This window comes from Eubalaena glacialis, chromosome 3, assembly GCF_028564815.1.
Source record: "Eubalaena glacialis isolate mEubGla1 chromosome 3, mEubGla1.1.hap2.+ XY, whole genome shotgun sequence".
Classification (NCBI taxonomy): Eukaryota; Metazoa; Chordata; class Mammalia; order Artiodactyla; family Balaenidae; genus Eubalaena; species Eubalaena glacialis.
In genome coordinates this window covers 184,763,210-184,907,388 of record NC_083718.1, presented here as the reverse complement: position 1 = coordinate 184,907,388, position 144,179 = coordinate 184,763,210, and the positions used below count along the sequence as shown (strand labels likewise).

General features: G+C 43.1%; 1 protein-coding gene across 7 annotated transcripts; it reads left to right on the top strand.

The window, feature by feature from the left end:
* The first annotated feature begins 24,340 nt into the window (after positions 1-24,340).
* Positions 24,341-142,878, top strand: PRDM2 (PR/SET domain 2). Of its 7 annotated transcripts, XM_061184922.1 has the most exons (10): positions 24,371-24,404; positions 38,518-38,591; positions 54,394-54,508; positions 56,167-56,270; positions 67,923-68,075; positions 74,109-74,235; positions 99,079-99,189; positions 103,740-108,141; positions 136,180-136,323; positions 141,808-142,878. In XM_061184922.1, exons 2-9 carry the CDS (start codon positions 38,583-38,585, stop codon positions 136,298-136,300), a joined length of 5,142 nt encoding a protein of 1,713 aa, XP_061040905.1. In that variant the 5' UTR covers positions 24,371-24,404; positions 38,518-38,582; the 3' UTR covers positions 136,301-136,323; positions 141,808-142,878. The 7 variants fall into 7 exon arrangements, with proteins under 7 accessions (XP_061040910.1, XP_061040905.1, XP_061040906.1 ...); XM_061184927.1 differs by lacking the exon at positions 38,518-38,591 and having other exon boundaries at positions 24,341-24,404; XM_061184923.1 differs by lacking the exons at positions 136,180-136,323; positions 141,808-142,878 and adding an exon at positions 111,446-112,550.
* Positions 142,879-144,179: the final 1,301 nt, after the last annotated feature.

Below are 144,179 nucleotides of genomic sequence, written 5' to 3'. Positions count from 1 at the left end.
TGAGGAGTCCTGGGTTTCACTTGTTCTTTCCTCTTTCCTTTTTAATGAGAAACCTCAGCAAGGACTTCCCTGGTGGCGCAGTGGTTGAGAATCTGCCTGCCAATGCAGGGGTCACGGGTTTGAGCCCCGGTATGGGAAGATCCCACATGCCGCGGAGCAACTAGACCCGTAAGCCACAATTACTGAGCCAGAATTACTGAGCCTGCGCGTCTGGAGCCTGTGCTCCGCAACAAGAGAGGCCACGATAGTGAGAGGCCCGCGCACCGCGATGAGGAGTGGCCCCCGCTCGCCGCAACTAGAGAAAGCCCTCGCACAGAAACGAAGACCCAACACAGCCATAAATAAATAAATAAATAAATAAAAATTTTAAAAAACAAAAAAAACCACTTGCCTGCTTTGCTTAAAAAAAAAAAAAGAAGAAACCTCAGCAATAAGTTTCACTGTGCAATAGAATTGATTTTTTTTTCAGTCTCTACCATTTTGACAATCACAGCTTGGGAGACCCGCTGAGCTGCCAGGAAAAGGATTCATCTTCACATTACTTTAACCAAAACAATTATGGTTTTAAAACTATAAATTAGATTACCATATCGGTCCCAACTTACTTGGCTGCCACCAAGACGAACAAGGCTAACATTTCTGAATTGCAAATAATCCTTTCCCTGTGGATACATTTTTATCCAGGGCAATAACCCTCTAATTCAAGGCTTGAAAAATGAAGCCCACATGATTTCAAGAAGATGAGCACTTTTAAGTTGTGAAGCATGTTGTAGCCTAAAAAAGAGATATAGATCCTTTCAAGAAAGTCATCTCTCCAGTAACCAAAGGGAAAAAAAAATATCCTGACTGACAGCTCTTTTCAAGTGCAAATGAGAATGACAGCAAGAAGAGGTTTAAAATTCTCATTAAGTAGTTTTGCTCTTTTCATGTAAATATTGATATGTAGTCTGGTTTTGCACTGTCAAAAATCACTCATGCATACAAAGATGCTCAGATTTTAATACACATGTTCTCCATTCCTTTCCTAAGTCCTGTAGTCTTTTCTTTATAACACCCTTCTCAGAGGAGCAGAAAGTGTGATTTATGGCCAATTTCAAGATGGCAGCACTGACGAGCAACCGAAAAATTGGCCCATAAACCAACAAAAGGGCCAATGTGTTTACGTAAATGAAAGTCTCATCATCTCCCAGTTAAAATTTGTTTTCAACAGGCGTCTTGAAAAGGGGTTGAAAAGACATACTTCCAAAGAGAACTGGAATGATGTAAATCCACTGTGGAAGGAGGGATGGGGACACAGCGGGAAAACCTCAGCCTAGGTTTCTCAAACTAGCAGCATCTGTAGGATGTTTACTAGCTTTTTTGGTGAATAGACAGCTCTCCAAATTTATTTTAAAATTCAATATATTTTAAAATTTATTATAGTTCTTTGCTTGGTAAACAAAATAAAACGCATTTTAAAATTAGGAATAACAGTTGTTTATATCAGTGAACAGGCTAGTGTTGTCCCTTCTTTTAAGAAGGTATCCATAGTTTGTTAATGATGTATAGGTTGAGCCAAAAGTCTGGCTCCAAATCCAATTGGTTTTGTTTTATATTTTTCATTAGTTGCTTTATTGGCCGGTGCTCTCTCTTGCCAGTGATAAATCTCAAATTAGCTTAATCTGAAAACAGAATTTATTGGACTTCCCTGGTGGCTCAGTGGTTAAGAATCTGCCTGCCAATGCAAGGGACATGGGTTTGATCCCTGGTCTAGGAAGATCCCACATGCTGCGGAGCAACTAAGCCCATGTGTCACAACTACTGAGCCCGCACGCCACAACTACTGAAGCCAGCGTGCCACAATTACTGAAGCCCGCGTGCCTAGAGCCCGTGCTCTGCAACGAGAGAAGCCACCGCAATGAGAAGCCCGCACACCGCAACAAAGAGTAGCCCCCCTCACCGCAACTAGAGAAAGCCCATGCGCAGCAACGAAGACCAATGCAGCCAAAAATAAATTAAAAATAAAAATTAAAAAATTAAAACAGAATTTATTGACTTGCATAATCAGAAAGTTCAGAGGTACTTCCAATTTCAGGCATGGCTGGATCTAGGTGCCCAAAAGAAGTCATCAAGAACAAGTCCCTCTTTACCTTTTAGCTCCATTTTTGGTTTTGGTTTTGATTTTGTTTTTCCTGAATTGCCTTAATTCTAGGCCCTCTGTCCATGTGGCAGCAAAGATGACCCCAAGCTGCTCCAGACTTACATGCCTTATTGCCTATGTTTCCAAAAGGACAGAGAGTGTCTCTTTCAACAAAAATCTTGCAAAAGTCTCCCAAAGGGCGGATTGATTACAGATCCATCCTCCTAAATCTAAACCAATTACTGTCCCAGGAAATGCTGGACCCACTGGACAGGCCTGGATTTGTCCTGATCCTTCAAACTTAGAATGACAGCCGCATGAATGACACAGACTGGGAGCAAGGAAGGGCCATTTTCCATAGAAAATTTAGGATGCTGTTATCAAAAGTGGGGTATAATGTCTGGCAGGGAGAAACAGTACTTGTCCACTTGGTACACTAAATTAGAAATTCCTCACTAACAGTTTGTGTCATTGAGAATGGCAGTGGATATTTGGTGGCTCTCTCAGATAGTAATGAACAAGCTAGAACAAGGACAAGAAATCATGGGCAGGTCTCCCAGGAAAGTCTCTTTCCAGGGCTCATTACCAGGTTACCCCAACCAGCGTGTGTCACACTTGTTCTGGAAGATTCCATGTCCGCTTGGCAAGGAGCCGAGTATGAATTCCTGTCTCCTCTTTGGTTGCTGCTGGCATGGAAAGCATCTCTTCCTGTTGTGTTAAGCATTTGGATGTGATCTTAAGATTATTTCCAAAAACACATCATTGAGTTATTTCTTCATCGAGTGTAGAAAAGCATTGATTTTTCAGGGAAAAAAAAGCAAACTCTTAATGGTTGGACCACGTGCACCAGAGTTTAGTCTCCTTAAAAATCCAAATCCCAGGACTTTCCTGGTGGTCCAGTGATTAAAACTTCGAGCTTCCACTGCAGGGGGCACGGTTTCGATCCCTGGTCAGGGAACTAAATATCCCACATGATGCATGCCACGTGGCATGGCCAAAAAAAAGAAAAGTCCAAATCCCTTATGGACTCAATGTTAAAGACCGTGCAATCTCATGCTCACGTAAGAGGTTCCAGCTTGTGCAACTTAAGTACAGCACCAGTCACAACAGAAGTGGTTTTTATTGGATTATCAAGGTTATGGAGAAATGTTTTCATTATCATTCATTTCTAAGAATTTCTTAATTTCCTTTTTTCATTTCCTCTGCAACCTATAGAGGTTGGAAAATATATAGTTTTCCAGACATATGGCATTTCTGTGGTCATCCTGCATTCTTAAATTCTAGTTTTATTGCATTATGGCTGAAAAACATGGTCAATATGGTGTATGTGATCCTGATTCCTTTGGAATTTATTGAGGGTTCTTTTATGGCCTAATTCATGGTCTACTTTTTCAATATTTTTTCCATATGTACTCAAAAATGTGCAGAAAAAGAAGGTGTGATCTGTTTTTTGGTTTCTTCTCTCTCACTACATATTATACCTAGCAAAGAACTGAAAATCTGAAAAGTACAATTAATAAATTCAAGATGTATAAATATCTGTATATATTACATATGTATGCACATGCATACATATACTATACCTCAACGCCTCAGCCCAGCAGGGACTTGTGGGGCCCTCAGACACCAGTGACCTAGGATTTCTGTGGTGAAGGGGGAGATAATAATTGTTTCAGAGCATTTTGGGGAAGAAGCAAGAGCGGAACTTGAGATCTTTCCTCCATCCTAACCTCTTAGTGCCCCTGCAGCTGCCATCACGCAGGCTAGAATCACTAATATTCCCACAGCCACATCAAGACAGGTTTTAGCTAGAGTTTCCAAATTTTTGTTATTGTTTTCTGTTCTTAGTTTATGGAAGCCACATCCATGTGTGTGAGTGTGTGTGTGTATGCGTGTGTGTGTTTAATAGTTTCTCCAAGGTTGGTTTTGGGAGGAAAGAAACAGCAACCTATATTGTCTTGCCATTTTGACAGAGATCGGAAGACACTCTTCAGATCAAAGAATCGTATTCACTTAGCTTTCTTTTCTGAGTAGTCTGGGAAACGTTTGCTGCTGGGATATTTCAGAGTACTTCCTGCTCGTTTTATTGTACACTATGTGAAAGTATGCAAGTCAACGACAGAGATCTGATTGTCTTTGCAACTGAAACAGTTGAGGTATAATCCATATACCATACTTTTTTAAAGTATACAATCAGTGATTTTTAGCATATTTACAAAGTTGTACAACCATCATCACTATCGAATTCCAGAAATTTTTCATCACCCCAAAAAGAAACCTTATGCTTATTTACAATCACTCCCCATTCCTCTCTCCCCCCAGCCCTGGCAAACACTAATCTGCTTTCTGTATTATGGACTTGATTCACCTATTCTGGATATTTATTATAAATGAAAACACACAAATGTGGTCTTTTGTGTCTGGCTTCTTTCACCTAGCATACTGTTTTCAAGATTCATTCTTGTTGAAGCATCTATCAGTGCTTCATTCTGTTTTATGACTAAACACTATTCCATTGTATGAATATAGCACATTTTATTTATTTGTTCATCAGTTGATGGGTTGTTTGCACTTTTGGATATTATACATAATGCTGTATTGAATATCTGTATACAAATTGTTGTGTGGACATACATTTTCAATTCTCTTGGATATATATCTACGAGTGGAATTGCCAGGTCCTACGGTAACTCTGTGTTTAACTTTTTGAGGAACTGCCAAATGGTTTTCCAAAGCTGCTGCACCATCCTATATTCCCACAAGCAATATATGAGGGTTTCAATTGCTCTAATCACTCCTTGCCAACACTTGTTATTGCCTGCCTTTTTTTTTCTTAGCTCTTTTTTAAAAATTAATTCTTATTGGAGTTTAGTTGCTTTATTATATTGTGTTATTTTCTACTGTACAGCAAAATGAGTCGGCTATATATATACATATATCCCCTCTTTTTTGGATTTCCTTCCCATTTAGTTCACCACAGTGCATTGAGTAGAGTTCCCTGTGCTCTACAGTATGTTCTCATTAGTTGTCTATTTTATACATAGTATCAATAGTGTATATGTGTCAATCCCAATCTCCCAATTCCTCCCACCCCTCCCCTTTCCCCCTTAGCATCCATACATTTGTTCTCTACATCTGTGTCTCTGTTTCTGCTTTGCAAATAAGATCATCTATACCATTTTTCTAGATTCCACATATATGCATTAATATACGATATTTGGGGACTTCCCTGGTGGCGCAGTAGTTAAGAATTCGCCTGTCAATGCAGGGGACACAGGTTCAAGCCCTGGTCCGGGAGGATCCCACATGCCACGGAGCAGCTAAGCCCGTGTGCCACAACTACTGAGCCCATGCGCTGCAACTACTGAAACCCGAGCATCTAGAGCCCGTGCCCTGCAACAAGAGAAGCCACTGCAATGAGAAGCCCGCGCGCCACAACGAAGAGTAGCCCCCGCTCGTTGCAACTAGAGAAAGCCCGTGCAGCAACAAAGACCCAACGCAGCCCAAAAAAATAAATAAAATAATTTTTTTTTTAATTTCAAAAAAAAAATACGATAGTTGTTTTTCTCTTTCCGACTTACTTCACTCTGTATGGCACTCTCTAGGTCCATCCACATCTCTACAAATGACCCTTGTCTGCCTTTTTGATGATAGCCATCCTGGTGAGTATGAAGCGGTATCTCACTGTGGTTTTGATTTGCATTTCCCTATGACTAATTAGGTAGAACACCCTTTCAGGACTTATTGGCCATTTGTATGCCTTGTTCAGAGAAAATCAAATCTTTTGCCTTTTTGAAAAATTGGCCTATTTTTCTTTTTATTGTTGAGTTGCAAGAGTATATATTCTGGATACTAGACACCAGATATATGATTTGCAAATATTTTCTCTTGTTGTCTGAGTTGCCTTGCACATTCTTGTTAATGTCTTTTGTCTTGATGGACAAAAGTTTCAAATTTTGATCTAGTCCAAGTTATCTTTTTTTTTCTTTAGTTGTTTTTGTTGTCACATCTAAGAAACCATCTATTCAAGGTTCCTGAAAATTTACTCCTATATTTTCTTCTAAGACCTTTACAGTTTTAGCTCTTGCATTTGGGTATCTGATCCATTTTGAGCTGATTTTTGTGTGTGGTGAGAGAAGTAGGGATTCGACTTCCCTCTTTTGCCTGTGACTATTCAGTTGTTCCAACATCATTTGTTGAAAAGGCTATTCTTTCCCTATTGAATTGTCTGACACCCTTGTCAAAAATCAATTAACTATAAATATATGGGTTTATTTCTGGACTCTCAGTTCTATTCTATGGATATGTATCTGTCCTTATGCCAGTACCACACTCTTGATTGTTGTAGCTTTGTAGCAAGTTTTGAAGTTGAGACAGAGGAACCTAATTTTGTTCTTCTTTTTTAAGATTTTTATGTGTTTATTTGAATATTTCATGCAGTCAGCATGAGTTATGATATGTTTCTTTTTACTCTTTTTTAAGGAGCTATTAGAAATTTTTAAATTATATGTGTAGCATGCATTATACTTTTATCGAACAGCGCTAATATGAGTTAGGGCAGATTCCCGACATGCAAGGTCAGACACAGGCTCTTTCGTCATTCTCTTGGTCCTTCTCTCTTTTGTATGTAAACATTATGTCCAAGCTGTTTTCACTTATAGTCACAGAGACTGCCAGGTAATATTCAGGTGACATGGTTTTTTGTTCATGTCTAGCAAGAGAGAGGAAGAGGAAAGGGGAAAGAAAGAAGAGACTCTATCAGCCACGGGATTTATATCTTTTCCTTCACTCCAGTTGTTTCCATAAATGATCACATGCCTCATCTGAGTCCAATAACAGTTGCCAGGAGAATGACACACCACGGCTTAATTCTGGTTTCATGACCAATTATAGAAAAAGGAATGGGATTATCATGATTGGATTACCTAATCTTACTCCACCTCCAAGACTGGACATCCTGTTAAGAAAAAGAATAGATCCTGGGTAGGCAAATAACAGAGTTTATTCCATCAAACTTTAAACTCCTTTCCTTCTGTTGGTCTTTCTCTCCTTAAAGAAAGCAAAGTTATTCATTCAATTCACCTTCATATCCCTAGCAACTAGGACAGACTGCTGATGGTGGGACATGAATACATGGATGCTTGCCTATTGGATTAACGGCAAAATTCATCTGATTCTGGTGGTAACCAATCTTCAAGGATGAGTCTGGGATTCCTAAGGACAACAGGTGGATCTCATATAACTGGCTCATAATTCCTGTTTCTTTGGGTGTGGTAGTTCCCATGGGAAAGCCAGGCATTAGAATGGGTAGCTTCGCAAATCCTTCTGGAGCCTTTCAGACCTAACATGCTGTGTAGAAATGGAATGGACCATACTCCACCCAGAGCCCATTGCACATTTCATTTTTAAAAAAATATTTATTTATTTATTTGGTTGCACCGGGTCTTAGTTGTGGCAGGCGAGCTACTTAGTTTCGGCTCGCCGGCTCCTTAGTTGCAGCATGTGGGGTCCTTGGTTGTGGCACGTGAACTCTTAGTTGTGGCATGCATGTTGGATCTAGTTCCCTGACCAGGGATTGAATCTGGGCCCCCTGCATAGGGAGCGTGGAGTCTTATCCACTGCGCCACCAGGGAAGTCCCACACACTTCATTTCTTACATTCTAATTTTTGAAGTGCAGCAATTAGTGCCAGCAGGAATTCCCGACCCACTGCTGGTCTCCAAATCAGACTATCCATATAACTTTGGATATTCGAGAGCAGAAAACGGTGCTAGGAGAGAAACAGTAATTGAGGCTATCTCAGTGAAATTCTGAGTCAGCTACCATAAGATGAGTGATGATAATACCTATCATTTCTATAAATCAAGTGATTTGCACACATTATCCCATTTAATCCTATCCCTGACTTACAACTAAAGGAATTGAGGCTTAGAGAAAAATGTGTAGCTTACTTGAGGTCACAAAACTGCCAATAGTGAAGCCAGAACATAAGTCTTCTGAACGAGAGCATCCCTTCCAACAGTACACTGTGTATACTTGAGTTTTCTTCATCCACAAAACAAAAATAACCATCATGTCAGAGCTATCTAAATGAATAACTGCAATGAGCTTTAAAAAAAAAATAAAATCTATTATAAGCAGGAACTATTCTATGTACTTTTTGTGGTTTGCTTCTTTGGCATCTCTCCCCATCTTGAATCCCCCCAGACTAACCTGATCTTCCTTTGGGGAATTTATCCCTCCCCCATTCTCAGCCATGTGGGTTAAATAAGGTAATGTTTATATACAACACATAATAAATGCTCAAAAAATGCTACAAGTTATTACTCTTCTTGCTGCTGTCACTGCAGATATTGTTGCAGGAAGGGGGACCCCTTCCATGGCCCGAGAGTGGGCTCTTGTCTAACACTCAGAAATGAATTGTCCGAGGAGACACACGTGCTGACAAAGCAAGAGACTTTATGGGGAAGGGGCACCCGGGCGGAGAGCAGCAGGGTCAGGGACCCCAGGGGAACTGCTCTGCCACGTGGCTCGCAGTCTCAGGTTTTATGGTAATGGGGATAGTTTCTGGGTTGTCTCTGACCAGTCATCTTGCTTGGCCCATAGTCTGTCTGACCCAGCGTCCTTCCTGGTGGCGTGGCTTTGCATCTCTCAGCCAAGATGGATTCCAGTGTGAAGGATTCTGCGAGATTGGTCACCTCCTCCTTTTTTGGTCCCTCCCAAATTCTCCCGGGGGTTCAGAGGCAGCACCATGTTCTCTATCGGGACCTCCTGTTGTGAGACAGCTCAGGCAAGCTGTTATCATCGTGCTTGTCCAAGGCGGGAGGTTTCGGTCAAGATTCCCTAACATTACTGCTATTTTACATATGTATCTTTATAATTATTACTTTTCTTATTCTAAATATACCCTTAAGATAATAAACTTCTTGAAGGCAGGGACTATGGCTAACAGATCTCTGAATATTTTGAAGTTATCAGCACAGCCCTTTAATTGGATGACCATTTAAGTAGTTTTTAAAAGTCATGCGTCACAATATAAACGGAATTACTAAAACTGTTTAAACAGGCTAAAACTGATTTTTAAACTAAAATTAAAACCTTACACTAATATTTTCATGCATCTACTGCAAAGATTAAAAATATTAACTTATGAATATAATAAACATGAATATCATACAATAAAAATGAATATCTGGATGAACCTGAAAAATACTAGTTATTTATAAATTTGATAAATAACAAAAGATCATTAAAAATGTGAATATGACCCACACGTGCAGTGATATCCTTCTTTAAGAAAAACCCAAACTAGTATAAACAGTGCCATAGATCCTGAAAATCCTGACTTATTTTTAAGGTTTCCTACAATGATCATCATGGAATTTAATGCCTAATGCAGACAAGAAACTAGAATTAAGACACTAGGAATGAATTTTAAGTGGCACGTGGTAACCTATTTGGTGTTTCTCTCTGGATCTGTGGTTTCAAAGTTAAATCATTGGTCTGTAAGTTCAGAGTCCCTGGTTCCATGGTGAAAGGTGAAAGTTGGGGACAACTTGCTTTCTAGACCTTTCTAAGGTTATAGGCACAGAGTCTGGCTTCCCAACCAGCTCCTCCATCTCTAGGTCACAGGACCATCGTGTGACACGGGTTTCTCTGCAAACTGACTACCTTTCTACCCTATATCCATGTTACTGTGACTGCTTTCTTCTCAACTTTAGTGCCAAGTTGGGGATAGGATTCACCTCAATTTCCTCTAATTAAGAAAACAGTTTCTGCCAAAATCAGTTTCTCTGCCAGGGACAGCATCAGCCTCATTTTCCTGCATCCTTCCCAGAGGTTTGCTAGAAGTGCCCATGGCCTACCCCTCCCATCTCGGGCTGTACCAGCTTCTGTTAATCCACCTGCCAATGCAGGGGACACAGGTTCGAGCCCTGGTCCGGGAAGATCCCACATAGCGCAGAGCAACTAAGCCCGTGCGCCACAACTACTGAGCCTGTGCTCTAAAGCCTGCGAGCCACAACTACTGAGCCCGTGTGCCACAACTACTGAAGCCCGCGCGCCTAGAGCCCGTGGTCCGCAACAAGAGAAGCCACTGCAGTGAGAAGCCCACGCACCACAACAAAAAGTAGCCCCCGCTCGCCGCAACTAGAGAAAGCCCGCGCGCAGCAATGAAGACCCAACGCAGCCAAAAATAAATAAATAAATAAAGTTATTTTAAAAAAAGAAGAAGAGGAAGGAGGGGAAGGGAAGGAAGAAGAGGAAAAGGAGGGAGAAGAAGGAGAAGAGGAAGGCAGTAAGTTGAATCCTGTCTTGGCTGGGGACACTACAAAGCAGTGAGCGAGGGAAGGACAATCTGAAGAGCAGTAGTGTCAAAGTAGTAATGCAAGAACGTGAGGGGTTTGAGGAAACGTGTGAATTCTCACGCACTATGTCTGGGTGTGGGGGGCGCTAAGGCTGGACAGGGAGGTGGGAGCAGATCCACGGGAGAGCATGGAGCCAGCCACAGAGCCTCAGAGGAGGGGACGGTTTGAGATGTGAGGGAGGGGGTTGAGAGGGCTAGATTTCTGCACACAAGGAAGACAATCGTTGGGGCTGACAACCTCTTCATTACTGCCTTCGTGAAGGTCAGTTGGGTCCGGAGAAGGCAGGGATCAGGGACCAGAAAAGCTTGTTCCGCACCCTTTCAGCTCAAGGTTATGGATCCAGACTTCCATATGTGATTGAGATATGGTTAATTAGATCCTTAAATACCTAATTTAAGGATTTAAAACAGGACGAAAGTTGTCACTGAAAACATACAGAACTGGAATGTTGGTGTTTGCACCCAAATTCACTTTTCAAATCAGACTAAATGACGGTAATTTATTCATCCCATCAGCAGCATCTATTGTATGCAGGGCACTGTGACAGGTGTTGGGGCAGGTATAAACCTAGCCTTGGACCCTGTCCTGAGATAATTAATAGTCTAGTGGGAGAGATATGACGTGTATGCAACTAATGAGGATTACGAGGTAGAAAGGTCTAAATGCGATAAAAGCAGACCATGAGGCCTAGGAAGTACAGAGAGTTTAGAGATGGGGGTGGGAGGGGCGGGATTTCTCTCCACTGTGGGATGAGAAAGGACCAGGGAATGGCTCACAAAGAGGCAGGTGAAGACTGAAAAGGATGTGAACACGTGGACACACAGGAGAAGGGTTTCCTGGGAGAGGAGGAGTTGGGAAGAAAACCAGTATGGGGGTTGGGGGTAGAGATGAGTCAGAGGGAATGAAGCTGCAAGGTTAGTTAGTGATCCTCACTTTCAGACAGGACAGACTGTGAATCCCAGTCCCATGGAGACAGGACCAGGGTCTGTCTTGCTCTCACTAAATCTACTCTGAGTGAATGGATGAATCTGGACTAACTAAACCTCACCTCCACACCTAGTCAGCTTAGTGATATAGTTAGCAACTTTGTCACAATTCTGGCTCAATTAATCTAAATGTGAACAGTGGGGTAAAAACAGGTAAAGAAGGCAAAGTGAAAGGAAAAATATGAGGGTAAGGTACATCAGGTTTTGTTCTTATAGAATTTCCAGAGAAAACGGTTGTTTAAGAGGAAAAATAATTTTACACTTAATGCTCTATTTATCTGTATTCTTATTTTTGCTATTAGAGGTAATCTCATATAATATTTTTCCTAATAAATGCTGTGTGTGTGTGCATGCATGCTGGAAAAAAAATGAATTTTCCTCTAGGAATTTGGAAGTGCTTTAGGGGAAATATATTTCTTTCTACTGGTTGATAATGTTCTTTAAAGATGTTTATATTAAAAATAAATAATGTATAGTATGAAGCAGTAACAAATTCTCCCAGACCTCACATCAAGACTTGTCTGAATTCCACGTGTTAATCTGCAGCTAAACATGTGAAAATGCTAAAAGAGCTGTAAACATGATGAAGCTTGTCTTTTCTTTGATTTAATACATTTTTTCCCTTTCCATAGGAATAATCTTCACTTAGAAGTTCACATGCATGGAAAAAGAACAAAGTGCAACCAAGTGCAAAAGATTCAGCAGCAAGTATTTAGTGCTACCCTTTAAGGAGAAATATTGTATATCTGTGAAAAACCAAGTTTATCTGCAATCATGGCCTCCAATACAGAAATCACTGACAGGAAAAAAAAAAAAAAAAAAAAGAATTCTGACTGTACTGTTATCTAATATTATTATAAAATAATACAAATAAAATGTATGTGGTAATAAAATGTACCAATGCTACATTTCCATTATATTAGGCATGATCAGATGCCGTTTTACATTATTACTATATCTTTGTGATGATTAATTGTATGTATCAATTTGGAGGGTGGTTTTAGATGAGATTAACATTTAAATCAGTAAAATTTGGGTAAAGCAGATTGCCCTCCATAATGTGGGTGGGCCTCCTCCAATCAGTTGAAGGCATGAATAGACCAAAAAGATGTGCCTCCATGAGCAAGAAGGAATTCTTCAGCAGACTGCCTTCAGACTTCATCTGGACTATTGTCTCTCCTGGATCTCCAGCCCACACTACAGACGTATATATATATATATATATATAGATGTTATTTTAATCTTAGCCCTTTGCAGAATTGCTCTCTCTCATCTACACTTTGTTGCTATGCCCCAGCTTGGCGATGTTATAAGAATCAGGTGTAGGACACTCAGTATGTTTGGGCCACAGGGAGGTGGTTGAGGTACTTGCACAGAAACATTTGTTGTACTAACCTCTTGTTAGTTTTTTCTTCCACTTTGTTTTCTTTACCTATTTTTATGTATGCATGTATGTCAGCCACCCATACTATTCTAAGAATGAGGTAGAGTAGAATAAACAAATGAATACATTAATGATTTTTCCTTTATATGTTTTGCTCAGACATCTTACCAGAAAAAACAGCGAAGCCAGAAAGGATTAAAACACCATTACAATATTTATTAGTCTTGTACATACCATTCTTATAATTACACTTTTGCTTTTAGAATTGTAACTACTTGTTAAAATATACATTACAGACTTAGAGAAAAATCTTTCTTGCTATTTTCAAGTCAACTTTTGTTCTATTATTCTGTAATCTTCCAATTCAAGAAGAGAATATATAATAAATTTTTAAAATTAAACAAGATATTATGTTATGCTGTACATCTAAAACTAATACAAATTTACATGTCAATTATAGCTCAATAAAAAATAATAAAGGTGATTATTGTTGAAAAAAAAAGATTACAACTGATAGTCATTTTTTCTCTGATTCAAAATAGTAACTTTTATATATACATAATATATTATACATTCTATGTTATATAAATATATTTGCCCATTTTATATTAAAAATTTTATATTACATATATTTGTATGTTTATATAATAATTTTTTTTACATATTCCTATATATATGTTATAAAGTAGTGAGTTTGGTTTTTTGTTACTGAATGTCCCTATTTGACTGCAAATGTCCAAGTTCCATAGTGACATTTAAAGAGGCTACAACATGAAGTCTTAAGTTATATAACATTATGGCTTCCTTTGTTTTGCATTTCCACCCATATGTCACTTGTAATAAAAGGTGAATTGCATATGATTTTCTACTTAAATAGTTGTTATTGTTGAAAAATGTCAAAAATTTAAAAAAACAAATGTTTATAAAATAAATTTTTAGAGTTTTTCTCATAAAGTAAGGGATACCCCAATTACTCTATTTTTAACCCCAAATACCTCCCCTTGTCAATTATGAAACTTTCACTTATGAAACTTTCCTGTAGTAATTTTTATAAACACAATCAGAATAATAGATTTTAGAACTAGAAGGTATCTTAGGGGTTTGGTCTAGCTCCTTAATTTTACAGATGTAAAAATCAGGCCCAGAGATATTAGGCACCGTAATTAAGGTCATACCCATTCTTAAAAAATTCTTAACCACAAATTCTTAAAAACGAAAACAAAACACTAAAATAGTTTCCAAACTCTGAAACAAACATTTTAAAAAGAAACACAGGAGCCAGTTTTACATTGAAGCGCCATTTATAATCCTACATAAAAGATTAGTTTACTCCCTGCTAAAATATATGTTTGCTCCGTTGTAACTGTAGTCGTAATATTTCATCACAGTCAGCTATAAAAAGTGGTTGGGGTAATGTAATTTGTGATGCCACCTGGGTAAATAAGAAGCAATTCATACGAATGACTATTGCTACCTTTAATCATATCAGAAGAAGAAAACGTTCCAAAAACATTGCCCAGGGCGTGTGTTTTTCTCATGCGTTGGGCTCTCTCTCTGAAAGTAGACATAACCCTGACTGGCATAAAAGGATATTAAGAGGCTTCAGTCTTGCTAGTAATTTTTTTTGACATTTGTTCTCAGGTATTGTTAATATTAAACTTTCCGGGCTTCCCTGGTGGCGCAGTGGTTGAGAGTCTGCCTGCCAATGCAGGGGACACGGGTTCGAGCCCTGGTCTGGGAAGATCCCACATGCCGCGGAGCAACTAGGCCCGTGAGCCACAACTACTGAGCCTGCGCGTCTGGAGCCTGTGCTCCGCAACAAAAGAGGCCGCGACAGTGAGAGGCCCGCGCACCGCGATGAAGAGTGGCCCCCACTTGCCGCAACTAGAGAAAGCCCTCGCACAGAAACGAAGACCCAACACAGCCAAAAATAAATTAATTAATTAATTAATTTAAAAAAAATATATTAAACTTTCCATATTGCCATCTTTATGTACTGCACCATGAAATACGTCTAGCAAGAGGCAAGGTCCCTCTTTAGTCCAAATGGAGTCTGAGTTTGTCGATATCTTTAGCTCAAGTAACCAAGTATGAGGAATCGAATGTTCAGTTTTTTCTCATTGTTAGAGGGTTCTAGTTGATTTTGGGCAAGCTGCCTCTTTGGCTCTGCTAAGTGTAGTCCTGATCTTATAATAGAAAGACATTTGGCGGAACAACATTCATTATTAAAAATAATTGGGGGAATGATATATTATGGATACAACAACCCTATTTTGATCAAGATTCAACCTTTGTACTATTCAATTTTTTCTCCCTCAATCAGAATGATGTTGATTAGAGTTCATGCATTCTCAACAGGGGCAAAAATTTGTTTCTTGGGGGACACAAAAATCTAAGCCATAAACATTTAAAAATTCTTAGCATAAACCTAAAAACAAAACACCAAAAATTTTTCGAAGGCTGCAACAAATATTTTTAGAAGAAATATATGAGCTAAATTTATATTTAAAACCCATTTATAAGCCCAGAAATAAACACTTGTATATAAAGTCAAATGATTTTCAGCAAGGGTGCCAAGATCATTCAATAGCAAAAAGATAGTCTTTTCAACAAAGAAAAGAATATTCTTTATTGGGAAAACTGGATATCCACATGCAAAAGAATGAAACTGAATCTTTAACTTACATCATATATAAAAATTAACTCAAAGTGGAACAAAGACCTAAACATAAGAGCTAAAACTATAGAAGAAAACTTAGGGGAAAAGCTCCACGACATTGAATTTGGGAAAGATTTCTTGGATATGACACCAAAAGCACAGGCAACAAAAGCAAAAATAGATAGACTGCAGTACATCAGAATTAAAAACTTTTGTGCATCAAAGGACACAATCCACATTCTCAAAAGGCAACCCGAGAATGGGAAAAAATATTTGCAAATCATATATCTGATAAGGGGTTTATATCTAGAATGTATTAAAAAACTCTTACAATTCAACAACAAAAAAACAACCATGATTGAAAAATGAGCAATGAACTTGAATAGATATATAAATGGCCAATAAGCACATGAAAAGATGCTCAACATCAACAGTCATTAAGGAAATCCAAATCAAAACCGCAATGAGATACCACCTCCCACCCATTAGGATGGCTACTAACAAAGAGACAGAAAATAAATGTATTGATGAGGGTGTGGAGAAACTGGAACCCTTCTGCACTATTGATGGGTATGTAAAATGGTATAACCACTATGGAAAACAGTATGGCAGTTTCTCAAAAAATTAAAAATAGAATTACCAAATGATTCAGCAATCACACTTCTGGGTATACACCCAAAAGAATCGAAAGCAGGATCTTAGAGAGATATTTGTACACCTATGTTCATAGCAACATTCCACTAAAAGGTAGAAGCAACTCAAGCATTTATTGACAGATGAATGGATAAACAAAATGTGGCCTAAACATACACTGGAATATTATTTGGCCTTAAAAAGGAGGGAAATTCTCTCACTTGCTACAATGTGGGTGAACCTTGAGGACATTATGCTAAGTGAAATAAGCCAGTCACAAAAAGACAAATACTGTGTGATCCCACTTATATGAGGTCCTTAGAGTAGCCAAATTCATAGAAACAGAAAATAAAAGGGTGGTTGCCAGGGGCTGGGTTTGGGGGAGGAATGGGGAGTTATATTTTAATCAGTTCAGAGTTTTAGTTTCATGAGATGAAAAGAGTTCTGGAGATGGATGGTGGTGATGGATGCACAACAGTGTGAATATACTTAATACCACTGAACTGTACACTTAAAAATGGTTTAGATAGTAAATTTTGTTATGTATGTTTTACCACAATTTTTTTTAAAAGCTGTTTATAATCTTACATAAAAGATTAATTTATTCCCTGCTAAAATATTTGTTTGCTCTTAAGTAACTACAGCCATATTATTTCACCAGGGTGTAAAAACAACAGTTATACATAGAGTACACAAACAGATAGGCAGTGTATCTATGACATGAAAATTTCATGGTAAGGGAGGGTCATTAGGAAAAAAATGTCTAAAAGGGCTTCTGGGATGGGGGAGGTAAGGAAAAACAAGTTGAGAAATACTCCTTTTCCTTAATGAGTCCCTGCTCCATACTCCAATTGAGCAGACACATGTCTAATGGTGAGACTGGAAAATGCAGAATAATCTACAGTAGGGTTTCTCAACATTTTGACATTTTGGGCCCAAATGGTTCTTTGTCATGGAGGGGGCTGTCCTCTGTATGGTAGAATGTTTAGCAGCCTATCTGGCCTCTACCACTAGAGGCCACTAGCATCTCCAGTCCAGCTATGAAAACCCAATTTGTCTCCAGACATTGTGAAGCATCCATTTGGGGGCAAAACCACTGCTTCACAATTAGATAAAGTTAATCATAACTTGGACAATGGGTAGGTTTTGAGTAGGGGCTCAGGTGTCTCAGCCCTGGCAGGTATTGGCAGGTGCTGTCTTGGCTGCGACATGTGTAAGGCTGCCTTATATTAAATGGTGATCTCTGTGACAAAGGAATGCCATGCCTTCTGAACCTGTTTGGGAAGCTTTGGAAAGGTATCATTATTTCTATTGTTAGCCAAAGAATCTGGTGATGACAACAAAGTTTAAATGTTTGGGAGGCGGGGAGGAGGCAAACAGTCAAATTAAACTGGAAGAGAAGCGAATTCGCAGGGCAGGCCTAGAGTTCTGGCTAATATGTTCTTGCTAATAAGTTCTTGCTAATATGGCTAATATGTTTCTATTTCACAGGTCACATTTAAATTACAAAACAGTGCACAGGTGTTTATCAATCTGCAATTGTCTACCACTGTTCGGCTAATGCAGGCATGTACAACCCTGTTTTCACTCTAAGGGGCATAGAATATGTTTGGGACTTAAAATATATATATGCAGTCCCACCACAATGGGACTGAGTATTTGATTAATTGCTGATGGTTATTACGCAGGGATTCATATAAAGATGAAACCATCATTGTGGGCTCGACTCCTGTACTGGGTTGAACAGTGTCCCCCCAAAACTCAAGTCCACCCAGAACCTCAGAACGTGACCTTATTTGGAAATATTGTCTTTGCAGATGTAATTAGTTAAGATGAGGTCATACTGGACTAGGGTGGGTCTTAAATCCAATGACTAGAATTCTCACTAGAAGGTCACGTGAAGACACAGAAAGACAGAGGGAAAATGACCATGTGAAGATGAAAGAGTTGGAAAGATGTGTCCTCAAGCCAAGGAATGCCAAGGCAACCACCAGAATCTAGGAGAGAGGTATGGAACAGATAGATTCTCCCTTAGAGACTCCTGGAGGAACCAACTCTGCTAACACTTTGATTTCAGATTTCTAGCCTCCAGAATGATAAATTTCTGTTGTCTTAAACCATCCAGTTTGTGGTACTTTGTTGACGCAGCCCTAGGAATCTAATATAAGTCCTAAGGGAAGACTTCATCAAAATGCTGAGGAGAGAAGGGGTGATGAGTGAAGTCTAGATGAAAATCAAGGTGGAGAAAAACAGGGAGCAAAGCGTTTGCAGAACATAGGTGTGGGCGGTGAGAAGCAGGGACTCATGTCGATGATGAATGAGCTCTGTCTGGGTAGGTAGGATGGGCGGTCCTGTCCATAGATGCCCTGGGAAGAGACACACAGGAGCTTCCAATCTGGGGAAACAAATGCAGGCTGAGGCTTTACCACCTCAGTGCTGTCTGCATATTTCTCTACCTGATTTATCTTCTATTCCTTCTCATGCTGCTTGCTATTTCCTGCTGAAAAATATTTTCACTTTATGTCTTTGTTGCCAACCTGTATGTTTTATTCATGCACTCATGGTGGTGTATCAGTGAATTAATTCTGCCTTCAAGGAAGATGAAGCCTTTAATAAACTTCCCTTTGTATTCTCTACAACAAAACTACACTGGCCTTTGAGCTTGTTACACTCGTGGTTCTGAAATAGGAGTGAATGCTGCTACTTAGGGACATCTATGCGGGAAATTCCGAACTTTTTAACAGATTTATTAACGTGTTTAGTTCTAAATATGTGGTATAAGAGGTGTGATGAAAAATCTTGATACAGTGCTCTGAATTTTTTTTTAGAGTATGGATTACAGTTATTTTAGGGGTCATGAATTTGAATTGGTTAGAAATGTTAGCATCTTGGAGTCGGTTCTTTCTCTTCTTTTCCTTCTTTCTACATGATTCTTTATTTGTTGCCGTTCCAATCCAGCAAAGGTTACTAGACAAACCACTACTGTACAAAATACTATTCATTCACTTTTGTCCACCCCTCCCCAACATCCCTCCCTTCTAAAAAGATGATTTGATATGAGCATATATTACAAAATGACCACTACAGTAAGGCTAGTTAACATCCGTCACCATACATAGTTACAGAAAGTTTTTTCTTGTGATGAGAACTTTTAAGATCTACTCTCTTAGCACCTTTTAAATATGCACTACGGGATTATAACTATAGTTGCTGTGCTGGACATTCCATCCCCATGACTTATTTTATAACTGGGAGTTTGTACCTTTGACTCCCTTCACCCATTTTGCCCACCCCTCACCTCTGTTCTCTGTATCTATGAGCATGTTTTATTTGTTGTTGTTGTTTTCTTTTTTTAGATTCCACATATAAATGAGATCATATGGTATTTGTCTTTCTCTCTCTGACTTACTTCACTTAACTGAATGCCCTCAAGGCCCATCCACGCTGTCATAAATGGCAAGATTTCATTCTTTTTTATGGCTGAGTAGTATTCCATTGTGTGTATATATAAAAATATATATATACACACACACAATGTATATGTATATGTATGTACATATATATATACACTGCATCTTCTGTATCCATTCATCTACTGATGGGCACTTGGGTTGCTTTCTTATCTTGGCTATTGTAAGTAATGCTGCAATGAACATGGGGATGAATATACCTTTCTGAGTTAGTGTTTTCATTTTCTCAGATAAATATCCAGAAGTGGAATTGCTGGATCATATGGTCGTTCTATTTTTAATTTTTCTGAGAAACCTCCATGTGGTTCTCTGTAGTGGCTGCACCAATTTACATTCCCACCAACAGTGCACAAGAGTTCCCTTTCCTCCACATCCTTGCCAACACTTGTTATTTCTTGTCTTTTTGATAGTAGCCATTCTAACAGGTATGAGGTGATGTTTCATTGTGGTTTTGATTTGCATTTACCTTATGATTAATGATGTTGAGCATCTTTTTGTGTGCCTGTTGGCCATCTGTATGTCTTTAGAAAAATGTCTATTCAGATCCTCTGCCCATTTTTTAATAAGATTGGTTTTTTTGCTATCGAGTTATATGAGTTCTTTATATATTTACTCTTTATCAGATGTATTTTCTCCCATTCAGTAGGTTGCCTTGAAGTAATATTGAAAAAAAAAAAAGGTGTGGGGAGCAAACCCTCACGGAACACATGCGGAGCATAAGGATGCCATTCTAGTCCTACACTGTGCCCTGCTGTGCTTTTGTGAGCAAGTCCAGTCTGCTCCACTAGACCCCAAGTTCTTGGGACGCAGGGTGGCGTTTTTGTGCTTCTGTGTTCTCCCTAGTGCCTAGAGAGTGTAGTGCTAAAAGCACCTTGATGCCTGGGAAGCAGCATGGCCAGTAGACAGATCGTGGACTTTGACCCTGGACGAGTCCTTGAACCCTGCCTCTCCACCAGCTGTGCCCCCCACAGTCTGCGCTTCAGTGTCTTCACCTGTAAAACAGCAGCCACTGTTGTCATTGTCATGAGCATTACGTGAGAATGTAGTATAAAGCACCCGCGCAGACTGGCACTCAGTAAAGGTTCCCTCCTTTCCCCTTCTTACCTTTAAATCTCACCACTGCTAAGATTCGTCTACACATTTGGAGGCTGCAGTTTTTGCACTGAAACTATGCAGCCAAAAGAGTCCATCATGCAATAAGTTGTATCTTTAGTCCCCAGAGTTTCTATCTTTGAACTTCATTCATTTGTCTTTAATCTGAACCCAGAATCCAAGTTTCGAATCTTCTTGCTGCTGGTGTGCTTGCTCAGATGTCATTCCTTGCTTGGGTAAAGGACTTGGCAGAGGGATGGTGAGTGGGGAGGGTGAGGTGGAGACACTGGAAGAAGAGACTCTGGATCTCATTCAAAACAACTTGCATTCAGGAGGAAAGGGGGCTCAGTATTTTTAAAAAAGTAAGTGATGTATTATCTGAACGAGATACGAGTTCACCTGATGCAGTTGCTCTTAGACACTTAATCCCTTTCCCCCTGATGTTCTTGCTTGACTGTCCAGGGAGAGTATTTAGAATGGTCTCTTTATGCAGATATTAAAAAAAAAAAACCTTCCCAATTCCTACCCCAGTTATCTTGGTTGAGGAATAACTAGTTGAGAGCATGTAGTAGCAGAGTTGCCTGTAGCAGTTCTCAAGCTTTTTCTTGTTGGGGGGTGGGGTGTGGCGTGGGGAGTAGAGTTTACTTGTTAAGCCCGCAGCTAGCCAGGGAGCTAAATTGTCTAGGTTCAAAATCTGGTTCTGTTGCTAACTAAGCTTTCCTGGCCTCCATTTCCTCATCTGGAAAGTGAGGATAGTGCATATCACATAGTCTTTGGTCCACACATACTTGCTCAAATCCAGCCACATCAGAAGAGGGAGGGAGAAGGCTTTTTTCCCACTAAAAATATCTATGTAGCGTTTGTTACATGCCAGACACTGTTCTGGGTACTGGGATGACGAATGGTGATGCCTGTCCGCTGTAACGGTACGTCATGCCAAGGTACAAAACTGGCCGGGACCTGTGCTAGATGTATCTGTGTAAAGTGGAGTTTCGTTCCCGTTGTAGCTCCAGACAAAGAGTACATTTTATATTTCCATGCCCCTAATACAGAAATGGCCCATGAGATGTGATGAAATGTCTCAAAATCCTTCCCTCATCCTTTAGCAATATCTTTCACCTTTTCAGAGACAAGAGAGTAATATTTAGCATATCAGATAATAAACATTCATGAAATCACATTGTATTATCAATAGTTCGTATCTTTTTTGGATTAAGTTGACAAAATATATATAATTATTTATCCTGAGCAGTGGCACAAGTTGAAAAATATAAAATGTTCAAGAAACATATGCAGATGAAAAATAAACGATGGCTGATGAAGGGGGGAATTTAGGAGTGCTGAAGATATACTCAGTGTAGCAGGCTAAATAATGGCCCCTAAAGATATGTTCACGTCCTAGTCCCCTATGGAAAGAGGTTTTTGCAGATGTGATTAAGTGAAGGATCTTGAGATGAGGGGATGATCTTGGATTACCTGGGTGGGTCCCAAATGCAATTACATGTTTCCCTAGAAGAGGAGGGTAGAGGGAAATCCAACCACACACAGAGGAGAAGGTGATGTGAAGATGGAGCGGAGAGTTAAAGATGCTGGCCTTGAAGACTGATGCAGCCACAAGCCTAGGAATGCTGGCAGCAACTAGCAGCTGGACGAGGCAAGTAAAGATTCTCCCCTAGAGCCTCCAGAGGGAGTGTGGTCCTGCTGATGCCTTGATTTTTGGCCCAGTGACACTGATTTCGGACTTTTGGCCTCTAGAACTGTGAGAGAATATATTGAGTTGGCCAAAAAGTTCATTCGAGTTTTTACGTAAGATGCTATGGGAAAACCCGAACGATCCTTTTGGCCAACCCAATATTTCTGGTGTTTTAAGCCACCCAGTTTGCGGTAATTTGCTGCAAGAGCTACAGAAAACTAAAACACCCAGTCATTTTAGATTAATGACAGGGAGGACAACCACTGACTACTTTGTCAACCATCTCTTGGCATGATGCTATGTAGTACATGTTCTGGTTCACTGTGTCACTTCTAGCTTAATGTTCCTTTATTTTCCTTTGCATTCTATTGAATGCCACGTGGCATACAGCTTTTTTTAAAATGTTTTTGATTTGTACATTGGTGTTTTGATTGTGGATGGAATGGTCGAGTCTCCCTCACTTTCTTTTTTTTTTTTTTTTCAGATACTCCAAGTAATTTCGATGCATGGATCACGTTGGGAGGCACTGATTTAGGTAAGGGATGGAAAAGTCTGATGTCTGCTCTGATCCACAGCAGAGTACACACTTTTAGTGACATGCATGCAAGTATCTCTTAAATCTAGGGTCTCTTTCCCTTGAATATCAGTGGAAGAAATAAGTAAACGCTTGAGGTCTGATTTTATTTTTTTCTTAGGCTCTGCGCTGACCCTGTCACTTTTTAACACCTTGATAAAAATTTATCTGATGAGATTATCTTCATTTGTTCACTATACCTGACTAGGTCATTAGCATCATCCCTTCACAGTAAGATGATAATACGTGTTGACTCATCATGTTTTCTTAAAATTAAACCCTAATTACATAAACGGATTTGTGTGCTCCTTCAAAAGTTTCCAAAGAGTAACTGCGCTTTAGTATGTCTCCTCCTTAGAGTGGGGCCTTTCCACGGAGTCTAATGTCACCCATTTCATTTAGATTCTTCCTGCTTTCATTCTCAAGGCTTTATCTTGAAGTGGTCATGGCTTTAAATACCATCCATACGCGATAGACCCCCAACTTTCTATCTCATCTCCAGCCTGCTCCTCTCTCCCCCACTTAAGACTCCTTGCCGACTGCCTGCTAGATGTCTGATACACATGGCTCCTTGGATGTCGAAACAGACATCTCCAACTCAACCCCGTTCATCTCCATGAGAGCAGTCATTCGTTGTCACCCAGGCTGTCTATTGGCTTCCTCGTTTGTAAATCATAAGTTCCGCAAGGACAAGGCCAATGTCATGTTCTGTGCTGTAGCCCCATCACGTAGCACAGTGCTAGACACATGGCGGGCAGGCAAGAAACACCTGTTTGTGATGAATGAGCAAATAAACCCAGCTGCATCCACCCTCTTGGAGCTGGATCTTTTTAGGGGGAGGCTAGACTGGTCTTTTAGGGAAGAGCGAAAAATACGGTCTGTGTTTACTCATTTGACAGGGACGTAGTGATGAACCCATTTTCCTTCGCCCTCCGCCTTTTATTAAAGGCTGTGGGTTCTTGCAGTAACTTTCGATCGCGCAGAATCCCAAGCCTTTGGCGCGGACAGACTGGTGGTGGCGAACCCCGGCGCTGACCGCTGGGGTCCGCGGGGTCCCCGTGAGGATGGCGCACGTCGCGGCGCGTGCGGCCCAGGTCGTCGAGGCCGCGAGAACAGAGGTCGGGGCCCCGGGGCGAACACGCCTCTGAACCAGGGCGGCCCGGGTCCGGGCCCTCGGGGTGTGTGCGGCCCGGGTCTGGGCCCTCCGGCAGCGGCGCGTCGGGGTCTGCTCAGCCGCGGGTCGCGGCCCTAGCCTACGGCGCGGGTAGAGCGGGTCCCCGAGGCCGTGCGGCCGGCGCCAACCGACGTCACTTCCGACCGGAGCCAAGATGGCGGCGGCACGGCCGCGGGCTCCTGGGCCGGCGGAGGGGCGGCGGCGGCTCGGGCGGCGGCTCTCGGCGCTGTGAGGCGCGGGGCGCGGCGGGCGCAGGTAAGAGGCGGCCGGGGCGGGTGGCTTCCGGGACGGCGGCGGGCTCGGCGCCGGGACTCCCGTTCCTGCCCGCGAGGAGCGAGGCGGCAGGGGCGACACGCCGGGGACCCGGGCGGGCCGGCGGGCGCGCCCCTTCCGAGGTTCCGAGGTTCCGGTGTCCCGCGCCCTCGGGGGCCCCGGAACGAGGCGCAGCCCGCCGGCAGCCCGGTGGCGGTCCGGGGTCAGTCCGTCCCGCGACGAGCACCCCGGCCCGGCCTTGGGGCCCGGCGCCGGGAAGTAGTGGGGTCCGCTTTGTCGCTGTTGGTTTGCCGCGCGCCCCGCGGGGAGGACGCGTGTGGGCTGCGGGGCGGCGGCGCCGGGCGGGCGGCTGCGACTCCAGCGGGACCCGGGGCGCCCGCGGGTCCCAGGGCCGTTCCAATTTCAAGTCGTCTTGCTTCTCTTTTTTGTGTTGCAGCCGAACGTGTCTTTCACACTTGCGTTCTGAATTTGTTTTGTGTCTCGCGTCTTTGTGTTTCCTCAATCCACAAAGTGTGGTTTAAGCCTGGGAGTGTTCTCCCTCGGTAATCCCATCGTAGACCCACCGGTGTTTTTAACAGACGTGCAGTTCTCTCTTACTCATTTTGTTACCAAAGATACCCACGAACCTGTTTTTTGATGGTGGCAAGGGAGACACGAAGTAGACCAAACAGGTCAGCGTCTTTCCCACACCTTCGTGGTTGCTCCCGACCCACACGTGAACCGCTGAACCGGGAATAACCCCACATCGACCCGGGAAGCCCACGTTCCCTCAACTACGCAGCTGTAATTTCCCCAGAGAGGACACGCATGCTGGCCCCTCATCTTCCGTTCAGCGTTGCGTTGGGGTTTTGGTTTTATTTCAGAGGTGGAACGCCCTTTAGTGAATCCCAGTTAAGTCTTTAAATCCCTCTAATCAGACACTAAAATGGTCCTACCCAGAAGGCGATTAAAATGTTTCTTAAAGTTTTTGTTTACTACAGAAAAGCAACCACAGTGTTTTAACAAACGGAACCTTTCAGTGATTCTCTTGAGATGCCAGACTTCGTCTCCGTTTCATCAGTTGTGTGCAAGTATTGGGGAAATGTAGGCCTTTAAACGTTGGGTTTTTTTTTGTTTTTTTTTTTAACATGTTATGAAATGTGCTGTACAAATATTAAGGAGGGGGAACTGAGAGACATATCGTATGTTCCTTTTTAGTAGGGTCTTGCTTTTGAGATGGCATGCAGCTGCCCCTTCATTCTCCAGAAGCTAACTTACACTCATTTGCCCACATTCTTTTACATGTAGAATCTCAGTGTAGCCTTGAGAGGACCTTTAAAGATCGTCCAACTCCCTCATTTCAAGCGATGGAAACTGAGATTGAAATTCATAGTGGGACTAACATTTGTTCACAGCTTCTGGTATTCCAGGGCTCTTTTTACACATCTTTTTTGGTTTGGTTTAAATAAGTTAATACATTTGAAGTGGTTAGAAAAGTGCCAGGCACGTAATCATAACGCTCAATAGAGGTTCGCTTTTGTTGATTCTGAAGGTGGTTTCTTTCATTGAAAAGTTGGCACATTCACATTGGTTTTTTCTCATTTTGTGGCCAGTTCCTGAAACAATTCGGTATAAATTTGTAATAATGTATTGATATTCGTTTTGTAAGTACAAAATGTAACAAAAGATTCTCACTGTAGGACAATTTGAGAATGGAGAAAAACACAAAGAAGGAATAGAAATCAGCCATTCCCTTCCCACTCCTCAGATAACCACTGTGAACATTTTGGCAGACGTCCTCCCCCTCCCTGTCTCTCTTGGTGTGCATGAGTGTATTTCTTTCCTTGTATATATTTATTCACTTCTATATATTTACATTTTCTACAGTATTGATATCATATATACTGTTTGTCTTCCCTTATGATATTGTGAGCATATATCCAAGCCACTGAATCTTCTTCAATATGATTTTTAATGGCCATGTCATATATGCACTGGCCATAATTTATTTATCAATTCCGTATTGATCAGTAAGGTTTCTATAGCCTGAGATTTTCTTTTCGTTAACATTTGTTTAAAAGGTTTTTCTACTGTGAATTTTAAAGTTTTGTCATCTTTTAAGATACGTGAGAATGTAAATTGTTTTTTAGCCTCTAAACACGCATTCTTCCTGCCAATGCAGTTTTAAGAAATAGCACTCCATTTCAGCTCCCTTTTATTCTCCTCCTTCAGCCGGGTCTGTGCAGTTACATACGTATATCTGTACGAATATTCTTTTGATGATTATTTTACGTTAGATGTTTATTTATTCATGGGACTGTTTCTTTAAGCTGCCCATCTCTTTTCAAGTTCCAGATCTGATTTACAAACCTTTTAAGTCCTGTTAAATCATAGACTTTCCGGGATGGAAAGCACCTTAGGTTATTTACTATTTTCATGTCTTCTGACTTGCTTTTCATGCTATTTTTAATCCCCATGCAGAAGAAAAAAAGCCTGTGGGCTGCACTAGAAAACTCCACAGTGGGGACTGAAAAGGGAGTAGGTGGACAGTGGGGGAAAATTGTCAAGCTTGCGTGGCAATGTGTAGATCCAGGGAGTTTCCAAATGATGGGGATGTTGCCCGACAGAGACTGCTACTGACGCTGCTGACGTGTGTCCGGGGCTGTGCCCTTTGCCTGGAGCGCCTCAGTTACGCTGTGCTCCTCCCAGCACTTGGTGAGAGGTCTGGGGTCCTGTTCTGGCTCTACTTTTGAAGTTAGTTGTTTATAGTTAGAGCTGATAAAATCATCTGAAGGCAGTACTTAGGTTCCCCTAAAGCGGGGTTTCTTGGCCTCAACATGGTTGACTTTGGGGTTGGGTAATTTGTGTGGGCTGACCTGTACCTTGTAGGATGTTTGGCAGCACCCCTAACCTCTACCCCCCAGATGCCAGTGGCACCTCCGCCAGGTGTGACAGTCGACAGAGTCTCTAGGCATTACCAGATGTCTGTCCCTTGGCGGGGCAAAATCACCCCAGTTCGCAGCCACTGCATTAAAGGAAGGTCCCTCAGACTGGGTGGTTGAATCATTGAAGCGGTTTATGGAATCTCTGTAGTCACAGAACTGGAAGAATATACTATTCAACGCATGGTTCACCTCAAGTCCCCACTGAAGCCAGGGAATGGACCTACTGTGGAAGTTCTTTCCTGAGTTTGGTTTTATGACTTTGTTGAACGGTCACTTTCAGAAATTTTGCTTTGGCGTCCCTTTCGTGGCAAGAGGTAAAGCAACGTGAGGTAACCTGGAAACTACGGAGGAGTTTTCATGACATAGGATCAGCGTTCCCAGTATGTAGGTTAAATTATTAGGAATTTTAAATAAATTTGCATAGAGTTGATACCTGGTGAATAATTTAAGCTTGTGGTCTGTTATACTGAATAACACGGAAACAATGGTCTTTTCTCCTAGAAAATGAGACTTAGTGAAGCAACCCCTTAAAAACTGATGATAGAAGTCTAGTTTTTCTAGAATCTTTTTTTTTTTAAACCACCGGTTCAGGGTTATGCACTGAAAGTGATAAATTTGTCCTGAAGAAATAAAGTTTACTTTTGAAGTGCTTACTAACTTTATTACTTTATAATTTAGAGATAGGTTATTGATCTTTATGGCAAACATGCAACTTCCCCTGGGGAAAAAAAGTACAAGTTGTCAAATCTTTATTTGAATTATTTAAAAGAACAGATAGTATAGACTGAAATTTTATCATGGCGTAAGTAATCTTTAATCAGTAGTAATAGTAATAATAATAATAATGAGTAATTTAGAACTTAACAGATAAATAAAGCAGAAAAAAAGAGATGTGCTCTTGGACCACATTTGGTAATGGGGTGGTTTTCTGCATTACAGAGTATCTGAATGTACAGAATCACATTCATGCAGTGGGGTGAATGCATGTGTCATTTAAATATTCTTTCTTAAAGAGAATGCCTTTCATTCCCCACCCCGACTTCCCTGAAGCATGTATTAGAGTTATTGTATGTAATAAATCTGGTTCATTTGGAGTGAATTATACTTATAATATTTTTCTCAGTACTATATAATATTTATTCTTAGGGTCTTGGTTCACGTCATCTACTCTGTTTTCATTTATTAGTCCTTTGGAACATGCAATAAAGGAGGTTTCACTGAATACTTATATATTTGCCAGCCATTTTGGTGAAAAACGTATTTTGTAGCTCTTGCAATAAATCATATGATAGGCTTTGCTTTGGAAGAGCTAAATTACTTCTTGGCACAGTTTGCCTGAAATGTGGAAAGCTAAGTGCAACTGTTAGTTTGATTACGGTGGGCAGCCTGTCTGGAAATTGGCGAAACTTACAGATTCTACATGTGCGTATAAGTAGTTCCACTAAGACTTCATTAAACTCTGGTGGGAAAATTCTGTGGCATTTTCAAATAATTTAAATGATGCCATCAATATTTGAAAAGAATTGTGAGATTCACCAAACCCTTATATACCAGTATGAATTCTGCACATTTCATAAGACCTTATTAAGGCAGTGTAAATTAGGCATAAATTGGAGTATCAGTATAAAAATGAGATTCTAAATGTTTCCCATTCCGTGAGTCTTACTTTAGGGACTTTGCCGTAATTCTGAAAGGCCTAATTTTGAAGTACATCTAAAAGTAGGAATTTTAAAAAGAAGGACTCTTGGGATGAATTTAGATTCTTCATTGTGAAGCTCTGTTACCTCTGTTAGAGGTTATTGAGCAGGTCAGGTCACTTGTTTTGGGAGATAAATATTGTATCAGTGCAATTCCCTGGTAATTTATTTGAGCGCTACCTCAATATACAGGGTAAACTGTCTCACAGATCAAGCGCAGGGACTTCGTTGTTTCTGGCAGTGGTAGGGGTAGGACAGTTATCCTCTCTCTCTTCTTCCTGTTTGAAAAGTGTGGACAGTGATTACTTCTGTCCTTTCCTGGGATGTTTTAAGAAGAATAGGTGAATATGTGAGCAATTTGAGATACTTTAGGTTTTTCAGAAACATTAATAGCGTTTTTCTTAGATACATGTTTAATATAATAGGTATTGAGGGACAACATGGCACAGTTATTTTCAAGAGAAACATTTCCAAGTTACCTCTGAGTCCTAAAGGTTTTTGGCCTATCCCATCCTCCCCCTACTGAACATGGTGGAGGGGCGACTTTTTTTCCTAGTTTTTTCCACGCCTTGCACAAAGCCCAGTCCTTCAACTTCTACTCTTCTCTCTGGATATTTTTTCTCTTGGCAATTTCCTCTGTCCCTAGGCACCCCCTTGTGGCTGAAGACTTCTAAATCTCTGTCCCCCACCTTGAAGGCAGTCTGTGGTGGGACTTTTTTTTCCCGTTTGATGGATGCAGCTTCCCCTGAATGTCTGGCCTCTCCTCAGAGTCTCTAAAATGGAGCTCACCACCTTCCACTTAAATACCATCCCTACTGCTGGCTGCCCTGTCTTTAAAATATACACATTCTTCTTGTCAGTCACATTCCAGATTTTGAACTCATCTTCACCATCTCTTTTTACCTCCTGTTCAGTTAGAAAACACATTCTGTTCATTCTTCCTCTGCAGGGCTAGTCATATTTTTTGTTTCTTTTCAGCTGTCATCTGTGTTTCGAACCTTTATCGCTCATCATCCAGATTCTTAACCGGCTTGCCTGGCCCCAGTCTTTCTGGCTGCCCTTTCCTCTCCTGCCTCCTCACTCTTTCCTATCAATTTAACCTTCCTAAACTGTTAGGCATTGCTTTGTTTGTGGCACTTCTCAGTCAGAAACTCCTCTGGGGCAAGTTGCCCACCCCAGGTGGCCGAAGCTGCCTTGCTGATGGGCAGTCCTGAAAGCAGGCTCTTTCCCTGGCCTCCTGCCTGCATACGTTCACCGGCTCTGCTTTTAAGTAATCCCTCTTCCGTCTTTCTCTGAAGACCCTCAGGGCCTGTGGAGTGGGTCAGGAGGGAGGCTGGTGGATAATAACTCCTCCCTCACTACCTGGGGAACGTTACCCACAGGCCAAGTTTACTTTTAATCTGGAACTTAAACGCCCCTAGAACTATCCCATCTAGCCTATCACTGCTCTGCACACACCCTCACTTGAGTGGCACTGGCTGGCTTACTATAGCGGATGGCACCGAGGGGTTGTCTTTCATCCTCTGTATCGTACATGGGGGGCGGGCATTCCTCTTTACCTTGAAACGAGAACCACGAATAATTTATTTTGAGGAAGCATACTTCCCTTTAAACAATAAAAATTCATGTGTGTGCAGAGCTTCTTAAACTGTAGAGCAGTACACTGACATTGCTCTGCAAACAGTAGGTGTTGCTATTATTTTAAAATGCTCTTGAGAACAGAAATAGTCACATATTTAGAGGATAGGCTCCAAACCTCAGTTTTATTTAAAGTAGAAGAGTCACTCCCTACCAAAATAATAATAAACTCTTGGGAGAAGACCTCTAGAATCTTGTGGTGATTGTGAGCCCGGCATCTTAGTGAAATATAGTTTAAGTTGTCACTTTATCTGGTGTAACTTGTGATTTTGCTCTATGTTATTCACTTATGAATTTCGGAAGCCTCCGTGTCATTTATGTGTAGTTTGTGGAGGGTGAGTTTTCCTATGTATTTTATCGTGTAGGAAAAACCAAAAAAGTTCCGAGCAGCCACTTGTAAAGTGACTGTATTAATGCTCAGAAAGTGAGAAAGTGCATACTTGAGAGCCGGGACAAGAGCCTCACGTTACTGAAGCCTTCTTCCCTTTTAAAGGAGATTCAGAAGTATTTTGGGGGTTCTTGAAAATCTCTCAATTTTAAATGTTTAATCACATAAGTAACATCTGCTTTGGCAACTCCAGTGGAAGAAAAATAACTCAAAGGGGTCAATTGAGAACTCATTTTATTTTGGGAATTGTGAACTATCATGGGGCATCTTGCTTTTAGAAAATTTGTGTTTGACTTGGAAGCTTGGCATTTGAGTGTTAGGAAAGAATCGACTAATTTTCCTTTTATAATAATTTAAAGTTTTTACACATCTAACATAGGGAAAATGTTAGAAAAGTATCATTTCATAGGAACTTCTTTGAGTTCAATGCTGTTTTGTAGAATATACAGTCAACAGTTGGTTCAGCTGTCCTTTTCTGGGGAGAGATGGGAGTTGTAATAATGATCTTGAATCTGTGCACAGTTCTCATCAGACAGCAGGGACTGGCTGGAAAGATGGAAAAATGGAAAGCATTTGTAGAATTACTGTAGAAACCCTAAACAAAACCTGAAATTTTTGATGTAATAAATTACACGTTCAGCGTAATATAATGACATAGATGTATACATTTAGTCAAAAGAATAGGGAGAGCGTATAATAGTAGCCATCCATAACATCACCAGGTAAATGATAAGTAATCAGCAATTGCTATACATTTATTGCTAAGCTAGCTCTTTATTAGTGGATGCTTGGAGCAGTGTTTTTTGAAAAATTTCCTTTTAATTTTTTTTTTTTTTCAAGTGAAGGGGAGATATTCTAGGGGAAGAAAAAACCCCTGAAGAGCCATAATCTAAATTTGGATTTACAGTACTCTCCTAGTTTATCTGCTGGTCTCTTATTTAACATTCTGCTGTGGTGTTGTTTAACTTAGATGTTTCAAACAAAAACTCTATAATCAACCTCATTGTCTCACCGGAGCTCTGTGGCTCTGAAGCCATTCAAAACAGCGGACCTTCTGGTTTTCCCCTCAGTTCTGTGGAAACTGTGTTGTCAATATCGAATTCTCTCACCTGGAGTGAATTCTCTAAACTCTGCTTCCTTATTTAGGTTGGTGTCAGGACACTGCTCTATGAATTTGGGGAATCAGGCTCTGGGATATTTGTCTGTGGTATTCTGGGCCTCATTGAGGAAACCAGTTTATTGAAATGGGAGAAATCACTGGTTTATTTGTGAGCATTCTGTTGTCTTTGTATCTCTTAATATACACTTTAGGTGGGGAAATTCCTCTGTGTGATATGCTTTGTTATACCATTGCCTTTTGCCTTGGGTGGAAATCATTCTAGAGGGTAAGAAACATGAGCCGTTTAAAGCAGTAAGAGTTCATATTCTCTGATTTACCAAAGAATTACCAAATCTTTGCTGTATTCTCAGTCTCTTTACACACACACACACACACACACAAACACACAGACTCCTTATGCTGAAAATGATAAACATACCAGTTTTGATTTTTTCCACTTTAGCTTATTTAATTTGGTGATATAGTCTGCTTTTTAAAAGGAGAGTTGGGGGTATATTTTTCAGTGTGAAACTGGATGTTCTGGATGATTATTCTTGTGAAATTTATATATTATTTTAGAAAAGGAAAATGAATGATTTTTTCATTTAGCAAATTCCTAGGCAGATTCAATGTTTATGAATTATGTGCTTTTGCTTAATCCAACGAATAGATGCTAAAAGTTTTCATATTGATAGCTAGAGTTTATAGATTGTAACTTGGTGATTCCATTCTTCTGGTAGGAATTATGAATGGTAGTTTTTTATAGTGAGTACATCAGCTGTGTTTGTTAACAAAAACTGCGTTTGAGAAGTTGGCATAATTTAGATATTTTGCTTATTTTTCTATAAGTTTCTGGATTGCAAGAATCTTTTGGTTGAGAAAGCTAAGATCAGCGTTAAGCACTGTAAATCTACTCCGCAAAAAGCTTAATCATCTCTGTGTTTACTACAATGATATTCATTTACCATGAGAGATCTACTTTATGTAGTGATTAGTTTTAGAATAATTTTTCTTAATGTAGGTCATAAACTTTCCAAGACTCCTTTTACAAAGTGATATTTTTAAAACTTTTTTTTTGGCATCTAGTCCATTTTTCAGTGTATTTATGATTTTAAAAATTTTGATACAGTCATGCTAGTTCTCTTATTTCTGTTTTACTCTTTGTCCGTAAGCTATGTGTTGCTTCCTGAATCTTAAAAGTTAGTTTCGGGCTTTCCTGGTGGCGCAGTGGTTGAGAATCTGCCTGCCAATGCAGGGGACACGGGTTCGAGCCCTGGTCTGGGAAGATCCCACATGCCGCGGAGCGACTACGCCCGTGAGCCACAACTACTGAGCCTGCGCGTCTGGAGCCTGTGCTCCGCAACAAGAGAGGCCGCGATAGTGAGAGGCCCGCGCACCGCGATGAAGAGTGGCCCCCGCTTGCCGCAACTAGAGAAAGCTCTCGCACAGAAACGAAGACCCAACACAGCCAAAAATAAATAAATAAATTTATTAAAAAAAAAAAAAGTTAGTTTCTTCTGAGTCTTGATGTTACAATGTGGGATTTTTTTGTAATCTAAGAGAATAATTACAATACTAGTAACCTCTAAGTGAATGTTGCAAATTTGATTATTTTCCAGATAGCCCAAAAGATCTAAACTGATTCAAAAGAATAACTGTAAAGTAATTATCAGTAACTTATAGGTGAATATGCGAATCAAATAATTATTTTCCTAATTCTTTCCCTTTCCTCCCAGACTTAAACTAATCTTAAAGAATCTGCTATTGCTTTTTCTTTAAAGGCTTTTCATATAGTTTTGTAGGCTTCACAAGTCTGCAAAGGACAGATACGACAGATTGACGTGTTAGATGTATTGCATTAATGTTAGTTTGTGTCTATCTTTTTTTAATCTGCCTTATCTCAGAGGATGGGTGATAGAGGTATGGCTGGGGCTGCAGAGCCGGTCTGACCCTGGGACTCCATATTTCTATGGGGTTTCCTGCATATTTCTAGATTTTCTGGTCTCTGGCCTCCATGTCAGATGACAGCAGCTTAACAGTTGCTGAGGTTGTCTTGACTTTCTAAGGGACTGGCATTTGAATAAAGACCCTAATTATTTTATTGTTGCTGTATTCATACTGATCATGTATAATCAAATCATCTTTATGATATTATTAAGCTAAATATTTGTAATGAAGATTTGCCCTAGAAATTAAAAGCAGTATCTTGAAAAGTTAAGTACGTGTATATTATTCAAACCTTGGATCTGTTAAATCAAGATCAAGCTCTTAGTTTTGTAAGAGTGTACGCTGTTAGTAAAGTATAGTTGGTGATAGAAATTCACATGCTCTAAATTTGTATATCTGTCTAATATACTTTATCTGAAAAACGTCAACAGGTAGAATAGAAGGGGAGTGTAGACATACTAAAGAAGATTTGGTCAGGCATAGAAATCCAAAAAAGAAACTAAGACAGAATCCAGGGCCAGAGAAGTCCTAGGGATTTTAAGATTTTCGTTATTTACCATTGGAAAACTGAAGGCACTTTATTAAGCGTTTTTTAAAGTTTGATAGAATTATTAAGTTTCGGTGACAGATGTGGAAAGATTTCTCTCTGCTTCTACACTGATAGGATTGATACTTCAAGTTCTTACATTTGGTAAAACTTAGACCTTGAGATACCTGAGTTAGATAAGGGGGTACATAAATCAATGCTATTGAAGTCAACACTGAATATGAAAGGTACGTAGAATTGCCATGCACTTCCAGAGGGGTTTTGCAATCCTGGAGGAATCTTAAGGAAGTTATTCCAATGACAATGTTTAGAATCTATAGTTGCTCTAAAATATATTATCATATTGTAGCTAGTACATGATTACTACAGTTCAGAGGTTCTCCACTGGGAGGGTATCTGGGGATGTGTGTAGGTATTTTTGGTTGTCAAAATGCTCGGAGGGACTGCTGGCATTGATTACGCAGGGCAGTGCTGAGTGGCCTTAATGGAAGGGACAGTCCTGCACAAGAGCTCTCCAGCTCAAAATGCAGTGGTCCTCTGTTGAGAGGGACTGCTAAAATCTCAGTTCTTTTCTTGTAACATCCCTTGTTTTTAGTATAGTTTAATAAATCTAATTTAAAATATCATTTGAGAAGTCAGTGTCAGATTTGCATTGTTCTTGATTATTGTAAAATATTTTAGATATATAATTTGACAGTGTTGTGAGTCAAGAGGGAGAAAGAAAAAAAAATGAGGGTCTGGTTTTTAGCAATTAGGATTAGAAGTGATAGAGAGGAGGCTCTAAGCATACAGGCTCATTGTGAACCCTTAAAGAAAGAGGTGTTAAGATCCTCTGGTCTCTGGAAAGAAATGATGGGTGCATTCCTGTTTGGACAGAGAGGGAACAGACAGTGTAGAAAGTCAGAGAGAAGATTATTAATATCTGAATTATACTGTAACTTTTTTATTAAGAAAAAGATTCATTGAGATAAATGAAAGACTAAGATGTTTCCAGTACTTTAATATTTTAGTTATTCATTTTTAGATGTCGCAGTATCTAAGTGGTTTGGTTTGTGCCTGTGAGCCAGCAACTACAAAACGGGAGGAAAAGGAAGGGAAGATGTTTTAAATAAAGAGCGAAAAACAGATGAAAAGCAGATGGAAAGAAGGAGACAGCATCTCAGAAAATGGCAGCTCCATTCTTCCATGTCCTTAGGATAAAAACCCTGGTGTCATCCTTCACTTCCTCTCTTTTTTTCATACATAGTATCGAATCTGGCAGCAAATCCTGGGGACTCTATTTTAAAAATAGATCCAGGATCCAATGACTTCTCATACCTCCTCTGCTACCTGGGCCAAGACACTATCATCTCTTGCCTATATTGGGGCATTAGCCTCCTAAGAGGTCTGCTTGCTTCCACCCTACCCCCTTACAGTCTCTTTTTAAATCTAAGTCACACTAGGTCACTTCTGCCACCTTAAGCCTCCCAGTGGCTTTCCATCTCTGGTTGGAAAAGCTATAGCCATTCTGGTGAACAGCGCTTACCTTGCAAAGCCTGTGCTTAAATCTGCCTCCCCTGTTCCCCTCTCCACCCTGTACCATCACCTCCTGCACTAGGCCTCTCGTCTACTGTGTACAGTCTTACTCCCTTATCATGCTCCTCCCGTATCCCTTCCTGACTCTCAGCTCTTCTCCTTCCAGCTTTTAGCAGGTGTCCCTTCTCAGTGAGGCCTTCTCTGACCATACTGATGGATTCACAGGCAGTGAGATAGAGACAGTTTATAACCCCTGTATCCCTGTCCTTCCTCTCCACGTGCCTCTCCGTTTTTCTCTAAAGCATGTTCATGATCTGACTTACTGCACATTTTACTTGCTTGTTTGTTTCCTGTGGTCCCCTTCCTGAGAGGGCAGGGATCCGTGTGCTGTCTGTTCAGAAGCAGAGCCTGGCACGTAGTAGGTGCAAGGTGAGGCAAGAGTAAGAAGCTGGTGAAATATGGTTAAGAAACCATAGCAGACACCAAAATTATGATACTGTGGCGGAGTTATCTTAACTTCCTTGAGTCTGTGTCGTTAGTTGAGAGACTAACCTTGTGAAAATTAACAGAGCTGATTTATTTGACAGTAGCACAGTGCCTGCTAGTCTTAGAAGAAGCTTCATAAATGATACCGATGATTCCTGTGAGAAGGAAAAGACAAACCAAAGGAAATGATAAAGCATCTTTTCAAAGATCTTTTTCATTAAAACATTTGCATTTTACTGCAGGTTTTTTCTCAAAGCGAACTCTTCGTGGCCAACGTTAGTAAATCCACCTCTGAAAGTTTAGTGAGAGGGCAGATGAAACCCGTGCCATTTCATTCACTTCTGGGGCCCTAAGGTGTCACACAAGGTCCTCCTGGTGGAATTGTACGGCTGTCAGTAGGCATTTGGTAGAGGGGGTCGGGCGTGCACGCCTCAGGGGCCACTAATCTCATCACTGTTTGACAAATACACATTTTAAACTTCATAATGATTTCAAGTCTCATAGAAAAGGATGGATTATATTCAATAAAGGATGCATATATTAAGGAAGGACATGTTAAAAATATGTGAGAAAGATGCTTAATGTTAAAATTTAAAGGAATGGACTTCATGGGTTAACCACCAGTTTTCTGAAATTGTATTCACTGAGTATTTACTTCATAAAAGTTTATATTTGTATAGCGCTGAGCTCTCTAACAAATTCCAGGTTATCAAATACATTCCCTGTGCCAGTTATGAATAAAAACTAGTTCAGGTGACCAGGCCCTAGCTTAAATCTAGTGCCTTTGTTAAAGGTGATCCAGGTGAGTGTGGTTAAAGAGCTCAAGGAAAAAAACCCAAAACGATCCATATTAATGAAATGGGGTGAAACGTCAAAGCACTATTCTTTAGGATAGTGGGCAGGCTATCTGCCCAGTGGCAGGTATATTCTCGGGCGAATAATGTCCCTGAATTATACTTTCTTTGGTTTATTAGCAGTTAGAACATGAAGTTACAATGTGAGCGGAGTCTTGTGGGTCTAGGAAGGAAACATAAATATAGGTAAATTCGTGAAGAAATAGAATTATGCTTAATGATGTGTATGTATACATGCTGCAAACAAGAATATTACAGTGGAAGTGCTACTCTCATGATTTTCATGTATTATGAATGACATCAAATGACTCCTAAGAGAGAACGTTGCAGAAAGGACCATCTTCATAGGTTGTTATCTAGAGACAGGTACGTCATTTGCATTTCCAAGAAATGATTTTGTCTTCTTGTTACTATACTATGAATAAATTGAAGAAAATTTTTAAAGGAATAAGTGTAGGTCTTTCCAAACAGCTTTTATTAAAACATTTGCATTTTACTTCAAAGTTTTCATTCTTTTCCTCAAAGAGAACTCTCCATGGAAATGTTAGTAAATCCACCTTTCTACTTCAGGAACTTGAAAAACAAAATAACGTATAGGGGTCTAATTGTGTTTGTATTCAACACAGTATTGATATAAGTAAAAGAAGAACATTTACATTGCATAATAAGTTACTCAGCACTGCTTTGTGTTTCTGTTAACAAAGCTAATTTATTTCTTCTTAGGGATGATTCAGTTCCAAAGCAAAAATTTGATGTCATTCTAATGAGTCTGCTCTCAATTGTAGAGTACAATGAAGCCTCAGTAAAGAATAGTAAGACATCTATTTTATTGTAGATAATAAATCTGCAAAGTAAGTTCTCAGCATATATTGAAGTTGATCTGTCATGGAGTTGCTTTATGAATAGCCCTTTGAGCAAACTCTACAGTTCTGTATGTAGTTTTAAATCACTGTAAAATTGTAGGCAGGTACATATCACAATTGTCTGTTTTTCTTTTTAGGGCTCATGTAATCAAAGAAGTTTCTTTGTTGTGTGTATCTTTTCAGAACACAACAGGAATTGAAAATGAATCAGGTGAGTTTAAAAATAAGAATTTATACAAATACATTACCTAGATGTTAGACCAGTTCTTGATTTTTAAAAGATAGTAACACACACCTTCATTCCTCCCAGATTTTCCTTTCTGTTTCTTAATACCATTCATTAGTTCATCATTTTCATAGTGTGTGTTTGTTCGTGGAGTGTGCATTGTTTTGGCGTGATTTGGCGTTTCTGTGGAACCCTGAGTAGAGGACTCATTCGTAGGGACCTTAGTTCAGACTTTCTTTTTTTACCTTCCCTGCCACACTCTAGTGTTATTTTTTTGTTTTTGTTTTGAAGCTTATTAAGCTTTCATTTTTAGTACTTTTTATTTTGTAATAACCCATTGGTTGCACAGGGAAAATTGGAAGTTATTTTTAGAGACCAAAACTGAATGGAAAACTTTAAGCATTCTGTCCTTGAAAAACCCGTTTAGAATAAAAACAAGAGGGCAGATATTGAAATGTAAGATGTATTTCTCCTTACAGGAGGGTGTGGGATTACCTGGAGATTAAACAATTCTGCTACGGGTATTTCTGTAGCCTCAAGGGTGTTCTGATGAGTAGAACCAGTTATGTAGATTTTATATGTTCTAAAGTAGGATTCTTATTTTCTGGTCTTAATATCATTTCACTTGCAGTTATAGAAATGTATGGATATCAGAAACATTCTCTTTTGAAATCTTTATAAAACTCTTTTTTTTTAAAATATGAAGGACAGAACTTAAAAGTGTGAAGTCTGTAATTTTTGGTGTTTAGCTTAAAACTATCAGGCTTGAAAACATTTTGTACTCTCAATCAACTGAAACTTCGGACACCTTTTTTACCATTTACAGGTGCGTCTAACTGGAGCTCACAACTCCAATTTCATTAAGTGACCAAGTTTAATAAATTCAGTCCTGTGTTGGGGTTGAGAGGCGTGAAGTTTTTGGAATGGATTCTTTTGATTTCTTTTCATTACTTTCTTTATCAAAAATTCGTTGATTTTAATGCAGAGGTCTATACGTCATAAAACATGAATCTGGCAAACACATGGGGCACATGGTTGCTATTATTTTAAAGCTTGCAGATTTACTGACATGCTTTTGAAGGCAAATTATTTTTGAAATGGTGAGATGGGGGAGGGAAAAGAGAACAGAATGGATTGTTCATAGCCATTGTCCATCAAAGTTACGTGCGGATATATGTCGTAGAGTTCATTTATTTTCCTTTTTTAAGATTGAGTCTTAACGCTGACCTGGTCTCCCCATGGAACTTGCTTTCCTACTGCCTCGGAGCTGTTGTTAGAGGAGTCTCGATTCTGGATTGGAACGATGGTGAATGCTTCCAAAGTGGAATCCAAATATTGACATCACTTAGGTTGCATCACTCTTCAACAGCCATTTATTTCAGGTGGCTAACTGTGCTAAGCTAATAATATTTCATTTTGAATGTGTTTAGACCTGTTTGACACCTCACACTTTCGCTTTAATATTCCATTTATATCAGAAGGACTCGTGTTTGAAGAAAGTCCACATGCCATTCAAAGGAGTCATAGTAATAACCATTTCTTGTTTTGGATCTTTTACAATTTGGTTTTGCTCTTGACAAGTTTTAATATCAGATCTACAGAGGACTGCCTTTGATGCCAAATGCCAAGTATCAGTGGAAAAGTGTCCTCTTATGTTTCTAGTGGCTAGCACATTTCTGATTTGGGTGTCATTTAAATGGCTTGGTAGTAGTGAAACTTTTATTTGGATTATAAAAATTGTCCGCTTTTTATGAGTAAAATTTTCAGCATCATTAGTTATATTTTTATTATTTGAGGAGTATTAGTCCCATGATATTGAGACCTGATTACTATAGCATGACATACAATCTATGAGTGTTTTTCAGCAATTGTCCCAGTGATTTTTAAAAATTAAGAATTGTTTCAGGACACTTCATGTTTTTCCCTCTTGTATTTATTCTTATTTTCAGCCAGTGAAATTGAGCAGTAAGTGCTTGAAAAGCTTCAAAACAACTACACAAAAATTCAGGTATTAAAAAAGTTTTAACTTGAACCAGATTGATTTTTAATTAAAATCTTGATGGTGACGTTAGGGTTAGATTTTTCTCTCTAGGGACTGATCAGCATTGCTTTGGTGAATTTTAGCTGTCAGATCTGTCTCTTATGATTGGTGTAGTTTCTAAGACAATAGCACAGAATCTTTCATTCATACATGCCTGACAGCTGAGTTTTAGGAGCCAAAGGATCCCAGGAGTGAGCATACCATATTGTTTACAAGTGAGTCCTTTAGAAGAAACAGCAGAGTCCAAAGCCTCCTGACATTTTAAACACTGACTGTTGAAGCAGCAGTTTGAACTGCTGTCTTATCAATATGTTCCAAGTCGTTCCTGGTGTGGCTAGCCGGGCTCTCCCTCCACCCTCAGCCCTGGGCTCCACAGAGCTCCAGACCCACATGCTTTTTGTCCTTCTTTCTCTTTCTGTCTGTTCTCAGCACTTACCCCTTTCTTACTATCTCTTATCTTTCTAATTAGAATCCAGCCTTTGCAGCCACTGTATCTCCTCCCCTCACTCTCCATTTTCTTTTCTTTCCACTTTCAAATTACAGATATCCTTTACTTGCTTCATTGTCATTCCACACCCATCCCTATTAACTTTGAGTTGTTCCACTATTCTTCTTATCATTTCCTAGATTTATCTAGGAGAATCCAGAACTTTATAAATGGCTGTCTCATGGACAAAGAGTTTAGAATGCTTTACTTTGTAGAACATCCAAGGTGAGCAAAGTTCCATAATGCAAATATGCTCTTAGTCGCTTAAAGTAGATGTTCTAGGGTTTAATGCCACTTGCTACGTAGTGAGTGCTTAACCAACATGCCAGGCACTGCAATGCGTATTACATACATATTCTTTCAATTCAGTCTTTTGCAACCACTCTATGAAGAGTAGGTATTATAACTATTTTATGGATGAAGACATTAAGGCCAGAGGCCCGTGATCACTCAAACAGTAAGTGATAGAGCTCTGATTCACTCAGATTCAATCTGAATCTGATTCTCATTCAGGCCAGTCAGATTCCAAAGCCCAGGGGTTCTTGGTCACCATGCTATACTGCTGTACCAGTCAGGATAAGCTGTGTTATGCTGCACTTACAGACAGGCAGCTCCAAAATCTCAGGGTCTTACACAGCAGCCATTTATTTCTTGTTCTTGCTGCACATCCAGTGTGGATCTGCTGTTTTAGTTGCTTAAGAACCAAGGATGATGGAGGCTTTGTCTCAGTACATGTTTCTTCTACTTCTGCTTAATTGGCTAGAATTACTCCAATGGTTGCATTGAACTTAAAACTCAAGTGGGGAAAGCAGTGCAAACCCATCAGGTGCTTGGGAGGAGAAGAGAACTATAATATTTAGGTACAGCCCCAGTGATTTTTTTTTTTCCTGCTTTATTGAGATATAATTGACATATAACATTGTGTAAGTTTAAGCCCTAATGGTTTAATACTGCTGTCTTGATTACTAACTTATTGAATCACACTTAGTTTTTTTTTTAAAGAATCTTTATATAACTCAAATTGTTACTAATATATGAAACTTTTTATCAGTATAGTAGTTTTATGATTGCAGCATCTCTGTATACTGATCAGTCATCTATGGGAGGGGTCCCCAGCCCCTGGGCGGCAGACCGGAATTGGGCCGCACAGCAGGAGGTGAGTGGTGGGCGAGTGAGCAAAGCTTCATCTGCTGCTTCCCATCGCTCATGTTCCCACCTGGACCACTCGCCCCACCGCCCCCGTGGAAAAAATTGTCTTCCACGAAACTGGTCCCTGGTGCCAAAAAGGTTGGGGACCACTGGTCTATGGTATCGCCAGTGATCAGTAGCAAAGCAATTTAGCGTTCCAAACCTGTTTTAAAGTTTTACTTACTAAAATAACAGAAGAAGCTTTTAATCACTGATGCTGCAGACCCAACCCTGAGAATTGTGATAAGCCATCAGAATAATGGAAAGATCCATATTCCATTACTTCAGCTGTTGTGAATGTTCTCTCATCCCCTCATTCATCCTGCATAGACTGCATCCCAGTGTGTTGTGGATTCTGCCTTCAGGGAACTAGGTAGGCAAGGGCTCAGCTTTGTAACACATACTTTTAGAGGGAGACAGTTGAAAAGCAGGATGACAAACAAGATAATTTCAGATAGTGAAAAGTGCTCTGAAGACAGTGAAATAAGGTAACGTGATAAAGAATGATGGGTGGAGAGGTTCTCTGGATTACATGGTCAGGGAAGGCTGTTCTGAAGAAGTGATTAATAATAGAACAGAGACTCAAGTCATAACCCAGAGCCAGATATATGAAGATCTGGGGAAAGAAATTCTAGGCAGAGTGAACAAACAGTGAGTGCAAAGGCTCTGAGGTGAGACTGAGCCTGCTGGTTCAAGGAACGGAGAGCAGGCCAGGGGCTGGAGCTTGACGAGCATCAGGGACTCTGGACAGGATGAAGTGGGTGTGAGGGATGAGGGCCAGATTTATAGGGCCTTCAGGGCCGTGAGGAGAAGTTTATCTTCTATTCTTCTAAATGCAGTGGGAAGCCACTGGACAGAGACATCTGGTTTCCACTTTTTAGAATATCGTTCTTCCTGTGCTGCAGAGACTGGATTGTTAGGGGCAAGAATGTAGTAATATGTTTGTTCACTATTAACACCATATTCGAGGACAGTTGCTTTAGTTGGAAGCTTAATGGACCTGCCAGCTTTTTGAAAGAGGGTACTTTTGAAAGTGTTTTCAGAACTATTTGACTGCTGTTCTTTTGCAGAGATGGTGTATAAGATTTTCTTGTTCTGTGTCCCCATCTGCTTGTTGTTAATTGCAGTCGTACTCATTCCTTAACCAAATACAATTTAATGCTATTTTAGGAAACTGAAGCTTGTTTGATTTTTTTTCCTCCATTGTTTGCCCCCAGAATAGTAACTAAGAGTATTGTTTGCGAGTCTAAACAAAGAAGAATTGTTCATGGAATTTGAGTGTGTTAATACTCTCTGATTCTTGCATGTCTTTTGCTGGTGACAACAATTGCTATGGTGATTAGTATTAGTCTGTTGTGGCAGGAATATGTATCTTAGTGTGAATATACAATGTTGTGTTCTTAATATTAAGGGATGTGGAATCTGATCTCTCCTGTCACCCACTGCTGTTGCTCCCCAGTGATGTAAGAAACGAGGTGCTTTAATTAAATAGGTTAAAACTGATGTAGTCATTTATGATCAGTCTTTGGATGAAGTGTATAAAAGGAGTTACTGATATAAATTTAAATGAAATACCAGTAAAGCTTGCTTATTCTTATATTTTAAAAAATAAAGACATTAGGGACTTCCCTGGTGGCGCAGTGGTTAAGAATCCGCCTGCCAATGCAGGGGACACGGGTTCAAGCCCTGGTCCAGGAAGATCCCACATGCCGCGGAGCAACTAAGCCCGTGTGCCGCAACTACTGAGCCTGTGCTCTAGAGCCCGCGAGCCACAACTACTGAGCCCACGTGCCACAACTACTGAAGCCCGCGCGCCTAGAGCCCGTGCTCCGCAACAAGAGAAACCACTGCAATGAGAAGCCCGTGCACCGCAACGAAAAGTAGCACCCGCTCACCACAACTAGAGGAAGCCCGCGCGCAGCAACAAAGACCCAACGCAGCCAAAAATAAATGAAATAAAATAATTAAAAAAAAAAAAAGGAACTCTATTTAGCATCTTTAAAAAAATAATAATAAAAATAAAGACATTAGTATGTGTTGCCTGTGTAAGATAGTGCATACAGCCTTATGTAATAGCAGTCAGTGCCAGTGTTCTGATACATATTAAACACAGTGACTGTTTATTTGAGAGTGTGAAGAGAGAGGTGTAGGGAGGAAGTGGAGCAGGCTGGTTCCAGAGCACACGTGCCTGAAGCAGAGCGGATGGGGTCAGAGAGGTGTTGGGTCAGACCTGTGGTCATTGTGAGGACCAGAGTGGACTTTGCTCAGGGAGATGGGACACCTTTGGAGGTTTTTGAGCAGAGGAATGCTTGACTTGGGTTAAAGAAAAATCTTGAAAAAAATTTTTTTCTATGGCATTGGTAATTTTGTTCTTTATTTTCTCAGAGCATTAAAGTCTCATTTTAGCACGCTTTAAAGAGGAGAGTATAGGATTCATTTACTTATTTTACTTTAAAAATCAACTTTGAGGTATAATTTATGTGTAATGAAATATACTCATTCGAAGTGTTGAGTTTTGACAAATGTCTACACTCATGTAACCACCATCACTGTCAAGATATAGGACATTTCCATCACCCTCAAAAGTTCCTTCTTGCTGTTCTGGAGTTAGTCCTCCCCTGAGCCCCTACCCCAGGCAACCACTGATCTGCTCTCTGTCCCTGTGGTTTGGTTTTTCCCATTCTAGAATTTCAGGTCAATGGAATCATATAGTATGTGCTCCTTTGTGTTTATCTCCTTTTGGTCAGTGTATGTTTTTGAGGGTCATCCATTTGTTGTGCATATTAGTGGTTTATTCCTTTTACAGGAAATATTTTATGGGAGACCATCTGACCATCTAGATAAATCTGTTCATAGTCATACTTCTAAAGATTTGGTGAAACTGTGGGATGGCTACTATCTTTCGTTTTAGGTATCTCCCCTGCTTTTTTTCTAATCCTAAAAATATATATGGTGTAAAAAATTAAAACCACTTTTGCTGTTGTAGCATATTATTAATATAGAATTATATTTTTTGTAGGTAACTATAAATACAAATTTGACACTAAAGACATTTTTAAAAAAGCCTTCCAAGTAAGGTGATTCCAATCTGTTGTTATTACTTAAAACTCAACTAGTGAGTGTATAGTTTAGGAAACTAATGCATTGAATAATGATGGCCCTTAAATCTCATTTTGAATCATGTATTTTACTAGGTAAATTAGCAATTTTTATAAAATCCAGGACATTGTCTTTCCAAATGAAAATATTAGATTATTTCTGAAAGTTGAAAAAAGAAATTAGCAACTTGAATAGCATTTCCTTACATAACTGTGGAAGGAACTGTGGCAGAAGTCTTACATTTTTTGTTGTTCTGATATTAATGCTTTGGTAGAGAAGGTTATAGGGTTGTTTAGCTCTGCCTCACCTTTGGTGTCTTGTGACTCACATTCCCCTCCAGCTGTGTAAACTTGGGCAAGTCACTTGCCTTCTTGGTATTTGTTTCTCACCTGTTAAATAGGGATAATAGCGGTGCCCATTCCATACGATTGTGGGCAAGAGTAAATGAGTAATAAATGAAAAGCGCTAAGGCTAGTGCCCGGCATATAGGGAACACTGTAAGTATTGTTATTATCATCTTCAGCCAGTAACCAAGTCTTGATTCTGCCCTGTAAAATACCTTCTAATCAATGTTACTGCTTGAGTACAGACCGAGACTGGCACAAGGGTTTGTTTGGTTTTTTTAAGGTTTTTAATGTCTTCCTTGTTTACTAAACCTCCTAATTGATCGTCTCACCAACAGTCTGTCTCTCCTCGTGGAATCGTTTTCCATGTGCCTTGAAGTACTATATGTATAGAGCATAAAGCTGACCATACAGGAAGCCAGAAAAGTGGACAATCCTGCATTGTTTGGAATGTCTTCATGGAGGAACTGGGATGTGAACTTGACCCGGAAGGATGTAGAGGATATTGACTGGTCAGAGGAATTGAGGGTCAGAAGGACCAGTGGTCTGGGTCACTGTAGGCTGGGAGAGCCCCAGAGGAGAAGGAGGACCTAGGCTGGTGAGGGCAGGAAGAGCCAGAGGGTTGTGCCTGTAGGGGCCAGGAAGGAGCTTTTTTTTCTTTTCTTTTTTTAAAATTTTTTATTTATTTATTTTTATTTATGGCTGTGCTGGGTCTTCGTTTCTGTGCGAGGGCTTTCTCTAGTTGTGGCAAGCGGGGGCCACTCTTCATTGCGGTGCGCGGGCCTCTCACTATCGCGGCCTCTCTTGTTGCGGAGCACAAGCTCCAGACGCGCAGGCTCAGTAATTGTGGCTCACGGGCCCAGTTGCTCCGCGGCACGTGGGATCTTCCCAGACAAGGGCTCGAACCCGTGTCCCCTGCATTGGCAGGCAGATTCTCAACCACTGCATCACCAGGGAAGCCTCAGGAAGGAACTTTTAAGAGTAAAATGGGGAGTTTTCTTCCAATAGAATTTTTTTTTTTTTTTTAAATCTGTGGGTATACCAAACAAACTATCTGACTTGAAAGGCTGTAGGTCCACAGTTTGCTGCTTTGGATGAAGGTAGTTTGAGAAGTTGCAACTCAGTCTTGCCAGTAACAGACTCACTGGGAGGCAACAGAAAGCTCCTTTTCCTGCTCAGCCCCCACTCCATTCCCACCCTGCATCAGAACCTTCTGGACAAGGGGCACGGGTATGTCAGGGTGAGAAAGCTCTCAGGTACCTCATTTTCTTTGCTTCCCTTGAACTGTGAACGTTTCTAAAACCAGTAGAGGAACTACAGGATTTTATTTAGAATGTTTTTAAAAGAGTTTTGAACCAGATACTTTATAGGTTGATTAATAGAGAAGGCAGAGGGTTTGGAGAAGTTGATATGGAATAGACTAGAAGCCAGAAGACTTTGTCACATCTTGTTACTCCCCTGCCCCAAACCTTGCAGTGCCCCACCCCTCTCCAAAGGCCGGCTGGTCTCCGCACCTTGGTCGTGAAGGTTCTGCAGGGTCTGGTGGCGGCTGCCTCTGCTTTCTCCCTGGCTCACTCTGACCTGGCCACGGTGGCCTCTTTTTGTTCCTGAACTTGCCAAGCCCTTTGTCCCCTCAGGATGTTTCTTTGGAATGCTCAGTCCTTCACACATGGCTCCTTCTCATCTTTCAAGTCCAGGTCTCTATGTCATTCTCTGAGATGCACTTGCTCCACCCCCAGCTACCCTAACTAAAGCAGAGTCCCCTCCTTATCTCTGTTTATCACACCCTTTCTTGCAGTGGTCCCGGTGGGAACATCCCGCCGGTCTCCCACGTTAGGCTGTGGGCCGCAGGTGGGCAGGACCCCACGTCCTCCTTGTTGCTTTCCTAGGTTCCTAGGGTAGCGCTGTGGTGGCACGTGGGACAGAGACTGGACATTTGTTGGATGGGTGGGGATTGCTGTGCTATTTCAGCTTTAAAGGATGGCGGCGGCAGGCTCTGGAGGAAGGGATCAGATGCAGCAGATTTTGAAGCCTCACCAGCAGCGTTTGACTGTTGACCTCTCTCCCTTCCTTGAACCTTTTCCTGGCCTTTCTGATACCTCACTGCCTCTGGGCTGTCTTCTTCTAGGCCTCCTCTGCTGCTTTCACTGTGGGATAGTGGCGTCCGGAGGGCTCGTCCTCACTCTTCTCTTGCTCTCGGCTCTCCAGTCTCATCCACTCCCCTGGACTCCGTTACCAGTCGAGCCGTATCCACTTACAGCCGTCTCTGCACCTGGACCTCTTGGCATTGACTGCCAGACACTTGTTTATTTGACTGTTCACTGCAACCACTGCTCTGAGCTACGCATCCTGTGCCGGGCTCCGGGGGCAGGACGAGTGAAACAGACCTGCCCTGTGTGTCTGGGACCTCGGCTTTGCCTCTGGTGGAGAGGCCATCAAACAGGCCAACCCGTCAGTGCGTCAGAGTGCAGCGTGCAGCGAGAGGCGAGAGCGTGGGAAGCAGGCCTGATGGGGACCCTTGCCCGGTAGGACAGTGGAGACAGGCTTCCTCTGGGTAGGGCGGGGGCCTGGAGCACCGACACACACTGGCTCCCTTAGGAGTCCTCAGGCCTTGATGGGGTCGCAGTCCCACCATCTGGGGCTTAAAGCAAAGGGTAGGAACTCTGTTCTCCTTGTCCATCCTTGCAGGAGCCCTAACAGGGGCATCAATGATAAGTTGTTGCCTTTAGTATTTTGAAGCCACTTAACTCAGTTTGTTCTAGTCTGTTTTACTTGTTCTCCTTTGGTGAGTAGCAATGAAACCTTAAAAAAACCAAACAAACCCATGTGCGTATAGGGGAGCACGCCCTCCAGTTGTTCTCGGGAAGCTTGGCACGGGGGGAGGCGGGGCGGCACAAATATGTGGGTCCAGCCTCTCCCCTCGCGCCTCGCGCCACCACACCCTCCTGTTCTCTGCCTCTCAGTCCTGAGATGGGAGGTACCGGAAGGTCAGGGGTGGTCTTCCTTAGTTCCAGCCATTCTCAAGCTTTTTGTTTACGTGGATTGTGTATTTGGATATTTACCATGACATTGAAACAAATTTTAAAACTTTGGGGGGGAAATAATTCTAGATTCACAGGAAATTGCAAAAGTAGTAGAGTCCTGTATGGTCCTCTGCACTCAGCTTCCCCGATGGTAACGTCTTAACTCTGGTACAGTATCAATACCATGGAATCAACTTGGTATAGTGATGTTAGTCAGACTACAGGCCTTATTCATGACTCAGAAAATTTAAAACACAAGATTAAACAATCACACATTCCATTAGCCAGTGGAATGATGGCATCATCACATGTCAGAGCCTCCAGAAAACGCACCTGTACACATCTGAGAGTGAAAAAGGCAGATAACATCTTAGTATTATTATAAAAATGGCTCTGACCTTGTGGACCCTCGAAAGGGCTTCCCAGGCACCACCGGATTATAGTGCGAGACCCCACTGGTTTAGTAGTTAAAATGTGGACTCCTGTCTGGAATTTACCTTGGCTCCACTACTTTATGTAATTGGGGAAAGTTACTTGACAGGGCTACTCTTAGGCATGGTATTTGGGATTCTTGCTCCTGAAGCGTGACTGTCTGGGTTTGAATCCTACCTCCGCCACTTACTGGCTGTGAGTATAGGCAGGTTTCAGTTTCATCTGTAAAATGGGGTTATAAATGAACCCGCAGCCAGCATGATAGTGTAAAGATGAAATGAGGTGCTGTAGAAAGAGCTTGGAATAGTGTCTGATTAGTATCCTGAATACTCACTCCATCAGCGTTAGCTCTGACTATGGAGAGGATTCGGCGAGGAGATGTGCAGAAAGTGCTTGTTAGCACAGAGCTTGGCCCAGAGGAAGGAGTGAGAGCCATGTTCCCTGAGCTCCCCATGATCCAGCATGGGAAGGTCATCCTCGGCCAGAGGAAGAGTATTGCAGGAAAGTGTAGAAGGACCTTTAAGAGGCTCCACAGCAAGGTCAAAGCTGGAGATTCCAAATACCTGTAAGGTTTCTTGTGTTAGGAAGCAGAATAAGAGTTCCTCTGCCAGTGAACCTCTTGAGAAGGGGGCCTGGGTCAGCTGTATTAACCGTAGTATCTTCACCGCCAGCACATGCCAGCCCGGAGCAGGCACGCGGGAAGTGTTTGTTAGTGATTGAATGGTGGACAACTTGTGGCCATTAGTTGGGGGAGAGAGGGGATATTGACTTTCTTTAACTTTGAGGTAGGAAGTTGGAGGCATGGAATTAAGGAGGTCAATTAACAGTTAATAACTAACTTACTAACTTAAACTTACTACGTTAAATTTAATACATACCAATCCAGATCAGTTCACTGATACTTGTTTCATTAAGTAGGGAATTAAAGAGTTCTTAGGTTTTCTATTGCATAACAGGAAAGTAGAGAAGTCCTCGTAGCTTCCCCCGTGCTTATCACAGTGGTCAGTGTCAGAAACCCTTGAAATGGGAATGTGCCTTTATTCTGGGACGGCAGGGATGGGGTGCTGGGAGGCCGTTGGCCCCTCTGGAAAGAGGAGCAGCCAGGGTTCCCTCCTGGAGTGTGCAGCCTGGCCTCCGGCTGCTTACCTTCTACCCCTCTCATTCTGTGTGGTTCACGGTTCTCCAGTGGCATCACCCCCCCCCCCACACACACACACACACAGCACTGGCCTCTCTTCTCTTCCCCGCTCTGCTGTGGACACATTGGTCTCTTTGCCTGTCTGTTCTCTGAACACACCACGCTTATTCCTAACTCAGCAAGGTCCTTTCCTGGCCTGTTTTTCCTGCATATTGTCACACGATTCCCTTCCTACTGCTAGAGAGGTCTTCCTTAAGCCCTCTGTCTAAAATAGCACCCTAGCCCTTCTCCCATCACTGTGTCCCCTTCTTGTGCTTGATTTCTCTTCAGAGCATCAATAAGTACGAAGCATTGTATATCTTTGATTTTGTCTGTCTTCTTCACTAGAGTAATAACATTGTTAAGGCATATGTGATGCTTAAAACGTTGCCTGGCCCACAGAAGGGACTCAGAAATCTTTTAATAAATTAACTGGACGTTACAGTTTCTTTTAGACAAAATCAACCTAAGAAGTATTCCCAGGATTGTGATTCTTTAGTGTAAGCACCAAGATGACCCTGTTTAGAGTATGGTATTACATCTAATACTATCTATCTATCTATCTATCTATCTATCTAATACCATATATATATATATATATATATATATATATATATATGGTATTAGATGTATATATATATATATAAAAGAGATGTGTGTGTGTGTGTATATATGAAAGAGATCCCAGTTTATGAGTGTGTTGGGAAGAGAAATTTTCTTTTAAATGTTCTTTTGTTCCAAAGGTTTACTTGTAAACTGGTTGCTTGGAATTGAGAGCATATCTCATTTTCTAAAAAAAGGATCCTTACATTGACCCAGAAATACCTACCTCAAATTCAAGAAATTCAGGCACTCATAGAGAAAATGCTTTCAGATAGGTGACTCTGCTATTTAATTTTTTCCTAGCCTTCTTTTTCTAAAAAAAGGTTTAAGTTAACTTGCAAGAATCATTTATTCATTCAAGTACTTAAGTGACGACAAACATTTCAAGTCTGTTGCTGAGCACTGGGAATGCAACATCCAGTAAGATGGACACAATCTGTCTTCCCTGCAGTCTGACGGGGGAGGTGCATTAAACACATAATTATACAAGTAATTATTTAAAATTGTGGTAAGAGCTATGAAGGAAAAATAAGGAAGGGGGAGAGGGTGGTCCTGTTTAGGCAAGCCGTCCTACCTTCTTCTACTTCTGATTTCCTAAAGATGTTCCATGCAGTTTGCAGCCATAGCCACTGCAGTGGAGAGTCCAACAGCCGGAGTGGTGAGAGGAAGGCCCTGGAGCTGGCCAGTGTCTGGACTGAGGTCCTCCGGTTTTAGTTGAGTCCCTTTGTGGTGTGAAGGGTACTGAAATAAACAGGAAAAAAGGCTTTCCTCTACTAACTAAAGGAACCGAAATTAAAAATAATGGTTTTGCTGAAAGCAACTAAATACGTGTATGGGAACTTTCCTTATTTCTTTTTCCTGTGGCACTTCTGCTGAGATCCTTTATATTCACAGGTGTCTCAGAAATTTTAATATCCATGATCTTCAACTTATCCTCAAGTTACAAATTTCCTGTGGGAATGACCAATCCTGCTTTAGGCGCCATCTCCTGTTGACATTTCTGGGGAAGTTTGGAGGTTTTAGGGCAGAGGTTCTCAGATTATATTCCAGCAGAATCTTTTCTTTTTTTAAATCTTTGCTTTATTGAGGTATAATTGACGAATAAAATTGTAAGATGTCTAAAGTGTGTGTACATCGTGGTGGTTTGATATACCTATACATTGTGAAAGAATTCCTACCGTCTAGTTAATTCACATACCCATCACCTTGCATATTTATCTTTTTCTTTTCTTTTTTTCGGTGAGAACATTTAAGTTCTACTGTCTTAGCAAGTTTCAGTTCTATAATACATGCTGTCAACCATAGTCACCATGTTTTACATTAGGGCCTCATACCCGATCTAGCAGAATTTTAACTGCGAATACCACAGTAGTTATGGGCTCGGGCTCTGGGGATAGACAGACGGAGTCTCAAATCCTGTCCTTGAGCAGCTTGGACCACTTCCCTAACCTCAGTTTCCTCATCTGTGTGTGTGGTGAGGGAGAGGGGAGCTGGGAGGGGGCATTGACAGTGCCTGCCTCTTGGGCTTTCTGGAGTAAGCTTGCACACAAGATGGTTAGCACAGTGCCTTGCACTGAGGCCCGAGGAAGTTCCCGGTACACATATTAAGTCATTAATATTATTGTAATACTGCCTGGAAGTATCAGTTTGAGTTGGCTAATGCACTGTCTTTTCAAAGCTTCTGGGGAGGTTAAGTGGTGTCAGATGCTTTAAAATCTTCGCCTGGGTCCCGTCTGAGAAAGGGGAAGAAAATTCCCACTGACTGTGCTAACTGGCCATGTGCTAATAGAGGACTCATCACTGCGGCTAGTACTTGTTAATATTGTGTAATTTATCCAAGTTAAAAATAATTATTATGTAGCCTAGGGTAGCAACTACCAATTTAATACCTTTTCCCTCTTTGGAAAAATTTATTCACGTTTCCAGAATTCCAGTTTATACATTAAAATTTTTAAAACGAGGGCACTGTATTTAGAAGTGAGAAATTTGTGTGCTAAATCTGTTCACACTTTAGCTAATGAAAAATACCATAAGACCATTTTCTGGGGCAGTTTTGATATTCCCATGTCTGGGAAGGCATTGAACTTGTGCTTGGTGATACTGTCAGGACCAAGGCATAAATCAAGCAGGATGGAAGTGTTTGTGCTTCTGGAGTGTATGTACCGTCACCTTTGCCCTGTCCAGGGAATGAACCCTAGTCCCTCGATGCCCACTTTTGCACATTTCAACTCAAAATAGCACAGCAGACCTTCATAATGACATGCTTGTTGCTGCGGGATTTATTTCTCTCGAAGCAGCCTATTGATATGTATTTTTAAAAACTGAAATGCTAGGAGTACAAAAATTTGGATGATATTCTTTTCTTGGCACAAAACATTCTTAAAAACTACAAGATCTTCGTTGTTCTGGGAAAATTAATCTTTTTAGCTTGGGGTTTGCTTTTTTGCCTCTGTTGGTTCTTTGAAAGTCCTTGAGAAATGTTTCCCTTTGCACTGAAATAAAAAACATTCAGACTACAAAACCCATCATTCTTGGCGGGGTCATGATCTGCACATCAGTTCTTCAGGGTATATGTGGTGCCAGTTAATAGCCACTTGATTTTCCTTTGATTTGAAAGTTATTTTTAGACTAACAGTCATGTTCTATGAGTTGGCTCAAATCTCCCCTTTCCATTACCTTACATACATATATCTAATAGTAATCTTATTTCTTAAGAATTTTGGCATATACTTAGTAATTTCTAAATTCTCTATTTCTTAGAGACTTTATGATATTGTGGGGACTTTGCTATTTAGTTACTTGGTATACAGTCGTATAGTACTGTTTCCTGGAAAGGTCCCACTTCCTTGGAGGGCCCAGAATAAATTGTAGTGTTCTTGCTGGGAATCCTCAAGCCTGTCAAGGGGTTGTTGCTGGAGGGATGAAAGCATGGATGGGATGGGGGGTCCGATTGGCTGGCATGGCCTTTACAGCATGTGCCAACAGTGTTCATTTAAGTAGGGAGTGCTGGTTTTTATTTTTTTAATGTCCTTAAATGCTGATGGTAGCCTATGACTTAAAAGTAAGCTTGAGCTGTATTTTGCTGCCAGATTCTGTGGGAGCTTAAAACAATATGGTGCCAGAGGTCTACATGGTTTTAAAATGGCCACAGGTGGCTGGAACAAAATAGATTAACACAGACATGCTTGAAGGTTACAGTGGTTTCCTTTGGAGACTCACAGACACAAGCATCAAAGCAACTCCTGAAACGCTTGACATCATCATCTTAGTCTGGCTTGCCAGCTTCGGGTTTCAGTTACATTTTTGCTTATTTGCTTATTGGGCCAGAAAAAAATCAAAACGGAACTGGGTGTTCTTCCTTTTGCTATTATCCTTCTGCTGCTTAACTTGCAGAACGCTGAACCTGTGGCAGCCGCCGAGACCCTGGCCGAGGTGCCTGAACATGTGCTTCGAGGCCTTCCAGAGGAAGTGAGGCTTTTCCCATCTGCTGTTGACAAGACTCGGGTTGGTGAGCACTGGGGTCAGAGAAGGAGAGGGAAGGGAGGGCAGGCTGTGGCGAGGCTTCCTCTGGGGCTTCTCAGGTAGGGAGCTCACTCTAAAAGCAACACATCTATACTCTGACTCAGAAGATTATGTTTTCCAGTTAAGAATCCAGGGTGGACATAGATTATAAAATTAAACCAGAAACACACGTTCACCCATCCACCATCCTTCGTGATTCGGCCTGAGCAGCCCCCTTCCTCCGTGTCTCCCCGGGGCTCTTCTTCCCATAGAATGTATTGCTCCCTCCTCTGATTTCACTGTGATTTGAGTGTGATTATGCTATTATATTTATTTCATTATTTTGTATTTGTTTTCACATCTGTCCCTTTCACTGATTGTGAATGCCTTCATTTCTTATTTAGCTTATGTCTCCAGTACCTGACGCTCAGTAGATATTTTAGTGAATGATGACATGAGTGTATTCCAATGCTTCTGGCTGGAATTTCTTGTTGAATACAGCCAGGCTTTTTTGTATTTAGTCTTGTTTTTGTGTCCTAATCTTTAGACAGAAGGCTAAGGGAATAAGTTATAAAAATTAGTCAAAGTACAGTCTTGGAATATATCATGTTTTTGCCCTATTTTCTGTTTTTAAAAATGTACTTCTGATATTCCAGTTTATGTGTATATGTGTGTGAATAAATTTTTAATAAATGCTTTTCCTAATTCTCATTGAAAATTATTCAGTGAGTAATTTGAGCATTTATATTGTATTATTCATGAAAGTAGTTGATTTTATATCTCCACTAATTAATTATTAGCTGGGATAACACATGGGATTCATAGCAGACTTATAGGCAGTGGAATTAGTTCATCGTAGCTGGGCAGGACTGGCTGAGACCACAGCCTCCGTCTGTAGGTGAGGTACCTGAGGCCAGAAGGTGACGGAACCTGTTCACAGTAAGAGTCACCCTGGCACTGGTTCCCTTGACTCCAGGGCATCTCCTGCCATTTTACCCACTGCTTCTGCATCTCGTTTGTTTGCCTTATGGTCAGTTGGAGAAAATAGAAGTACCCCTGAGAATACCCCAAAGCAGCATAAATCTTAGTTGCTTGAAACTCTGAAAAGTGAGTTGTTCAAGTTTTCAGGAAACAGAGAGAGGAGAGCATTTTCCACTTTGAGCAAACAAACTTCAAAAATATTCGAAACTATGTTTCTAACCCTTTATAAAAGCAACTTATGTTCATTGGGGACAACTTGAAATCTGCAGAAAAGTAGAAAGAAGAACTTAAAATTTATTTGTAGTTTTACTACCTTCCAATGTTTTTTTCTCTTTTAATTGTTGTGGTTTTGCTATTCTCCAAGTGTTTGTGATTATGCTGTCCGGGTAATTTTACATGTAAAAATTAAAAACAAGCAAATATAAAATAATCTCTCCTACTTATAAAACAGTATAGGTTCTTTGCAGGCTATTAGGAAAATGCAGGAGAATATAAAGAAGAAAAATAAATATCCCCATTGAATACTTGATTTAATTTGATTTTGCGTGATCTCGATTAATTTAACATCCTCTTGCTTTTAGGCTGTCAAGTCTTTTAAGTATTTTGTGAAACTGAATTGCTTTTAATGCTTTAGTCTTTAAAATAACCACAATGCATTATGAAAATACTGGTTTTATTTTCTAGGTGTCTGGGCCACTAAGCCAATTTTAAAAGGCAAAAAGTTTGGGCCATTTGTTGGTGATAAGAAAAAAAGATCTCAGGTTAAGAATAATGTATACATGTGGGAGGTAAGAAATAATTCTGGTCCTTTTTTTTATCAGAGTTCTGTACATTTTTTAAGATAGCATTCTATTCTCTTAGGATTTGACGTTCTGAAATTAAAATAATCATCTTAATATGTTCTTTAAAATCAAGAATATTTTTGTTAGAAAATGTGTTTCCTTAGATACAGACTGATTTTACATTTGTATTTTGAAAGTGCTTGGCTGTCCTCAACAATAAATGTCAAATCGACTCTTTATTTGCCTTGTTCAGGACTTTGCAGCCAGGACTTTGGTCTGCCACTTTACAGGCTTGCAGACAGATACCATAAAAGACACTCCAAGGTGGCCGCAAATAAAGCGTTGTTAGGGTCTTCTCCGTATTTTAGAAACTAATCTCTGTGTTGCTGGAACATTCAGAGTTGGACATATTTAGCACACGGTATATTTATATAGTGCTTTGGACTTTTAGAAAGGCTTTCATTCTGTTCATTTCACGTTCTCACAACAGTCCTAGAAGAGAGGGAGCGTTCGCACACTCCGTACTCAGGGAAGCCATCCAGAGCAGAGAGGGCAACTGCTCCTTGTGGGGCCCACGTGTTGAGAGTGTTGTCAGTGCAGAACCAGAACCCACGTCTCCTGCCTGGCAGGGAGGCCGTTAAAAATGTTTCATTGCCTTGCCTGGGTTCACATCCCGCCTTTGTAACTTTGGGCAGGGCACTTAACCTCTGGGCCCTAAAACCCTCAATTTAAAAGTGGGGAGAATAAAAAATAATCTCATTAAGAAAGCTGTAAAGATAAAATATCTTGTTATTGTTTCCTGGAGAGTTGCGTGTGACTTCAGCATTTCTGTTGAATTTAATTCAGATCAGGTGCCCTCGGGAAGCTCCCCATGTTCTTGTAGAACTCAGTGGTGTGACTCCTTTTTAAAGCAAGTGAAATTTTTTGATGGTAAGGAAAAGCATTTCTTTCAGATTGTCTTAGATTGAATCACATCTGTTTCATATGTAAACATATGAAAGTCTAAAAATAAAATACGCCTAGGAAATGTCTGGACACTTTCCATCAAGAAGTTCTGTGGCATTTGTCCGTTGGAGGTATGTTGCTATTTTTCTCAGTGCTATGAACAATGTTTCTTGCCTTGAAAATTCTGACGGTTTCTCTAAGTAATTTTGAGAGTTTCCTTGAATCCCCTATAATAAATCTAGTGACAGTTAACCCAAGGGGACTTAGGAAATGACCATTTACCAAGGGAGTGATTACTTTGTGTTATTTCACAACTTTTGAGTGAAAAGAGTGCTGTATTTGTAGAAAAACTGCCCAGCCAAAAAAAAAATTACTCAAGATAATGCCTGAACGCTTAAAATTGTCTTGACCACAAAATTATGTTCCAAAATAAACGGCATTTTTAATTTTAGAAGTTTCCCAAGTTGAAACCAACAAATATGCTCTACCAGGTTAGCGTTAATCCTAGTTAGGATAATGTCAGGGAACCAGGAAATGCTTACTCTAGTTCTGTGTGTATCTAAGGTTGAACAAATGTCATTAATAGTAAACCTAAGTTTATGGTACCTGTTTTACTCGACATAACAATTTGATATTGTTGGGCATATTGTATAAATTATTAACAGTGCCTTTTGTAAATTAAGCTTCATTTGTATTGAAATTCATACAGAGTATGAATTCATAGTAGCTTGGTGAAAATTATAATTTGGAGCCATGATGTATTAGAGATTCAATTTTTCCTATAAACTTGTTAACATTCCACTGTTAATTTAAGATGCTTCTACTTATGTACTGCCACAGTTTGGGAATCCTTATGACATTGCCAATTCTTGTTAGTCAGGTTTAAACATTTAGTTCTTGTCAAGGCTGGCTTTTCCTCCCTGCAATTAAAAAAAAAAATCTGGCTGTCATTCAGATAGTTTCAACTCTGAGGTATATATTCCATATAGAAACCTTTAAGCCTTTTGCTATGTTAAAATAAAAGTAGATATATATGACATACACATGTGGAGGTATGTATTTGGCAAAGTATAGGAGGCATAAATTATAATGTACATATTTCTTATAAAGAAGAAAATAAAAATCCAGGTAAAATTTAGTGTTTCCCCATTAACTTATTCCAACCTTGGTCTTATCTTCAGAGTTGCAACAGAATGCCCCCAATTAATGTAACAGAAACTGCTTATCATTAAAATCTCATCTTGGCATTTGTTCTTCCCATTAAAGCCCCTTAAGGCCAGTTTATCTTTTAGCAGCCTGGTCTTTTGCCTCAACTAGAACTCCATTTTAAAGCTAATCTGAGAGAAAGTGTTAAATTGCTTTTCTTGAGCCCTTTATTATCTAACGCAGTCTTAAGTCCTCTAAGTTTTCACTGAAAGCATTCTATTAAATCAGAAATAACAGGAGAGAAACAGTAGAGTATCCTCAGGGTGAATGCACAAAACAGTCAGGTTCTGGAAAGAGGAGAGCGCTCTTTGATCAGTTCCTGGTGGGGAATTGCTGGCAGGCTAAAGGCTGGACTTCATGTAATACTTCTCTCAACTACCCCCCCCCCAAAAAAAAAACAAAAACAAAAACGGGCACACACGCACCGAGCAATGTGCAGTATTCTAAAGTCACTTCTGGTGAAAGCCTTTCACATTCACTTCCGCGGGGCTAAAATTGCTTCTGATGAACAGAACTTTTGAATTGTTTGCATGTTTTTAATAAGTCTTTTTTTAAAAAAATTAGTCTGTATTTTTTAGAGAGTTTAAGGTTCATAGGAAAATTGAGCAGAAAGTACAAAGAGTTTTGAAATCTCCCCCACGAGCCCTACACACACAACTTCCTCACTATCCACATTTCTACCAGAGTGGGACATTTGTTACAATTGACACACCATTATCACCCAGAGTCCATGGTGTATATTACGGTCCACTCTTGGTGTTGTACCATCTAATAAGTCCTTTTTAAATTATAAAGGTAATACATGCTCAACTGCAAAAAAATATAAACAATACAGAAAGCTATAAACAAGAAAGTAAAAATCACCAGTGAACGTTATGGTGTGCATTCTTTTAGTTCTGCTTCTCTGTCCTCTCTGTTGTTTTTTCTCTCACACACACTGGTACCTATACAAACACCATATATAGACATTTCCTACAGTTGAGATCAAACAGTGTATGTATGCAATTTTGTAACGTGCTTTTTTTCTCTTAATATGTTATGGATGTGTCCATGTCAAATGCTTATCTACATCATTATTTCTTATATAGTACCTAGAATTCCATTGTATCCTTCCACTGTTTAACCAGTGGACATTTAAGTAGTTTTAATCTTTTCATGATATTAACAATTCTTCGGGAGGGAAGGATTGGGAGTTTGGGATTAGCGGATGCTAGTATAGGATGGATAAACAACAAGGTCCTACTGTAAAGCACAGGGAACTATATTCAATATACTGTGATAAACCATAAGAGAAAAGAATATGAAAAAGAATACATAGATATGTATAACTGAATCACTTTGCTGTACAGCAGAAATTGACATAGCATTGTAAATCAACTATACTTCAATAAAATTTTTAAAAAAACCCAATTCTTCGAAGTATGAAACTCACTGTATATACATTTTTTGTTCACTTGTCTGGTTATCTTCTTAAGATAAATTCCTAGAAGTATAATTGTTAAGTCAAAAGTTATGTACATTTTAATTTTTGGTAAATTTTCGTAACAGACCTCCAAAAGGATTGTGCTAATTTACATAGCTACCAAGAGTAAATATTCCTTCCTAGTTATTTTTTGTTTTTTGGCCGTGCCAGGCGGCATGTGGGATTTTAGTTCCCCGACCAGGGATTGAACCTGTGCCCCCTGCAGTGGAAGCATGGAGTCCTAACCACTGGACTACCGGGGAAGTCCCTTCCTAGCTCTTTAAAACCAGTACTGTTAATGTTTTTAATAGTTTCTTCCCCCCATTCTTATAGATGAAAACTGATAGTTCACTGCTTCCATTTGCATGTTATTCATTTAGGCAACAAATTTTGAGTCAGGTGGATGGAGGGAAGAAGTAGAATTGCATTTCAACTAAAATTGATAGAGAAATTATTTCTCTATAATGAGAAGACTTTAATGTAATTTTTTTCAGAAGTGAAAACAAACTTTTTATCATTCAGCACTGTTACAATCAGATATTAACAAGTACATTTCATAATCTTTGCTATCTCAATTCTAATTTCAGATTATTTCTAATTTAAAAATGGAGGCAAGAAGATATGAGACTAGAGAAGTCAACCAGCTGATTCTACAGAACCTTTTTTTCAGAAAGTACCACTCAGCTCTTACTGCTTCTTTCCAACCTCTAAACCAAGCACAGTATCCTAGCAAAAGACCTAGATCACTAGGGAAATCCAACCTGCCACCTGTTTTTTTACAGTCCGAGAGCTAAGAATGGATTTTACGTTTTTAAGTAGTTTTAAACAAAGATCAAATGTTTTGTGACATATGAAAATTATATGAAATTTAAACTTCAGTTCATTAATAAAGTTTTGTTGGAACACAGAACATTCATTTGTTTACATATTACCTGTGGCTGCTTTTGCCCTACAGTGGCCAAGTTGAGCAGTTGTGACAGAGACCATATGGCTTGTAAAACTGAAAATATTTTCTGGCCCTTTACAGAAAGTTTGCTGAGCCCTGGTCTCTGTGTGTGAAAACGAGAAGCAGTGGGAGTGAGTGTGGTGATGTCTGGGGTCTTAGGTTTACTGTGAAGCTGTGTGGTTAATAGGAGTGCAAAGATTTGGAACTTGGTACTTAGAAGTGGGCTACCCATAGATTTCGTTGTCATAGAAACTGCTATACCAATCATATTCTCTCAGGAACTTCAGGAGGGTGAGGACGTTGAAGTGCAGAGAATTAAGCGATATTTTTGAATAAGTTAACTTGTACTTAGATTGGCAGCCTGGTATGGTGCAAGAAAAAAATTCTCTTTGAGAGTTTATTTATTTACTTATTTAACCCCTCTTTGTTAATAAGCTCTTACCATGTGCTGGGCACTGTCCTCAATTCTGGAGCACTGAGCTTGCCATATAACATTTGTGGTATTCTATAGACTACTGACAATACCCCATGGGGATTTTTGTTTGTGGAATAAAAGAATACTAGAAACACCCTAAATTTTCCACAGATGAGAAATCTGAGATGAGTGCAGGTGGCCTGCTGGATGTCTGAAACTGTCGGTTTTGGAGTTAGGTCTAGAGCCTAGGTTGCTCGGTTGCCTATTCAGTGCTCTTCCCACCAACAGAGCCTAGAGATTCTTACTCTTTTTTGTGTTGTGGACCCTTTTGAAAATCTCCCCAGAAAATATACAAATGCACATATATACACAAAATTTTTTATGTGATTTCTGGGGTTATATGGAATTTTTAAACATCCATGATCCAGAGTTAGAATTTCTAATTTAAGAATGAGTTATATTTCATTCATCCTATGGAGGTTGATTGGGGGCCTACTTTGAACCTGGCAACGTTTATTGAGCATCTGTTGTTGTGCGGGTTTCCAGAAATATTTGTGTAGTCGTAGGTATGAAACTTACTCAAAGTAGTTTCAAGTGAGGGTCAAGGGTCAGGCAGTGTGGGGTTTTGGTAATGATGGCTCTGGGACTGGGCTTTGCAGGCTTGAGAGGCCCAGCTGTTTAGTTTTTAAATTTGTATTTTAGAATCACCTATAGGTTGGCTTATTGTAGTAAAATGTGCTACCACCTACTAGATTTTTTATTTCCCTTATTCTAGAATCTTCAGAATATTTCAGATACAGTGATGCCTTTGAATAGCTCTTAAAAGAAGCCCTGGATTTCTAAAGCAATCTGAAGAGTGAAGTGATTGATACCAAAGATCCATTTTTGTCTGTAGCTCTTGGAAAGTTACTTCTGTAGGGGGGTGTCTTATGGTCCTTAACAAGCCCTCTGGGTGTCTAATTCTGGAACTCAAAAACAAATGGCATGTGAACAGACCAAGAAGGTGTAGTGTTTTCTAGGTAGCAGTGTTAATACAATTCTTTATAACTTATAAAGACATAATTTTTATTAAATGTTTTCCTTGAAATGCTCTTATTCCAAAAGGAGGTTATCCTTTCTTTTTTCCTTTATCCTTACTTTTAAATGAGGATAACGAGCTCCTCATAGATTTGTTTGGCTACAAATGAGATCATATATATGAAAATACTTGATATGGATGACTCTGGCTAAGTAAATATTAGTTGAACCTGAACATCAAAGAGAAACTCTTGAATGATCATGTAGAGGATAAAGACACTTTTTTTAAAAAATGGTTGCATATTTAAAGATTACTGATCTTTATTTTTTGCTTAGAATTTCATTCTCTTCTAACGTTAGAGTATGGGCTGTAATTTGAACCAAGAAGTTAGAATGCTATGTGGGGGGAAGTCCTGGAATTCACTTCTGAATGCACACTGAGTTATTATTTACTTATGCAAGTGCATTGGAGGTAAATGCCATGCAAGTTGGGCTAGTGGAGATGTGAACCTCCTGTCTCCCCTTTACTCCTTTTGTCAGTCTAAACACATGGAAATATAATTAGATGTCGTCTGTCTTCCAGGGACAGACAGGGAAAGTGGAAAATGATCATAATGTTGGAAATTCAACAAGCTAGATCCCCAGAGAAAAGAGATGAAAAGGGACCTCAGACAATATGACAAACCAGAGCCACTGGAATGGAGCTCGGACCTCCAGGAGAGGTTCTGTGTCCATCAACAGTGTGTTAGCGCTCTAGGCTACATACAGGTGGAGGGGCAAGTCCAGAGAACAGCCAACGGAAGGCTTTATTTCTGTAGACTCGAACTGTGGCGGGACTGGTTTGGATGAGTAAACGACTTACCTCAGCGTGAGGAGGTGTCTTCACTGCTCTGCCTTAATTCCTGGGAGTGATTTCTGTCGAAGAAGGTTGGTTACTGCAAGTTGAGAGTGGGTAAGGACCTCAGGCAAACAGTTGAGGGTTGGAATGATGATACATTCATGTTAATTGAATGAGGATTTTTTTAAAATTTGCAAATTTGAATTAATACATGTATATTATAACAAGTAAATGATAAGGTAGGCTATCAGTTAAAACCCTCAGCCCCAACCCATGAGGTAATAATAACTATGTTTAACAGTTTGGTTCTTTACAGACCTTTCTCTGTCTGTCATGAGGATATAATTTTGAATGTGCTTTTAAATTGGAGTGTGTGCTAAAATGTGAATTTAGATTATTTTTAGGGCTTTTGAAATGATTGGATTAAATTGAATTGAAATTGGGTGGGTGAAAGTTACATTCTGTTTGACAATGAGTTAATACCTAGTCTTTGTTTAGTGGTAGGGGCAGAAAGGAGGTTAGGCCTGGATGACCTAGGGGAGGTTAAGGATGGGAGGAGGGGGTTGGAAAGAGAAAAAAGTAGAAATGGAGCAGTAAATGAGGGAACCAGGTTTGAATCCTGGTTCTGACTCTCAGTGACTTCAGAGTTCTAGTAAAGTTATCATCTTTCCCTAGTGTCCTCATGTATAAAAGGGACTTAATAATATTTCACAGGGTTCTTGTAAAGGTTAAATAAAATAACACGTAGAGCATCTAGCCCAGTGCTTGGCATAGAGGTGCTTCCCTTCCTTCAATTCTTTCTCTCCAAATAGGGAATTTCCATTTGCAAGTTAACTTGTAAAAATTATTTTATAATAGTACATAATCAGGTACCCTTGCTTTGTTAAAAGGGACTGTTTATAGAGGAAAAATTATTGATTATATGGAAGTATTTCTCCTTGGGATCAAGTCAGCTGAGTATTTCTTAGTCATTATCAAGATTTGGAAATAGACTTGTTATGTATCATTGTTGAGTTTGAGCTGGGCTGGGAGTTTTCCCTGCCTTTGCATTGTCTTTGCCCGAAAGGAAGGGATTCTAATTCTCCCTGTCTTTCCACTACCCGAGCCTCATGGTGGTATGGTACATGTGCAGTCTAGTAATTTGTACTTACATTAAGCAAAATTCTGTCACATTTTAAAAGATAGGTTCTGTGTGTCAGTCACTGAAGTTAATTCTGATTGGAAACCAAAGTTTGACCAACTTCGGTTGGTAGGAATTGTATGAAAACACATTTTCATCCCAGTTCCTAATTACAAGGTTTGACTCTCAATAAAAGTGAGAAAGCTACATATTTTTAAAAAACTGTGTATGTGTGATGATGATGATGGGAAGAGGATGGGGGGTGTGAGCCTAGCATTCAGCAGATCTTGGCTGCCTTCCTTCAGACTTGGGTTTTCATTCATTCTCCCCACCCACTTCCCCTTTTTTACTTAGAGATTATACTAAATCAGTGGAGGAAAGGTAGAAAATTCAGATAAGCAGAAGAAAATAAAAATTATGAATAATCCCACTTCTCTGAGAAAACCATTATTAACATAGTCACGTATTTAAGTTTCAGATTATTTTTCTCTTCATATATTAATATGTTTAAAACAAAAATGGTATCATCTAAGCCATAGTTTATATAAATGGCTTTATTCAATCATCAGTGTATTATGACTTTTATACTGATAAGTATTTTTCCACAACTTCTGGTTATCTTTGTTTTTTCCTAATTATAGAGATAATGTGTATTTACTGAAAAAATTCTTAAGGAATACAAAGATAACAGAAAATACAGGTTTCCACGTGAGTCAGTCATTCATACAACAGTATTTTTTAAGGTCTGCTTAGTATTCCACTGTATGCCTGGATTGTCATACTGAGCTAATCTGTGGTGGTCTCCATTTAGCAATGAATTAGAAACAGTCTGTAGTAAACCACGCTGCTGTGAACATCTTCGTACATGCATCATGGTATGATTGCCCAATTATCTCAAGAGAATAAATTCCTACAAGTGTATATACGGGTTAAAGTGTGTGTACATTTTAAAGTTCTTTGGTCAATATTGCTTAATTCCATCCAGAAAAAATTAAACCAATTTATTCTCTGATTAGTGTTTTGGGGGAATGTCTGCTTTCTAATCCTGTTTTGTTTTGTTTTTCCCTTTAAAAAACAATTTTTACCAGTTTGACAGGTAAAAAAATTACTTAATTTGGAGTTATTTTTGATTATTAGGTAAATTTAATTTTTTTTCTGCGAGGTTTTGGCCATGTGTATTCCTTTGTGAATTACTTGTTTGCACATTGTAAAAAAATGGAATTGTTCATCTTTTTATATAAAACTAAGTATTTTAGTTTAAGCATGACTTAGTAGATGCCTTAGTCTCTTTTGTAACAAAACGAGCTGTACATAAATACTTCACTCAAGTGGAACACCTTGCTCTTTGCAAAGGTCTTCATTGACCTGGGAGCCAGGAAGTTTTGGCACAGCCTTATTATTATCCTCCAGTTGGCCTATAGACTCTTGATGCCTCTCTCCAGCTGCCTTTAACTGTGTGGGATTTTGCAGCACCACCTCTGCGTTTGTCTGTAGCTGTGTCAGTATATGCGTGGGGAGTGAGTGGGACTCTGCTGTCTATGGTGATAAATCCAAACAAGACTTTTTATTCCTAAGTTAATAAAAAGTAACTAATATGGACTGACACTGTTCAAAGACCAACTGACGACTCCATTTTCCTTATCTTATCATGCTGGCAAACAGGGCAAAAATATCTCTTAAACATCTTAATGTAAAGTAGCTTAAGTTATTTTGGTGTGTAAAGTTTAAATTTTGTGTTGTGATTCTGTCTCTTCCTAACATACCATGAGGGGCTGCACTTTCTCTTTGTTTTGAAGGGAGAGGAGCATGTCTACGCATGCTCGCGTGTGCACAAGCTGAGGGTGAGTGTGACAGTGAGTTTGAAAAGGAGTCAAGTGTGACATGGAGAACCTCTTTTTAGAATGGTGCAGATGGGTGTTTTAGTAAACAACCAGTTTTTGAATAAACTCACTGTGGGTACTTACAGGATAGTGAAAATACTGACACTTCGTGGTGACTAAATAGAGTAACCTCAAAGCACTTTCTAGCATGGCACCTGTCACATAGTAGGTGCTCATTAAATGATGACAGTTATAGATTCGTATATCATTTCATTAATTTCATAGTTATTTATTGAGAGCCTACTCTCTGCCAGGCACTGGTCAGGGTCTTGGAGGTACTGCAGTGAATGAAAAGACTGAAACGTCTTCTCATGGAGCTAATACTCTGGTGTGGGGAGACAGTCACTGAATAAGTAAGTAAGTAGATGATCCCACACTTTAAAAGAGCACAAGTACCATGAAGAAAAATAAGTCGGGGAAATGACTGGAGGCGCTGATGGGAAGCGAAGGATTCGCAGCTTTAGCTAGGGTGGTCAAGGAAGTCACTGATAAGTAGAGGTCAAGCAGAGCTGGGATTAAGCCCATCTTTACTACTGATTAAGTGAGTGACTTTGGGAAAGGTATTTAATCTTTGATCCTTAATTTCCACGTTACAAAAAGGGATAATAATGAACCTGATGCATAAGGTTAAATGAGATAATGCGGAAAGCATGTAGCGTTATGTCAGATATCTAACTCGCAACAGGAAGAAAGTGTTGTTCGTGGCTAGGAAGGTGGGCGCTGCCCTGGCAGTCACAGGCTGGGAGACACAGGCATGCCCAGAGGAGCCGAGAGTGGGGGCTTTGTTCCTGCAGGAAAGCTGCAGCAAACAACAGTGTTTAATGTGGGTAGGAGAGAAAAGAAGAAATCAGTGGTGGGAGTCTTGGCTGTGTATGTGTAGGGAAGAAACAGAAGCATCAAGATTCTCTCCTTTCTTCCAAAAGTGAAAGTAAAAGACTCATTGCTTTTGCTTTGTTTTTGACAGGACTGTCACCAATTGATTCTGCAGTTCTATTTCAGTGTCTAATCAAGTGTTTTACAGTCTAATTTTGGGGAAGTAAAACCTAGATAAATGTATATATGTATATACAAAGAAAGTTAAAAATAGCTGCTCAGTAGATTGTCTTTAAGATGAAGGAATGAATGCTGGAAGCATCTGGGAGGAGGAATTGACTGAGAGAGGATGATCAGGGGAAGCTTCTTGCAAGAGTAGAGTTGATCTGACTCCTCAAAGAGGGGTCGGGTTTTTGGTCTTGTTTCGGAAGGACACCGATATTCCCTGCTCTGGATAGAGAAGGTTTTAAGGTCAGCGGAGTTTGCAAACGCATCGTACCCTGTCACCCACATGGAGGTTCACACTGCATGTTCACTTACTGAAGTTTCTGTCAGCCCTGCAGTAAAGGCACCTGGTGAGCTGTGAATCCCAGCAGGACTGAGCCTCCACACTCGACTTGCGGAACAGCCCAGAAAGCTCAGGGCATGCGGGTGCTGTGGAGCACTGCTGCAGGCTCACTCTTCCTCTGTTACCCTGTAGGGAGTAGAGCTGTCACTTGTCTTTGTGTACGTATTTGCGAAGCATTTGGAGATCATCAAGCACATTTACCTATAGCACTTGAAGTTTAGGAGAAAAAGATTACACCCAAATAGAAAAATAACTAATGAGGATTATACAAGTTTGGATCTCAGTTTTCATCTTTATTTTCCTTTTTTCTGTTGCTTATTTATTTTGTTTCCGTGAAATGCTTTATAGAGTATTTGCATATAATGAACAAGAACTGTCTTAGAAGTTGAAAATGGAAACCTTTAAAAGATATTTTATTTTAACAAAATGTGTTTTTCCCCCTCCCAAGGTCTATTACCCAAATTTGGGATGGATGTGCATTGATGCCACCGATCCAGAGAAGGGGAACTGGCTGCGCTATGTGAATTGGGCTTGCTCAGGAGAAGAGCAAAATTTATTTCCACTGGAAATCAACAGGGCCATTTACTATAAAACTTTAAAGGTAAGAGTGTTAGAATTAGCCTGCTGGTAGTTACTTTGCATGCACTTCTGCAAACGCTGTCCTCAGTCGTGACTGTCAGGAGTGACTTTGCAGACCTTGAAAGGGTTCTATTTGAAAGTGGTTCATCAACACATTGAAAGGTTTTAAATATACAGTTGTTTTAAATATACAGTTTTATATATACAGTCTGTGTTTTAAATATACAGTTGCCACTGCTTCGTGTGAGGAAGGGCACTAAAGCAGGAAGATTGTGTTAAGTAATTACATATGGCATCTTTATAGATACTGATGAGTTAAGCATGTGGCAGCTACTTCCCTCCTCTTAAGATACAGATGCATTGGGAACTGTCTGGCCAATTTATCTAACTATAAGAAACTCTCAATAGCTCTGGTGGTTCTGTATTAACTGAAAACACATTCTTAGTCTTCAGTATAGTGTAGCTTTGGATTAGGTTTTCTTTTCCCTAAATTTTATTCAGAATGGAAATTACACAGAACATGTTTCTTACTTCTGCCAAATTTTTATTTGGAGACATGAATTGTTGAGGAAAATCAACAATTAATGCAAAGAAGAGGAAAATCATTTTTTAGAGTTTGTGGTGAGGTCAGAGGTCACTGAGTACATTCAGGGAAGTTAGAATTAGGAAGCGTTGTTACATCTGCAACAAGCAAGGCCACATCTGTCTCCCTCGTTTTCATGTTCTCCTGGAAGGTAAATCTGCACTCATCCCGCAGGGAAATGTTCTCTAAGGCAGAGTCTTGAGGCTCTAAAGATAGGTGATTGTTGCTTTTTGCTTTTTGGAATAGGTATGTTTGCTAAAGTTGCTGTAAGGCAGATTTTTCCTTATTCACTTACTTCCATTAAAAATGTCATAGACTGGGGGACAGTCCATGAAAAAAATTATCTCCATGCAGGTGAAAACTTGATGAACAAACATTTAAGATGATGGTCAGCTTTGTAGCATGCTGAGTTTTGCCTGTGTGTAGCACTAGGACTTTTGGAAGTTAACTTAGCTTATAGCTGTTTAACTTTCCTTTGCTTTCCTTTGTATTTTTCCCTGTCATCTTTAGGCAGTTGATTGCCCTTTACCTCGTATAAACCCGCGTCCTTGCTTTCAATTCCCGTAGGAAATATTTTTTTTTTGCGGTACTTCCTCATTTAACACTTCTGTAACCTTCTTTCTGCTGGATTGTAATAGCATAGTTTTCTAGTAGGCATTACTGTATAATTTTGTTACACTGGAGTTTGGATTCAAAATTTGATTCAAGAATTCCTTCTGTTCTCAAATTAATTTAAAGTGAGAGTTACATCTGGTTGAATCAGTGAGGCAGAATTCTGGTGGAGATGAAGTACCAGCGAGGGGATGCATATGAGACAATTGAGGGAGTAGGAATGAGGTTCCAGGGCAGAGGAAGCCCAGGGAGATACTGGGGCACTTGGCAGTTCTTTCATCAGACCTCAAGTTAAGATGTGTTCAGCTCTGATAGCAAAGCCAAGAACCGTTGAGAAGCAAGAGAGAATAGTGTTTGGGAGTGAACTCTGGAGCCAGACTCCTGGATTAAATCCTGGCTTGCTGTGTGACCCAAGGCAAGTCATTGTGATTTTACTAGCTGTGTAACCTTAGGCAAGTCACTTTCCTGTGCCTCAGTTTCCTTATTTGTAAGATACAGATAATTATAGTGTCGACCTCATATGGTTATCATGGGTGATTGTGGGTAGATTTCTAGCACCCAATAAGTGCTACATAAATGATAGCTGTTATTTTTGGCAAGGCAGTGTAGTGTCATGGTTAGGACTGGGGACTCTGGAGCAGACTGCCTTGTGAGCAAATTTTGGCTTCGAGATTTGTGACCATGAGAAGTTACTTACACCCTCTGTCTTAGTTTTCTCATCTGTAAAAATGGAGGTAATAGTAAAAATTAATAATACAGTTGTGAAAATTAAACAAACCAATATGTGTAAGATTCTGTGAAGAGTTCCTAGTCTAACCTAAGTACTCAAAGTGTTAACTAGCTATACTACTACTATTATTTTTACCTTTCTTTGTTGGAAGTAACATAGCTCTGATCTTTGCAGACCTCCCCCAGTCCTGACCTTTGATGTTTGCTCAAGTATGCATAAGGCCTTTCAGATTCCTTACTTGTGATTATATTCTTCTAGATTAAGCTTTCTGTGGGTTAGGTTTTGTAAATAAATTACGTGTGATGTTCTGTATCACCTTCTCACCTATAATCTAGGTAATCACCTGGTTTTGTTTGTAATATGATTAAAAACTGTTTTAAATTCCTGAAGGTTAATTTTTAGCTTGCTCTCCATTCATTCATCTATTTATGAGTTCAGCAAATACTGAGTGTCTACTATGTACCAGGTATTCGCCTATAGTAGTGAACAGAACAGACAAGGTCTCTGGTCTCATGGAGCTTCCAGTTTATGGGGGAGGTGGCAGATAATAAACAAGTGAACAAGTAAACAAAATAATTTCAGATAGTGATAAGTGCACTGAAGACAATAAAATGTGATAGACTGACTAGGTAGAGGGAGGGCTGCTTTAGCTCTGTTAGGTCAGGGAAGACAAGACATGGGGACACCTCTTCCCTTCCCCCACTGGCATGGGAAGGAGCCAGCCACCCGAAGATCTCTGCTGGAAGAGCAGTTCAGGAAGAGGGGCCCTGGTAGAAGCAAAGGTATTGAAGTGGGAATAAACTAGATTTTTGGGTCTTTTTGTTTGTTTTTTTCTTTTTTTTAAAGGAATAGAACAAAGGCTGGTTTGGCTAGAGCAAGGAGAGGTGGTGAATGAGGCTGGTGAGGTGGGCAGGGGCCAGATCCGGGGGCCTACTGGCCTGTAGGGAAACGTATGAGTTTTAGTCTTCAGTTCACCCATTGGAGAATTGAAGCTGTCTGACCCGTGACTTTTAAAAGATCATGCTGGGGGATAGATGGTAGGTGGGTAAGCGTGGAATGCTTTGTGTGTTCTCATAATTCTGGTGTATTTCTCTTAATTTGACCTAGTGTCAGAAATATTTATGGCAACCCTTGCCTGTACCTAATTGGTCTGGTAAAATTTCAAGTTTATATTTACTGATATTTAGAGAAGAGAGAGTGCTTCATTCTGTAAGCCTGTCAGAACCCAAAGGAAGAGTTTAAAGTCTTCCTGTTGTTGTTTTTTTGTTAAATATCAAAATGTATTTTAAAAAAGGTTGTTTGGACTTTTGACTTTATTTTTTTAAATGTGGGTTTATATTTCCTGTGTTTAAGGACATAAATTTTCTTTTCTTCTGAAATTTGACTTACAAAATCTTAAATGCGCTAAGCAGTGCAGAAGAAAAAACTACAGTACAGAAGCAAGCAATCGTTGATTTTAAAAGATGTATTATTTTCCTCTTCATAAAGCCGTTATTTGTGTAGCTGTTATAATAGAAAGTTGGGAAGTACATAGCTCAATAATGTAATGATCATCTCAGTTGCTAACAATTTTGAAGGTTGTTCAGTAGCTAACAAATCAGGTTGCTCTTAATCTAGCTATTCAGTTCATTAACAACCATTTAGAAATTGTATATTAGATTTGAGGTAAAAACAGATACTGGGGTGTTTTGTGGTTTTTGCAACAACAAAATTGTACCCTCCTAAGTAGAGAGTTTGTGCTGATATTTAACTTCACCCAGTTGCTAGTACAGTTAGTCCTCTGCACAAGATTGGAGTGGAATGAACGTAGACGCTTAGGCTGAGTTGGGGAGGAATCTCGAAGATATCCAGTAGGTTCTTCTAGCCAGTGTTCTGGTTATGCTGTTTGGTTTAGGAAGAAATGGGGAATATATTTTCCCTCACTCCTTTCCATGTTCTTTTTTACTTTTGTTTTATTTAAGACTTTACATATCTCTGCAAACCCTAATCGTTTCAAGTATTATATGATACCACCATTTCATAAATATGTGACTTGTAAGAAAAACATAGAGAAGAAGCATACTATACATTTGGAACTAGAAATAGTTTACTTAAAGAAGCTCATTCCTTCAACAAAAACAGGTTAGCTCATAAGAGTGCCAAAAGGCATCTGTAATGGCTATTTTAACTCATTAAGATTTTATACATTAGATTAAGTTTTTTTGGTTTAGGTGTAACTGATTCAAGAAGGGAAATAATACATTGGTTTAAAGATTAAAAAATGGCAGGTTTTAGCCATCCTTGGAGGAACAAAGGAAACAGTGGCTTGTTCTTTTATCTTAAAGAATTTAGAATATTTTAAAATTTGGACTATATAAACATTGAGTTCTGCAGAGAATGAAACAAAATAATATTTACTTTCAAAGACTTTATCTAGATTAGAAGGTATGTTGAAGTGAAGAACTATGTTGTTTCTAAACGGACATCTTAGATGGAATTCCTCCTGCCCCTAAAACAAGGGTATCCTCTTCCATAACTATAGTGCAGTGATCAAAATCAAGAAGCTCACACTGGCACAGTGTTTTATTAGCTAATCTATACACTTTATTCAAATTTTGTCAGTTCCAGTCATGTCCTTTTAGGCAAAGAAAACTCCGTTGCATTCAGTTGTGATGTCGCATCAGTCTCCTTAGTTTGTATAGCACCTCAGTCTTTTGTCTTTTATAACATTTCAGTTTTGAGAGAACTGATCAGTAATTTTTGTAGCATGTCCCACAGTTTGGCCTTCTCTTAAGTTTCATCATGATTGAATTACATTTATGCATTTTCAGCAGAAGTGATGCTTCACTTCATCTGCAGAAGTGATGCTATGTTCTTTTCTGTGCATCATATCAGGAGGCATATGATGTTGACTTGTCTTATTATAAAGGTACTGTTTTTCTCTTTGTCATTAATAAATGTTTTATGGGGAGATATTTTGAGACCATGCAAATATTTTGTTATTTCTCAAACTTTAATCTACTAGTTTTAGCATCCATTGGTGATTCTTGCCTGAATCAATGATTAATCTGTGATGATTGTCCAGTTGTGATTTTCTAATTCCATTATTTCTTTTTCATTGATTAGTTGGGATCTACTATAGGAAGAGCTCTTCTTCTTATTTACTTACTTGTCTGTTCATTCATTCATTTCTTTATTCATATCAGTATGGACTCATGGATTTTTATTTTATTCACTGGGTTTTAGGTGGAATTTTACTTGTGTTCATACTCTTGGAACTTTTTGAACAGATGAGTCATTGTGAGAGAAACCAATAAGCCATTTCCTTCAATGTTACTTAGGAGTGTAATCTTTCCACTCAGTATATTTTTTCTTCACGATCTTGTTCGCTAGGTATAAACAGCATGGTGGTGGGGTACATGACTGTTAAGAATTCATGTTTTAGGAGCATGACACCTGAGGTATTTTTAGGCATTTCTTTTCTAAATTTAAAAGTTGTCTTGTAGACTCGAGGTGTGGTACAGAGGGCAAGGCAGTGAATTCTCCAAGGACCGGAGCAGGTTGGCAGCAGCGCAGAGACAATACACTGCCTGGACGCTCTGGTCCTCAGCACCGCCTCTTCTTTTAGCATTTCCGTGATATAATTAGCGGTGCATTATAAATGTGCACTGGCATGTAGGTCTTATCATGCTTAACTTGCTCTTGGACTCTGAAACCTGCGCTGATAATTAGCTTTCATCACGTCTTCCAAACTGCCAGGATGTTTTAAATTATGCTTTAATTTTCTCATCAGCTTAGGTTTAGTGGACATTGTGGTTCCGTGGCTTATTTTTCCTTCTGCGTGTATAGTTGTGAGGCTTCCAACAGTAAGATTCCGGAACATATGGCAGTTTTAAGTTTAAAGCGATCCTATCAGATCCCGACATCCACCGGACGGACTCCGGGGAGGAGGTGGCCGGGAAGTGAGGTCCTCCCTCCAGCAGAGGGTCCCTTCCCGCGTCGCCCGGCCCGCGGCCGCCGAGGCGGAGGAGCTCTTCCTGCCGGGCTGGCCTCCGGCGGCCCGGCTGGGAGTGCCCCCCGCCTGCCCCGCCCCACCCCGCCAACAACCGTCGCTCTGATTGGCCCGGCGCCTGTCTCTTCTCTCCCCGCAGCCAATCGCGCCGGGCGAGGAGCTCCTGGTCTGGTACAATGGGGAAGACAACCCCGAGATAGCAGCTGCGATTGAGGAAGAGCGAGCCAGCGCCCGGAGCAAGCGGAGCTCCCCGAAAAGCAGGAAAGGTAGGAGCCCGCCGCCGCCCCTGCTCCCCGCGGCTGCCCGGCTCGGGCCGAATCCGGGCTCGGGCGGCATCCGCAGCTCTCAGTGACCTTTTCCGGACCAGGTGCCAACCCTCCCCCCCTCCACCCCCGTGCAGTTCCCCCCCTCCCCCCCCCCGGCGCTGCTGAATCACGGCGCCGGACGCCGCGCTCGAGCTCTTTTCTAACTTAGGGTGGAGGAGCCGGGCGCGGAAAAGTGAGCGGACGCGCACCGCGAGGGGCCTGAGGCCAGTTGTCACTTCCCTTGCCCACAGCGCAGGTCTTTGGACTTGCGGGTGGGAGCGGCGGTCGGTCTCTCCAGAGCCGTACACTGCACGCCCGGTATATTCTTAGCTTTTTGTGCTTGTTCGCCAGCAACGCGTCATAAAATGTGTTCCGAGAGTGACATTTCCAGGTCCGCAGATTCGGCGGCCTCGTGTCCATCCGCCCGGACTGTGCGGGAGGGCCGGACGCGCTGCGGCCGATGCACTGGCCTCCCGGGGCAGGGAGAGCCGGCCGGGCCGTACACTGCCGCTCCGCCCGGGCCGGGCCCTGCCATCCAGCCGCCCCACTCCGCCCCGGGCCGGGCCCTGGGCCACTCCACGCCACGCAAGACTGCGCTGCACACGATTGCAACACTCGCGGCTGGCGAAGGTTTTAGCGCAGATTTTTTTGAAATTAGGCCGTTAACAAAATGGAAGTTGAACGGTGTGCTGTTACTTTTGACTCAACTGCAACAGTTTTATTTTGTTTTATAATGTTTTCAAACAAAAGGTAAAGTGTAGTCACACTTTTAGAAGGCAGGGGATAATTTCTGGGAGGAAAATAGTTTGGTTGGATATATCATATTTCCAGTTGGCATTCTCCACGTTTTGTTTTTTTTCTTTTAATGAAGAATTTTAATATTAATTAGTGAATCTTTCGTAGAGCCCTGTTTGAATATATGCCAAGGCGGGGGTATGGTAGTTTCTTACTAATATAAATCTCCTTTTTTTTTTTTTTTTTGGCCCGCCCTAAGTCTTAAATTTTTGTAGCCATCTGAACTTGAGTCCGGCCTTTACTTAGAACACTGCAAAGTGAATTGTGGAAGTCATACTGTAAATAAAATCATAATGTAAACTTGATTTTGGAAAAATGTAAAAGTGACATTTAAAAATGTAGGCAAGAAGTTAAAGAAGTCTGTTCTGATTTTTCCATTATATATTCTTTGTATTTTACGGTATAATCAATAACCCATCTAAGGGAGTTTGTTAGGCCTTTTACTGAATACATGTTCTCTGTTTATCTAACTCGATTTCGTCAGTTTCAGGTCATTAAATGCTTTGATCATGAATCAGATGATCAGGGTCTAGAAAATTGCCAGGTGTTTTTTGTTTGTTTTTGTTGTTGTTTACTGTTTTGAGGTTTGAGATTTTTGTTGCTGTTAGGCTTAGTGCATAATTGTTTGCAAACTCTTCACATAATTCAAATTGTTCCTTTATTTAGTGTTCACTTTGTATATAACTAATGTCACCAGCCTTTCTAGGTAAGCTGTGATTTGCAGGGGCTGGAGTTTGGAGGGCAGCGGATCTTTACTCTGTTACTAAGCATAACTAACTCATGTATTTAAATATAGTCATAGGTTAATAGGTTAATAGCAACTTCATCCTAATGCTTTTCTCTGTTCAGCGTACTTTGGTGTGCATGTTTAGAACATTTCATAGATTTTTATTTATTCCTTAATTTTTTTTTTTATTTGAATGTGAAGGAAAAAACTGAAAATAAGTTTTATTAGTGTACATGAACTTACACATCTTCATTTTTATACCTGCCCATATTGCTGGGTTTTTGCACTGAGTTAAGTAGTTCATTTTTCTTATTATCCTGTTATTTATAACCACTCTGAGCTGTGTATAACCGATTGAATCTTAAGTTTTAGTTAAAATACTTACGTGAGACTCCCTCTTGGAACTTAACAATCTGTTTTGAATAGCTTACTGGTAAGGAGCTGTGTTTGCTCTTTATGACCTAAAGTTTAAATAGTCAAACCTTTTTTGTTTTTAAATTAAATACTCTGTGAAAGCTAATTTGTAGCTTACAAAGACCTGAAATGGAGAACTTTTTATGTTAACTAGGTTCTATTTAGGTCTTATGTGTGACCTCAGACATTTAAATATCTTTTCAGGCAGTGATGTCAGAGAATAAATCAACATAAATTTTATTCAGTAGCAATATTAACTTAGTATTTCTGAAAGCCAGATGTTGAAGACATGCAGCTGACAGGTAGATTGACAGTGGACCTAACTTCATTTTGGTTAGGAGGCAGGCAGAGAGAAACAAAGGGCTGAATTCTTCATAGTTCTGGGCCTCTGATCCTTTGCATGACAGCTGCTGTGCCTACAGCTGTGCATTGCATGTGGTGCCTTTCAGAATTCATCAGATCGCCGGTGGATCATGCGGTGTGTTCTGGGCAGTGGAAAGCCCTGATTCCTTTGCATACAAAGTGGCCCCTCCTCTTCTCTCTCTCTCTCTGTCTCTATCTCTCTGCCTCTGTCTGTCTCTCAGTCATTCATTGAACTACTGTTTGTTAAGCCCCTGCCATGTGCCAGGCGCTCTGCTAGGGCGTGCAGGACAATGGTGAGCAGGAAAGCAGCAGGAACTTCTCTCCTGGCGCCTGTAGTCTAGTGGGGGCGACAAACATCAAATCGGGAAGTTACTGATCAGGGCCTAGATGGTTGGCATGGAACAGGCCCTCAATAAATAATTTGTTGATTGGCAAACAAAGACTCATGCAAACCTGCAATGAAGGAAGAGAACACACTGCTGTGAGAACACAGTTCATATTGTCTCTGACCAGGGAGCATGCAGTTTTGCCAGTGACCAAAGGTGTTCATGTGTTAGGCATTTTGAACTAGAATTCTGGACTCTCACCTTTGTAATTCAGCCTAACTTCTTACATGTCTGAGCAGCCCCTGTAATGAGATTGAGCATGAGAAGTTCCTTGGATGGGACAGATGAAACTTTTCAGGTAGAGAGGAAGGGAGGGTTTTCAGTGTTGGGTCTTCAATATTTCACTGAAATATTCGTATTTAATCCATGGGAAGATTGTGATCTGAACATAGAAAGGCCAAATTTAGAAGTATTTATCGTCTTGATTTCTGTTCCTTGTCTGCTACTGAGAAATGATTAAATTTGCTTGTTAGTAGTAAATGACTGTTGGCAAATGTTCTTTTAAAATATAGACTATAAAAGAATGTTGTTGCCCTGCTTTCTCTTGGCTACATAAGAACCTTACCCAAAGTTCTTTTTACTCTAAAGAAACAGCAGTGTCTTGATGCACATGGACTTAGTGGAAGGAATGAAAAACATGGGACTCTTGGGCTTTTACCAGGTGTATGGCTGGGCAAATCATGTCACTTTTTCTGGGGGTGCAGTTTCCATAGCTTTGAAAGTACGTGTCATAACATGGAATGGTCCTTGTGCTACCCAGCCTCACTGGGTTGCTGTCAGGAGCAGGAGAGATAATAAAAAGGAACATCTCTGTGCAGCATGTGGGTCCGTGGTACCTGTAATTGCCACTGACAGAACGTGGCTGACGGTTAGTCACTTACGTGATTCTTGCAGAGGAACTACTGAGCTTGTGAGTCATTTAATCAGTCAGTATTTATGGAGCAGCTGTATAAGCTCGAAGGAAGCAGTGGGTCCTCCCTCTCCCTTCCCATGGCAGGGCCTCACTGTAGGCTGCTTCACTCTTACTTTAGGCCTACTTCTAACCTGTTGACTTTCCTGTTCATAGCAAATTAGAAGGAGGAAATTAGAAGAGTTATTTGTAGCAGCAAGTAGTTTTATAGCTAATAGCCAGACAGTTAAGAAGACAAAGTTTGTAACAAAAACAGTAACGAACTATAAAGAGCACAGTGCCGTGAGATCGCTTAACAGGTTCACATAATCTTTTCTAAAAGCTGTAAATAGTCCCTGAGATCAACTAGTTTTTAGTTTTTATCTAAGTGACTTTTAGTCACCACAGAACAGTTAAATTATAACCAGCTTAAAAAGGAAATATTTCATGCAGCTCAATAACAAAAAAACAAACAACCCAATCCAAAAATGGGCAGAAGACCTAAATAGACATTTCTCCAAAGAAGATATACAGATTGCCAACAGACACATGAAAGAATGCTCAACATCATTAATCATTAGAGAAATGCAAATCAAAACTACAATGAGGTATCACCTCACACGGGTCAGAATGGCCATCATCAAAAAATCTACAAACAACAAATGCTGGAGAGGGTGTGGAGAAAAGGGAACCCTCTTGCACTGTTGGTGGAATGTAAATTGATACAGCCACTATGGAGAAGAGTATGGAGGTTCCTTAAAAAACTAAAAATAGAACTACCATACGACCCAGCAATCCCACTACTGGGCATATACCCTGAGAAAACCATAATTCAGAAAGAGTCATGTACCAAAATATTCATTGCAGCTCTGTTTACAATAGCCAGGACATGGAAGCAACCTAGGTGTCCATCATCGGATGAATGGATAAAGAAGATGTGGCACATATATACAATGGAATATTACTCAGCCATAAAAAGAAATGAAATGGAGGTGTTTGTAATGAGGTGGATCGAGTTAGAGTCTGTCATACAGAGTGAAGTAAGCCAGAAAGAGAAAAAGAAATACAGTATGCTAACACATATATATGGAATCTAAGGGGGAAAAAAAAAAAAAGGTCATGAAGAACCTAGTGGCAAGATGGGAATAAAGACACAGACCTACTAGAGAATGGACTTGAGGATATGGGGAGGGGGAGGGGTGAGATGTGACAGGGTGAGAGAGTGTCATGGACATATATACACTACCAAATGTAAAATAGATAGCTAGTGGGAAGCAGCCGCATAGCACAGGGAGATCAGCTCGGTGCTTTGTGACCACCTAGAGGGGTGGGATAGGGAGAGTGGGAGGGAGGGAGATGCAAGAGGGAAGAGATATGGGAACATATGTATATGTATAACTGATTCACTTTGTTATAAAGCAGAAGCTAACACACCATTGTAAAGCAATTAAACTTCAATAAAGATGTTTTAAAAAAAAAAAAAAGAAATATTTCATCTGTTTCCATAATTAAAATTGTTCACATAAAAAACCTGGAGATATCCCCCCTCATCCCCCCGCCTTGTTATTTAACAAGTATATTCTGTGTCAGACACTATACTAGGTGCTGAAGCTACAGCAGAGAACTAACACAACCCAGGTTCCTGCTTTCATGGAATTTACATTCTGGAGAATGAGGGGACAACCAACCAACCAACCAACAGATGAACAAGACAAGTCTTATCATGTTAATAAAGTGTGTGTGTGTTGCGGGTGGTTGCGTATGGTGTGACTGTGGACGGGTAGCCAGGGATAGCCTTTCAGAGGCTGTGACTTGACTGACGCAGGGGTGGGCCCTGTCAAGTTCTCGGGGCTGAGAGCTCCAGGAAGAAGAACCGGACTGGGTGTTCTTTTAGCAGTGTTGGTTATTTATTGCTGGGGTGGTGTATAGGGAGAGTCACCAAGAAACCCACATGAGTCTTTTTGTATGAAACTCCGTTGTGCAAATGGACATACTGGCCCCTTTCCCACCAGCACTGCACTTAGTGGCAGGATTGGTAGGGGAGATTAGAGAGATGAGTAAAACATCCAGGGAGGAGTTTATCGTCTGTTTTATTGCAGCTCAGTGTGGGTCAGGTGTACTAGGTGTTCTAGGTGATGTGTGTACAGGCTCTAGAATAGGGAAGGGGTTGGCAGGAGCCCTTTGGGAGAGGAGGTGATGCTACTTTGTGGTCGAAAAGCAGAGCACAGTGGGGAGGACTCCTGTGAAGAACATTGAGGAGGGGAAGAAAGAAAGATTTGGGGAAGGAAACTCACAGGGACATGAGAGGTCACAGGACACTGCTGGACAACAAGTAGAAACGAAACAGAGATGCAGCAGGAGGCTCTGGTGGAGACGTGGAGCCTCATGGGCTGTGCGGTGCTGCAGCCACACGGAGCAGGGAGCCCTGGGTAGTGCTGAGTGGTACTGAGCGCTCTCGTGGGTATTCCCATTTAGCCTCTACTTCTGCGTGGTTTGTACCAGCTCCAGATGAGGAAATGGACACGTAGCAAGGGTGGATAACTTGTCCAAGCTCTGTCTGCCAGTGAGTGTCAGGAGTCAGAACTTGAGCCCAGGGTTTCCATGCCTTTTCCTCTTCATAATACTCTGCTTTCTGTCTACTTTTGCCCGTGGTGGACAACAGCAGAAGTGATAGCACTGGTTCCATTTAAAGTTAAAATTAGAGAATACATTTAATAAAAGCGAACAGGAGGGCTTCAGTGGAGTCTGATGTCTTGACCTTCCCCAGCAGCCGACAGCTCTTTTCGAGGTTCCTTGGCCAAAGCTGAAGAGTGGAGGCCTGGCTGAATGACAGCGGCCTAGCCATGGTGCCTGAGGATGATTGCAGATGGGCCCTGAGCTTTCTGGGTGCCTGGTGGGCAGGCAGGTCCTGTGCCCACTTACAGGGCGCTCATCCCTAGTTCTTGTTGGCAAGTGTTGGAGCAGGGCGTGGGGCAGTTGCAAGTGGCTGCGATCCTGTGGAGATGCGGCCCCAGCATTAGATGTTACATGGCTTGTGAGCCTGTCGCCTTGGGCCCAAGTGAGCAGTGTCCTAGTCGGTCCCCCCAGTGGAGCTCTCGCTGCCTCTAGCTGAGGGATGCCTTTGCTGAACATGGGGTGACCTGTCTCTGACGGTTGCCTGCCCGGTTGATCCTGCTGTTTTTGTGGTCTATTTTTAAAAGCTTAGTACAGCTTTAATGTCTTTTCAACAGAATCAAGGAATTTTTTTGATTTCTAATTCTACTTCCGCTGCTACTGAATTGCTCTAAATTTAGGTAAATAAGGTGGTTGATGTTTTTGTGCCTTTGATTCTTGCTATGTATAACCTTGTTCATAGGGAAATTTATGGATTAACTAAAATTTTTCAAAGCATTTTGCAGAGTTTCAACTGTATTTTAGTGGATGAATTTGCAAAATTCTTAATTTATACCATAATTGAGTGTGTTAGGAAATATGCTGTGCTCTAAGGTTGTTATCCTGGTTCTTCTGTCCATATGGAAACTGGAAGGTGAGACTTGCCTCGTACAGAAAAAAAGGATTAATTATGATTAAGTTTTCTAAAAGGTAAAAAGACCCTGAATGTAGGGAGTTCAAAATTGTTGAGTTTTAAAAATCCAATTGTAATTTGAAAGTAAAAAAAAAATTTTGCTGTGCTTTGCCTAGATAAGAATACTGGGTTCTTTTTCTACATTATGAATTCATTATTGTTTTTAAAACTTATCGAGTATTTCCTTTTCTCAGGCAGTTTTACATTTCTGTTTACAGAGCTGTTACAGTATTGGGTTGGCCAAAAAGTTCGCTGGGTTTTTGCTGTAAGATGGCTCTAGTAAGCGCTTAGTTGTCTTTAACTTCATTTGAAACAGTTTTGTTAGATTGCGTTGTGACAGCTGTCATATCAGCGTGCATTTAAAAAGAATCTTATCAAAATTGGTGAATTTTTGTGTAGCCATTTTAATAGTGAAGATGGAAGAAAAACGGCAACACTTTCGGCACATATTATGCTTTATTATTTCAAGAAAGGTTAAAAAGCAGCCTAAATGCAAAAAAAAAAAAAATAATTTGTGCAGTGTGTGGAGAAGGTGCTGTGACTGATCAAATGTGTCAGAAGTGGTTTGCGAAGTTTCGTGCTGGAGATTTCTCACTGGACGATGCTCCACGGTCGCTAGACCAGTTGAAGTTGATAGCGATCAAATCGAGACATTAATTGAGAAGAATCAACGTTATACCGCGTGAGAAATAGCCGACATACTGAAAATATCCAAATCAAGCGCGGAAAGTCATTGGCACCAGCTTGGTTATGTTAATTGCTTTGATATTTGGGTTCCGCATAAGATGAGCGAAAAAACCTTCTTGATTGTATTTCTGCATGTGATTCCCTACTAAAACATAACGAAAACGTTGCATTTTTAAAACAAATTGTGACAGGCGGTGAAAAGTGGATACTGTACAATAATGTGGAACGGAAGAGATTGTGGGGCAAGTGAAATGCACCACCAGCAACCGCACCAAAGGCCGGTCTTCATCCAAAGAAGGTTGTGTATATGGTGGGATTGGAAGGGAGTCCTCTATTATGAGCTCCTTCTGGAAAACCAAACGGTTAATTCCGGCAAGTGCTGCTCCCAGTTAGACCAACTGAAAGCAGCACTTGACAAAAAGCATCCGGAATTAGTCAACAGAAAATGCATAATCTCCCATCAGGATAGTGCAAGACTGCATGTTTCTTTGATGCCCAGGCAAAAAAGCTTGGCTGGGAAGTTCTGATTTCTCTGTCATATTCACCAGACATTGCACCTTTGGATTTCCATTCATTTTGGTCTTTACAAAATTTTCTTAATGGAAGAAATGTTCAATTCCCTAGAAGACTGTAAAAGGCACCTGGAACAGTTCTTTGCTCAAAAAGATAAGAAGTTTTGGGAAGATGGAATTATGAAGTTGCCTGAAAAATGGCAGAGGGTAGTGGAACAGAACAGTGAATACGTTGCTCAAATAAAGTTCTTGGTGAAAATGAAAAATGTGTCGTTTTTTATTTTTACTCAAAAACCGAAGGAACTTTTTGGCCAACCCAATACATGAACTTCCATGTTCACAGTAGAATTACAGAGAGGAGAGTGTATATACTTGTACATTTGAAGTTGCCTCTGAAGAACTGAGGAATTGGATAAATACCCCCAGGATATCCTCAAGCTGCTTAAAAATTAATAGACATTTCATAACAGTTAAAGGTTGTGTGGGGAACTGGGAGTTGCAGCTTCAGACAGGCTCACATGGTGCTCCTGTCGGCATTCACGTTACCTGCTCATATTCTGCATGCTGCCAAGGACAGTTGCTTTTATTAATGTTAATAACTTGGTCGACATAGTTTAGGAAGTTGAATGACTTGGAGAAGCAGGAGTTATTTGAAAACATTACTATTGTTTCTCAAAGTGAAGAAGATAAATGTTGAAAGCAACCGTTTTTCTTTATTACTGCTCAGATTAAACCAGTGTCAGACATTACAAGAGTTCTTGGCTGAATTCATTCATTACAGTGTATTTTGATAGGGACACATCTCATGATTTGACACTTAGACGCACATCATGTCATCAAGTGATGAACTGCTTTCTGTCGATGGTGACAATGACGGCAGCTACTCGTTTCTTTAGCATGTCTGTCTTGTGCCTAGCACTGCGCTTGGTGCTCCATGTACGTCATTGCGAATCCTCCCAGTAGCCCTGCAAAGTAGGGACTCATTCTCCTCCTTTGTGGATGAGGACGCTGATGCTTGAGGGGTGCCATGATTTGCCCAGGTTCGCCCAGCTACTACATTATTTTGGCTCCACCTTGCCTAAATCTAGTTTTTGTTTGTAATGTTTCTAAGCAGGACACTTACACTGAATAAGTCGCAGTGTTTTATGAGGCTTTGCTAATTAGCCAAGATGAATTTTCACTACTCACTTTAGAATTGCCCACTTTAATCCTAAATAATAAGGCAGTGTGATTAAGTGAAATCTTTGGTATTGGAAAGCTATGTTATGGTGAAAACTAATGCCTTGAGTTATTTTTGCTTTGGGGTTTATGGATTAAACAGATTTATTGTATTCCTTTGAGCACCTCAAACTGTTTTTTAAAAAAATAACAGGTTAGATTTTTATCCCTTTCCAGCTCTTGTCTATTAAGTGTTCTGGTTTTTTTTTAATGACCTATTTGTTGGTTTGAGCTTCTTATAAATATTTCATTTCTCTTAAGTTGTGTATTATTTTTGAAATCCGTTTGGAAACCACAGGAACCGAGTGAGACATTGCCTTGGCCTAACTCCCTTGGCAGTGTGGATGGCAGAGGGATTGTGTCTGGGATTGTGGAGTTCTTCCATTTTGTGTTATTGACGATTTCAAGAAGCCGCTGATGTTGTGTCCTTCTCTGCACCAGGGTTCTTTTGTTGAGAATGACTGACTCTTCCACTCAATAAAATATAACTTTAAAAGTTTTCTCAAGCTGAATGTTATATAGATCGTGAACATGTTTTAATTAACATACACTCTAAAAATTAAATCTAGAAACTGCTTTTAAGTGTAATTCTGATTTGTTTGTGGCATAATTGAGTTAAATCATGCTTATTAGTTTCCTTCACTCTCATGATGTGACACCAACAAAAGATAGGGATTTTGTTTGTTTTGTCAAAATGTTTATGGGGGGCGTGGCTTTTTATTTTTTACCTTTTCCTTTAAGAATTCATGAACTGTTTGAAGCAGTAGCTTCTTAAGAGGTTTTGTTTGCTGATAAAGCTGTTCCTATTCTACCAACTTGACTCATTCTGGAGGAAAAGCAAGAAAGGAAACAAGAATGAGAAAGGAGTTGCCCTAACCTGTTTGTGTGCACTCCTGAATTCTCCTCATGTGGGGCAGGGGTGATTCTTAATTGTGTTTATCCCACAATAGAGTCTTTAGAATATGTGTGCATGTATAAAACTTAAAACTTCTTGGATTTGTAACAAAATGTAATATGGCTTTTTCCACCTGAAACTTTTACTGAGAGTTCTTTATTCAGTTGTTCCTTAAAGGTTTAGTTACGTCCTTAGCACCCTTACCCACACTGTAGGCTGGACGGAACTGCTGCTTAGTAATCTGTGCTTTCATTTTTCAAATTTCTTAAGCATTTTTCTTTCTGTTCTGTTTAAATTTTCTCTGAAAATTAAGGGGAAGTAACTATGTTTAAAAGGTTGAAACTTGGCACATATATTAAGAAAAAGTCCTGAGGGATTATGGGTAAGAGACTAGAAAATCCTCAGTATTCTGAAGCACTTATTGTAGCTATTTATTTCCTCTTCTCATTTTTGTGGTCATGACTCTGAAATTTAAAAATATTTTTTGGTAGAAGTTTTCATTATATGATGGTGTAGTTATTTTAATTGTTATATATTAAATATAATATACTTTAATATTACAAAGACTATTTGAATAGTTTCAGAGGTAAGAGATTTATTTTAATGATAAAATAATGATATTGTATGTGTGTGTATGTAAAAATACCAGTTTCTAAGATAAGATTATGACATCTGAACTCCTTGCTATTTTGATACTTTCAGAACTTTAAATTTTATATGTTCTTATTAGTTTAATCAGTATCTGAATGACCAAAACCTGATCTCACCCTTAATGAAAGAGCTGTATGTTACCCGTTATGTAGAGCTGCAGAGGATTACCTTTGCTTTGGTTAAAAAGAAAAGCAGTAAATAATACTTAGGCTAAAATTTTTCTTCCCCCTTATTTCTATTAAAGCTACAGTGATAAACAGTGTTTTCCTCTTGTACTTATAATCCTACCTCTTGGTGCAGTCTTTTGTAGGTTTCCTGAGCCACCACATGCCACAAAAATGAGGGCAAACTGGTTTGTTCACCCGTGTTTAGAACCCCCAAACAGAATTATGTGTGGTGTTTGAAGTTGCGGGACAGTTTAGAATGGGCAACACTGAAATTTCTGTGCCTTCTGTTATATTTCTACCATTTGGTTTCTTAGGTTCAGTTTTCCTTCTCTTGCCAGTTTGAGGTATAGAATATGCCTTTCTAGTTCTGTTGGCTGTATTTTTGTTTTTTATCTATGAGGTTTTCAGAACCTGTTTTTCTGTGAAGTAAAGCAGAACGTCTCAGGTCCCTGTGAGGAATGGGAGGTCACTGCGCTCCACCTCCTGCCTTGGTCCCTTAGCTGTGAAGATGTTAGTGCTGGCATCAGTGGAAACCCATGTTCATTTCGACCAGATTTATGCTGCAGGCAGCACAGTGCTTGTTAGTTGCAGTTTTGATCTTTGTTTGTTTACACATATGGATTGTAATTTTTGTAGGATTAACTCTGGAGTTGAAATTACAGTTTTCCCTCTCAGTGTCATCCAAACAGATAAAAAGGAATAATTACCAGTAGTCTCAGTCTTGGTTGGATTTTTGAACGAGGGGTTTAAGATTACAGATTTGCTTGCTTTTAGGAGTTTTATTAGTTGCTAAATATATTATTCATCAAGTATCTTTTCCTTGCTAGGTGTGATCATCGGAGTGTTCGATAACAAGATCAGATTTGAGTGTTAAGCTTAATAACATCTATTTGTGGTTTTGATTCCATCAAAATTATAAATTCAGGAATTGGCTGGAAAATAAATTACTGTCTGTATGCTAAAGCAAATTAAATTCATGGTTGAATCAGAGCGTGGAAAGTATTGACTCAAGAAAAAGTGACCCTTAACTAACACTATTTCTGACCCCGTTCAGTTTTAGAGAGGTGGAGTCTTCTAAATCTCATGGGCAATTGTCAAAAAGTACCTGGAATTGGTAAACTTTGTTTTCATAGTAAATGACTGTTAGGTTCCCCTCCAACTTCTTTCTGTGTTAAAGCACATTAAGTATGTTGCCCAGGCTTCACTGTTGCTTCTGTATTAAATACAACTGGATCAGTACTTCGCAAATGATACCTTGTTTAAACGAGCCTGATGTGTGTATGTTGAGGGGAGGAGAGAAGGGAAGAATTGCTGACCCAGCTAGACCTTTGAGTGCTGGGAGATGTGGATTTCATTGTGGCATGCTAGAACATAGCCTTGGAGTTACAAGGCCAGATCCAAATCCTAGCTCCACCGGTTAACGGCATGTGACTTTGGATGGATTACTCTGCACGTTTTGATCTTCAGTTTACCTGTCTGTAAAATGAGGGTAACACCTACAGTGTAGGGTTGCCGTGAGCATTAAGCGAGAGCCTCACAGGAGCATGTGTGGCACACCAACCTTGGTCCGCTTCATTGTAACTGGTGGCCACCGGCAAAATCAGCTCTGTGGTAACTCTGCCTATTCTTTGGCGTATCGTGGCACTTCTGGATTTAAAAAAAAACAAAGAAATGAACAGTTTCACTATCTTCTTTAAAAAATCCATATATTTTGCTTTGGCAACATGGAATGAATTAAGCACAGATTACAAATTAGGTAAGAGTAAAGAGCTTCTTTGGATCTGTAACTAGATACACATCGGGACACTAGAGAATTCCTCAGTTGCTGGAGATCTGCTTCTATCTTAAAAGCTGTCTTGCTTCACTAGTTACCCCAACTAGGACACCTGTGATCACACAGGTTGGTGGATTAGAGAACTCTTGGAATTTGATTTATTGCATAGGCAGAAGTAAACGTTTCACTATTTGCTTGCTACCCAAATGAAGGGCTTACTATCTTCCTGTTTCTCTGTGTTACCTTTATGTGATCCAAATCACTCGTGACTCTACTGTTACAACGAAATTTTATGCAGGTGAGATTTTGGATGAATTTTGGATACATTTTCTTAGATAGTAAATTATCAGACATCCTTGAAGGTAACTGTGTGGGAGCTATTTCAGTGCTGTTTATGACAGATTAGGAAATCTTGTCATTTTACATCTTTCTGGATATGAATTCAGGGAAAAACTAAAGTGGGAAAGAACCATTCTCTTAGGAGAAGTTACTATTTAAGTTGACAATGTCAGATTTATTTATTATGTATTATACTTACTAAATGTCCTGATTATCTGTGCAGTATTTTTATTGAGCAGTCTGAAGAGTCGGGGTTCTTTTTCAGGGTCACTCACACAGGAGTACTCCTGTCAAGATGCATATTTACATGAACTCACAACTTGACTTCACAGTAACACAGGTATCCTTGAGCCCCAGATGTTGTGTTTACGGCTCTTCGTGACTGTGTGGGGAGAGGAGCCTTAGGTGCTATCTGATTTTCAAAGAGGTCTAAGATTCCTTCCCGAAAAGATTAGGAACCAGTAAAGTGAACTAGTATGCTTAACTTAAAAAATGAAGCACAGAGTGTTCCTTAGAAGCAATAAAATCAGTGCGTTACAGACTTTAGAGATTGACGCATACTCGCAACTTCTGCTGTTAGAGCATTTATATATATTAATAGAGATGTTAGTGAGTGTTTGACATAATTCTCTCTTATCTCAATTAAACGTCTGTCCTCGTTGGACTTGTACATTTCTGTAATGATATCTGGGTGGGATCCTGTGAATCGAGGTAGAACAAAGGAGTAAAACAAATGGATGAATTCGGATTTGTTAGGGAAGCAGAATGTCATTGTCTTCATAAGAAGGAACATATGCTGACAATTTAGACTTGTAGGCGTGGGATTTCTGTAATTTGTTTAGTAGAATCTACGGTGCATAATCCGTACAGTTGATTCCATTTATTGAGTCTGTGTCAGCCACTGTGCAAAGTTAGTTCTTTGTGCACATTATCTCATGTTCCCTTCCCTAGGACAGTATCAGGTAGTTATCACCAGTATGTATCATAGTTAGTTCCCCTCTGCTCTGAACCAGGATTACTTCTCCTTAATCATGTCTTGGCCCATGGCTGCGCAATATAATTTCAGTTCTGTGAATTTCCGTTTTGTGGGCTGTTGTCCTTTGGGGACCTATTTTATTCAGAATGCCACCCCAACACCAGGGAGGGAGATGGGGGAGAGCCCAGTCCGAGTCTCACTTTAGTTGGGGTCAGCTCTTCGCAGGGAAGATGTGTGACCTTGGTGACACAGGAACCTTTGGGGGCAGGTGAAATGAGTGACTGGATTGAGAGTGAGACCCCTTTTCCCAGCGTGGACACTGGCCTAGGAGGCAGCTGTGTTTCAAATCCTCATCCTTTTGTGAGCTCTTCCTCCTGGACATCTTTGTCGCCTGAGGGCATTATTTTACCTCTACGCTGGCAAAAGAGAGAAGCAGCATCCACTCGGGACCCTGTGGGATAATCCTAGGAGAGCGGCACTGAGTAAGATGTAGTGTTTCTAAAAGGCTGTGATCTCAGTGCTGGAGCCTGTTAGCAGAGCTGGAGCCCCGTGGCTGTGTTCCTACCAAGGGAGGGCTGTAGCTTGTAGCTTGGTTCTTAGCAATTCCCTGAGCCTCCTCACTGTACCTGGCTGGATGGTTATTTACATCACCCCGCCCCCAGTCTCTCTCTCTCTGTCTCTCTCCCCCTCTCCCGCTGTCCCCCTCTTCACCCCCACCCCCTCGCCATCCCCATCCTTCCTGCCAGCTTCCTCCCTCCTTCATTCCCTTCTTTCTATTTTTAATGAAATACACATTTTCTGGAACATTTTTTTCCGCTCAAGATTTGCTTCTTGTTGACATTAGTAGGGCCTTTTTTGCAAAGGGGATTGCTTTCCACAAAGTTAGATGTATAACTTCCATTTTAAATATCTTCGGGGCAGACATCTTTGAGTAATATATATGTGTTCCCTTATAGCTCTTAACAAAGTGCCTTGTAGGTAATAAGCACCCAAGAAAATGATCAAAAATACTTCTACTTCACTGTTATTTCAGAAACTTCACAAAGTATGTAGCGGAAAAATTTTTTTATCTAGCAAGAATAATGAGCTTGGGGTAAAGTTTAATAGTAGTCTGACATAGGCTAATACATGTGAGGGTGAGACGAGTTGTTAAGTAGGCTAGTAGGGTTTTGCTTTCAGGTGGAGGTCTGTAAGAGAGAAAATCTGGAATTGAATTTATATGTAACTTGTGATTTTAAAAAGTAATTGCTTTGTGAAGAGAATACATTTTAGTTCCTTCTCTGCTTCTTGAATCTGAAAGACAACCTCGGCAGTTTTGAGTTTGTCAGAGGGGTGAACTTGTGCTACCCCGGGTACATGCCTAAGCCCTGGAGAGTTCCAACCTCTTTTCCGATGGGAGCAGAGATGTGTCATTTTGTACGCTCTGATAGAGGCACATCTGCAGGCGTGAAAGGGGCTGGAGGACAGTTGAGGTCTTGAACGGAAGGGAATGAGCTCATTTAGCAATAGTGATGAAGAGTCTTAAAAATTATACTGGAATAAAAGCGTCTCATTTCATGGTAGATCCCAGTGATTTGGTAGTGTAGTAGCTATAAATTCTTCTGTGTTTATAAATGAATTGCTTAAACCTCTACCAAAATGTGTCATATTCAAATGCCATTGCCAAATTTTTACATTTTAGGAGAAGCAAAATAAAAGCTAGTGAACAAGACTCTCATGATTATCATAGTTGACTGCCAAGACATTGACCCTCAGCTTATACCTGGGAGGTACTCAGGGTGATTGTTTAAATTAGATTTTTGACTTAAATAATTACGGGTATGATAACCAAATACATTGAAACAAGAAAAAGAATAGGGGGTGTGTGGCTTTTCAAAAGGAGGAGACAAATCAATTTTTTGTTTGAAGTAATGTGGTGCATGGCAAAGAGAATTGAAGGATATATACCAAAAGGCTCACAGTGGTAATGTGAATGCTTAAGCAGTTAGGGCTATTTAGTAATGTCTGTCATGAATACAGTTGACCCTGAACAACACGGGTTTGAACTACAGGGTTCCACTTATATGCGGATTTTTTTCAATAATGAATAGTACAGTACTCAATGATCTGAGGTTGGTTGAATCCGAGGATGCAGAAACCCAGCTAGGGAGGAACCGCGTATATGGGGGGCTGACTACAAGTTATACACAAATTTTCGACTTCGTAGAGGGTCAGTGTCCTGAACCCCTGCGCTGTTCAAGGGTCAAATGTATTTTAAATCCCCAATGTCACTGTATCTCTGTTGGTGGATTTGGTGTTTCTGGGGAGAGTGCATTCTGGACACTATGCTGTGGTGTACAGGTAGGAGATGGAAAAGAGAAACACTTCAGTACTTTTTGCTGTGGAAAGTTGAGGCCTTTTCCAAATTGTACTGATGTAAAATTGCATATGTTAATCTCAACCAAAAGAAACGTTTTCTCTTGTCTCATTAATTTTGCTTTTGTAGGTATTTCTTTAAAAAAAAAAATCGTTTATTTTTTGCAGCATGTAACCAAATGTTCATCTAGAAAAATTAGAAAATACAAACAGATGGAGAAACAGGTATCATACCCTCATCAATAATCTTGTCACCAGGAGCCACCTGCCATCTTAATGCAGATCCTTTTGGTTTACATCTGTGGATAAATTTTAGCCTGATTTTAGTAATTGGTGACATGGCTTGACCATTGTTCCTGTGGGCATTTCTGTATACAAATGTAAAGGATGAATTTTACATGTTGCAATTGTGTTAACTCAGATTTATATCTAGATTTTACTTCCTGAAAGTATTTTTAAACTAAGTTTTGTAATTAATTCATCAGGATATAGCATTGTAAAACTTATCACGGGCTTTGGGAGGAGAAAATAGACTTTCCTTTTGCTGAGACTGACCAATTCTGGAGGGTGTGGCTCTCCCCTCTGTTTTAGGGTTGCAGGCACTTGTAACACACAACCTCCCTGCACAGCTCCCAGGCCTGATTTGTTTGGCCACAGGGGACTGACACCTGAACTTTGAATTAAGTTCTTTACTTTGCAGTTGCCAATTCACTTTTTATATGTAAGGTTTTCAGACTTTCGATACATTTTTTTTCCTGTAAAATAAAGGCTACTGAAAATCCATGAGAAGAACTTGAGAAATTAAAATGATTGTAAAACAGAACAGGCTAGCAGCTTGTTTAAGTTTCAGAGGTATTTAATTAGTCTCTAACATTTTGTTTATGCCACAAGACTTTTTGAGGTTCCCAAGAATGTAAGGAAATTTAAAGCTTTCTTAATTTGAATTTACTGAAGTTTATTTGGGGAACCATTTCTAGTGTTTGGAATTATTCAGTCAAAGCCACTAAAAGCCTTTTTTTAAAAAAGAAATTAAAAGCTCCCTTCAGATGTGATCTTCGCTGTTGTTCCATCAGCCTGACATTTGGAAGAGGCGGGGAGCCAGAGCCTCCACAGCAGCAAAGACTGTGCCCCGCTCCGCCCCGCCCCCCCCCCCGCCCCCCCCACTCCGGCTGCAGGCATTCCAGGAATTTATACTGTGATCTGCAGCGCTGAAAAATCCAGAACTTTGTTCCATTGTTTCTGTTGAAGCAAAGCCTAGAGTCCTGTTTTAATACCATGAGCAACTTAAAACCAGAGAGGTTTTATTTTTATAATTTGCCTCCAGGATTGCAGACAGCTCTTGGTGAGGAGTTCAACTACAGAAAAAGATTTGAAATTTTGCCCAAGCAGCGTAACAGAATTTTTTACTACCAGGTCCATTTCAAGGTTATTTTCTGTGTGAAAGAAATCTGTAGAAAACGTATAGCATATCACTTTCGTAAAAACCAACTGCTGCAGCATCTTACTGCTTTAAATTTCTCTCTTTGAAACACAGTGGACTGATGGGGCTAAGGCCACAAGTGGTTTGTTTACCCACTGGTCTCACCTTGGCCAGTTGTAACGGCCACTTCTGATCATCTGCTAAACACGTTCTTGCGTGTGTGGTGACATTGTCAACCTTTACACAGGGAAGCCTTTCTGGTTGCAGTTTCTCACGTCGGGCCTGCTGCCACAGGTTTTCTTCTGATGACTTCCAGGGTAGTAAACTCAGTATCTTTTTTTTTTTTTCTTTAAAGAATACGTGAAAGGACTCCCCTGGTGATCCAGTGGTTGAGACTCCGTGCTTCCACTGCAAGGGGCACGGGTTCGATCCCTGGTCGGGGAACTGAGATCCCACGTGCTGCGCGGCACAGCCTAAAAAAAAAAAAGAAAAAAAAAATGAAGATTATTGAAATGACCTGTAATTCTTTGTGGAAAACCTAGTTTTGTATATCCGTTTCCAGCTTCTCTTCTCTCTACTCATCACACCCAGTGCAGAATGTTAAACCACTGCCAGATGTGAAACAGTGCTGAGGTCTAACTCTGACCACCCTCCAGGAGCTCACACAGCATCATTTTGGCCCTTCTTTCAGCTAACAGTTTTGCTGTTGTCCATTGGTTCCCCTTCTTTACTACCTGATCTGCTAGAGATCTTGTTTGTTTGTGGGGTTTTTTTTTAATCCTATAAAGAAGTCATTTAACATGAACTTTATGCGTTTTCCCCAGTTAAGCTTTTCATCTTGTTTTGGGCCTGCTGTCATGAAAACCACTCCCTTGCCTTTCAGAAATTGAAAAAGATGCATAATGACTTTGTATGTTCATGATGAATTTCTCAAACTTGCCTGAAATGCAAATGGCACTGTTAATTCTTTTCAAGGGTGAAATTGGAACCCACAAAGTGTCACTAACAAGGCTGTTAGAACACGGTGGATAGAATGGTGAGTTGGATGGGAATAAAAGTCCCAGTTTTACTACAAACTTGCTGTGAGATTTTAGGCAGTTCTTGTAATGAGAGAAAGCTCAGAGAAGTGTGTTTGTGAAGTTTGGTTAAACCATCTTCAAGGCTCTTTCTACTCCAAATCTTAGGGTTCTTCTCTCTCTTAACCTTTTAATACAGCCCATTAATTCCATTATTCTATGTCTGTTCTCATCTCTAAGATCTGTATCCTCTGCTTAGCTGAATACTTTGTTGAAGCCTTTCTTCAACCTTGTGTGAAAGCATGCTTCCAGTCTTCAGATTTCCTATGTGGGAGCCTCTCATTTCAAGATAGAGAGAAGAGAAAGATTTTTGCCACAGAATGGTCACAGAAGGAGGACAGTCTAGATGGTAATGTCATAAGGCTCGGGAGAGGGATTTTAAGATGTGAAGCCCATCAAACTGATCAAACTGTCAAATGCCAAAGAGAGACTTGGGGGCAGATAAAGAAATTTGGGGTTTTGTGATTACAAGATCAGAGGTAACTGTCCGAGTGGAGTTCCGGTAGCGTAGAGAGGATGAAAGTTCCGTTGCAGGGATGAAGGGCTGAGTGAGTGAGGAACTGGAGGCAGCAGGCACACCCACCCTCTGGAGGGTGAGGGTCGGTCCCTGTTCAGGTCAGCCCATTTCCTTGATGACCTTTCATGGTGTGATTGTGGGTCTTGCCTGGTTTGGAATCATCTGTGCGTCTGAATAAGATGGTAAGCTCCCCAGACAAAGATGGGCTGGACCTGCTTCGGTGCACTGATACTGAATTCTGATTTTAAGCTTCAGAGTGGGGCAGCTCCCCAGTGAGGAGGCAGGCAGTGCACGTAGAGTTACATATGGTTCTAAATTTAATTCATTTCAGTCACCAAATGCATGAGCCTTCACTGTTGTGATGAATTTTTAATGTAACTTGAGCAGGCCTTCTAGAATTTTGCATTCTCTCTGATGCCTGAACATTTTTAACTGAAACAGTATTCTTTAGAATTTCCTGGTGTCTGTCTAGCTCATCAGTAGAGTAGAAGATAGTCCAGAACTTAAATTATTCTCATGTGATGCTTTAGGCAGTTTTGGTTTTGCACCTTGCATTGCAGGCACCAGCAGCATAATGCCACATGTTGTCTTTAAAATGTAGTCATGGTGGCTGTCGGATTTCTCTATATGGTAGCTATTTCTCTAGAAAATCCAATTTTATTGATATTATTTAACATATTTGCTCAGATTGGGGTTCCTTGCTGTTGACTGATAACTTGCTTCTGGCATAAGATAAAATTGAACTGGAAAAAAATCTCCATTGCAATTTGATCATTCCTTTTCTATAAAGGTAGTGTAAGTCTTTATATCACTTTTCTTTCATTTGCCGTTGAAAACAAGTGAAATAATTGATATAAAGTGCTTTGTAAAGAATGTTTATATTATGCATTATTGTTCTTAAGAACTGAATGTAGTAGAGCACTTTTGGTATCGTAGTCGTTGGGTTTTAATTCTGACTCCTCTAGAGATAATTTAGTTGTGTGACCTCCGGCAGATGACTTCATGTCTGTGGTCCTTGGGCGTGTATGTAAAATGAGAGGCATGGATTGGGACTTTCGGGCTGTCTAGCGGAACGGCACCTAAAGGCATCAGTAAGGGCTGATAAGGGCATCAGTTTTACAACATGGGCATGGGATAGGCCTGAGAGTAAGTATACCACATCCGATCCCCAACTAAGAACCAAAGATTATTATTTGGGGGAGGGTGGTGGGGGGAGAACCTTCATGCAGTGGATAACTGCTGTTTTCCTTCTGTTTCATTCAGTTTTCTTCATCTTTATGTGTGTATTTCTTTTCCTTATATACATGAAGTTTTGTCCTGTCCGGCATTATGTTCTTTGTCATTGTCTGCATTCCACTTTCCTTGTGTTTCATTCCTGTATCTTTCTTGTTTAGACCAACTGGAGCACGCAGCTGGCAGAGCCTCTATGTAGGACCCTTCAGGAACCTGAGGGTAAGTGCACATGTGTACTTACCAGGCTCCCAGCGGCTCTGCCGGACCAGTTCTCCAGGCACCTCCTGCCTCACAGACAGGAACTAACACATCTCCCTCCCTTTGTAAAAGTCCTGACAGGTTGTTTCTGGTTATAAGTTGTTTTTGTTTTTGTTTTCTTTTAATTTGATTGCATATAGAACAAAAACCAAGTATCAGGGGGAAAAACGTATTGATTTAAGGAAATATAGCAGGTGCCACCAGGTGTTATTACAATATTTGGCTTTGTGAGTGACACTAGGCATACCTAAGTGTGAGTCAGGATACCCGGGTTCAGACTTCTGTCATAGATTGATTAGTCCCCTTGGGACCCTGGTCTTCAGTTTCTCTCAGAAAAAATAGCAGGTAGGACAGGTGATTTCAGTAGCCCCTTCACCTCTAGTCTACGGTCCTAATGGGAAGTAACTCAGGTATTAGATGATTCTGATAAAGATTGAGAAAATCACTTTATGTATCAGATAATCTCAATTCCATGAATGAGTAATGATTAGATTCATGATAGACTCATTTTCATCGTAAACTAAGTCTATCACTGTTCACCAAAGGCACTCAGGAGGTAAATTTAATTGTTCCATTTCTTAGTTTTTAGAATTGGTTTACTAATGTTACTTGAATACTTAAAAAATTTTTATAAATACGTAGACTGTGGAGCCCCATGTTGGTTTAGCCCAGTGGTTCTTAATGTAGAGAGACAACCCCTCCCTCCTTTCGGGTGAGACTTGGGCCATGTCTGGAGACTTTTGCTTGTCACAGATAGAAGGAGGGGCATGCTATTGGCATCTAGGGGGTGGGGGTCAGTGATGCTTCTGAACGTCCTCTGATGCTTCAGACAGCCCCACAGCAGAGAGTGATCTCCCCAAATGTCAGTCGTGCTGTGGTCGAGACGCTTGTAGCAGCCTGTGGTGGGTACTCGTTTGTCCTCTGAGTAGAATGCACATGTCCCTACCTCAAGTGGCGTCTCTTCCCAGGGCAGATCAGGCTTTCCTGGTCCTGGTTTTTAAAGAGGATACCAGGGGTGGCAAGGGGGTGGGGGGATCTGAGGATGGTGCAGCTTCTCACTGATTAGGTTTGGAGAGTCCAAAAATAAGACATTTGACATTCAGGATCAGCTAGGTGTTCTAATATTCTTTTATGTAGGGAATAAAACTAAAAATAGCACTTTTACCTTTTAGTTATATGATTTCATTCTTAGTACATATTAATGAATGGTACTGTTAAAGTTGTGCTTTGCTTTATGTAAATCTAGAAATTTTACTTATTTAATAGTCTATTTATACATATAGGCCAGTTTACTTTTTTTGTACAACCTGCTACTAGCTTCATATAGCACTTGATAGGTTTCAGGAAATTTTTTGAATTGCTTTTGCAAGGGATTGTATTACAACAAATTGACATCTGTTTTTCTATTATATTTTACAGTGTGACTTAAAAAAAAAGTATGTAAGGTTTATGCGTAAGAGGTAGGGTTTACACCTCCAGTTTTACTTATTTTGAAAGTTTATACCTGTACAAAGTAGAAAGTAAGAGGTTAGTTAAAAAAAAGAAAAGGGTCACATTCTTTTGCCCTGTTTGGGGTACATGAGGTGGTACTGATATAAAAATTAGGGGGTTTTGATCCAGGGAAAAAACTGTCTGAATATAACTTTTGAATCAGGTGTCTGTGGCACTAGGAGCCCTTCATGTGACCCTCATCAGACATGAGCTGCACTTACTAGAGCAATTATGTTAATAGCCAGGTCATCATTTATATCTGCATTGTTTGCTACCAGTAGTCTGATACGGGCCGGGCATCACAGACAAGGAAGGGCATATATCATAATGAGGATAAGAAAACTCGTTCAATCCAAATTCCCTTAAAACATAGCTGTATTTTTCAAGAGCCTGTGTCATCATCAGATTTAGGCTAAGTGCTATGAAGTTGACAAAGGGAGAAAGACTTGAAAGAAGAGGTTACTTCTTACAATATGAAGAGGTGTATTCGTGTCCTTGCCCCTTGCAGAGGGGATTGGTTTATAACCCTTCCACCTGGAGACTTGAATGGGCCATCTCCAGGCAGACTCTCAGCTTCTGTTTCCACCAGAGTGTGGTTCCAGTGAAGTATATGCTTGTGTCCTGGGTTCCACTTCAGCTGCCTTTAGAAGTGAATGGATTGGTGTGTTGTTATCAGGAATTTGAGTGAAGGTTTTATATAATTGCAAAAAACAGCTTTGTTTTTTTTTTTTTTACAGGCTGAAGAATTAGAGATTTAAAATGGTATTTTAGAATTTGTTTTTTAAGACTAACAAATTAAATGGCTGATTATTAAGTATTTTATACTTCTTCTTTCTCGTTTGCATCTCAAATATTTATCAAAATCTGGGGATGTTTTTTAGGGTTAATATTTGCTTTGTATTGTAATTGATGTTTCTGTTTTTAATCCTGATCTTTGCAGTGGTGGTATTTTGTGTCTCTGACCTCATTTTCATCTGTTGTCTGTATTTTAGTTAATTATTCTCCTCTCTAGTGATTATCTGTTAAGGAGAATACCGTTTTCCAGAAGCTCTGAGTGGTTTCTAGTTTGTCGTTTTACTAGACCAGAGATAAAGGTGTCAGGAGGCTTGTTCTGAAAGGGAAAGGACAGCTCCGGGAGCTATTTGGGGCCTGGCTGGGGAGAGCGTTGCAGAAAGAGAAGGAAGGTTTGGGGAGATGGAAAGGGACTTACTCTGAATCTGAAACTGAAAACCAAAAGCCACCAGGAGTAAGAAACGTAGAATGGAAAAAATGGAACAAGGTCACACAGGTTCTGACTAAATCCCAAAGAGACTGAGCTTCCAAACCTTCAGTATTAGTACTTCCACAGAGAAGAATTGTTCTTCCATGTTGAATATCTCGGTGACTTTAGTTCATTGTTCCAGCTCATCAGATATGTGTTGCATTTCAGTCTTATCTTCTGAACTGTGTTGTCACTTGGAATGCAGTTAGTGTTTCCTGACTTCCATTCTGCGAGTTGTTAATGAAATGCTGAATTGTGCTGGACCTGGGACCCTCAGAGTGCCATGCGGGCTGACAGTGAATTATCCAGAATTACTCTGCATTTGATATTTGAGCTGTGGTGCATGGGAGTATCCCTTGCCATTCAGCAACATCTCTGCTTCTGTTGCTTTACTTTGACAAGTCTGGATAATGTCTTAACTAAAAGGGCCCCAAGTTATAACGTGTTATTTTTCTCTAATGTGCTTCTTACAAATATCTAGACTTCCGCCAGTTCCTATTATTTGTGTGGCATTGAAATTAGTGCTCTTATCTAATTTTCCTTTTACATCAGTGTTGTTAACTTTTTTAGAGTATATTACATATTAGTTTGATAGCTATTATAGCTAGGAGGGGAACTGTTACTCGAGATTCTCACAAATATAGGATTTATGGGTTTCTTTTCTTTGACATGACTTAAAAGTATTCATATTCATATTCTTTCTTCAGGAATCTGAGGTGATAATTGCCTAGAAATATGCAGTTTGCTGTGTTTGAATTAGTAATTGTCTCCAAGAATTCAGGATAATAATGAGTGACTGAACGAACAAAACAAATAAATAAATATTGTGTTTCAGGGAAGAAAAAATCCCAAGAAAATAAAAACAAAGCAAACAAAACTGAAGACATACAGCTGAAGGCAAGTGAGCCAGATTCCACCTCTGCAAATATGAGAGATTCTGTGGAAGGTAAGCTTGGGTATTGGACCTGTATGATTCGGGTATACATTGCCACCAGTTACTTTGACTTTGTATCTCCTTGGAATGCCCTTCTGAGAATCATCCAAGAACCATAAAGGGTTAAACAGCAAAAAGGTCGCCTGAATTTAATGTGGCAAGTTGAGCCTTACACGTCTAACCTCCCCTTCAAAAAAATCATTGAAAACCTTCCTTGTTAAGAATGAAGTTATTCCCTGGTTAAAATAAAGTGAAACATCCTGTGTGATTGTATTTACTGGCAGGGACAGGAGGGGGGCTTCTGGGGTGCCAGAACTAGTCCGTCGCTGGGTTGGGATGAGCACACCAGTGTATTTACTGTGTAGACGCCTCACCTTGCTATACTTTTCTTTCTGTTTTTTTACTTCAATTAAAAACTCACTAAAACATATCAAGCACCTTTGATTTTATATATCAGAATGAAAAGTAAAGTTTCTGTCTTTGTTCTTAGAATTTAAATTTCTACTTTATCTCTTCATGTTTCTCCCCACAAAATTTTCTTCTTTAGAGCCCCTTCTGAGAATTAATATTCTAGGCCCTCCACGATGTAAGAATTCCCAGAGACGGGGATTGAATGTTACTTGGGAAGGCAGATTGCCCTGTGCCGGGTGTCGTTGAGACACCATGTCGAGACTCTTGCCAGTAGAAGTGAGGGGGGCGGTGTGTGTCTTAATTTGTTATGTGGCAAATTCATGCAACAGACCGGGCTTGCTCAAGAGTTCATAGTGACCCAAACAGGCAGATTTCAAAATACAGGCTGTGACTCTTTCAAAAAACATTTGCAGAAAAAAAAAACCCAACAAAATATTGTGGATGCCTTTTATAATCACTTTATTAGCACTGTTTGTGGGGATGACATTCGTAAAGGATTGTAATTTTCTGTGGCATCTTACGAAGCAAGAATAGACAAATTTATTTCCTAGAGCCCTACCTATAAAAAAAAAGTTCTGCCTGCTGATAGCAGGTTTGCTAAGACATTTGTTTGAACAATAACAAAAATACTAAAGAACCTTACTACCTATTAGTGGCAGAATTAAAAAACAATCCAACAGTCCCGTCTCCCATTCAATAATTCAGAACAGTTATTTTTTCCTGATATAACATCAGGTCCTGTGAAAAAAAGGTACTTAATATTTTGCTTGCTTGTGGTACAGCTGGTCAGTATTTGATTGGTTCTGTACGTTGTGGTTGTCAGCTTCTCCTGCATGTTCTGTTTGGTCCTCAGAAAGTAGTCTCTATACTGAGCAGACAGTTCAGACTCTTCCTTGTGTTTCCCAAACCATCCTTTATGTTTAAAACTCTCCAGACCTCGAGTGTGGACACACTTTGGTTCATACAGCCGTGCACATTTTGGTTCATATTACTTTGGGCAGTTTTAAATCTGGGATTGTTTACCAATCATGGAAAAAATATTTCCATTAAAAGAAGCCATGGATTTTGGCTAAAAATGAACTGTATAAAGAAATTTTTGAGCCCTAGAAATGTTATTTTCATTTCTTTTGTCTCATTTTGATTTTTTTTAGCAATGTGCTGGGTCTTTGTTGAAAATGTATTTGGAAAGGGAGTTAGCTCCTAATTTGAAATACATTACTACCATCAAATGACTGGTTTCCCAGTTTGTGGAAAACTCATACAATTTAAGAAATATGTCTGGAGGAAAGAAGGCTGGTGTCCATTTAGAGGCAGAAACCTTATTGCTAGTGGATGTAGTGGTAGATGGGGAAAAAGGAAGACCGATATTCCTAGGAAACAGCAGGAGGACTAGGACGGAATCATTGAGCTTATATTAATACCTTGCATGTGCAGAGTTTGAAAAGGTGGGCTTTTAAAACCCTTCCTTGTCCCCTGTATCCAGGCAGTCACCAAGTTTGTTTACAGGACTCTGGTAGCGTATCTCCATGATCTGACCGCTTTTTTTTCTGCCTCTTCTGCTTCTTTCCGTTTCCATCTCTCAGTGTAGGTAGCCAACCTCTCCCTTCTAATGCCACTGCATCAGTATTGGTTTTCTGCCTCTTCCCAACCCCTTAATACACACTGCAGCCACATCTCCCAAATGGCACTCTCCTGCTTTAAAATATCTTAGTGGCTCCCCATTGCCTCCAGCTAAGTCCACACTAATTTACAGTGAGCTGCATGTTTTGATTGCTCCTGCTTGATTTTCCTCTGCTTGTCCTTCAGGTTCTGCCTGCTTAGTACTTTCTCTAAGAAGCCTCCCCTGATCAATTAACCAAGCCACTGGATGTTCCTCCCGTGGGCTTCTGTCCTGTGCCTTGTTAACCGTGTACTTCCATAAGCTTGACCATTAATTCATTGTAGTAGTGTTGCCTGCTTGCCTCGCTCCTGTTAAAGTGGAGCTCTATAAGGATAAGGATCTTGGTGGCCTTATTCACCTAGTACTGATGTATAGTAAATACTTGTCCAGTGAATAGGGGGAGAGCCAGTTAATAGAACCAGGAGAAGTCAGAGTAGCTCTGCTTCTTCTACAGACCCATTCTTAACTCTTCAGGTATCTGCAGTAAAAGGGGTGTAATTCAACAGAGAGTTAGGTGGTCCTGTAGAGAAAGCAGCATCGTGGGCCATCCCCATCAGCATTAAACAGCTCCTGTCTCAGAGGCCCTTGCTGTCCCTGTGTTTCCTTCTAGCCGCTACCCCCATTTTTCTGCTTTCCTTTACAGCTGAACTTGAGAGAGTTGCTTATAGTCTCCCTGTCTCTCCTTCCTTCTGTTCTCTTCTGAACTCCTTTAGGCCTTTGCCCCCACTACTCCACCAAAACTGTTGTTGTCACCATCACCACACCTCCACCGTAGCAAATGGAATGTTCAATTCTCATTCCCGTCTTACCCAGCCCATTAGCAGTTCTGGACACAGCTGATCACTCCCTCCTTAGTTTAAGGGCTGCCACTCTCTTGGCTCTCCAGATACCTCCCTGGCCATTCCTCTGAACCCTGGGTACTGGAGTCATCTGAGGGACACAACCGTCCCCCCTCTTCTGTCTGCATTCGCTCTCCAAGTGACCTCGTCCAGACCCGTGCTCCAAGTGCCATTTCTAGTCTGAGGACTTAGCCATTTCTAGGCTTAGCCTCTTTTCGACCGTGAGTCATATATAACTACTTAATATCTTTACTTGGATATTTATGAGGTACCTCAAACTTCAGCACATCCAGAGTAAACTAGTTTCCCCCCAACACACACAAACGCACACAGACCAGACTTGCTTTTCTCTCCGTCTAATACAGTTTAGTGAGCAGGATAATGGCAGTTGCTGTGGAATCCTCCTTGACCCTTCCTCCTCCACCACCACCCACCGTAGTCAGTCAACAAGCACATCTTGTTAGCTTCATCTCCAAAAGAATCCAGAGTCTGACCACTTCCTACGACCTCCCCAAGCCACTCTCGTCTCTTCTCTTGGAAGATATAGTAGGGTTGCCTCCACCCTTGTCCACCTACAGTTTTCTGTCTTCCTCGTAGCACCTGGAGTGATTCTCTTGTATTTCAGTCGATCATATATTTCTCTGTTAGAACTTTCCGGTAGCTCCCTGTTTTACTGAGAGTAAAGGCCAACAGCCTACAAGACTCTGCATGAGCTGATCTCATCTCCTGCTCTCCTTTCTCCCCCCGTATGGACCGCCCCTCCTCGCCCTACGGCCTCTACGACTTCCTGGCCGTTCCTTGACCACATCTAACATGCTCTTGACTCATAGCTTATGCATTTACTGTTTCCTCTGTCCAGAGGGCTTCCGTCCCCCAGATGTTTGCATGACTCATTTTCTTTAGGTCTCTGCTTGCCTGTCACCTTGCTGGCGAGTCCACCTGTGCACCAGTAACCTCACGTTGGGCTGGGCTGGATCCCTCCTGGGCGTAGAGACTCAGAAGTGACTTCAGATTTCTTTTTCCTTCTCTGAGGTACTCCTGAGTCCTCCATAATTTAATCAGCCTTGGAAGAAGTGAGCTCCGAAGTTCCTTTTGCATGAAAAATTATGATCGCATGATTTTGGAAAATGTTCTACCTCTCAGTATGTAGTTTTAGTCAGGAAGGAGGGAGAGAATCATTGCATTCAAGACAGACCAGTAAGACTCTAACCTGGTAATATGTTTAGCAATTTTCTTGTTTCCGTTTGGAATCATGAAAAATTGGAATTCATGACCATCGTATCTTGAATTTCAGTATCAACTACTCCAACACGGTTTTAAGCACTACAGTTTCTGTAAACAAAAATGTGTTTATATGTATGCGACGAAACACAAAAGAACCTAAGCTCCTTTAGGCATTTATTGTTCACATTGTATCCTCACTGCCCACTGAGCTGCCTGGTACAGAGCAGGTGCTCTGTAAACATTTGTTGAATGAGTGAAATGGAATTTTATGCAGTACAACTTTATAACCGAGAAAGTAGAGCTGTGTTTTGTTACTACCTCCCTTACACATTTAGGGGATAAGAGAAATAACGTGAATAATGGAAACTGATCACAAGTGGCTGGTGTGTGCCCTCACTTCCGTGCTTCTGCCTCCCTGTGCTTTCCAGGCCCCAGAGACGAAGACGAGAAGCCTTCCGCTTCCGCCGCCGAGCAGACGGCCGCCCTTCAGGAGGTGGTGAGTCAGGATGTGCCTCCGGAGCTCGCCCTCCCGCCCCCTGCCCAGGTCCCCCAGGCGGGACCAGCCGCAGAGCTGGAAGCAGCACGTAGTGAGGCGAACGACATGGAGGAGGAAGAGGAGGAGGAGGAGGAGGGGGAGGAGGAGGAGGAGGAGGAGGAGGAGGAGGAGGAGGAGTTGGACGAAGAGGAGGAGGAAGCAGCTGACGTGCCAGATGAAAGCTCCACGAAAGAGCCGGAGATACGATGTGATGAGAAGCCAGAGGATTTATTAGAAGAACCAAAAACTGTTCCGAAGGACGCTCTTGAAGACTCTCCAGAGGTAGCACCTGCTATCAGAATTCCCAAAGCTAAAGAAGAGGCCAATGGTGACGTGTTTGAAACGTTTCTGTTTCCGTGTCAGCATTGCGAGAGGAAGTTCACGACCAAACAGGGGCTGGAACGGCACATGCACATCCACATATCCACGGTAAACCACGCCTTCAAGTGCAAGTACTGCGGGAAGGCGTTCGGCACGCAGATCAACAGGCGGCGGCACGAGCGGCGCCACGAGGCGGGGCTGAAGCGGAAGCCCAGCCTGACACTCCGGCCGCCGGAGGCCCCAGCCGATGGCAAGGCGCCCGGGGACGCCGCTCCTCCGAAGGATGACGCGCAGCCTCCCGGTCTTGGGCAAGACTCCCTGACCTTGACTTCAGAGAAGGCTTCCCAAGACACAGTAAATTCTTCTGTTGTAGAAGAGAACGGAGAAGTGAAAGAGCTTCATCCGTGCCAATACTGTAAAAAGGTTTTTGGAACTCACACTAACATGAGGCGGCATCAGCGCAGGGTTCACGAGCGTCACCTGATTCCTAAAGGTGTGCGGCGAAAAGGGGGTCTCCTCGAAGAGCAGCAGCCCCCAGCAGAGCAGGCCGCGCCTGCCCAGAGTGTCTACGTACCCAGCACAGAGCCAGAGGAGGAGGGGGAGGCAGACGACGTGTACATCATGGATATTTCTAGCAATATCTCTGAAAATTTAAATTACTATATTGATGGTAAAATTCAGACCAGCTGCAGCACCAGTAACTGTGACGTTATTGAGATGGAATCCAGTTCGGCAGACTTGTATGGTATCAACTGTCTGCTCGCTCCGGTTACAGTGGAAATAACTCAAAATATAAAGACCACACAGGTCCCTATAACAGATGATCTTCCTAAAGAGCCTTCCAGCAGCACACACAGTGAGCCCAAGAAACGGAGGACTGCCAGTCCTCCTGTGTTGCCCAGAATTAAAGCTGAGACCGAGTCTGAGCCCGTAGCGCCTTCGTGTTCCTTGAGTCTGCCTCTCAGCATATCAACCACAGAGGCCGTGTCGTTCCACAAAGAGAAAAATGTGTATTTGTCGTCAAAGCTCAAACAACTTCTTCAAACCCAGGATAAACTAACTCCTCCTGCAGGGATTTCAGCCACTGAAATACCTAAATTAGGTCCTGTATGTGTGTCCACTCCTGCGTCGATGCTACCTGTGACCTCGAGCAGGTTTAAGAGGCGGACCAGCTCTCCCCCCAGCTCTCCACAACACAGTCCTGCCCTTCGAGACTTTGGAAAGCCAGGCGATGGGAAAGCCATGTGGACTGAGGCAGTTCTAAGTTCCAAAAAGCCCAAATTAGAAAGTCATAGCAACTCACCAGCATGGAGTTTGTCTGGGAGAGATGAGAGAGAAACTGGGAGCCCTCCAGGCTTTGATGAATATAAAGTATCTAAAGAGTGGGCAGCTAGTTCTACTTTTAGCAATGTATGCAACCAACAGCCACTGGATTTATCCAGTGGGGTAAAACAGAAGGCTGAGGGTACGGGCAAGGCTCCGGTCCAGTGGGAATCTGTGTTAGATCTCAGTGTGCATAAAAAGCCTAGTAGTGACTCTGAAGGCAAGGAATTCAAAGAAAATCATTTGGTGCAACCAGCCTGCAGTGCTGTAAAGAAAAAGAAACCAACCACCTGCATGCTACAGAAGGTCCTTCTCAATGAATACAATGGCGTTGACTTACCTGTAGAAAATGCTCCAGATGTGACCAGGAGCCCCAGTCCTTGTAAACCCCTAGATCCTCAGCCGGACCCTGACCTTGGTCCCGACTCTAGCTTATCTGTCCCTCCTGGCGAGTCTTCTCCTTCGTCACCTGCCCTGCAGACATCTTCCCTTTCTTCCGGGCAGCTGCCGCCTCTCTTGACCCCAACCAATCCCTCTTCCCCCCAACCCTGTCCTCCTGTGTTAACTGTTGCCACTCCACCCCCTCCACTGCTTCCTACTGTACCTCTTCCAGCCCCCGCTTCCGGGGCATCCCCTCATCCGTGTCCCTCTCCACTCTCGAATGCCACCGCACAGTCCCCACTTCCAATTCTTTCCCCAACGGTGTCTCCCTCGCCATCTCCCATTCCTTCCGTGGAGCCCCTTATGTCTGCTGCTTCACCGGGGCCTCCGACACTCTCTTCATCTTCCTCCTCATCTTCTTCGCCTTCATTCTCTTCTTCATCCTCCTCCTCTTCTCCTTCGCCACCTCCTCTCTCAGCAGTATCATCTGTGGTTTCCTCTGGGGATAATCTGGAAGCCTGTCTCCCCATGATATCTTTTAAACAGGAGGAATTAGAGAATGAGGGTCTGAAAGCGAGGGAAGAATCCCAGTCTGCCACTGCGCGGGATATCGTTCAGGAGACATTCAACAAAAATTTTGTCTGCAACGTCTGTGAATCACCTTTTCTTTCCATTAAAGATCTAACCAAACATTTATCCATTCATGCCGAGGAATGGCCCTTCAAATGTGAATTTTGTGTGCAGCTCTTTAAGGCTAAAACTGATTTGTCAGAACATCGCTTTTTGCTTCATGGAGTTGGGAATATCTTTGTGTGTTCGGTTTGTAAAAAAGAATTTGCGTTTTTGTGCAATCTGCAGCAGCACCAGCGAGATCTCCACCCCGATAAAGTGTGCACACACCATGAGTTTGAAAGTGGCACCCTGAGACCCCAGAACTTTACGGATCCCAGCAAGGCCCACGTAGAGCATATGCAGAGTTTGCCAGAAGATCCTTTAGAAACGTCTAAAGAAGAAGAGGAGCTGAACGATTCCTCAGAAGAGCTTTACACGACCATAAAAATAATGGCTTCTGGAATAAAGACGAAAGATCCAGATGTTCGATTGGGTCTCAATCAACATTACCCAAGCTTTAAACCTCCTCCATTTCAGTACCATCACCGCAACCCCCTGGGCATTGGTGTGACGGCCACAAATTTCACTACACACAATATCCCACAGACGTTTACTACCGCCATCCGCTGCACCAAGTGTGGGAAAGGTGTGGACAACATGCCTGAGCTGCACAAACACATCCTGGCGTGTGCTTCCGCTAGCGACAAGAAGAGGTATACCCCGAAGAAAAATCCAGTCCCGCTGAAACAGACTGTGCAGCCCAGAAACGGTGTGGTGGTTTTGGACAACTCTGGGAAGAACGCCTTCAGACGAATGGGACAGCCCAAAAGACTGAACTTCAGTGTTGAGCTCAGCAAGATGTCCTCAAATAAGCTCAAGTTAAATGCGTTGAAGAAAAAAAACCAGCTTGTCCAGAAAGCCATCCTTCAGAAAAACAAATCTGCAAAGCAGAAAGCCGACCTAAAAAACGCTCCTGAGTCGTCCTCGCACATCTGCCCGTACTGCAACAGAGAGTTCACGTACATCGGGAGCCTGAACAAGCACGCCGCTTTCAGCTGTCCCAAAAAACCTCTTTCTCCTTCCAAAAAAAAAGTTTCCCATTCATCCAAGAAAGGAGGACACCCGTCCCCTGCAGGTAGTGACAAAACCAACAGCAGCAGCCACCGCAGACGGACAGCGGATGCAGAGATCAAAATGCAGAGCATGCAGGCGCCTTTGGGCAAGACCAGAGCTCGCAGCTCGGGCCCTGCACAGGTCCCACCGCCCTCCTCGTCCTTCAGGTCCAAGCAGAATGTTAAATTTGCAGCTTCGGTTAAGTCCAAAAAACCGAGCTCCTCCTTAAGGAACTCAAGCCCGATACGAATGGCCAAAATGACTCACAACGAGAGCAAGAAGCCCAAAGCTGCAGCCAAGAATCATGCAGCTCAGCTCTCGGGCAAGACGTGTCGGAGCCTGCACGTGAGGGCACAGAAAAGCAGAGCTGTCCTACAGAGCAAATCGGCCTCGGCCAGTAAGAAACGGACAGACAGGTTCAATGTAAAATCTAGAGAACGAAGTGGGGGGCCGATCACCCGAAGCCTGCAGCTGGCAGCTGCCGCCGACCCGAGTGAGAACAGGAGGGAGGACGGCAGTGGCAAGCAGGAGCTGAAGGACTTAAGGTAAGCGAGACTCCAGGGCCGGAGGAATTCAGAGCTCAAGAGCGAGGGGGGAAAGACGGTTGGAAGAAAACACTGTCCTTGCCCAATGGCTTCTTTTCCTTTTTCCTGCACGATTTTGACATAAGCATTTAAAGGAAATAGCTGTTGCTTAAGGTGTAGGCCGGCGTGAAGGAGGGTCAGTGCTTTGGCTGTTGTAGAGAAGGATACATACAGCTTTTATTTCAAGCGTAGGACTCACAAAGTGGTACAGTTTCTTTAATAGGGCCAGTTATGAATTGGATTTGAAGCCATGAAAAGCTCCCCAAAGCACCCTACTATGAAAAGGTGAAATTCTCTCAAACTTCCTTTATATCTTGGGTGGTATCCCAGTGTCACTTGTATTATTTCCTGATCGTAGCTTACTTACGTTACGATGGATCACGGAGTTCATTAAAACCACATTACAACCTGGTTTAATATTTCTGTGACTTAAGTGCAGTTCTAGCAACTGAGACTGCTTTTTACTATTCATGCTTTCTTTTATTGGGTTTTAATTTTAAAAACTTGCCTCTTGGTTAAAATAAATCAAAACACAGCACCCTATTCCTTTTAAAATGCCGTATGTCCTCCCACTCGCTCCTGTTCTCAGGCATAGGGTGATAAACAGCCAGATTCCCACGGGCGGGAGGAGGAGAGAGTGCCTGCTGAGGCCAGGCCGTGGTTCTTTCCGGTGCGGGTGGGGACGGAGGGCAGGTCACCCCACTTGTCAGTGCCTTTGTTTCCCCAGCGTGATGCCAGAGCCCATCTTAGGTCTGAGGTGATTTCACTGTTTATCCTGTGTTCTTCCTATATTAAGAACTGTTCTTAGCGACAGGTAAAAACGTAGGGCAGGAGTTAAGTTTGTTCCATTGACTTCTCAGACTTTCTAAGTTAGTTCAAACATGAGTGGAGTGCACTCTTGGTATTCCTGTGGTTTCCTGAATAATGCCTACAGGTTCATCTCAGGTGAAGTTATTCATCATCGGCTAGAATTTCTGCAAAGTATTGTAAAATCCTGTCCTTTCAGAGCGAGCTGCAGGACTCTAGGCTCTTGGCTGTAACTTCCAGTGTCTCAAAATTCTTTGGTGTTTTAAGCAAACAGAATCAGAGTTAACTGGGAGGTGACTGCCGTTTGGAAAGGTCACAAGGGCTCAGAGATGCTGGTATCACTGCACATTCGATGAGGCAGAGTTCTTGGTGCTGGTGCGCCATAAGTCATGGCTGAAGATGGAGAGAAGAATCATTAGCCAAGGGTTGATTGGAATGATTGACTGTAGGAATAAAGGATCAGATTTTTTTTAAAGCTACTTCATAAAAATACTAAATAACCAGTTAACGGTAGATCTTACTGACATACGTGTATGCAGCGTCTTGGAGCTTAGTTAGTCCTGGTGAAAGTGAACACCTGTTTATCAGCTGTCCAGACTTCCTGCCTGTAGCAGCTTCACTGTGTACCTCCTTGTACTCAGTCTGTGTTCGGGAAGTTCCACAACAACAGGACATTCTTGAACTGTCCTTTTCAAGGTTAAAGAACCCAGAACATGCCGTCATTTTCACGGACTGTACTAAAAAACATTTCCCAGGTGGTTGATGCTTTAGAATGTATATGTGTATTCTCCTTTGTTTCCGATAGTATCTGAAAGAATCACTTATTTTGTACTGGATCCCATTTATACAGTTCAAGGGTAAAGTTGATAAGAAAAAAGTAATGTACTATAAAGGGAAACTCTCTGAGTGAAGTTCATCCAGTGCTTTTGAAGAACCCTTAAGACTGCAAAGGACTGAAGTGCCTAATAAAATTGTGTCTCTATTCTTTGCCCCAGTTAGTTTTAATTATTTTGCTTTGTTTGAAAGTTAACATTGCTGGAATGAAATTTGGCCTAAAAGGAAACAAGGAACAATCAGTTAAGAAGACACGGGTATTATTCTGACTGTAGATGGTAGCAGCAGGCTTCCATGACCATAAACTTGGGAAGTATTTTTGGGAATTACAGAATGAGCGTCCAGGGGGCGTCATATTTTGATCATCTGGGCAGAAGAGTGGGCGATTCTTCAGAGAGTTGTGGTCGTCTTAGTACCTTGTAGTGAATTTGGTATAAAGCCGGGATCCTAGGCGCAGGCCTGGGGATGTGATGGTCCGTCGGTGTCAGCCCAGGGCTCTTAGTGGAGGCTTCGTCCTTTTCCACGTTTGTTGTACTACACTGGCAAGGAGTTGGTTTAACTAGTCTTCTTCCCTTTTCAGTATATTTCTATTTGTAAATTTTATTCGGGGGTGATTTCATAGCACAGGTTTGGAAATACCCACTTTCACTCTGGTTTTCAGTGATTTCGCTGTCCTTGCTCCACTGCATGTTCGAGGACTTACCCCGGACCTGGCAGCACACCCTTCTCCTGTGTGTTTCATCATAACTGTGGTTAAGGGCTAGTCCTCAGCACTCAGACGCTTTACATTCAAATGCCAGTTTAGGATTCCACAGATTTTCAAGTATACACTTGCAGTCAGCCGTGAGAACGACGTCAGTTTTCCATTCTACGCTGAGAGCTCAGCAGAATTTGCCATTTGGTCATTTCCTGTAGCACAAGCCATTGTGCCAGTCCGGGTGTGAAAAAGGCATGTGCTCCAAATCCTTTTCTTAGGACAAAGCCGCAGAGACATAACACCGACTAGATTCTCCTGTTACAGCTCTTAATCCAGCGGACGCTGTGTCGGGCTCACCTTCCGCGGGTCGGGTTGGAGCCCACCTGTGGCTTGTCGGTGGCACTGCATTTAGAGCTGGTGCTGAGGGCTCATTTCCACGGACTGTAAGACAGAAAGATAAGGAGAGAGGTACATTTTCTACTCCCTTCTTACCCATCTTTGATCTTTGTAAATCCCAAGGCATTTTTACATTCTTCAGTGCTGCTTTTAGAGCAGCTTTTGTTGTTGTTGTTGTTGTTGAATACTATGTTCCCATTGCAGCCAGTTAAGGACACGTAAATAAGTGATGGAGAAGCAAAACGAAATTCCAGACCAAGCTTTTCCATTTACCGTGAAATGGGTTAAAAAAACAAAATGGTGCTGATTTCTCACATACCATCTGGGCCACATCACTCCAAGGAGACTGCCTTGTGTCCCTCCCAGCATGTCTCTTTCGCGTGGGACACCCACGTTCCCCCACACCTTCCGAGTCATCCTGTTGCTGTCTTAACATTTGTCCCATGGTCTTCCCACCTTTTCTTTAACATGGTCAGTTCATAATAAGGTTGTGTTATGTTGTCATTTATCTTCAGTTTTCTTATTTTCTAGGAACTTCCTGTAGAAAAGCCCCCCAAACAAAACAAACCTGAATTGACTAAATAAAGATAATGCATGCTCAACTTAGGATAAGCACTACGGCAAAGCATACGAAATCTTCCAAGCTTGCAAGACCAGTTGAAGCTGACTCAGAAACCCTAACACACAGCTGATTGCCAGCGGGCTTCTTGTTGCCCTGGTTAGAGCCAGGCGTCCGCTTCTTCGCCGACGCCCAACACACGTGCTGGGCTCACAGGTGATTGAGATGCACAGAGGAGGGCTCTATAGGACGGGCTAGCTGACCTGGCTCCTCGTCACGGGACTGGTAACTCAGACCTGAGCGTGGCCCTGGCTTTTGGCACAGAGCAGAGAAAGGAATGAGTTGAACCTAATCTTGCAAAGCAAGTTCTCTGTTTTATCAGTAGTTTGTTGTAGATTTCAGGGATGACGGATTCTGATGCACTCGTTTTATACTGTTTTGGTCACACCAGCTCTTGATGCCTTTCCTTTAAATGAATTGTAGACAGAGGCATTTAGCTTCTTTCTTAGCCTGTTTTTTTTTGTTGTTGTTGTTGTTTGTTTGTTGTTTTTTATCACAAGCCGATTGCCAGCATAATGGAGAGGAAACCAGATTGGATATGGACTCTTTTTTATGCCTCTTCCAGTGTCATGTTTATATATCCAAATGGACATTATCCTCTCAGATTATTATCTGGCACTAATTTATAACTGTTGTATTATCGGAGACGGTAGCAATATATCAGTGCCCAGGATACATCACAGGCCTGTATAGATGTATGTCTACACCTAAGTGTAAATGAATTTACTTATCAGGTTTCACACATCAGTCTCTAATAGAGATTTTAAAAACCCAACGAATTGGCCTATTTCTGAGTATACAAGTATCATTTCTCCATGCGTTATTATATGCCTTCCCTCTAATTAATGACGGAGTTGGTGGAAAATGGCTAAGTTTTATTCGTGTTGTTTTTTTTGTTGTTGTTGTTCTCAACTTTAAAAGTAATCTACCTCTTAAAATTTGTAGTTTAATACTTGTTTGGTGAATTTGTGCCACTTTAACCCTTTCACTATCATTCCCATTTTGTTACATTTCTGTTATGGGGACTTTATGTTGAAATATTGTATAAAGCGTTTGTAGCAGTTTAAAAATAAAATATTTAAAATTATTTAAATTGTTTTGGACGCTTCAATTGTATTATATGTGATTTACATTTTACATTTTGTTTGAGTTGTTAATCTGGAGAGTGTTCTTGTATTGAAGTTTGCTGTTAGTAATTTTATTGTTTCTTGTTGGAGAGTGATATAAAAGACTATTCTAATGAAAACATTAAAATTTACAAATTGACATACAAAAGGGGTTGTCCGTTGATTTTAACCAACGTAGCCTTGAGAGAGAGAGAGAGGTTAATTATAGACAGACAAGTTAAGAGTGGTGTTTGCTATTTTTCCCCTTCCAGCATGAAATAAATCATTTGAGCTTGTCGGATGTACAGAAAGTTTTCTTATGCTGTTGCTAACAAGCACTTACTGACGGGGGAATTCAAATGATGCATTTTATATCATTGTAACCAATAAAAAACTTTCTAAAAGCTGTGAAAGGACTGTATTTTGTACATCATTGGGAGCAGTTAAGGGGGAAAATGAAGGTGCATGTGGGAGGGGTGCTCACAGGCTGCATCTCTAAAGTGCAGTTGTCGAGCCCCACGGCCGACCTCTCTTCCCACTTGTTTCTGTTTGGCATTGATTGAATATTTGTGAATTCACCTCGTTTCCATACCACCTAGAGAGTAGACGTGCAGTTGGACGGTGGTGCTAAGAAGTGCGTGGAGAACTTACTTTGGTAAGAGTGAAATAATTTCCTGTATGGGGTGTCAGTTTCCTCTGTGCTTGGCGAACAGTTCACTCTAGTCTGGAGGTTTTTATATTTATGGATCCCCCGAAGAATGAAACAAAGAAGTTGTAACATTTGTATTAGGTTGATATGGAATTGCTGTTTGTTTGTTTGTTTTTTAAAGATTAAAAATGGCTGAAACAAGCAGTTTCATAAAGTCCTACATGGGAGCACTTGTCCTCATTTTTTTTCTCCGCCCGTGTCCTTCCTGCCCAGGGAACGGTGTTGAAGCTGAAGGTGCGGTCGGCCTCCCTCAGCGAGATGTTCACACTTGTGGCTTTACGGAGTCCTACCTTAGGAAACCCCAGAAGGGCTGGGTGCAGGTGTATGGGAGGAAGAGGCAGAGGTACGGAGCGGCTTTCAGCGTTAGCGGTGTAAATGTTCTGGAAACTGGGTGCTGAGCACGCACAGCACCCGGGGAGGAGCTGGACGCTGTGAGCTGGAAAGAGCGCTGCTCTGGGAACAGCGAGTGGGTGCCCACCTCGCCCACCTGTTCCTCCAGGGCTCTGACAAGCTCCTTCTCTGTCCCTGCCTCGGTGGCTTAGCCTTGGGCACGTATTTTGCCTCAAGGTTGTTAGTTCCTGGTCTGCCCAAAGTGTGGGGGATGGACGAGATGGTCCCGAGTTTTCCTTCTAGCCAGAAGCCTTCTTCCCAGGCTGTGGACGCTGACATTTCCTCGGGTCTGAAAGAGCAGCGTGAGGTCTGTTGTGTCACCCGTTCTTACAGCAGCGCCTGGACATGGCAGCACCCACATACTCAGCTGAGGAGTCCCCAGGCAGGTGGTCAGCTCCCTCGACAAGAATGAGCTGCCCCAGTTTGGTTGCTTTACTCTTCATGGAGTGAAACACTTTGAAAAATTTAAAAAGCTAATAACTAAAGCCTTGTGTCCCTGCAGCTAATATTTTGAAAGATCTGTCTGTGTCTCTAGGCTGGCTATTTTCATTTGGATGTTACAGGTGCTTTCTAGCAAAATGTTTTACAAAATCACATTAATTTATCGAGCACTTACTGAGGTAATTAGGTTACATCAGTGGACCAAAGTCCCAGCCTTTGTGCAGCTTATATTTGCGTGGTGCCTTTTTTTTTTTTTTAAAACACTTCATATCCAAAACCTCCCTCACTGTGTCACAGTTCTCCCAAGGCTGGGTGGTCAAGAAGATACTTCTACCTTAATATTTGAGGGCAGATATCTAGATAACTGCTGACTTTTAATACTTACGTTAATGCGACTCTTCTAAAATTATATCTCAATGCATTCGATATTTTATTTCTGTCGATGTTGATTTGATATCAGGCCTCACTTTGAATCGATTGACTTATATCCTTTAAGTACAGGTGGGTGAGGAAAAGGTTAACTCGGATATAAAGACCACATTTAAAGTAGTCCAAAAACCAGGCCGATGGTTAAGGAAAGCGGTTTGCCATTTCTGTCATTTTTTTGGACACCTAAAGTATCCCCACGCCCACCCCAGGTAATTTCATTGCACACTGAAGAACTTCAGAATTTATGTGGGATAAATCATAACGCATGTGTGTAGCTCTTAATTGCTAAAGTACTTGAGTGTTCTCATTTGAGCCTCAAGTGCCTCGACATTTACAGTCACCCTGCTGTAGGATTAAAAAAAAAAAAAAAAAAAAAAAAATCCAGATTGGTGAGAAGGATGACATCCATATTACCATTGAAATTCTTTATAGACTAAAATATCAACAAAAAAAAAAGTTGAGAGGAACAAAACTTGAGGTTCGAGTGGGTGTGATGTAGGGAAAATGTGAAGCTGCTCATTGGCCGATCCCTTCAGGCAAATGCCTGGAGTCCTGTTTGGTACCGCCCAAGGGCCCACCTGTACCCCTGCGCCACCCCGCCCAGGCCACACCGGGCCCTTCGGTTCTCCCACCGCCCTCCCTCGTGCTGCTGCTTCTCCAAGAGGTGTTGGAAACGATCTGTTAAGCTCTGGGGTGAATCTGACATAGCTTTCAGGTGATTTCTGTGTGCGAGGTACTGTGCAAAGCGTTTTTCAAACTTGACGATAACCCCGAGGCCGGTATCGTTTACAGATGGGGAAACAGACCAGGGGGAAACGATTTGTGTGCAGAGGTCACACGGTTCTCAAGTGGAAGGCTGGGATTTGAACTGCCTCCAAGCTGTACCATCCTATTGATCATTTTTGTAGTTTCTTTTTTGAAAGCTTCATTTTCTCTAGATGTAGGATACAGACCTTGATATCTTCTCTAGTGAGGGCTTTCCCGGCATTGGTGAACAAGTAGAATCATCCCTTCTCGGTAAGGCTTCTTCCTGGTGCAGCAGGACTGTTGATTAGTATGGAGCTGCCTGGGAACATTCACATCTAGTTCACTCTTTTAACTGTGGGACATGCTTCTACCTCCATCATAGACCTTTCAGGTTCAACTGGCTTTGTAGATCAGTCTGATTAGTCAACAAAACTCTGTTTAATAGAAATCAAGCACATGATAATAATATGCTTTGATTCTGGAAGTGTTGGTCACCAGGAGGATCCTCAGATGTGACTTAAGAACCTTGACCTGTTGGGCCAAAACCAAAGTCTGTCGGGGCTTGCCCTGCCACCTCAGCACGTAATCTGTTGCGTGCAGAATGAAAGGTTAAGTTTCTGCCAAAAGTAAGTTACTTTTAAAGTACAGGATTAGAGCCTGGAGGGTGCGTGTAGGTTTTATTTACTTTCTGGATGAAGACTAATAATTGGAAAAACCATCGTGATGCTGCGTTAAATTATTAGCCGTTGCAAAAGTTACATTCAGTCATGAGCCATTAAAAGGGGCTTGGATACACTTACTAGAGTAAACTTGCCGAACCATTGGGGTGATAGGATTTGTATGAGCTTCTGTTTTCTGCCTCACTTGGACCAGCTGGATTCCTTTTCCACTGTCTCTTATAGAAAACGAGCTGAAATTCAGGTGGGTGGTTCAGAGAACATAAGCCTTTAATGGGAGAAGTTTGTGCCTAAGTGTGCCTTCCCGTGTCCAGCTTATAATCCACAGCAGGAAGCCAGACAACGGACGGTTTTGAAAATTCCTTGGTAGGTGCTCCCCGAGTCACTCAGTGGGGTGTTATTTCAGTAATGACAGAAAGCTACAGGTAGATTTTAAAGTATCGGTTTACGTCCTGAATCAGAACGTATTTAAGCTGAGAACATTTCCATGTCAGTGTTTAGATAGGAGCCTACTGCATAGTACAGAGCCCTGCTTGGATAACTGCTGAGTCTTAGCATGAAATCTAGACATAAATTTTAAGTAGAAAACATTTTTTAAAAGACCTACAATTTGTTTCACAGGTAAGTTAATAATAGAAGGGGATTCAGGCCTTAGGATACAGTTGTGGCAGTTTTAATTTTTTAAGTTAAAGTAGAATTTCAATTTAAAATTGCATTTGTTTTAGTATTTAATACTTGCCAAAAATACAACATTTTAATACTCTCTGTTGGAATGAAGTTATTTAAAACTCATATGGATTTAATTTTCCTTGCAGTTAACATTCTCTTCTCACTTGCTTTTTATAATCACATCCAATCCTTGCCAACGCAGCTCGAGTTTAGGCACATTTTCAGATGGCTTCTATTTCCAAGCTATTATTGGACCTGTGAATTCAGGCACATTCTCCTGTAGTGATTCAGTCGGTCAGTCATTCAGAAAACATCTTTAATGATCGGTCTGGGTCGTGAAGGTGTTGGTCTGTAGATCTGATGGACTCTGTCCTGTGTACGAGGGTTTTCAGAGGACCCTGGGGTGCAGCTGGCCACCGCGGAGGAGCCGAGGCTGCCCCTGGCAGTCCCTGCCCCCTGGGCACTAACTCCTCGGAGGCCCTCCCACCTCTTGAGGGAGAGCAGTTGTCCCCATGTACAGACAAATTGACCGAGTCTGAAAGGGGCCACGGCACCTGCAGTATGTCCCACAGCTGTAAATGGGGACCCCAAACCCGGCCATCTGACTCCAGAGCCGTGCTCTTTGCTGCCATGTGAAACAACCTAATTCACCGTGCCCTTGGGTTTGACGTAGTGACCGTGTCCCCCAAGTGATCAGTGCTGATGTCATCACCCACAACGGGGTTCTGCTGTAGAGAGCTTGGGTAGCATACTGGGAATAAACACTGGCCTTGAACTCCCAGCCACCTCAGTTTTAATTCCCTGGGTTCCGTTTGTCACTGAGGTGGGGCGCGCTGCTGGCTGAGCCCCAGGCTCCTGGTTATGGGAGCGGTCGGGCTAGAGGAGGGGACGTGTGTTCCCAGTGAGGACTCAGGAGCTGATGACTCTGGTGGCGGTGGTGGGGACGATCAGTGACCACTGTCTAGTGACCGGGGCTCGAGTCTCACAGCGATAGCGCCGGGGAGGCCGGCTGAGGAAACCGACAGGGTGTAGTAACCGTCCTCGGTGGAAAGAGCCAGAACGTGGACGGTGATGATCGCTGAGGAACTTCTGGAAGAGGCTGCAGAAGAAACTGCTCATGCGTTCAGAGGCCCAGAAGGAAAAAAAAAGATTCCTTCATGGAAAATGACAAACCTCAGTTTATGTTAGTTTCAGAGAATGGTGGTTACTGTCTTTGGGGAGAATAGAACTTTTTTCAGAATCTTAGAAACACTCCCAAAGGCTTCCAGGATGGTCTTAGCCCTCCGTCTGGGCCCAGGCAAAGTGAACGAGCCTGGGGCACCTGAGGGTGCCTGGCCTCCTGGGAGCCCCTCAGGGTTTTGCTGTGACTTCATTTCAGGCATTGGGATGTAGGTGAGGGCACTGGTTGGCCCTACACCCGGCGCCGCTGATCACCTGTCTATCCCGACCATCCGATCTGAAGGACTGCCCTTGTTCGTCCCTCTGCATCTCCTCCCTCTGCCCTCCTGTTCTAGGAGGGGCTTCACTCATCCGTACGTTCTGTTCTCGACTTGTCAGGGAGGTTTATTAAATGTCCCCCCTCCTAGAATGAAAGTTCTCCCTGGGCAGGAACTTCGTTTTGTTCACTGCTGCATCTCCAACGTCTCCCACAGTGCCTGCCGCGTAGTAGCCGCTCAATAAATAACTTGCTGAATAAAATATTTGAATCCTGGCTTTACCACTTATTAGCTTTGTAATATTGGGCAAGTTACTTAACCTTTCTGAGCCCCGGCTTTCCTTTCTGTAAATGACAGTAACAATCTATCTGACCAGGAAGGACGGTTGTGAAGACAGCAGATGTGCCTGCCCTAGTATGTGCTGCTGTGACTGTGGAGAGGCGTCCTCTTGAGTCTCGGTGTGAATCTGATTCACAGTTACGCCTGCTGCTCAGAGCTGACTTTTGCCACGTATGAGATTTTGTGGTTGCACGGATCACGGCGGCCGGAACCTTCCTTCATCGTCTCTTGCCTCCGCCCAGAGAGGAGGAGCTCGAGCGTCCCCAAGCCCTGGTTCTGCTGCCAGTGACCCCCAGGGCCCTTTGCTGTGTTTCAGCCAGGCCTGTGCTGTTCATATGCTGACCATAGCGCTCCCTTTCTCCCATCAGATAAGGAGAATGAGCCATGAAACAGGAAATCATTTTTCAAATCAGAACAGGAAAAAGAGATGATTAATTCTTATTCTGTCGTCTTTCCATATAACTTTATTTCTCTTGGTTTTGAATTTCAAAGTCAAAATGTAAATTTTTAAAGCTAGGTTCAGAAGAAGACACTTCCTTAGCTCTCTGAAACCATGACCACTTAAACAAGGGACCCCGGTTCATTGAAATAATAATATAAGAATGGTCACTGATGTTTTAAAGCTCTTGCTAGCCACTGTTTTCAGGGCTTTACACATACTGCCCCATTTAAACATTGCAACAGCGCTATGAAATAAAATACTTTTATGTTCTCCCATTTTACAGATGGGGAAAGTGCAGCACAGAGGTTAAGGAATTTGCTTGAGGTCATAGCTAGTAAAATGGGAGCCCGGAAACAAGTCCAGCAGCCTGGCTCCATTTCTGAATTCGGAGTCTCTTCTGCCCCTCACCCACAGATCGGGGAGTGAGTTCGTGCCTGGTTCACCACCTTTAAGAAGCGGGGAGACGTGGCCTGTTAGTACGTAGTTGCCCGGGGAAGCACCAGCTGATCCGAAGGAATTAAAACGTATGCTGGAGGTGAACACAGGTCTTGGTCCTTCCAGGTCGAGTCTAATTTGTGTGTTCTTGGGAGACCACACTGAATGGCTTCAGCCAGGCCAGTGTGACGAGCCATCTCACCTACCAGCTTCGTTAGGAAGGGAGCAGATCCAGATACTGACTCATCCAGAGCATTAAACCTTGTTCCCTGGTGTGAACTTTTTTGTTCTTTTTTTTTTTTTTTCTGTTTTCATAGTCTTTCCAAGCCATGGTTGGCAAGTCGGTTTCCATTTGTGCAAGGGGAGCAGCTGCCTGGGGCTGCTGTGAGCTGGATTCCCAGGCGGGGTCCCCTTCGGGGATACAGGCCGGGCCGAGTGCCCGGTGTCCGCCTTGGACGCAGGAAGGGCAATGGCTGTGTTGCACAGGCATTTGCTGTCTAAGGTCTAACGTATCTGCTACCTCCCTTGCTTTTAAAAGGTACACGGGACATAATTTCACCTTTCCTGGAAGGCTCAAGGTGACCGTCAATTTCATACTTTGTTGTGGCGAAGTGACACCCTCGGAGTTCAGGCATACAGGATCCAGAAGCTTGAGATGTGGCTTAAGTATTTTTGGAGAAGGATGTGCTTCTCACCATCTCCTTTTTCATCTATTATTTATGGATACTGTCTGTACTCCCTGGCAGCCTTCTGCTAGGCTTCTGATAATCGCCTGTGAGCTAGGAAGCCAGGGAGGGGTCCTATTGATATGATACATAAGTAAAGAAGCGCTAGGGCCTGAGAATACCCAGGGACCTCCCTTGTAAGCAAAGTGCACTGCAGAGAGGGGTGAGTTCAGTGTAACACACATGTATAGACTGCTCGCTTGCTTTTAAGCTCCCAAAGCACATGTTCTACATGTGGAGAGAATAAAAGGAAAGTTTGGGTGATGATGCACACAGTTACTTCCTCAGTAAAGGTTTGTCGCCCGGGGAGGCACCTTAATTCTGAAACAGAATAGTCTGCTTCGCTTTCCCCGTTACCTCTGCCCTGTAATCTGTATTTGGGATAAATATTTTATTCAGTGCCAAGTGCTTGAAAGTGGTTGAATCTGTAAGGAAATGCCTGGAGGTTGGTTCCATCCCAGTACTTGCCTCCCAGGCGGCTGGACCTGCTCGTGGATTGGATTCTCCTCTTTCATTCATAGTATTCCTCCAGAAGTTTTTTAGAATTTCTCTTATAGCCAATGCATAGGCTTATAGGTGTTTTATCCTCTTCTTCATTCACGTTTAGGCTCCTTTGAATGAATTTTACGAGTGAGTCTGGTGAGAAGAAGTCTACGTTAACTTTGCCTTCACGCAGGAGCCAACTCTTTTGATGCACCTAAATAAATTGGTGTCAGATACTATAATTGACATGTAGACTCCGATATGTTTTTATGTCCTTAAAACTAAAAAATTACAGATACAGCCCATTGGTGCCAGCCAGCAGCAGGTGTTGTATTAAGGTGATGTCCTGAATCATGTTGGGCAGGTGCTTAGAGGGGAGAGTAGTTTGCTGGTCTAGTAGGTATTGTTAATTTCAGGCTGAGGAAGTGCATTTCCTGTCTGTGTTCCCAGGTGTGTGAAGGGACCCTAGTTTGGATTATCTCACCAGGATGTTAGTGGACCACCTGCATCAAAAAACCACCTGGGAGGCTTCTTAAGAATTTCAGACCTACTAAACCATCACCTCTGGGAGTGGGTCTTTGAAATCTTCATTTTTATCAGCTTCTCCAATGAGTCTTACCCAGACTTCAGAGTTCCCTTATGGTTCTTATAAAGGGGGGGGGGGGGGAATGACATGGTGTGTCACCACATACCATCATTTTTATTTGCTTCCGGTCTTCATTTTAAATTATTTTCCTTTGCTTATTAACAATCTCTTTCATATATTCATAACATTTTTCAATTCTCAGAACACTTCGCTTGTATATAACCATGCTGTGACAGATGACCCAGGGTCGCTCAAGAGTTAGGGTCACTTCTGAGTGTCAGAGCCAAGGTGGACTTGAGGATTCCCTGCCTTGTCCATTGTTGCTCTTTGTGTATCTTTTTGAGGGGAATATATGATCTTAGGTCATTCACGAGGACAAGCCTGGTATCGCACAGTGCCCTGTTGGTGTGCGTTCACTCTACCCCAGCACCTACTGCAGCACCCAGCACACAGTAGGTACTTAGTATCTGTGGAATAAAAAGAAAGGAAGAAACCTCCAGGAATAATGGAGCCAAAGCTACCACTCCACTTCAGTGACCTCTGATCTGCCGCCACCTTATGACTTTAGGGCTTAAAATGTGTATTTGCGGGGCAATTAATTGTTAGCAGCTGAATAGAGAGCATCACTTGGATAAGTAAATGATCAATTAAAATCAGGTTGAAAGAAAAGACTCAGTTATTTGGTGGATAGTTAATTACAATTGGTCTTTAAGGGTTGCTGCCTGGGGGCACTGTCCTCAAGGTTAAGAATGTGTAGTGAAAGCCCGTCAGTAAACCAATAGAGACCAGAAGGGAATTGCGCGCTACAGCTCGATAACCAAAGGTACTGGTGAAATTATATCTCCGCACCTCCCGCCCCCGGCCCCAGTCTACACCGGTGCACACACAGCCTGTCTGCGATTATAACCCAGCATCCTGAACTTCGTGAGGTAGGACAATCCAAATACTCCTTCACATTTTTAAATCCTTTCCCCCAGTTTTTGGCTCTGAAAATAGGGTCATCCTCCCTCTGTCTCCAGCTTAACTTCCCGACATCTACCAAGGAGTCCTCTCTCGTAGAGCCTCCCAAATACATGGCCGTGGATGGCTTCCCTTCCGTGTTTTCTTATTTTTGCTCAAAATGAGGAATGCCTCCCTCTTAGAGCCTAAACGCTGATTGATTTCACGATGCCACACGCACTTGACTGGGCTGTGCCGAACAAGGCTGTTGCCCAAACTGGACTCATGGCGCATCTCACTCACCTGGGCGGTTTCTCCATCGCGCCCATGAGTCAGAACTGCTGCGTAATGGGATCCAGACGACGGAGTCAAAGGGCCGCACACAAGCATTTGACGAAGGAAACACAGAGGTCTCCCATTTACACATTCACTCAACCATCAAGTCCGTGTGTTCACCATGGCCTAAGGAATAATTGGCGTGAGAGCATTTTGCAGAGGACAGGGCCTGGGAGGGTGGGGTGGTACCAGAAATCTTTCTGAACTGTTGTTAGAATACCCACTGTGGATAAAATGAAATACAGTCGAGGCTCAGTTGATTTTCGTTTAACCAACCTGCCATGTTCATGGATGCCCCTCACTCCCCCAGTGACACAGGGAATACCCATGCCCTTCGGTGCCCTGCAGTCAAGTTAAATGCAGCCAAAAGTCAGTTGTATTTGTTCCCAAACCTGTTTATGACACTATTTTGATAACATTTAATAATAATATTAACGTAACCATGTTTATAATAAACATAACAAATATGCCAGTATTTATTATTGTATGTGTATGAGTTAATTAAATATCCAAACTGATGAAATATGAACAGAGTTGTTTATGAAAAACAAGTTGAATGCATAGAAAGGCTCATAGTATTTTGCTTAAAAACTGCTGTCCAGTTAGGTGTGGGTGAGAAACAATGAAAAATTCACATAAAGACATAGAAACGTTTTGCACTTAAATTGCTCTTAAAAATTTCTTAAGTTCTTGCCCCACTTGAAACAATAAGTGGAAAACAATAACTAGATGATGCATTCTGGGTGTGATTTAGTCAAGAAAGACTGTAGATCTTGACCCTTCCTTCATTCATTTATTCATTCATACACTCAACGTGGGACCAGCGCCTGCTGTCACGTGCCAGGTACTGTTCCGGGAGGATGTAGCAGTGAGCGAAACCGACACAATTCCCCACCCTCATGGAACTCACATCCTAGTGGGGGGAGACTGACAATGAACAAGCAAGTAACTATATAGAATGTCAGATGGTGAATGCTGTGGAGAGAAGTAAAACAGGGAAGGGGGAGTAGAGACTACGAACGTGAAAATGGGGGCTACCATGTAAATGTAGCCTGACTGTAAAGGGACTATATATATATATATAGAGAGAGAGAGAGAGAGAGAAATGGGGGTGGTGGGGGAGGGAGAGGGGAAGCAACCCTGTGGACACAGAGGATGAAAACACTTAGAGGGAATGGCAAGTGCAAAGGTCCTGAGGTGGAAGCATCCCTGGTGTGCTCAGGGGAGCCAGGCCGGGGCGAGGACTAGGAGATGAGGTCAGGGAGGTAACGGGCCAATTTATATTGGCTCTTGCAGCCCTTGGGAAGACTTTGCTTTTATCCTGAGTGAGTGCGATTCATTGCAGGGTTTTGAGGGGAGGAATAATATGGTATGACTTGCCTTTTAAAAGAACCAGTCTGGCTGATGTGTTAAGAATAGGCTGAATGGGCCCAAGAATAGAAATACAGACTAGGAGGTGAACACAGTAACCCAGGTGAGACGTGATGGTAGTCGGACTGGAGTGTAGCAGTGGGGTTGGTGAGTAGCAGTGGAATTCTGGATGTCTTTTGAGGGTAGAGCCACAAGATTTGCTGAGGATTGGATGAAAGAGAGAAATCGAGGATGATGACATGTTTCTGCCTCCTCACCCAGATGGATGGAGTTGCCATTCAGTGATGAGGTGATGGAGCCAGTTTGTGGGGTACGTGTGTGCTGGAAATTCAGTTTGGGGTGTGTTAAGTTTGAGCTACCATTAGACACTCATGGGGAGGGTAGTTGAATACCCGGGTTTGAGTTTCAGAGGAAGGGACCCAGGTGGAAATGTAAATTTGGGAGTCTTCGGAGTGCACATGATACTGAACACCATGAGGTTGGCCTCCCCAAGGGAGTGAGTACAGCTAAAGAGAAGCAGCCCAAGAACTGAGGCTGGGGGAGCTCTAGTGTCAGAGGCTGGAGAGATTTGGAAGAGCCCTGGCAGTGTCCTGGGCTGAGGTGTGAATGGGACAGCTGTGACATCGGATGGAGGGGACCTTCGTGGGCTGAAGGCTCCTCCCCTGGACTTGAGTAGGCACTCTGTGCTTTGCACTTCTACGTAGCTTTCCTCTTCACCATCATAGAATGTTCTGGGGCCTGCAGCGCTGCTGGAAATGGCCCCCTTGACTTATCCAGGTAGACACACCACAATCATCCCCGACTTTGCTGCCACTCCTCCAGGTGGTGGGCTGTTTCCACCTGAAAAACCATCTGCAACAAGCCAAGGAGACCCCGTGAAAATGCAAGGCTGGTCCTCAAATGCTCACAAACTCTCAGACCAGCTTCCTGTAACAAGTAAGAGACCCCGTGTAACCAGATCTGTTGTTCACGGTTCAGAAAAAGGCCTGAGGAAGAGAATCGATGAACTCTTAGCCCAGTCCTGTTCCCATTTGCAAACTCCCCAAATCCCCATTGTGTATAACTTGCCTTGAGACTCAGGCACAACAAAGAGGGTGGGAGAGATTTGGAGGTGAGGGTAGGTGGTAACAATGCCCTCTCCATCCCCGAGGAGTGGCCTTCAGAGACAGAAATGACCCCTTCTAGAAATCCTGTCTCTTTTCTTTCTGGGTGTAAAGTAAGTTACACGTTCTGTGCTTTCTTTTCCTTCCCGTCCTTCCCACCCCCAAATAAGTAAAGCAGAGGACAACATGGTAAAGTGAAGCCAAAACCAAAATGTGTTCCATACGTTCCACAGAACACGAAGACACACACACACACACACACACACACACACTGTTTACACGGTGTTTCTGCGGTCAAGTCCCTTGTTCTGAGCTCTGGTAGCCTGTTTTTCTTCCTTCCTGCTAATCACATTTTGTAGTTTTGTATTTATTTATGTATTATGCAAGTAACTACCTTCCCCTTCTAGAACACACGCCCCAGTGTTCTAGAGACCAGGTCTGTTTGCTTTACTGCTATATCCCCGGTGCCTAGCACGGGGTCAGGTGTATAACAGGTGCTTGATGATCAGTACTGATAATCACGGGAATGCCCGGTCTTGTTTAGCATGTAGACAAGAAGACTGACTCACCTTAATAGGCCGGAGGACCCCTCTCCCTGTCAGCACATGACGCCACGTGTATGTGTGCAGAGTTGGAAATCTGGCTCCCAAAGGGAATGCTACATCAGATTCAGGACACGTTGCTTCATATGGCTGATCTTAGAAATTTTCTGTCCAAAAAGACTAAATTAAAAAAAAATTTTTTTTTGAGTGCTTAAAGGGCACCCCCTGAGGCTCAGCATAGCCCACGCCATCCCCTTGCAGAATTGTCATTGTGCCTTCAGAGATCACGTCTGCTCGGCACGCCACTGTGCCCCACGGTACCTGGCACAGAGCGGTCGGTCAATACATAGTTATCAGATAAATGGGGTAAATGACGGCCTGTGTCCTCTTCTTGGGAATTTACACTGCCTGTGGGCACGTGAAACTCTCAGAAATCCTGCAGAGACATGTCTCACTGCATGAGCCCTGCTCTGGAGTAAATAAATGGCTCTGGCTTCCACCCTCCCTCTGCTTCTTGCCAGCTGTGTGTTGTTGCGCAAGCTGCCGAACCTCTGTGTGCCTTTGCTCCTCACGCGTCCCCTGCAGCAGTACCCATCTCATAGAGGTCTTGTGGAGACGCCATTTGTTATTCCATGTCAGGCAGTGGGCACCGTGCTCCACGTGTGGTCAGCACGGAAACGCTAGCTGCTGTGATGCGCATGGTAATGAGGACGACCCATGCAACATCTGGGCAAACCTTCCACCAAACCCGGTTTGGGAAATGCTGGTAACAAGGAAGGAAAATTAGGAGGGGTTTCATTCCACGTCTGCCACCGCCTGGCTGTGAGTCAGTGGGTTCCCCAGGAGTGTCTGGCTGGGTGCTGTCTGTCCCCTGCAGGGAGGGAGCCTGTTTGAGAGGCCTCTGCAAGTGAGCGGTTTCCAAACCAAAAGGACTGCAAGATCCTGGTGAGGCCCGAGCAGCCCAGGGTGGAATCAGGCGACCCGGGGCCAAGTCCTTTAGCATCTACAGGCCGCCTCTGTCTCCCGCTCTGTTAAAAAAGGGTGAACTGTCTCAGCCATGGCCACCTGACAACCTGTTTGAGCTCAGCTGGGATTCAGGGTGAGGGCTTTGGGGATCTCGGGGCAGGGATGGGGAGAAGGTGCAGGGACAGCCTCTGTATCCAATCCCCTGCACCCTCGAGGGAAGAGGCCTCCAGGCCCACAGCCCACGGTGCCCCTGCCCTTTGGTCAGCCTTGTCACCCGCTGACTCACACCCGGTTCAGGCGCATAGCAAGTGTGTCTTTCGTGTAGCTGTGCCAGCCCTGCGTCTGGGTTGCCCTGCCAGCCAGGCACGCCCAGGCCTCCCAGGACAGACGGGTCTAGACGCCTTGGGTAGCAAAGAGCCCCCTGAGCTCCCACAAGGCTTTCCATCAAGGCAGCCACCTCTTCTCGCTGGCATCCTTGGAGGGGCACCAGACATCAAGTTCTAGAAATCCTGTGATCAGGGCAGATGCCTCACAGGGCTTCTGAGACTCTCAGTCCCAGCAACTCCCTGGAGCTTAACTTCTTTGGCCTAAGACAACTTTAAAAGATGGAGTGTTTGTAATAATTAAATCTTAGTGTCCTTATAGAATTTTGTCATTTAAAAGAGCTTTCCCATCTGGACTTCGTGGGAGGCCCATCGATCCCTTTCTGTCCCAAGTTGGGAATCTGTTTTCTATGCATCCATCAGTCTTGTCACGCTTGTATTTGTTTCTGTTTTCTTTTTGGCTTCCCCCCTGTTCTTAGAAGTTTCCTTTTGAAGAAAGCAGACCGTTTCGGCTCAGTTGGAGGGAAAGAGAAGGGCCAGCATCTGGGCTAGAACCAAGTGGGTCCCAGGGAGAAGGGCAGTGAGGGGCAGAGACACAGCCAAGGGCAGAGCTGGGTCTGCCCGAGGGGGGTCACTCCTCCTTCCAGCCAGGGCTCCTTACCCCCAGTTTGTACCTCACAGGCTGTGACTTCTCCTGCAGGTGTGACGTCCTCCAGACGTCACCCACTGCACCAAGTGGAGCGGGGAGGGTCTGTTGGGGACCCTGGTTTGAGTGGGGCCTTGGTGGTGAGAGCAACCTTCCGGGAAGCTGCTGCCTTGGATGATTTGGTCTTGGAGAGACACAGCCGGGCACGGTTGGGCTTGGGCCGCATTGGGAGCCCGGTTCCTGGTTTGCCACTTATTGTTCAGGGAAACTTCTCTGAGCACCTCCTGGTGCCAGGCCTGGTGGCAGGTGGGCAGGTGGGTGAGAAGTGAATAGAGTCACTCCGTGCTCTCCAGGGTCGAGTCCCCAGTGAGAGGCAGGCAGGTGGAGGCAGGGACAGAGCTGGAAGTGCCCTCGCCTGGGCCATGCTGAGAAGGGCACCTGCCTCCCAGGGTTGCTTTTGCCCAAGTCCATGGGGGCCCCTCACTGCCCTTCTTCTCCATCATCAGTGTCCCCCAAACAGCAGAGTGACCAGGCATGTCCCCCCCACTCCTTCCCAAGAACAACTTGCTGTGTGACCTTGAGCAGGTGACCACCTCGCTCTGGTTCGTTGTCCTCGTCTGAGAGTGAAGGGCTGCTTGCTTGGCCTCTGGGGTCCCCTGCCCCTCGCTTGTCCTGGCAGGGCTGGAAGCAGCCCCGGCTGGGATCTCCCTGCTGGGAAACTTCCTTTGGCCAAGGTCATCGCGGGCCAGGCCAGCCTTCCTGTTGACCGGCTTGTGTCACGAGCTGTCACATGCTTGGTGTTTGGAGTTCAAGCCAAACAGGTTTGGGGAACTCATGAAGACCTAAGAACCTGGCGTAAAAGCCCCAGGAGGAAGGTATGTGACTGGTCTTTTGGATGCACGGAGGCCAACCAGGAGCCTCCCTCAGGGCTGATGAGAGGGAAGGAAACTATCTGCTGAGCGGACTTCAGCTCTGGGGTCAGGTCCCTGTGAATCCTGCCTTCCTTTCTTCCTTTCCCTCTTTCCTTTCTATCCACGCCTCTCTGTGACCTAAAAGGAGTTACTTCATCTCCCTGTGCAGCTGTCCCCTCAGCCATAAGAGGGCACAATAAGCCATCTCACGTGGTTAAGGGAACATTAAATGGAAAAACCACCTAAGCTACCAGGGCCCGCGATGCCGACCCTTCATGCGTTAGCTGAGGAACCACGGCGACTGCCCAGGCCAGTGGTTTCGAACCTCTGCCCCATCCCTCAAGGACCACTTTCATTTCCCTGCCCTCAGCCCTCACATTGCCAAGGCTTTCCCTATAAAACTTCACTAGGCACGGGGTCCTGCCCCAGACTTCAGAACCAGGCCACCACCTAAGCACGCTGCCTGCACCTGACTCTCTGCTGAAGGTTTCTCCCAGCCCCACGCTCCCCCAATTTCAGTGCACAGGTGCCTCTCCAGCGGTCTTGTTAAAATGCAGATTCTGACTCAGGAGGTCAGGTGGGGGCTGAGTAGCTGTATTGCTAACAAGCCCCCAGGGACTGCCGATGCTGGTCCGCGGACCACACTTTGAGTAGATGGATCCAGACCAGTGGCTCTCAAAGTTGGCTTTTCAAATTCCCAGTGCCTGGACTCCAAACCAGCTAAATCAGAATCTGTAGGGCTGAGGAGTGGAGCGGGCACAGGGATTGTTTTCATGTCTCCAGGGGATGCCAGTGAGCGTCAGGGTTTGAGACCCCCTGCCAGGGCTCCTCTGAGCTGATGTGGTCCCACCCAGAACTGCTTCCTGGCTTCGTGGGTGGCTTGTGTGGCTGTTCTGCGGGCAGACGGTCACCCCATCAGGCTTTATGGACTATTGAAAAGAGCTTTTTGATCCCCGTCACTACAGGGACTGTGTCTGGGAGGGGGCCCAGGCTTTGGTGTCAGGTGGTCTTGGATTCCCATCTCGGCTGCACCCTGTTGGCTGATGGAGTGTGGACGTGGGCCTCCTCACCCCTCTGAGCCCCCGTCTCGTCCTCTGTGAGACGCAGGTCATCACTGTCCCGCTTCCGGGAGTCAAGCACCTGCAGTAACTCCCGGTGTATAGCAGGCACCTATGTAAATGATGCTATTCCCTTTTTTTCCTTGTTTGACATCCTCATTTTGCAAGCAAGACTACCCTGGCTCAGAGAGGTGGTGGCATTTTCCGGAGGCTACACAGCACGTTATCGGTGGTTCAAGGGCTGAAGTTCGGGCTCCTGCATCCCAGGGCTGTATCACTACTCCCACCCCTGACTCCCAGCCTGGGAGTCCCATTTGAGTGCAAGGGGCCTCCCTGGAGCAGACGGTGGAGCCTGCTTGGATGCCGACCGTTCCTGGAAGTGGCAGGTGCCAGGAAGCAGGAGGTGGCTCCCGCGATCTCCCACCTGGGGCTTCACCCACCTCCAGGGAGCGTCAATATCATCTCAGCTTGTCTCGCCTTGACATCGGCTCGCACGCCCTTTGCCTCTCCCTTGCCTCCTGCAAAAGTGCTGAACATCAGACACCAACTTCAAATGATTTGCTGTCTCAGAATTTGTGGAGAGTTATGTAAGACGCCGCGGCGGCCGTGTGGCCTAACCAGCTCTGGGGGTTGCATCCCACGAGGCCCCTCCTGACTCATGCAGGGGAAGAGGTGGAACGCGGGGACGCAGGCAGGGTCTCCGCTCAGAACGCCGCTGGAGCAGCCTGGCAGGGAGCATGATGGGGAGGGACCCCGGAGCCCCGGAGAGCGCGCCCTGGAGAGTGTGTCCTGGAGCTGGCAGCCCCTCCCCTTGACCTAAAAACTCCTCGGTGGGGTTCTGAGCCCCTGCTGCAGTTCCTCTCCTCCCCATCTCTCTTGAACTCACTTCTCTCAGGCATTTGTCTCCACCATGTCCTGGAAGCTGCTGTTACTAAGGTTACCAGCAGCCTCTAGGCAGCTAAATACTGTGGCTGGTTCTCTCTGTCTTCCTGAACGCGTCGGCAGCGTTGGACACTGTTAATTCTCCCTCTTCTTTGAAATACGTGTCACCGTGGACACCACTCTCACGTCACCCCCTGCCCCTCTGCATCCCATCCTCAGTCCCTGGACCCGCTCCCGTCTCCCCTCCCCTGGGTGAGCCTGTCCAGCCCCCCTAAATGCTGACCCATCCCAAATTCGTCAGTTTCATTTAACCCGCCCTCTTGATTTCTCCCTTGGGTGTGTAATGAACATTTCAAATGTAGTCTTTTCAAAACGGTTCTCCCCACGAAGTCTTCTCCTGCCGTCTTCCCCTTCTCGGTCAAACAAACTCTCCCACCCTGGACTCCATCTAGACTGTCTCAGCCCTGCCCCAACCCGACACCCAGTTCCAAAATGTGTCCTGATTCCACTTCTCACTTCTCTGCCAACTCCGCCTCCATCATCTCTTGCTTGACAAACTGGTCTCTCCATTTCCGTTCTTTGCTATCCTGCAATCCGTGCCCAACACAGAGGCCGAATCGGGTCATGTCACCTTGCCCAGAAGGATAGCCTGGCTCCCACCTCACTCAGCCCGTGAGACCCTCCGCTCTGTCCCCTCTTACGTCCCTGACATTCCAGGCAAGTGAGAAGATGCTCTCAGGAGGTGGGGGCAGGTGGGCGCAGCCTGCCCACGTGTCGGGGAACCGGGGGCGTCCCCATCCCGATCATATCCCCTCACCTGCGGGTAACACGCATACGGCACCTGTCCCCCGTCTGCCCTGTGACAGCGGCCTCTTGTGTTAACTGCTCTTCTCGGACAGTCGTAGGGCGGCCAGGCATCTCTGCATATTCCTCAGCTTTGGATTTCTCTGTGAATTGCCTTTTCGTGTCGTTAAATGATCTATTCAGTGATCGGCAGCCTTTGCTCATTTTTATTAGGCACTCCTTAGTTTTTGTTGTTACTACTTCATCTCCCTGGCCCCAGCATCCCCTGTCCCCGGGACGACCCCGAGATGAGAGGCCAGGTGTGGGCCCTGATCCGTGACGTCACCTTCTCCCCAGCTGCCCAGAGCCCAGTGAGGGCGAGCTCCAGGTGAGGTGCTGACCTCCTTCCCCTGTGGCTCATTAGCTCGTGCAGACGCCCCTCGCAGACAGACCAAACCTGTTAGATCCTCACCAGGTCCTTGCGTCACTCTCTCTGCTCGGGACCCACGCTGGGACCTTCCCCACATCACCTTTCCCCACCTCCTCCCCGACCCTGGCCTTCCCTCCTGCTCCTTCAGTTTTGTTTGTCTTGTGTAGTTCAGTGTATCGGTTGCCTCCTTTACCAGAAACCACTGGGGGCTGAGCGAGAATGTGGCTGGCCTGGGAGCCCAGAGGCCCCAGTCTCAGCCTCGCACTGGCATCTGAAAATGAGAGTTTTTCCCTCTAGGCATCACTGAGTCACACGCAGACTGCGAAAGGTAACGACCTCTGTGAGTGTCATTCACCAAAGCTTCCTTGGCAAAGCACCTGGCAGATAGTGGACACGCCATCCATCCAGCAAATAATGAAAGGCTCCCTACTGTGTGCCAGCCACGGGTCAAGGTGCGGAGGACGTCAGGGACAAAACACCTCCAATGGAGCCAGGAAACAAACAGCCAGGTGGACACGGGGTGTGTCGGTGCAGTAAATACAAGAAAGACAGAAAAATGGACTAGAGGCTAGAGTTTCAGGGCAGGGTGTTTGCAATGTCAAATAGGGCAGGTGGGAGGGAGGCTTGCTGAGAGGAGGCCCTGGAGCAAGAACTTGGAGGAGGCGGGGGAGCCCCGTGACTACGGTGGGGAGCCTTCAGGGCAGGGTCCGCAGGAAGGGACCGGAGGAAACATAAATGACACCCTCAAGGGTCAGGAATGGAACAGCCCTGCCTTTCAGTGCCTTCAGACTATGGAGGGTTTCTGACAGTGAAGAAGTGACTGTCCAGCCCTTTCTCGATGCCTTGGATTCAGGGTCATGAGTGTTATCCATTTTACCGGGCTGTGAGGAAGGATGCTCGAGGGGGCCCACTCAGCCCGTGTTCTGGCCCCTGCACTGAATGGGCACAGATTTCCGTGACTGAGAAGCCTGTGCAGCGGGGGTGTCTGGAATCTAGGATCACTCACCTCTTCATTCATTGCATTTTGGGAGTTTGCTGTCCACGCCTTCAAAATTAGGTGTTAAGGCTGCTGTGACGAGCAGACCCAGCTCGGTTCCTTGGCCTCACATGCACCGTGCAGTCACGTAGATAACGTGGAACTGCCCGTGGAGGGGGCGGGGGTGTGTGCTGAGAGGTCAGTGGGGCGGTCCCGGGAGCATCTGCAAGGCACTGGTTCCCAGCCCTGGTCCCACGTTGGAACCGCTGCGGAGCTTAAAGATGCTGATGCCCGACGCCACCCCAGAGGTTCTGACGTCACAGGTCCGGCAGCAGCCCGGGCCTCCCCAGCGGACTCTAGTGAGTAGCCGGGGCTGGAGGCCACGGGGAGGAGGGCTCCACGTGCATGTGCTAAAGGAAGCCCTGCGGAGCTGGGGAGACAGGAGCTGAAGGAGCGAGAGGGCTGGGAGGTCGGCGCGGCCGGGCCGTGTGTGGAAGAGCTCGGTCCCCACGAGGAGCCTGGGGTTGAGTTTCAGCAGGGACATGTCACACCCCGCTGTACCTTAGGGAAGGGGAACAGATGGGAGGGGAGCCAGCGGGGGGGTGGGGAGGGGGACTTGCAGGAGACCAGACCGGGCGGCAGAAGAGAGGGAGGAAGGCGGACGGAGCCGGCAGGGCCCTGGTGGGTCCCCTGAGCTGGTGGCCCCCACCCTCACACCTCCAGAAATATCCCCCTTGTGCCGAATTCTTCTCAGAAGGCAAAGGGCCCTCGTATCGCGGTCCCCCGGGGCTCTTCCTAGCCCCACTCTGCATCAGCAGGCTGCAGGGATTGTGTCCATTTTACAGATGAGGAGGCTGAGGTTTGGAGGCTGGGAGGCAGGGCGGACCTTCTGGGGGTCACACAGCCAGTGAGTATGAGGATGGGAACTCGCACTCAGGTCTCTGACGGCTGTGCTGCCTCCTCGGGGGTTATGACTGCTCCCCATCCCCACAGCGGCCACAATCAAAACACCATGCGAGTTGATGTTGGACTTGATCGTCATAATAACACTATGAAATAAAATTGCTCTTCCTGTTTTGTGGGTGGTGAAACTGTAGCTCAGAGAGGGTCCATGGCTTGCCAAGGTCACACAGCCAGTGAGTGGGAACCAAGAATCACAAGGTGCTCGTGGGTTAAGCGCAACTGTGCTGAGGATTGGAGAATATCTGGTTTCTTAGCACCTCACCTCTCAGCCTCAGACAGCTGCTGGGCTCTCAAAGTCCTCCGACCAGAGAAAGGGTTTCACAATCAGGAAGGAGACTGTCCTGCTGGACATCACCACCCCAGTCCCTAAAGGAAACACCCAGGTGGTGACTTGGGGTCTCCTCCAAAATTGTGGCCCATAGAGCTGAAAGACCTGGGCTCTGCTCCCCCAGGAAAGTCTCCATCTGTCTGAGCCCCAGTTTCCTCATCCGTGAAATGGGTATAAAAGCGCTTGTTCCTCCTACCTCCTGGACTGCTGGTAGACTCCGGAGATAACAGCAGACAGAGCACTTGGGAATCACAGCGGCTGTTGTGTTGTCCTCCATGGGGCCAGGCAGTATGTGAGGGGTGGCGAGAGGCACCTGCCTTCGGGGGCCTTGCCCCTGACCATTAGCGCTCTACCCAGGTGGACGACTAAGACTGGGGAGAAAGCCTGCTCCCAAGTAGAGATGGCCGTGCGGCCACAGGAGCCGGAGGGTGGAACGGAGCAGAGGGGAGCAGAGATGCCTGGCAGCTGGAGAGGGCTGGGAGGTCCACGGTGTTGTCTTTGTTTGATTGATTAGGTTTTTGAATGTTTAATAGATGTGTGATGATGGTGAGAGGAATGAAGTGGAAATTGAGGATGCCAGCCCGTTTGTCCCCAAAGCTGCTGCATCCTGCTGGAGACATTGCCCCAGAGAGGGGACAGTGTAGGGGGACCTGCCACGTGCCAGGACTGTCCCTTATTCCTCACCCGGACAAGGTGTGCAGGTCGTCCGTGTTTCCAGGCAGCCTGGCAGCTGACTGTCCCCTCCCAGCTTTGGGTAGGCTGGCCAAGGGGTCGTCGTCGTGCTCACCCTGAGGTGCCCCCTGCAGGCCACCTCATGGGTCTTCTGGTCCATCCGGGGCACAAGCTTGCCGCCGAGCCTTGGGTCTCAGTTTTCCGCGTTGAATCTCGCTTAGGACTGATCGCACAGTGTAGGGGAGGAATTCAAGCAGGGGCAGTCCTCAGCCATGACTGAGAGCCAGGACCTCAGAGGGGATCTCATCTGTGGAGAGAACAGAAATCTTCCCTCTGGCACCTTCTTTGTTGTTCTGTTTATACATTCGTCTATTCTCGTAGGTATGTGTGAGAGTTACCTTGTCAGCTGTGGCACTGTTAACATCTGGGCGGATCAATCGTCATGGCGGCGTCCTGTGCATTTTAAGATGTTTAGTAGCATCCCTGGCCCTGTCCACCAGGTGCCGGGTAGCGGCATCCCTCCCCTCAGATGTGACAACCCCAGATGTCTCCAGATATTGCCAAATCCATGCCCTGGTTGAGAACCACTAATTGAAACCCTGATGTTTCAGCTTTGAGACGGACCCCATTCCCAGCTCTTGCTTCCTCCCTGGAGCAGGCGAGGTTCCCAGGTGGGGTCGCCCTTCCTGCTTTCCCACCCACCTCACTTCCATTCTTCTACCTAGAGAGGTAGACTTGGGACCCGAGACAAGTTACTTGACCACTCTGTGTCTCTGTTTCCCCGTCTGTAAATTAGGGCTAACAGAGAACCCATCTTGTAGGAAGAGTAAGATAGTTGATATACGTAAAATATTTAGTACAGTTCTGGGCACCACATGTGTTGTTCTTATTCAACAAATATTTATTTTTGTGATGCTAAGCTGGGGATGCAGCAGCGAACAAGACAAGGGCCCTGACCTTGAGATCTCACAGCTCCTGAGGGAGGCAGATGCACGATTCTGTGATTGTGATTCAATATAACAAGGGCTGTGATAGGCAAGCATGGGGGGCCGTGGGAGCCCACAGGAGGGACACCTCATCCAGGAGTTAGAGAAGGAAGTCTTCCTGGAGGAGGTGATATTCCAGCTAGGATCTGGAAGGTGAGCACGACTTAGCTGGATGCAGGAAGGGGAGGAATAATGGTCTGGGTTGTCTATCTTTTAAAAAAATTTAATGCTTTCCTGAAAAAGAAATACAGTTTAATGGGTTGTAGTAGCAAATAGGACCAAACCAGGTCAAGGGATCCAGGTTTATACCCCCTCTGAGGTCCCTGACACAAAGTTCTCCGCACAGTGATGCCGGAACAGGTGCCAGGTGCAGAGTTCCGGCCTGGAGGGGACCCGAACCTACTTCCTCTTCCTTCTGTAGGCGATGGTTGTTACTTGGTACCAGAACCTCCCCAGATGTTTTGCGGGGAGCATAGTGCCCGGGGAGGCAGGCGGGGAAACGGTGAAGCTGCCGTCCGCACAGCAGTGTCCATTCCTGGCTCGCCTGCCCATCCAGTGGGGGTCCTCAGGGTGGGCCTGCCCGGTGCAGTGTCTCAGAACCCCGCTTGTGGACGCTTCTGCCTGCCCATCGCCTCCGAGTGGAGGGAAGGGGGTGGGCGGAGGATGGTGGCGCTCACTCCGGTTGTTAAAGCTCGAGTCCCGTTGTCTTCAAGGTGCCTGGAGAGGCGGTGCCAGCACGAGACCTCCCAGGTGCTGTCTGGGCACCCACCGGGCTGGGCTCCTGGTGATGCTGTGTGTTATTCCTCTCCCCGCACAGCTACAGTCTCCGCCTGGCATCTCGATGTCCTCCGCCAGCTGCCCCGTACATCACCAGGCAGTGTAGGAATGTCAAGGCCACAGCTGCAGCCCAGTTCCAGGGATCCCTCTTCAAAGAGTAGATGCTTCGCCTGCTCCTTGACAGGTACGCGGAGGGTGGAGCAGCCTCCGGTGGCTCTGGGGGCCGAGGGGCAGGGCTTGGGTTTGGGGGTGGGCTGGCAGGAGAGAAGGGGGTGGGCATGATGGCTTGTGGAGCACCCCCGGTGTGCTAGGTTGGGCAGGGGGCCTTCCTGCAGGGAGGGTATATAGTGGCTGAGAGTGTGGACCCTGGACCATCTGGTTCAAATCCCAGCTCTGCCTCTTACGGGCTGGGGGACCTCAGCAAGTTACTCTGTCTCTCTGAGTCTCAGTTTTCCCATCTATAAAATGGGGATGACAGTAGTATCTACTTCATAGGATTGTGAGAATTACAAGTGTCAAACGTATGAAAGCACTTAGAACAGTGCTTGGCACAGATAAGCACCAGGTGAGTCTAAGTATTAGTGATCGTTATTGTAATAATAACAATGATAATAATACTCAGCACCTAATTGAGACCTTCAGTGGCTTTAAGACCAGAAAAGGTTATGGAGCCCCTATTCCCACAGTGTATTTGAAAGTGGAAGTAATACTAATTCATAAAGTATAAAAACTTAGACTTATGTTGAACTAGAAGTCTCCTTCCAGATTTTCTGATGATGAAACCTGAATTCATTCATGGATGCTGGACTTTTCCTCCTGGGGGGCCGGGCTTTGCCAGTGACCTTGAGCAGGCTTGGGTTTCCCTGCTGGTGACATGGCATGTCTTTTTTCATTGTGTCCCTGAGACCAGCATCTCAAGCATGATTGGGGCACCGGTTAAAAATACCGACCCCAGGATCCCACTCCAATTCACTAAACGAGCATGCTGGTGGGCAGGGCCTGAGAATCTGCATTAGCAGTTGGCCCCATGGCTCTGGGACACACTCAGATTCGGGGATGGATGCCTGCTTAACACGGCCAAGGTCACTTGGAATGAGAACGCAGCTGTTTAAGGCAAGGTGGGCTGAATTCCGAAGCTCTGGGGTCTTTTGTGCTGTGCCTTCCTCCCTCCCGCCTCTCCTCTCCCTGATGGCTCGCTCACTCCTCTCTCCCCGCAGCAGGTGGAGTTTCTGGGATTGGCCTTATTTCTCTGGGGGTTCTTTCAGGAGAGGAGTGGAAATAAAACCCACTTTCCCCAGAGAGTTTGTGCTGTGCAGCTGGCACTGAGCCCACCTCTTGGGCACCAGGTCCTGAGAGGGGAGGTAAGCCCAAGTCCGGGGTGCAGTGGAGCAACGTTGCCATGGATGCTGCAGTACTCAGGACTGGACGACCCAGGAGACCATCCCCCCTCCCACTTTACAGCTGGAAGAATTGGGCCCCGGAGAGGAGGCTTGGCTAGAGTCTTCTGGAGAGTGGCAGGCAGAGCCAGGATTTGCAGTTCCCCACTCTGGGTCCCGTGCGTGTCCTGGGATCATCCTTTTGGCAGCTGCGTGGACTTTCGTGCTGATGGGCTGGCAGGGTGTGGCTTCCAGCTCAGAGCAGGTGTTCTTTGCAGCCTGAGGGAGAGGCGGGTGCAGCTGGACTGATTCCTGCCCAGACCGGGGTGTTTCTGTCGGCCACTGCAGTCTCAGCCGTAAGCATGCCTTGAAGATTCAGGCCCTCCCCTGGGGCCCGTGCTCGACCCTAGATGAATTCTTTTCCCTTAGTTTCAAATGTGCGCAGCTTCCCAAGCTGGGTGCTCAGATGAATAGAGGCCCAATTTCATTTGTATCTGCAGCTCACAGCTTCTGTTCACTCACCAACAGTGAATGTTCAGAACTCAACGGTTTACTTTCAAAGTGACTGAAAATTGCTCCTTAAAATTTTATTTAACTTTTCCCCTCATTTTTAAATTTGTGTGTATAATAAGTATGTGCTACTTATTATTGTAAAAAATGACTTTTTTTCTTTTTTTTTTTAAACGCCTTATACTATTTGTCTTAGTCTGCTTGGGCTGCCGTAGTAAAATACCACAGACTGGGGGGTTTAAGCAACAGACATTTACTTCTTATGGTTCTGGAGGCTGGAAGGCCAAGATCGGGGTGCCAGCATTGTGGGGTTCTGGTGAGAGCTCTCTTCCTGGCTTGTAGATGCTGCCTTCTAGCTGTGTCCTCACATGGCAAAGGGAGGAGGCTCTGGTGTCTTTTCCTATAAAGGCACTAATCCCATCATGAGGGCCCCACCCGCATGACCTCATTTAAGCCCAATCACTTCCCAAAGGCCCTATCTCCAAACACTATCATTTTGGGGGTTAGAGTACAATTGTGGTGGGGAACACAATTCAGTCCACAGCACTGTTTAACACAGTTCCAAAATGATGTTTTGAGATGCCACGGCAAAGGATTTTAGCACGGGAAGGGATGTGTAGGTGGATACCCTCACTTTACAGAGAAGGAAACTGAGACACAGAGGGGCAAGTGACAGCCCTGGGATCAGCTTTTTGACGCCCAGATGGATGATGGATTTTAAGTGGTCTGTGCCCACTGTACATGCTCTGGGGTTTGTTCTGAGGAAAGGATGACATCCTCAAGGCACCCAGGACTGCCGTTCATCCTGCTGCCCTTGCCGGGTTAGAGGCTCTGTGACCAGCTTACTGGACAGTCTGACCCAAGGGAGGGACCAACACAGAGGAGCTTGGCTTTTCTCCAGCACCTGCCTTCCACTGCCTCCCTTTTCTGTGCTCTCACGACGTCTCGGGCAAAGCCCAGAGCTCTCTGTTCACTTTTAGGTATAACAAAGTGCCACGTTGCCTAGTCCAGCCTGAGACTCCCATTGCACATCCTATTTTGCCTCTGTCTCTTTCCCATCCTAAGGGGCCAGCTGGACTTTTGCCCTAGGGTCTAGGAGGGGAGGTCCAGGGCAGGGACTGGCACCTCTCACTTGTCTGGCCGCTGCCATGATCCTCCTCTTGGCTGTCACTGCTCCTTTGGCTAAGACTGGCCGGCCTTGGGGCAGGCTTCCCGGTGCTGGCCCTCCCACAGGGTCCCAGGAGTGGGGTGGGTGGAGGGTCTCTGAGATAGGAGAGCTCCCCTCTGGCTCAGCCTCTGCCAACCTCCCCTCAGCTCCGGTCCCAGTGGTCCAGCCACAGCGCCTGCTGCTGGGGTCTCCTTCCTGGAGGGCTGCCTCTCGGGTGGGGGGCTGGCAAGATGGCTTCTTTTTTGGATCTCACCCAGTGACCCATAGGAAACTCACATATATTGGCCACACCAAACCAGGGGAATGCAGCGTGCTCCTCGCTGGGCCCTGTCTCTACGTTCTTCTCCTCCGGCCGCTCCTGCTCAGGTGGGCGGGGCACATGCAGGCCTCCCTCTCTCAAAGGCACCCTGCTCCGCGGCAAGCAGCTCTCTCCAGCCCCATCAAGAGGTCTTGGGGGGGTTGGAACTGACATAGTGTAGTGGTTAAGAGCCCACTTTCTAGAGCTGGATCCCGGCTCCAGTAATCCCGGCAGGTACTTCACTTCTCTGTGTTTCAATTCGTCCGTCTGTAAAGTGGGTGAATAATAATAATAATACCGTACTATACCATTTTATATAAAGGACTTGAGCATCTGTGGATTTTGGTATCCATGGGGGTCCTGAAACCAGTCCCCCTGTGGATAGTGAGGGATGACTGTACCTCTCTCACGGGAATATTGTCAAGATTGCGTAGGTTAGTACATACAGGAAGTCCCCTACATGTGAACCTTCAAGTTTCGAACTTTCAAAGATGGGAACGTGCGTTCGCATGTCCAGTCACGTAAGTTAGTTCACGTGTCTGGCATACATTGTCACGTGCGTGCATCCTCTACAAGTGGTTGTGCTTTTGTGTACTTTACTGTACAGTACTGTATAGAGTACAGTAGTACTTCTATTGCTGACGATCTTTCAGCTCTACCATCTCCCACCTCCTCTCCCTCCTCCAATCAGTAACTCTTGCCTGTTCACTTGATGCCAGCCCCTGTATGCCAGCTGTTGTACTGGACTATTGTACTTTGCAAGGTACTGTACTGTGAGATTAAAAATGTTTTATTTTTTGTGTGTGTTTGCTTTTTATGTATTATTTGTGTGAAAAGTATTATCAACCTATTACAGTACAGTACTATATAGCCGATTGTGTTAATTGGGTACCTAGGCTAACTTTGTCGGACTTACGAGCAAATTGGACTTAACGAACTCGCTCTTGGAACGGAACTCGTTTGTATGTAGGGGACTTACTGTACATGAGAAGCACTTAGGAAAGTGCCTGGTATGTGGTATTGAATAACTCTTCCATAGATCAGCTCTGCTATTATTATTATTCTCACTGAATTATTATATTAGTAGTAGTTGTAGTAATAATAATAGTAGATAGTAGTAGTAATAGTAGTAATAGTAATAGCAGGTGTTACTGGTAGTAGTAATAGTAATGATGACCAAGTCCACTGGGTGAGAGAACTGAGCCCCTGAACTTGGCCCAGTGCAATTCCAGGCTCGTATTAAACCCAGTGCAGCAAATGTCATTAAACAGTCACTCATGTGCCTGGCTGTGTGCCAGCTACTGTGACTGGTGTTTCCTTGGAGGAAGCATGTGAGCTAAGCCACTCCCTCGGAACAGAGAGCACACACGGGCTCTGGAGGGGGCTTGACCTGGGTTCAAGTCCCACCTCTACTGCTGGTCATCAGCCTGACCTTGTAAAAGTTACTTCTCCTCTCTGGGCCTCTGTCTCTTCCATTTGAAATGGGGATCTGTGTCACCTGCCACAAGGGTCATTTTGAGTATTAGCATGAAACGAAGCGATAGTGTAATTACTTTGGAAAACTGTCTGGCAGTATCTACTGAAGCTGCACCTATGCATTCCCCAGGGCCCAACAGTTACGGTGCTAGGGATACACTCAGCAGAAATGCATACACGTGTGCACCACATGTTCGTATGTTATATATGCACACCCTACTGCCTAGAGTTTCCACTCGGCATAAATACGTACACGTGGGCATTGTATGCGTCTTCTAGACATACATAAGAACATTCTAGCGGCATTACTCATGATGGCCCCAAACTAGAAACTACCCAATTGTGCACGGGCAGGGGACTAGGCAGATGGAAGCTGCCTGACCATGCGCTAGAATCCTGTAACAGAGAAACGGAAAGAACTACAACTACATGCTCGAAATGGGTGCATCTCACAAACACATTATGCAGAAGAAGCCAGACACAAAAGGATATGTATTGATTGATTCCATTTATGTTAAGTCAAAAAATGGGTAAAATCAATCTGTGGTGATAGAGGTTGGCAGAGTGGTTATCCTGGCAGGGGGGCGCGGTGAGGGTTGGTGGGTATCCTAGAAGGGGGCCGGGGTGGAGCTGACAATTGGTCGAATTGTTTCTCCCTCTGGGTGCTGGTTACACAGTGTTCACTAACAGTTCATCAAGCTGTACTCTTCCGCACGTGTGGTATACTTCCAAAAATAGTTTAACTAGAAAAATTAAGTAGAGGGATCATGGTTGAAGAGCCCAGGGTAGGCCCTGAATATGTAGCCTTCATTATTATTTTTCTTTTCTTTTTCTCCTCAGCACCTGAAGTGACCTGGAATCAGTGAAGCCAAAGGGACTGGCCTTCTGGCCTCCAGGGAGTACCGACCTATTCCAGATCCATGAGCCTGCAAGAGAGAGAGAGAGTGTGTGTGTGTGTGTGTGTGTGCGTGCGTGCGTGCGCCTGTGGTCTTCAGATGAGGGTCCCGAACCCCAGGGAGGCAGGAAGGCAGCTGATTGCACGCCGTGGATGACACCTGGGTGCAGCCCCCGGCCTGTGTTCTGCAGCTCAGCTTTCCTGTTGGGTTGGGGCCCCTCCTACTATGCAATTTTCCGAGAGCTCCTTGATCCTGCTTTTTGCTTCTCCAGTTGTCTTTTGCCACGGCGGGGACTTGGGTCTGGTCCAGGGGTCAGCTCCAGCCCCGTCCAGGGAAGGCCTTCAGGAAGAGGCCAAGTTCCCCTTCCAGCCAGCCCCGCCCCTGCCTTCCCTTGCCCCCAGTGTCTCTGGGAATCCGTAGTGTGTAGACACTTCGGAGCCTTGCTGATCGTCCCCCTTGGCCCTCGCACTTGGAAGACTTCCTTCTTTGCCTGAGCAATCTGAGCCGCTGGCTCTCGCGTTGTTTCCAGATTTGTCATTCTCATCAGTCAGGCCCTGTGCGTCCAGGAGAAAGTCCTCGTCTCCGTTTATAGATCGGCTCCTCCCGTGGGAGAGGCAGGGGACAGGATGCTGTGAGGGCGGTGCGGGGAGCTCTCCCGTGTGTGCTTCTTTGCCTCCCTTGGTGGGACCATCAACACCTTTAGGGTCTGAGCTTCTCCAATTGGCTGAAAAGGGAAACAAAGAAACAGAAATTGGGAAATGAAAAATAAGCTGGAGGATTAAAAAGCCTAGGGGGAAACAAAAGAGATTTCCGGAGGCCATCTATCGCCTGCCAGGGAACGATGGAGCTGGCTCCATCTCTGATGGAACAGTCCATGTCTCGGAGAAACGGGTGAGCTGAGCTAGGAGTTTGGACCCAGTTCAGTGAGGGTCTTGGGTTTTGTGCCTTTGGGGCAGACTCTCAGACAGGATGTCTGAGACCACTTTGGCGCTGTCTTCTCAGCTCCATGTTGGATGGTGATACATCAAACCCAAAGCGGAAGGAGGGAGCTCTTCAGAGTACTCACGAGTGGTCATGCAAAAAAAAAAAAAAAAAAAAAAAAAAAAAAAGGGACTCTTTTTCAGGGCTACTATGGTTGATCTTGCAACTCTGTAAATATGTACGTAGACACTTTTAAAAAGCATGTATTTATGTCCCTGACTGTAAATGCCCCATTTTTAAAGTTTTATAACTTGTGTTATTTAATGAATCGGTTGACTGGCTGCACTGTGGGATCTGATAACGGTCCAGGAGGAAGGTCTCACGAGAGCCTCACATGGGCAGAAAAACGCTGTGCCCTACGTCACAATTTTCCTATTTCCCACCCAGCTACAAACCGTGGTTTGTTTTAAATTCTCACAAACTGGAATCCTTTGGCCCGCTCCTAAAATTAACCCTCACAAGCATGAAAATCTGTGGCTGTTCCTTATCCTAACACGACAATTTTTGTCCCCTCAATGTTGACACTCGTGAACTGTACCCCAGCCTCTCAGTTCTGGAGGGTGTTTTTCCTTTCAGCAGCGAGGGAGGTCCACGAACCCCAAGCTTGGAAAGTCACCTTCAGCCAGTGGCGAGTTCTGGAAAACGTTGTGAGGCCTGGGGAACACTCATGTTTTGCACGTGTGAACGTGCTGGTCAGCCTCCAGCACTCAGGCTGTCAGGAAGACTGTCACGAATGTTCCAATCATGAAAATGGGGGGGTGGTTTTTTTTTTTAAAAAGCTGTGTTTCCTGGTCAGTGATGGTCTCCGAGCGTGGGTTTGGATTGCAGAAGAGGACATGTGAAGAAAATTAACAATAAAAGTGTGAAGCGCGATTGCGAGGAACAGGCGTGGGAGTGATCATTTTGGTTCCTGTGTTTCGTGTCTTGGGTTTTGGTGACTTCTGTGTCTGCGGGCTGGGGGTCCTTGAAGGCTCCATTCCAACGATGAGGGAAACCTAAGGTTCCCAGGAAGCCCCCTGTGGAAATACCCCACCTGGTGACCAAGCTTACCCTGCCTTCACATCCCCTCCCTCACCCGCCAGCCCGTGAGTCAAGCCATTTGGCTGAGACTAGAAAGGCCTCCCGTGATTGCAAACATATTCTTTGCTTTAAACAGCTTCACTGAGATGGAATTCACATACCATACAATTTACCCATTTAGGTGTACAAATCATTGGTTTTTAGAATATTCACAGAGTTGTGCAACCATCACCACAGCAGTCAATTTTAGAACATTTTCAATCACCCCCAAAAGAAACCCCAAACCCATTAGCAGTCACTTCTTATTTCTGCCCA

What these genes read in the sequence shown, in the direction of transcription:
- PRDM2 (XM_061184922.1), top strand. An exon ending in ATAATGTATACATGTGGGAG is followed by an intron (nt 56,271 to 67,922) that starts GTAAGAAATAAT and finishes CCCCCTCCCAAG; the next exon opens with GTCTATTACCCAAATTTGGG. An exon ending in TTTACTATAAAACTTTAAAG is followed by an intron (nt 68,076 to 74,108) that starts GTAAGAGTGTTA and finishes CTCTCCCCGCAG; the next exon opens with CCAATCGCGCCGGGCGAGGA.